This window comes from Rana temporaria, chromosome 12 (genome assembly GCF_905171775.1).
Source record: "Rana temporaria chromosome 12, aRanTem1.1, whole genome shotgun sequence".
NCBI lineage: Eukaryota > Metazoa > Chordata > Amphibia > Anura > Ranidae > Rana > Rana temporaria.
This window is the reverse complement of record NC_053500.1, coordinates 42,803,675-42,947,853: the sequence shown is the minus strand read 5'-3', so window position 1 is coordinate 42,947,853 and position 144,179 is coordinate 42,803,675. Positions and strand designations below refer to the sequence as shown.

At 44.7% G+C, this 144,179-nt stretch overlaps 1 protein-coding gene across 2 annotated transcripts; it reads left to right on the top strand.

The window, feature by feature from the left end:
* The first annotated feature begins 30,217 nt into the window (after positions 1 to 30,217).
* IGFBP4 (insulin like growth factor binding protein 4) lies at positions 30,218 to 124,693 on the top strand. Of its 2 annotated transcripts, none has more exons than XM_040331689.1 (4): positions 30,218 to 30,728; positions 116,468 to 116,622; positions 119,644 to 119,772; positions 123,792 to 124,693. In XM_040331689.1, exons 1-4 carry the CDS (start codon positions 30,383 to 30,385, stop codon positions 123,924 to 123,926), a joined length of 765 nt encoding a protein of 254 aa, XP_040187623.1. In that variant the 5' UTR covers positions 30,218 to 30,382; the 3' UTR covers positions 123,927 to 124,693. The 2 variants fall into 2 exon arrangements, with proteins under 2 accessions (XP_040187623.1, XP_040187622.1); XM_040331688.1 differs by having other exon boundaries at positions 116,465 to 116,622.
* The last annotated feature ends 19,486 nt before the right edge of the window (positions 124,694 to 144,179 follow it).

Genomic DNA, 144,179 nt, shown 5'->3' with positions numbered 1-144,179 from the left:
TATTGGTTTTTGTTATTGGTTATTTATGATTATTTAAAGAGTATTTAAAATAAAGGAGGCTGCTACGGCCAGTTTTTACTCCAACACTAAGTAGTGGTCTCATTATTTATTAAAGGTTAAGTGGGGGTATTAACTGTAAAGGGGCTTTAGCGGTCAGGGTGAATTCTGGTATACCATAGTCATGTTCTGGATGAGGTACCACCTCTGAGCTACAGACTGGCTACATATTGTGCATAACATTCCTTAAAGGTAAACAATGTTTTCCCTAAATAGCTTCCCTTACCTTAGTGCAGTCCTCCTTTACTTACCTCATCCTTCCATTTTGCTTTTAAATGTCCTTATTTCTTCTGAGAAATCCTCACTTCCTGTTCTTCTGCCTGTAACTCCACACAGTAATGCGAGGCTTTCTCCCTGGTGTGGAGAAAGCCTCTTGAGGGGGGAGGGGGCGAGCAGGAGTGTCAGGACGCTCTCTACTTTGCAGTTAGAGAAAGGAGCTGTGTGTTAGTGGGCGTCCTGACACTCCTGCGCGCCCCCTCCCCCCTCAAGAGGCGTTCTCCACACCAGGGAGAAAGCCTCGCATTACTGTGTGGAGTTACAGACAGAAGAACAGGAAGTGAGGATTTCTCAGAAGAAATAAGGACATTTAAAAGCAAAATGGAAGGATGAGGTAAGTGAAGGAGGACTGCACTAAGGTAAAGGAAGCTATTTAGGGAAAAAATGTTTTACCTTTACAACCCCTTTAACCACTTAAGGACCGCCTAACACCAATATACGTCGGCAGAATGGCACGGCTGGGGACACGCACATACAGGTACGTTGCCTTTAAGAGCTCAGCCGTGGGTCGCGCACGCGACCCGGTCCGAAACTCCATGACCTTGCCCGCGATCGGTCACAGGAGCTGAAGAAGGGGGAGAGGTGTGTGTGAACACACCTTCCCCGTTCTTCACTGTGGCAGTGTCAGTGATCGTCTGTTCCCTGATATAGGGAACGACGATCACTGGCGTTACACGTCCAGACCCGCCCCCCTAGAGTTAGAAACACAAATGAGGTCACACATAACACCTTCAGCGCCCCCTAGTGGTTAACTCCTAAACTGCAATTGTCATTTTCACAGTAACAGTGCATTTTTATAGCACTTTTCGCTGTGAAAATGACAATGGTCCCAAAAATGTGTCAAAATTGTCCGATGTGTCCGCCATAATGTCACAGTCACGAAAAAAATTGCGGCTATTGGTAGTAAAAAATGTTTTTTTTTTAAAAAATGCCATAAAACTATCCCATATTTTGTACAGTGCATTTTTATAGCACTTTTCGCTGTGAAAATGACAATGGTCCCAAAAATGTGTCAAAATTGTCCGATGTGTCCGCCATAATGTCACAGTCACGAAAAAAATCGCGGCTATTGGTAGTAAAAAATGTTTTTTTTTTTAAAAATGCCATAAAACTATCCCATATTTTGTAAACGCTATAATTTTTGCGCAAAAAAATAATAATCGGTAAACGCTTATTGCGATTTTTTTTTATCAAAAATAGGTAGAAGAATACGCATCGCCTAAACTGAGAAAAAATTATGCTTTTTTATATCTTTTTTGGGGATATTTATTATAGCAAAAAGTAAAAAATATATATATTTTTTTTAAATTGACGCTCTCTTTTTGTTTATAGCGCAAAAAATAAAAACTGCAGGTGATCAAATACCACCAAAAGAAAGCTCTGTTTGTGGGGAAAAAAGGACGCCAATTTTGTTTGGGAACCACGTCGCACGACCGCGCAATTGTCAGTTAAAGCGATGCAGTGCCAAATCGCAAAAACTGGCCAGGTCCTTTAACTGCATAATGGTCCGGGTCTTAAGTGGTTAAGCAGCTACAGTGGAAGGTGGCAACTAACATTTTGAGCTGAAATCATACTACCGCCAAGTTTTGTCCATCACAACTATTAACATTTTTTTCTGAACCAGTATCCTCTCCACTGTATTCCGGAAGGACTCCCACCGTGCTTAAATTGTTTATATTAACCTGAGGTCAGGTACAGCCACTCTTATAACCTTCTAATCTAAAACACATGTGTTCATAAACCCCTTCATCCTTCCTGATTCAAAAATCTTACCCTCGGGCACACCAACTCCTCCCATAATCTCAGAAATATAGAGTAGGAAGAGGGGAATAGAAAAAAAGAGTTAAAAGTTCAGAGGAAGATTTTTTTTTTTCAGTAGTGAAAAACAACCAATGCATTTTGGTGACTTCTACAATCCCCTAATCAGGTATGAAACGTAATATGTTGAGTGTTGTGTAGTACTACTATGACAATTACACTTTTACTGGACTTTAACTATTTTTGCACAGAAACAAAAAGAGACCTTCTGGTGGGACTTTAAAGGCCAATGACTCCAAAAAAGGTGTATGCAAAAATATGTCTAAAATATATAAGTTTAATAATGCAAAATCTAAAAGTATAGACACAGCATTAACTATATCAAACAGATTACAAAGATATATAAAAAGTGTGTTCATCATCAGATCAAAAACCACTAATTTACATCATGCATGTACATTTATACCAAGTGATACTCAACGTGTTTCAGCCTAGGTTCACCCTGCTGCGAATTCAAAATCGCGGTAAAATGCGCGATTTTACCACGATTTTGCCGCGATTTCGGCCGCAATTTAATGTAAATAGCGGCCAGAAATCGCAAAAAGTAGTACAGAAACTTCTTTTTGAAATCGCAGATGCGGTGTCGCACTGATTAGGACAGTGCCATTGCCGACAATTGCCGCCGATTTGAGATGCGATTTGACATGTCAAATCGCATCTCAAATCGTTCCAAATCGTACCCAGTGTGAACCAGGGCTCAAGGTCATGCGTTATTCCTGTAGAAGCAGGTGTCTGGCAGAGATCTCAATCAATAGGTGCACAGCATGAAAAATGGGATAATTCCAAATTGTAGGATCCAGGGACCAGGAAGTAGGAATCTTACTATTGGTAGGTCTTATTTAAAAATTGATGTTGCAGGGGAACGGTGTCCGCTGAAAAGGATCTGGAAGGTCACCTTTATTATATATATATATATCTTTAAATAGTGAAGTATGTATATTGTAATAAAACAAAAAAAAAATTTCAATAGAGAAATAGGCCCGGATCCACAAACGAATTACGCTGGCTTATCTATTGATACGCCGGCGTAATTTTGAAAGTTCCCGCGTCGTATCTTTGTTTTGTATCCACAAAACAAGATACGACTGCATCTGGGCTCGATCCAACAGGCGTACGTCTTAGTACGCCATCGGATCTTAGGTGCATTTTTCCGCTGGCCGCTAGGTGGCGTTTCCCTCGAAATTCGCGTTGAGTATGCAAATTAGCTAGATACGGCGATCCACGAACGTACGTCCGGTCGGTGCATTTTTTTTACGTCGTTTGCGTTCGGCTTTTTCCGGCGTATAGTTACCCCTGCTATATGAGGCGCAGCCAATGTTAAGTAGGGCCGTCGTTCCCGCGTCAAATTTTAAAAATGTTACGTTGTTTGCGTAAGTAGTTCGCGAATAGGGATTTGCATAGATTGACGTCACTGTCGTAGGCATTGGCTTGTTCCGGTTTAATTTCGAGCATGTGCACTGGGATACCCCCACGGATGGCGCATGCGCCATAAAGGAAAAAAACGTTGTTTACGTCGGGTCACAACGTATTTATAGTAAAAGGGAGAAAAAAGTGCGCTTGTCTAATAAAGTGAGTGGTAGCTGCAAACTCAAAATGTTTATACAAACAAATAATGGTATGGGTAAAAGGTGGAGTTGCGCTTTAGAAAAACAACAAACTGTGTCTTGTGCAGATCCCCAGTAAACAACAAAAAAAGTCCAATAAACAATCTGGAAGATTTCTTCAGATATACATAAAGTGTAAAAAAAGTTGATGGAAACAGTTCATTGTGAAAACAGCTGTTGAGAACGTGTTCAAGCAAAGAAGTGTAAAAAAACAGGAATTAATCCAGGATGCCTGGTGTTGCTGACCCTTACCGGAGTTAATGATCCACAGGATCAAAACGAGCGGATAGCCATACACCTGGGCTAAACAGGGGAACGAATCCACAGCCGGACACAGACACCCGATGATCCAGTAATGGGGAGCAACCAAAAAGGGAATGAAACTCCAATAGTGTGATATTGTACAATAAATAACGTAAAATAAGACCCCCAAGTGACTGGCAGATGGACAGTGTGACAAAAAACCTCCACCTCAGAACACACTGGTCCTTACCAGATTCAAGTGAATGTAAGCAGTGAAATCCTGGAGGATGGTTGTGCAGCTGTAGTAGGGAGAACTCACATCCAGTAATCCTTAATGAGGCACTCAGGGCAATGGTCCCACCATCAGAGAAAGAAAGGGGCCACAATGGTGTAATATCGTTTGGCAAGTTTAATAAATAAAAATAGCTCACTTACAGTTAAGAAGAGAAAATATCAGCAGACAGACAAAGTTCCGACCGGTACGGAACTGTTCCTCACAAGCGGTGACGTCAGGCACGCCTCCTCCCAACGTTTCATCCCCCCATCCCCGTGATCAAGTCCTATTGGATGAAACGTTGGGAGGAGGCGTGCCTGACGTCACCGCTTGTGAGGAACAGTTCCGTACCGGTCGAATATACCCCCTCAAGTTGACTGTTTGCCACGTTGGGCAAGTAAATAAAGCACAGAAAATGACACTCTGCTGTTTGGACATTCCGTTACTTCATCATCATCCCTAGACACGTCACAGAGGTAACATAATCATGCTGTCCCAATCTAACCAGCGGCTCCTGAGGGGGTAGCACTACAAAAGTTTAACCACTTCCCTACCCGCCCATTGTCAAATGATGTCCACAGATGGGATCTCCCACCCTTGGTGGTCGTCACATGAATCTATCTATGGTTGCTGCTGCCACCCCCTAATTGGGTGCCCAGTCCCTTTTTGGGCGCCGGGAGCCTGAATTACAGTGGCGGGGTATTTTTTGGTAGCACATGATTAGAGCCATAGGCTCTAATAGGCGCCCAAAAAGGTGAACAGCGGGCACCATGCTGGGCGCTCGCAGTTCACAGCGTTGTGATAGGAAAGCGAATATTCATTTGCTTTCCTAACACTGAACCGCCTCTCAGCCAATCAGGTGCTCAGGTCTGTTACCTGTCACCTGATTGGCTGAAACGACAGGCGCTGTGATTCGAAGCCTATCAGGCGTCTAACCATAGCGGACGGGAAGAGAGGACAGGAGAAGACATCGAGGAGCATGGAGGACAATGCCGACGTGACCCACTGCCCCACCGAGACAGGTAAGTGCCGGGTGGGCGGGGGATGCACACTGGCGGCAATTGATGGGCACAGTAGAGGCAATTGATGGGCACACTGGCAGCAATTGATGAGCACAGTAACGCCAATTGATGGGCACAGTAGCGGCAATTGATGGGCACACTGGCAGCAATTGATGGGGCACACTGGCAGCAATTGATGGGGCACACTGGCAGCAATTGATGGGCACAGTGGCAGCAATTGATGGGGCACACTGGCAGCAATTGATGGTCACACTGGCAGCAATTGATGGGTACAGTAGCTGCGTTTGATGTGACAACTGAGAAACATACACTTTTTGCATCTACGAATTTGGAAGGAAAACCTGCTCCTGTACAGATAGGATTAAAATTGCAGAGTCATAGTGACTGCCATCTCCCATTTTATATAACTAAACAATAACATCATCACTATAATAAGCAAAGTATGCTTGTTAAGTCGAGAATGTTGCGTTTTTTTCAAAAGCCCAAACAATGGTTCTACTGACTTCTATATTCTAAGAAAGTGTCTGGAATTCCAGAACATAATAACAGTCATGGTCGTAGTTTCTCAACTTGATACAAAACTGAAGCCAGTTTATTTATCATAGTGAACATCATATCGAATAATTATATCTCATTTAACCTGTACGTGTTAATGTCATTTGAAAAGATTTGTTCCATTGTTTTAAGTCTGCAGCATTTATTCATTGAATGCATGGTGATCTCACTATGAAGGTCCTTTTTTAGGCACTTCCTGTTATGTGGTGACAACTGTCTCCCAATTGTGCTCCTATGTTGCCAGATCAGCTTACTGAGGAGGAACAGGAAGTAAGAAATTCAGACAAAGGGGTAGATTCAGTAAGCAATTGCGTCTGCGTATCCATAGATATGCAGTGTAATTGCTAATATGCGCCGGCGTATCGACTTTTCTGTATTCAGAAAGCTCGATACGCCGACTGCAGCCTAAGATATGACTGGCATAAGGCTCTTATGCCGTCGTATCGTAGGCTGCATTCTTACGATGGCCGCTAGGTGGCGTTCCCGTAGTGGTCAGCGTAGAGTATGCAAATTGCATACTCACGCCGATTCACAACCGTACACGCGCCCTGCGTTAGAATTTTACGTCGTTTGCGTTCGTCGGTTTCTGCGTAAGGCTGCTCATGCTATTAGCAGGGGCAGCCAATGCTAAGTATACCCGTCGTTCCCACGTGGCGATTTTTAAAAATTACGTTGTTTGCGTAAGTGAATCGTGAATGGCGCTGGACGCCATTTACGTTCACGTTGAAGCAAATGACGTCCTTGCGACGTCATTTACCGCAATGCACGTCGGGAAAGTTTCCCGACGGACCATGCGCACTACGTTCGGCGCGGGAACGCGCCTAATTTAAATGATCCACGCCCCCTACGGGATCATTTAAATTACGCGCGCTTACGCCGGCCAGTTTTACGGAGCGCCCGCGCAAATTACGGAGCTACTGCTTCGTGAATGAAGCGTAGCGCAAGTAATTTACGGAGGCGTAGCGTTAAAACGGTACGCTGCACCTCCGTAAGAGTGCGCAGCCCTACCTGAATCTACCCCAAAGGAAACAAAGAAAAAAAACATTTAGAAGGGAAATCGAAGGAAAAGGAAGGAAGTGCACTAGCTTAAAGGAACCTATTTAAAAAATAAAAAACAAACCTTTACAACCGCTTTAACAGGAAGAAGGGTGAGTAGAATACAGAGATGGTGACCCATCCTCAGTGTCATATGTTCTGCTTGTTAAGAATATGTAAACAGTCAAATGTTCATAGTCAGGCCACAGTGCTACTTCAAGGCATCCTGAAACCTGTCATTTAGGATCAGTGTATTTTTCCATGCCATTAAAGGATAACTAAACGCACATTTTTTTTTTATGGATAGAGTGGAGAAGGATTATAATTTATAACACCTGCCAGTTTTTATTGCTGTCTGTGCCCCTGTTAGGGAGATTTACCCTCTCTATTTGTCCTGTTTACCGTTATCATTGAAAGTGAAAGCAAAACAAAATCCCAAATTCTTGTTTGACACCAGAACAGGAATAGAAGGGAAATATTCCAATGGGGACACTAGTTCTGCTGACCCTGGTGACACCCTGGGATTCCCTCACTTAGGAGGGATTTCCTCTGACTTCCTGTTTTGGCCAAGGTATAGGAAGTGAAGGAAAATCTCCCTAATGCCGCATACATACAATCGGAAATTCCAACAACAAATATTCGATGTGAGCTTTTTGTCGGAAATTCCGACCGTGTGTAGGCTCCATCGAACATTTGCTGTCGGAATTTCCAACAAGAAAAATTTGAGAGCTGGTTCCTATCGTCTGTATGCAATTCCGACCCACAAAAATCCTACGCATACTCGGAATCATTGAACTTAATTTTTCTCGGCTCGTCGTAGTGTTGTACGTCACCGCGTTCTTGACGTTCGGAATTTCCGACAACATTTGTGTGACCGTGTGTATGCAAGACAAGTTTGAGCCAAAATTCTGTCGGAAAAAAATCCACGCTTTTGTTGTTGGAATTTCCGTTTGTGTGTACGCGGCATAGTAGTTCACAGGCGGCAAATAAAAACACCCTCCTTTACTCTATCCAAACTGAAAATAAAAGTTTGAAAAGTCACCAACAGTTTTTTTGTGGGGGTGTTGTTTTAGAATAGTCTTGCCTAGGAGCCCTGAACATAAACATTTTGCTCCAACTTTAAATTCTTGAAAGTTTTGATTAAATTCGCAAATTTTGGTAGAATCAGACATTGGCCAACTTGCCCAACATTAGTTTTGGCACTTGGAATTTGGTGATAGGATTCAGCAGAGGACCTGTGGTTTTTCAGTGCAGAGGCTATTGGAGAAGAACATAGTGAGTTATTTACAAATTTGAACCCACTCAAAGGTTCAGGTATAGGTGGAGCCTGATAAACAGCGGGACCCCCTAAGTCTTCCCCTCCCCACAAATCCCCCTGACCACCCCCTCTGCCCTGGATGCTATGCCCGGCTGATGAGCTCCTTTCCCATTACAGCACTCTGTACTGTTCCTCCCCCGCAGTGCTGAAACCACATTCCTTTACAACAGGGGTCTCAAAGTACCGGCCCACGGGCCATTTGCGGCCCGCGGACCGGTTTTAAATGGCCCGCAGGCAGGGCGGGTGCCGCGGAAGTGTAGATCGAGGTGCATGAAGAGTAGCGCAGGAAGCGTCCGTCATAAGTTCACTTGTCTCTCATGTCACACTGCTACTCCCCGGCGGCCCCTCCTCTCTTCTCGTCCATCCCCATTTGCTTGTGACATTATCTGAGATGGACGAGAAGAGAGGGGGGGGCTGCCGGGGAGTAGCAGCGTGACATGAGAGACAAGTGAACTTATGACGGACGCTTCCTGCGCTACTCTGCCTTTGAAGAAAACAACAAGTAAATGCTGACCTGTGCCCTGGTGTGCTCTCATGTGCCCTGATTGTGCCCTAATGTGCTCTCATGTGCCCTGATGTGCTTTCATGTGCCCTGATTGTGCCCTGATGTGCTCGTATGTGCCTCATGTGCCCTGATATGCCCCATGTGCCCTGATGTGCTGTGATTGTGCCCCATGCACCCTGATGTGGCCCATGTACCCTGATATGCCATGTGCCCCATGTACCCTGATGTGCCCCATGTACCCTGATGTGCTGGGCTTTGTACCCTGATGTGCGGTTTCATGTGCCCTGTACCCTGATGTGCCATGTGCCCTGTCCTGATGTGCTGTGCCCTGATGTGCCATGTCCTGCACTGTGCCATGCGCCCTGTCCTGATATGCCCTGCCCTCATGTGCGGTGCACCCTAATGTGGCCTGATGTGCTGTGCTCTGATGTGCCCTGTACCCTGATGTGCTGGGCTTTGTACCCTGATGTGCGCTGTGCACTCATGTGTGCTGTGCCCTGTGCCCTGATGTGCTGTACCCTGATGGTGAGTGGTCAGTGTGTAGTGTAGTGGTCAGTGTGCAGTGTAGTGGTCAGGGTTAATAATGTGTTCGCTGACACCAGTACTGTTTCTGAAGTTTGAAAGTTTGCATGCGGCCCCCCATGGGATATGGAAACTTGTCTTGTGGCCCTCAGGTAATTTGAGTTTGAGACCCCTGCTTTACAACAAAGCCAGTTAGCCACGATCTGTACAAGGTGTATCTGCCTACTGCAACTACCAGACTGGAGAATTTCACAGGTCAAAACAGCAACATAAAAGCCAGATACACCCTGTGAATGCTGACAGATTGTGTATAAAGAAATGTGATTTCAGCCCTGTGTAGTGTGGGGGGGGGGGGAGGAGATGTATACAGTGCTGGGATGGGAAAGGAGCTCTGTCAAGTGAGCTGCCAGGGGTCCCTGTCCTCTGATTCTCCAGTGGGGATCCTTGTCCTCTGATGTAAAGAGGAACTCTGGGGACTCAAAACTCTTAGGCCCCATGCACACGAGACGCTGGTAAACACGTGTTCAGAGGCATTTGGACAGCTTTTTCAACTGCCCCTGAACACATTCAATGTTATCCATGGTGTCCATGCACACAGTCATGTTTTTCTGTGTTTATCGGCAGTTGCGTTTATGCTAGTTTTTTCAGAAGCAAAAAAATGGATTCAGACGCAAAAGTTTACGCGTTTCAGACGCAAACCGCGGCTAAATGCAGCAAAACGCGGTACCGACGTTTTGCCGCGATTTAGTTTATAGGTGTTTTTTAAGGGTGACCTATTTTTTTTACATTAGAAATCTCAAAAATGATGAAAAACCATTAAAAAAACATAAAACTGTAATTGCTTGCATTGCATTGTGGACAATCCACAACTTGTGGCAGGTGACGTGGCCAGTGGACAATCCACAACTTGTGGCAGGTGACGTGGCCAGGTGACGTGGCCAGTGGACAATCCACAACTTGTGGCAGGTGGCGTGGCCAGGTGACGTGGCAGATGACTTGGCAAGTGAACAATTCACAACTTGTGGCAGGTGACGTGGCAAGTGGACAATCCGCAGCTTGTGGCAGGTGATGTGGCAAGTGACACGCTAAATACAAGTACACTGCTGCTCTCTCAGCTGCTACTCACTCTGGTCTCACAAAATGGCTGAAATGGTTAAATAATACTGTTTTTTGAGCTTAGGGAGGGTCTTATGATGTTTCTTAACTAAACGCTTATAAACGCAAATGCGTTTGAAAACCTGTGTTTAGATGAGTTTGCATCTGTGTCTCGTGTGCATTGGGCCTTAAGCCACTTTACGTATCTTGGCGTGCGGTGGGTGTATCTGCACGCACAGTGAAAGTGGTGGAAGGTAGTGGGGGGGGGGGGGGAGCCCAGGTCTTTTTTTTAAGGGATGGAAAATGTCTTTAAAGGAATTATGTCACGTGAAGCTAAGTTATAAACTGGAAAATCATTTGAAACAGCATAGATTAGACAGGATAAGATGCCATTCAGATGTTTGCAGTTGACAGCTTCAAGCTGAATGAATGAATCCGATTTTTTCCCACCAGGTTGGCTTTGGGCAATTCCTGTCCCATCTCCTTATCGTCAGCTGAAACCACAATTTCATGTCTTCTTATAAAATTGCAATTTTGACAGAAACTGTAATTAAATATTGGATCACAAATTGCCATGCACTTGGTTTAGCACTTCCAACACTCACCGATGCTGTATGCTGTAATATTTAAGTAAAACATTTGCTTTGCACTGTGATGCCGCATACACACGATCGGACATTCCGACAACAAAACCGTAGATAAATTTCCAATGGATGTTGGCTCAAACTTGTCTTGCATATACACAGTCACACAAATGTTTTTGGAAATTCTGAACGTCACGAATGCGGTGACGTACAACACATACGATGGCACTAGAAAAGGGAAGTTCAATACCAGTCATGTTAGAAGTTTGTTGAGACGATTCGCGTTTTTCAGCCTTGTGCTTTTCAGTCCGTTACAGCGTGACGAATGTGCTATCTCCATTACGAATGCTAGTTTTACCAGACCGAGCGCTTCCGTCTCGCACTTGATTCAGAGCATGCATGGAATTTTGTGCGCCGGAATCGTCCACACACGATCGGAATTTGTGAGAATGGATTTTGTTGTCGGAAAATTTGAGATCCAGCTCTCAAATTTTTGTTGTCAGAAATTCCGACAACAGATGTCCAATGGGGCCTACACACATACCTCCCAACATTTAAACAATTCACTGCGGGACATTCTGTATTTAAATTTGTCATTGAAGTTGTTGAGCAGGGGGGGGTTGTCTCGTAACGAAGTTGTTGTAACGTTACGCCAAATTCGATTCAGGTTTATGGATCGCAACTGCGGAGACTTCTCAGGTTCGAACCCAGTTTTCACTCTTAACTTAAGAGTTTGGGTTCTATCATCACAGCCTCAGTAAAGTAAATAGTGCTTATTCCAGCATAAGCAACATAAAAGTAAATCTTGGTATTACTGGTATAGAACAGGTATAGGGATAAGTGTAGCCGTAGTACTGGGACTGCACACTAGCGGTCAGACTAACTAGAGAGAGTGAACTCAGTGATACTGGTATTATACAGACAGGACTGGGTTCCTTATGGACAAAATAGTCTACATATCATAGTTCAATGGTTAGTACCAATAGTAACCGACATCATAGGCAGAGCACAATGATGAGGATATCTGTAGCAGTGAGATAAACTTGAATGCTGTAGTTGAGACTCTAGGGGTGCTCTATAGTACTCAATAGTATTAGCAGTATTAGCAAACGTCAGGCATGGAAGCAAACGTCAGGCATGTAAAGCAATGCAGGTAATTGGTATCTATAGCAGTGAGCATACCATGTGAGCTGTAGTACAGACTTGAGTGAAACTCCTTAGTACTTTAGCAAAGAGCACAGCCTTGAAAGCAAAGCGACAAGCATGGAGAGCAGAGCATAGTAATTGATATCTATAGCAATGAACTTTAACATGAAAGCTGTAGTTGAGACTTTAGTGAAACTCCATAGTACTTGATAAGATTAGCATAGCAGTGAACATAACTTGGAAGCAAGCGGCAAGTATGGAGATCAGCGTTTAGTAATTGGTTTCTATAGCAGAGTACTTGCGGTTGCAGATAGCTGGGCATGGATGAGCGTCCTGGGAGCCTGGACCTTAGGGCTGTGCCATGCGTGGAGTCCTGGTGGTTCAGTTCAGGAAGCTGGAGCTTAGTAGAGGTGAGTCTGGAAGCCCAGCTGACAGTGGCGTACTGTCAGCAATAGAGGAACCCCATTCTGTCAGTGCTGGGAGTTTAAATAGGCCGCACATGAGCGAACCAGGAAGTACCACTAGGTGGCGCATCTCCGCAAACACCGTGGAGAGCAAGGCTGCAGGAAGTGAGAGGATATTCAGAAAGAACGAAGAGAGTTGACTGGGAAAGAAGCAACTATAGTTGTACTTAGTGCAAAGTTATTGGTGTGACGTTACAGTTGTTGAGCGTGGCTTGCTGGTCGGAACGAAGTTGTTGAGCGCGGGGGCCCGGTCGGAACAAAGTTGTTGTGAGGGGGGGGGGGGGCTGCCACGCTGATCGGGTGCCGCTGGTTAAAGTTGTCTCTCACATTGGTACAGCTGTGCAGGTCTCCCCTCAGACAGGATATTAAGTTGTTCAGCGGGAGGTGCCGCGGATCGGATCGGGTGCCGCTGATCAGTTGTCTTTCACTTGTGCACAGCTGTCCATGTCTCCCCTCAGACTCCGTGCTCCTTCTTCTTGCACAGCTTCCTGTGCGGGAAAATTAACACATTCGCGGGACTGCAGGAAGATGCAGCCTGTGCGGGAAGTTCCCGCAGAATCCATGCTGGTTGGGAGGTATGCCTACACATGGTCGGAAATTCCGACCAAAAGCTCCCATCGAACATTTGTTGTCGAAAATTCTGAGCGTGTGTACGCGGCATTAGAATGAACGTGGTATACAGAATCTGTAGCCTTAATTCTCCCACCACCTGGGAGAGCCTATAGCAGGAAACTTCTTGGAGAGCAAAGCTGGCTGGAGTATTGGCGGCCCAGGCTGGAACACACTTTCCTTTGCCTAGCCAGGGAGTCCATTTTTTCTGGGGAATAGCATCATGCCTCTAGGTCAGCTGGAAGATTTAAAGCCAAGCTCCAGCCAATTTTTATTTTTAATTATACAGTATATCTAGTGGGGAAGGATTAGAACCTTGAGTTTTCATTGCTGTCTGTGTTGCCGTTGAGGAGATTCCCTCTAGGTACCTGATTATTTGAAGATTGGAAGAACAGAGAAATCTTCTCTATAGAGACAGCAATTTAAATCTGACAAAGGTTTTAACCTTTTCACTCTAACCACATTTTTTAAAAGTATGGCTTTAATTCCGACATCATGTTATGAGCTTGTCCTGCAGCCTCCTCCCATGTGGACATGCTTGGTACAGGTCCAGGAAAGACTGCCTGGAGGTATTCATTTAAGATTTCCATATCACCCGAATGGGAACCTCTCGATCTATACGCTGAACAGAAAATTGGGCCAAGAAAACATTTAGGCCTCCTTCACACATCCAAACAGTGAAGTTTTGTGCAAATATCAGTCTTGACAATATAATCACTAGTGTGTGCCAGCCAGGAAGCCTGAACAAAGCAATAGGGGGCTGGCAGGAGTCACGGATTTCCGCACTTCTGTACATGACAGATGATCGGCCCTGGATTCAAATGCATCATGAACGATGTCTAATGCCACGTACACCGGGTCGGAATTTCCGACAAAAGTTTGATGTAAGCTTTTGGTCGGGAATTCCGACTGTGGGTAGGCTCCATCTGACTTTTTCTGTCTGAATTTCCGACAACAAAAATTTATGAGCTGGTTCTCAATTTTTCCGATCTTCTGTATGCAATTCCGATGCACAAAAAAAAACCATGCTCGGAATCAAGTCGACACATGCTCAGAATCATTGAACTTCATTTTTCTCGGCTCGTTGTAGTGTTGTACGTCACAGCATTCTTGACGGTCAGAATTTTGTTGGAACAAGTTTGAGGCAACATTCCATCGGACAAAAATCCATGATTTTCTTGTCGGATTTTCCAATCGTGTGTACGCGGCATTAAAAATGAGCAGTGCCCAGGTCTATAAGACAAACAGATAAGGTCCCAGTAGCTGTCCAAGCAACATCTAGTATAAATGGGCCCCTAAGCCCCAGAGGAGAGGGCCCCTGTGCAGCTGTACTACTTGGGAAATGGTATATCTACCCTGGTGTTGTTCATAACAACCAGCTTGATTCTAAATGTACATATTTTCCCATACGGCACCTGATTAGATGACACAAACTGAAAAAAAAACAATTATCTTCAGAAAATTTGCATTATTGGGCATATACTTTGCTTAACTATGTATACTAATATATTTAAAGAGAAAGTAAAGCCTCCAGAAAATAAATAAAATAAATACACCCTGCAAGACAAAGGCATAATGAGCTAGTATGCCTAGCATACTAGCTCATTATGAATTACTTACCTGAGATCGAAGCTCCCGCAGCGGTCCTCGTTCGCCTCCTCTGTCTCCACCATCTCTCCTGGAGTGACTTCCGGGTATCGCGGCTTATTTAATTTTATGGAGAATTTAACAGGAGGGGCTAGAACACTAGGACTAAATGTGGTCCATCTGGGTGATACGCCATTCTTGTTTTTAGCATTTGATTACGTTGTCATTTTTTTTTAATAACATTAGATTTTGATGATATATCAAAATTAGATTAGGAGCTCTCCTTTTTATTACTTTTATACATTTTCCCAAACAGTGAGTATTATTTTTATGTTTTGCTGGTTTTTCTATAATTAGGTCTGTGGCCTTAAACATTTTTTATTGTATTGGGTTTGAGGTAATTTTTGTTTTGTTTTTTCTAAACAGTACTATATTAACAGTTGTATGACTTATTTTGCCACATTTTTGCCACTTATTTTGGGTGACATAGACAGGTCTTTAGCACATCATGATAAATGGTTCATTTTTAAAATTGGGGTAAAGTGTTTTTGCCAACATGTCTGTTAGGCTCAGAACAAGGCTTGGTCAGAATATTTCTGTATAAAGGGAGGTGACACAGCGTGCTGCCCGTGCCCCTGGACGACGTAATTATTTTATGAAACGCGTAGAGCAGAGCGACGCGCTGACGTCACCTTGTGTTACAGTTCGCATACCCAGAAGGACGGGTTTGTCTGATCGTGTGTCGGCCGGCACACCAGACTGGCTTTTATTGATGCTACCATTTGTAAGTGCGATACTTTGTTTTCTTTTTAACCACTTCCCACCCGGTCAATAGTAAATTGATGTCCTGGAAGTGGTTCTGTTATCCTGACTGGACGTCTATTGACGTGCAGCAGGATAACATGCCGGCATGCGCCCGTGGGGGCGCGCAGCGATCAGTGATGCGGTGTGTCAGTCTGACACCCTGCATCTCCGATCTCGGTAAAGAGCCTGTCCAATCGCGGCTGATCACAATGTAAACAGGAAGAGCCGTTGAACGACTCTTCCTCAATCGTGTCTGACAGACACGAGTAGGGGGGAGCCGATCAGCATGTCTCCTGACAGGGGGGTTTGCACTGATTGTTTATCAGCGCAGCCCCCCCCCCCCACGGATGCCCACACTGGACCACCAGGGAAGCTGCCAGGAGCACCAGGGAATTCCCCAAGCATGTGGATTGCCAGGTACGTCCCCATGGCCATCCATATATGCATATTTATGCCAAATATGTGCCAATCAGTGCCCACAAATTTATTGATTACGATCTGCACTGGTGGATGTCACATTGATTTATATACACTGACTTTTTATATACACTGACTTTTTTAGTCTCTTTTTTTGAACACTGAAGGACTTTTATATATGTGTTTGTTTTTTATGTTTTTCATATGCTTTTTTCAAGAACTTTTTTGATTTATAAATTAACATATTTTGTTCAAAACTGATGGATTTTATTGATTCATTTATGATTTCACACTTTTGATTTATAGGTTAAGCACGATTTTCTTTTCTTTTAATTTATCTTACTGTACTTGTGTTATACAGGAGAATTGCTGCTTCCGAAAAAAAATTGGGAATATTTTTGTATTTTTTTGTACATTTTGTTTCAAGTTTCATAGCGCAGTTTCTTTCCCTTTTTCCATTTTTGCTATCTACTGGAACCAGCCAGGCTTATTTCAGTTACAAACTTCCGTTTTCATATACTCAAGCCACAATATATGGTCACCATAGAGATATACTGTAGCTGAGCTCAGAGGTTTTCACAATGTCAGCATTGCATCTCCCGTACATAAGGGGGTCTTTAGTGTACACTGAGTGTGAAATAGTGCAAGCAGCATTCATCTCTTTTAACAAGTGTTAGAGCTTTCAAATGAGTACAGGAGATGTGATCTCCCCTTTGTCAGCTCTGCCAAATTTGACAGGTGTGGAGAACTAAAGTCCTGGCACATGTAAACGCACAAATGTGCATGTAGTTTAAAGATGCTATTTTAGTTTAACTTAGATAATTAAAAAAAAATAAAGCAAGGGAATGAGAAATTGTTTGCTAAGGCTAAAGCCCCGTACACATAATCGTAATTTCCGATGGAAAAACTCAGACGGACTTTTTCCATCGGAAATTCCGACTGTGTGTATGCCCCATCAGACTTTTTTCCAAGGAATTCCATCGGAGTTTAGATAGAGAACGTGTTCTGTTTTACTCCGATGGAATTCCGTTGGAATTCCGATGTTAGTTTGGCCGGGCAAAAGCCTGATCCTGTGTACGGGGCATAATGTACGGTAATTTCCTTCACATCATGCATTCTGTAAATACTACCTTTCTCTAAGTAACCAATCAGCTTCTACATTTAATGTTTACTGGACAGAATAACAAATTTAAGAGACAGTCAAAAAAGTTACTAAACCCAACACAAGTATGATAATTGAAAGTATCCAAAAAAATATGTCACTGACAACAGAGCTCCTACAGAGCATGGGGAGCTCCTATTAATCAAAGGATCTGATCTTTATTCCTGGTTTATACCTGAACTCTGCAGCCTTTAGCAGTGCATAATCTCCTTTGTCCCTACTCAACCACTCAGCACTCAACAGCTATTCTCAACAAGGTTTCTGTGGAACCCTAAGCTTCCTCCATAGTTTGATAGAGGTTCCATGAGCAATGGCTAATTGACATCCAATTAGATAATGCTAGCATAGATCCAGGGCCAATGCAACTTGGCAGAACCAGTGGCATATCACTAATGATCTTTTAAGCTGCTAGTAAAGGTGGCATTCTGTCCAATTTTGTAAGGGAAAAATTCTTTCCAGTAGCCACCAATGTAAGGTCCATTTTTCTCAGTAACCCCCAATGAATTGGTTTTAGCATTAGTTCTCTGAGGCCTGAAAATAATTTCAAGGGTCCCTATGGGTTAGAAGGTTTCAGAAAGACTAATATAGAATCTTTCAGTCGCTCCTTTTGAGTGTTTACCCTGGGGAGGAATCCTCTGTCCTGCGAACATGTGACTGCACCACCACTACCCGTTTCCCAGTCAGATTATACAGCAGGATAGAAGATTGGGTGCAAATGTACTTTCATAGGAAGCTTAACAGCAGTTTTTCCATGGCATCAAATCTCAGGCCCCAAGTACAGCACAAAGCATTGAGATGGTGTTCCTCAGCCTCCCCTGTGAGCAGTTGCCTGCAAACTCTTGTTAGGCTAGGAAAAGTCTGCTCCATTTAGCATAGTAAGAGGGACCTTTTGGATTTCTCAATAAACTACACATTACATGCTTCAATCAATAATACATCCGTCCCTTTGACAAATCCACCCCCATTGTATCAGCTGTGCCCATCATGAAACAATATGGCCTCTTCTGTAGGCATCTGCCCCTTGCAGAGTTCAATGAATAATACACCCGCCCCTTGCAGAGTTGCACGAGCATCGGGAGCGCGTGGCACAATATCGTCTTCTTTGTGCAGGCACAGTGTACAGCTGTTCATGTTCAGAGACTTTCGGCAGCTCCGTAGTGCTCCACACTGTGCAAGCGCTGGGCATGTGCAGTACAGGGCGGGCATTATTCGACAGGGGTCATTTTTCATCACCACACCGGCTCTACACAACTCAGATTTTACATTACAAACAAAAAAATGGTAGTAGCCAGAGACCTTTTGACGAAGATTTGAGCTTTGTTCCATATGCTGAATACCGCTACCCACCACATCTCAGTCACGCATCAGGCCCAGGAGGAAGAGAGCATGGATCAGGTCTCTGGCTCTTCCCAGCAATCTCCCTGATGGTAGCTAAGATCCCTGGGATATGTAGTCCAGGTGTATAGTAATGCGGAGCAATTGGCATTTTGAGGAACTACTAATCACACAATCCATTTAGTTTGGCTCACGAATATGATGTCAGTTAGTAACGCTGGGCACTAGAGGGACATGCGATATATAGAAATATCGGAGGATCACTGTACTTTGCAATTGTAGTCCACATTGCTACAGTTGTAAATGCTTTATAGAGTTCCCCAGCTCCTGTGTTATCTCAAAGCCCCCTTGTGAGTAGGTGCAGCGTGGTACGGCAATAAAAAAAAAGACTCACGGTCCAGGAGCAGTGAAAAGAGATATACAGTAAATTGTAATTGAAATTTGTCAAAGTATAACAAGCCTGACTGGAAGACAGCCCGACTGGGAGCACTCACAGGATGTAACAGTAATGTGTAGTAGCAGAAGGTCTCGGGTGTGCTGTCAGCATCTGTCTCAAGGAGTGGAATGTGGCCTGGCCAATCCATACCCAAGTGGGATGTTTCCAGCAAGAATGGCGTGTCTCTGCACTTTCTCTACTCCTCGGGAACCTCTTCCTGAAGCTAAGCACTATCCCTGACAGACAGTTGACCTGTGCCTGCTCTAGCCACATGCAAAATGTGTGCAAAACCCAGGAACTAGCGGATAGCTGCCCCTTTGCGACCCAGGAAACCATAGAGGAACTAGGTTCCTCTTGACTTCCTCTCCCTCTAAAGTGCTGCTGCAGATGAGTGCCACCTACAGTGGGGAAAATATACTGCACCTGCCTACACCCTCCTAGTTCTTCTCACGGACTACAGAAAAATTACCCTCTATGTTGAAGAGATTTGAGAGTTTTAGTGGTTGATTATGTTTAGCAAAAGACGGGCCAGGGATGACACAACTCAGTCCACAACATTTCTATGCACTTAGGTGCATTTACGACAGGTTAACCCCTTCAGCCCCGGAAGAATTTACCCGCTTCCTGACAGAACTTTTTTCGATACGGCGCTGCGTCACTTTAACTGACAATTTCGTGGTCGCGTGACGTTGCACCCAAACAAACAAACAAAAAAAGAGCGTAAATTTTGCAAAAAAAGCAATATTTTTTACTTTTTGCTATAATAAATATCCCTTAAAATATATATTATATATTGAAATAGTGAGGGTCCCGGTCACCATAAAAACGCAGCAAAAACGGACACAAAGGGCCAGATTCACGTAGATCAGCGGATCTTTAGATCCGCTCGATCTACCTGATTTAAGATCCGCTCCTGCAAGTTTGGGAGGCAAGTGGGTAATTCACAAACCACTTACCTCCAAACTTGCGGCGGCGGATCGCAAATCCCCCGGCGGAATTTAAATTCCGCGGCTAGGGGGAGTGTACTATTTAAATCAGGCGCGTTTCCGCCCCGATTTAAATGAGCATGCGCCGTCCGCGTAATTTCCCGGCGTGCATTGCTCCCACTGACGTCACTAGGACGTCAGTGGTTTCGACGTGAGCGTAACTTGCGACGTGCGTGTTTCTGAATTGGCGTACGCAAACGACGTAAGAAAATTCAAAATCGACACGGGAACGCAGGCTATACTTAACATTGGCTGCGCCTCATAGAAGCAGGGGTAAGTATACGCCGGGAAAGCCGCTACGGAAACGACGTAAGAACACTGCGTCGGGTCCGCGTACGTTTGTGAATTCGCGTATCTCGCTGATTTACATATTATTCAACGTAAATCAGTGGGAACGCCCCCGGCGCCATTTTCAAATTGAAAATAAGATCTGACAGTGTAACACAGTGTAACACTGTCGGATCTTAGCCATATCTATGCGTAACTGATTCTATGAATCAGACGCATAGATAGGACCAGTGTAAGTCAGAGATACGATGGTGTATCAGGAGATACACCGTCGTATCTCTTTGTGAATCTGGCCCTATGAATCAGACGCATAGATAGGACCAGTGTAAGTCAGAGATACGACGGTGTATCTGGAGATACACCGTTGTATCTCTTTGTGAATCTGGCCCAGAGTCTGCATGTCAGTGGACTGCAGAACTTCACAGCATAACTTTAAAACGGAGAAAACTGTTTTGGCAGCTTTCTCCGGGTTTTGCTAAGTTTGAATGGGGCTGTGTGGTTTGGAGATCCTGCAGAGACTTGGGCGGGATGGGATCTCCGGCCCTGTGTCCAGGTCTTGGGAATAGCCAGCATGTTGGGTGCTCAGGTGAAAACAGCCAATATAATCAGGGACTGGTGAGAACAGAGTGGAGAGGAAGGTGGAGTGTGCAGCTGGCTGTTGCTGCAAGGCAGACCTGTGTGTGGGGAGCTGTCTGTCTGTCTACCCTGTGTGGGGGGGGGGGGGACTTCATGCCGATGGACTGAGAGGCTAGTAGACCTGGGGTGGCTAGTGAGTCCAAGAGGGACTGAAGGAAGTCCTGAAGTCGGGGAGACAATAGACTGGAGAATCCTGTTGAGGCCAGGAGTGGGCCAAGGTTTAACAGGTACAGCCAGGCTGAAGTAAGCCTAGGAGCCAGGAAGCTTGGCATTTTGTGTTTGTGAACTGTATTGGAGAAGATCCCCTGCGTGGGAATCCTATGAATGGACTTTTTATTTTGCTTCCCATTAATAAAAATGGGCTGCTATGCCCTTAAATCTTACAACTGGCTGCTGTGGGCTCTCTAAATCGCATTTACCACTTAAGCTAAACCCCCAATGTTTACTCTATATATATATATTCCTCAGTTTAGGCCGATACGTATTCTTCTACATATTGGGCTAGATTCAGGTACAGTTACGCCGGCGTATCAGTAGATACGCCGTCGTAACTCTGAATCTACGCCGTCGTAAATTTAAGCGTATTCTGGAAACCAGATACGCTTAAATTAGGCTAAGGTACGAGCGGCGTAAGTCTCCTACGCCGTCGTATCTTAGGATGCATATTTACGCTGGCTGCTAGGTGGCGCTTCCATTGAGTTCTGCGTAGAATATGCAAATGAGATAGATACGCCAATTCAGAAACGTACGTGCGCCCGGCGCATTTTTTTACATCGGTTACGTAAGGCTTTTTCCGGCGTAAAGTTAGTCGAACAAATTGCTGGCCTAGCCAATGTTAAGTATGGCCGTCGTTCCCGCGTCGAAATTTGAAAATCGTCTGTGAATGGGGCTGGACGTAATTTACGTTTACGTCGAAACCAATACGTCCTTGCGGCGTACTTTGGAGCAATGCACACTGGGATATGTCCAAGGACGGCTCATGCGCCGTTCGTGAAAAACGTCAATCACGTCGGGTCACGAGTCATTTACATAAAACACGCAACCCCTGTTCCACATTTGAATTGGGCGCGCTTAGGCCGGCCCATTTACGCTACGCCGCCGTAACTTAGGAGGCAAGTGCTTTGTGAATACAGCACTTGCCTCTCTGACTTACGGCGGCGTAGCGTATATGCGATACGCTACGCCGCCACAAAATTACGCCGACATACCTGAATCTAGCCCTCGTTGGTAAAAAAAAAAGAAAAAATCGCAATAAGTGTATATTGTTATTGGCACTGTTTAATGCTTAATATTGCCACCTCATAAATTCCATTGTGCAAAAGTTATAGCGCCTACAAAATAGCAGATAGATTTGTGGCTTTTTTTTTTTTTTTTGGTAATGGCGGTGATCTGCAATTTTGATCGTGACTGCAACATTATGTTGGACACATCAGACACTTTTGACATTATTTTGGAACCATTGTCATTTATACAGCAATCAGTGCTATAAAAATGCACAGATTACTGTGTAAATGACACTGGCAGGGAAAGGGTTAAACACTAGGAGGCGATGAAGGGGTTAAGTGTGTCCTAGGGAGTGATTTTCACTGTGGGGGGGATGGGCTACCGGTGATACAACAGAGATCTCTGCTCCCGATGACAGGGAGCAGTAGATCTCTGTCCTGTCACTAGGCAGATCAGGGAAATTAGACATCTGCGTTCCTGTTCGTAACAAATGGATTTTCGTACAAATTTGTTAGTTTTCGTATCAATTCGAACATCCGAAAAGCTGAAAGAACCAAAATACGAAAATTATGGAATTACGAATAAGCAAAATAACGAACAAGCGAAAATACGAAAGTATGATTGGACAAACTTACTAAAATACGAAACACCGAAAAAGCAATGAAAATGACATCTATAGCGAACGATTTGCATTCCGTATTTAAAATCCTTTGTCTGTTCGTATTTTCATTCGTATGTTCGTATTTTCATTTGTGTCTTTTGTAAATCCGTTTCTTTGTCTGTTCGTAAATTTGTGTACTTGTATCGTTCTTTCGAATGGGCACTGGGCAGTGTAGTTAGTGAGTGATTACTTAATATCTTAGCCAATCAGCTTATCTCTTTTGTGCTGAGTCACATTGGACAGTGTAAAGCCTCGTACACACGATCGGACTTCAAACAAACTTTTCCGTGGATTTTTGTCTGAAGGGAGTTGGCCGGACGTTTGAAACCGAAAAAGTTTGTCCGATAGAGCGTACACACGGTCGGATTTTTTGGAAAACGATAATTTTGACGTTTGTTGGCAAAAAGTCCGGCCGTGTGTACGGGGCTTAAGAGAAAGTATATCTTAATATGGATTAGCTGCGTGTTGCTATGTATTTACGAAAGTACAAAATTACGAATCCATTAAACGAAAATTATTATCTAACAAAATTACGAATTTCGAATCAACGAAAATAAATTAGACAGAATTACGAATCATTCAGTATAAATGAAAATAAAACTGTTACGAAAATACGAACAGGTCCGAATTGGAAAACTTACGTCTTACGAAATACGAATCTTTACGAATCTACGGAACAAGAAAATACGAACATTTTTGTTGTGCACATGTCTAAGGGAAATGTCTTGTTTACATAGCGGGACACATGGCGGACATCGAGTCTGCGGGTCCTGCAGGCACGTCTCGGAGCACGCGGCAGGAGCACACACGCCCCCCTGCGGCGCGCGCCCACTAAGCCATGATTTAAAGGGGACGTACCTGTATGCCCATTTGCGCAACTGTGCCGACGTATATCATTGTGCGCTGGACGGCAAGTGGTTAATGGGGAAATCATCCAATGAGGAAACTTGTTCTGGTGACAAACATTACTTGATTTCAGAGAAATTTCCTTATTTTCTGCTGTGGTTCTGGGACAGTAATTGAAGGAAACTTCACAATGGGGGGAAAAAACCTTAAACTTGTAAACATTCCACTATCCAAAAACTAACAAAAAATATTTGGATTTACACACACTATAACAGAGATGTTGAGCTTTTCTGAAGCAGCCAACGCCTAAGAAAGGTACCCGGCTTTCTGCTCACTTCTCAGGCTGCCCCTGGAAGGCTCTGGCCTCGTAAACCCCACTGAAAAGCAATAGATTTCCTAAGGGGGCTGTTCAGATGTGCTGAGCCCCAGTAGCCCTAGAGTTCCCTGGCTGCTGAGGTCAAACAGGTGCCTGAGGGGTTCCGAGCAAAACACTTCTGCCGATTTGCTGTGGGAAGTGGAAATCCTCTTGAAGATGTCCTAAAAGTAGCTCAATGATAAAGATCACTGTGTTACAGAAACTTCACTTTAATCTTTTATAAATGTTACAACTGTATAAAAATAACAGAAGGACTAGATACAAAGGGTAGTAAAGCTGCCCATAGATGCACTATAATAAAAACAGTTATATATATGGCATAATGCAGATGTCGTTGGCAACAGTTCCTTCCTTATGGACAATGGTGCATATCAAGCAAATAGGGGAATGGGATAAGACTGGCAGGAAGGGATTGTTGATAATTGATATCAGTGGTGGTGCGTCCATAGTGGGCACAGGAGTGCTGCCCCCTCTCTCCTGCACCCATCACTCAATATTTGCATTTGAGGGGCAAACTGGCTGCATTTGAGGGGAAACTGGCTGCATTTGAGGGGAAACTGGCTGCATTTGATGGGGAAACTGGCTGCATTTGATGGGGAAACTGGCTGCATTTGAGGGGAAAATTTGCTGCAATTTGGCTGCATTTGAGGGGGAACTGGCTGCATTTGAGGGGGAACTGGCTGCATTTGATGGGCAAACTTGCTGCATTTGAGGGGAAACTGTCTGCATCTGAGGGGAAACTGGCTGCATTTGAGGGGAAACTGGCTGCATTTGAAGGGGAAACTGGCTGCATTTGAGGGGAAAATTTGCTGCATATGAGGGGAAACTGGCTGCATTTCAGGGGAAAACTGGCTGCATTTCAGGGGAAAACTGGCTGCATTTGATGGGGAAACTGGCTGCATTTGAAGGAAAACTGGCTGCATTTGAGGGACAGTTTGGCTGCATTTGAGGGGAAACTGGCTGCATTTGAGGGGAAACTGGCTGCATTTGAGGGGCAAACTGGCTGCATTTGAGGGGCAAACTGGCTGCATTTAAGGGGTATACTTGCTGCACTTGAGGGGAAACTGGCTGCATTTGAGTAGCAAACTGGCTGCATTTGAGGGGGCAATCTCGTTGCATTTGAGGGGCAATTTGGCTGCATTTGAGGGGAAACTGGCTGCATTTGAGGGGAAAACTTGCTGCATTTAAGTAGCAAACTGGCTGCATTTGAGGGGGCAATCTCGTTGCATTTGAGAGGCAATTTGGCTGCATTTGAGGGGAAACTGGCTGCATTTGATGGGGAAACTGGCTGCATTTGATGGGGAAACTGGCTGCATTTGAGGGAAAACTGGCTGCATTTAAGGGAAAACTGGCTGCACTTGATGGGGAAACTGTCTGCATTTGAGGGGCATACTGGATGCATTTGAGGGAAAACTGTGTGGATTTGATGGGGAAACTGTGTGCATTTGATGGGGAAACTGTGTGCATTTGATGGGGAAACTGTGTGCATTTGAGGGGGAAACTGGCTGCATTTGAGGGGAAACTGGCTGCATTTGATGGGGAAACTGGCTGCATTTGATGGGGAAACTGGTTGCATTTGAGGGGAAACTGGCTACATTTGATTTGGCAACTGGCGGCGTTTTATGGGCACAGTGGATGTAATTGATGTCTTTTTTTTATTCGTTTGTTTGCGCCCCCCAAAAATTTGGAGCTGCCCCCTCTCTCCTGCACCCATCACTCAATATTTGCATTTGAAGGGCAAACTGGCTGCATTTGAGGGGAAACTGGCTGCATTTGAGGGGAAACTGGCTGCATTTGATGGGGAAACTGACTGCATTTGATGGGGAAACTGGCTGCATTTGAGGGGCATACTGGCTGCATTTGAGGGAAAACTGTGTGGATTTGATGGGGAAACTGTGTGCATTTGAGGGGGAAACTGTGTGCATTTGAGGGGGAAACTGTGTGCATTTGATGGGGAAACTGGCTGCATTTGATGGGGAAACTGGCTGCATTTGATGGGGAAACTGGTTGCATTTGAGGGGAAACTGGCTGCATTTGAGGGGCAATTTGGCTGCATTTGAGGGACAATTTGGCTGCATTTGAGGGACAATTTGGCTGCATTTGAGGGGCAATTTGGCTGCATTTGAGGGGCAATTTGGCTGCATTTGAGGGGAAACTGGCTGCATTTGAGGGGCAAACTGGCTACATTTGATTTGGCAACTGGCAGCGTTTTATGGGCACAGTGGCTGTAATTGATGTCTTTTTTTTATTCATTTGTTTGCGCCCCCCAAAAATGTGGAGCTCCAGACACCACTGATTGATACAATGAGTCAACAGTAATAGATCTTGAGACTGGATATGCACTTGAGAGTGTCATGCTTCTCCAGAGACCGGCCCAAATCTCTAAACAGCAACAAAGAGTCTGGTGTAACACCACTTTTGGTTCTGCCCTCCATGGTGGTTGCCTGACGAAGGGGTTCTGTGTGACTCCAAAACGTTGCCCTCTCTTGCTTGTGATGCTATCATGCTTTAATAAAAAAAACTTTTGGACTCACCTTGAAGATCCGTGGTGTGCTGACAAATATCTTCACCACGGTGGTTGACATGACTTCCTGGTTTGGCCGAACATGGTGCCTTGGCTTCTATTACCACTGAATGGGAACATCTCTCTGGCTTTTGATGCTGATTTTTGATAGAGACAAGCAAACTTCTCACTCATTTATGCAAGTCTGCATTTGGCTTGTCATTTTCTCCACTTTAATAAAAGTTGTTATACTGCACTTATATTGGCGCCCCCTTTGCGTTTATCTTCAAAGATGCACATCGGAATGTCTCATAACATATCCTGTGCCAGCATTTTTCCTTAGTTGTAATACTCGGAGGAAGGAGGGTGGGCAGCATGCAGACAGTCCTGCTGCTGAGAAAAAAAGGCTGCAATCAGGCAAGGGTTTCATTCCCGCCCTATTGTCACTTGTTTTGTATTGACACTGAATTCTCATAAAAAACAAAGGGTAGATCCAGATCGACAAAAAAATGCCAGCTGGTCGTCTAATGAGCCCATAAACATTTATTGCCAATAAAATCAAGATAAAAGGAACATAAAAGATAGCCAGGGCTTAAATAAGAAATAGCAATTTCCTATAGGACTCTAACTACACTATATTACCAAAAGTATTGGGACGCCTACCTTTGCACGCACATGAACTTTAATGGCGTCTTAGTCTGTAGGATTCAATATTGAGTTGGCCCACCCTTTGCAGCTATAACAGCTTCAACTCTCCTGGGAATGCTGTACACAAGGTTTAGGAGTGTGTCTATGGAAGTGTTTGACCATTCTTCCAGAAGCACATTTGTGAGGTCAGGCACTGATGTTGGCCAAGAAGGCCTGGCTTGCAATATCAGCTCGAATTTATCCCAAAGGTGTTCTATCGGGTTGAGGTCAGGACTCTGTGCAGGCCAGTCAAGTTCATCCACCCCAAACTCACTCATCCATGTCTTTATGGACCTTGATTTGTGCACTGGTGCGCAGTCATGTTGAAATCGGAAGGGGCCATCCCCAAACTGTTCCCAAAATGTTAGGAGCATGAAATTGTCCAAAATGTCTTGGTATACTGATGCCCTAAAGGGATTGTAAAGGTTAATTTTTTATTTTCTAAATAGGTTCCTTTAAGCTAGTGCATTGTTGGTTCACTTAGCTTTTCCTTCGATTTCCCTTCTAAATGTTTTTTTTTGTCTGAATTTCTCACTTCCTGTTTTTTTCCTCAGTAGGCTTGCCCCCATCACCCGAGCCGTTCTGGCTGGGGGTTAGTTAGCCAGAACAGCTTACTGAGGAGGAACAGGAAGTTAGAAAAAAAAAAAAACATTTAGAAGGGGAATTGAAGGAAAGGGTTAGTGAACCAACAATGCACCAGCTTAAAGGAACCTATTTAGAAAGTAAAAATAAAAACAAACCTTTACAACCCCTTTAAGAGTTCCCTTCACTGGAACTAAGGGGCCAAGCCCAACCCCACACCATAAACCCCCCTCCATCTAATTATTTCAACCAGTGCACAAAGCAAGGTCAATAAAGACATGGATTAGCAAGTTTGGGGTGAAGGAACTTGAGTGGCCTGCACAGAGTCCTGACCTCAACCCGATAGAACATCACTGCCTGACCTCACAAATGCACTTCTAGAAGAATGGTTAAACATTCCCATACACACTCCTAAACCTTGTGGACAGCCTTCCCAGAAGAGCTGAAGCTGTAACTGAAAAGGGTGATCCAACTCAATACTGAACCCTACGGGCTAAGACTGGGATGCCATTAAATTCTTGTACAGTACGTGTAAAGGCAGGCGTCCCAATACTTTTGGTAATATAGTGTATATAAGCACCTCGAAAGAGCTCTTTATTAGAAGAGAAGCACTATTAGTCGCAATGTTTGTGTGCTTGGGAAACTTTTATTTTATCAGCAATAAAAGTTTATGGATTCCTAAGACACCCAGCTGGTGTTCTTTTTTTTAATGTCACATGAATTTCTCTACTGGGGGCTTTTTCCCCGTTTAGGAGGTCTTCTTTGTGGTTGAGCTACCGAGGGTCACTAAGCCCGGCTAATGCTGCCTGATTGGTAGGCAAAATAATCCAAGTCCAGCTCCCTGTATTCACTTTCTTTTACCCACTTGGCGTCCGCGCTATAGCCGAATGACGGCCACAGTGCGGACCCCAATTGCCGGGAGGCCGTCAATAGACGTCCTCCCCTTCGCGCCTGCAGGGCGCACGCGATCCCTTACCCGGCCCCTTACCACGTGATCAGCTGTCAGCCAATGACAGCTGATCATGTGATGTAAACAAAAGCTTGGTAATCTTTTTTCTTTCTCTTTACGCTGATAGCGTTAAGAAGAAAAAAAAGCCGATCCGGCTTATGTGTAAGGGACATCAGTCCCGAAGAGCAAGAGGCAATTCTGCCTCATCTGTGGAACCAGTACCCCCTCCCAGTGCCACCTGCCAGTGCCCCTCAGTGCCACCTACCAATGCCCACGAGTGCCACCTATCAATGCCCACAAGTGCCACCTATCAATGCCCACCAGTGGTACCAATCAGTGCCTCATCAGTGCCACCTAGCAGTGCTGCCTATCAGTGTAACTTACCCGTGCCAATCAGTGCCCATTATTGCCACCCATCAGTTCCCATCACTGCCACCCATCAGTGCCCATCACTGCCACCCATCAGTGCCACCTATTAGTGTCACTTCTCAGTGCCCACCAGTGCCACCTATCAATTCCCATCAGTGCCACCTCTCAGTGCCCACCAGTGCTGCCTATCAGTGCCCACCAGTGCCACCTATCAATGCCCACCAGTGGTGCCAATCAGTGCCTCATAAGTGCCACCTAGCAGTGCTGCCTATCAGTGTAACTTACCAGTGCCAATCAGTGCCCATCACTGCCACCCATCAGTGCCCATCACTGCCACCCATCAGTGCCCATTACTGCCACCCATCAGTGCCACCTATCAATGCCACCTAATAGTGTCACCTCTCAGTGCCCACCAGTGCCGCCTATCAGTGCCCACCAGTGTTGCCTGTTCGGTGCCCATCAGTGCCCATCAATGCAGCCCATTGGTGCCCATCAATGCAGCCCATCTGTGCCCATAAATGCAGCTCATCGGTGCCCATCAGTGCAACCCATCGATGCCCATCAGTGCAGCTTTATCGGCATACATCAATGAAGGAGAAAAATTACCTGTTTGCAAAATTTTATAACAAAATATAAAAATATATTATATATATTATATATATCTTTTTATTTTTATTTTTTTTACAAATAATAAAAACCGCAGAGGTGATCAAATACTGGCAAAAGAAAGCTATATTTGTGGGAAAAAAATTATAAAAATGTAATTTGGGTACAGTGTTGTATGACCGCGCAATTGTCATTCAAAGTCCATCAGCGATGAAAGCTGACAATTGTTCTGGGCAGGAGGGGGGTTTAAGTGCCCAGTGCCCAGTAAGCAAGTGGTTAAATAAGGCCAGTCTAGCAGACTGAGTTGCCATGTCTATGGACACTTTTACCTGCACCCACTAAAGAATAATCACGTTGAATTGTTTCCTCCTCTAAACTGCAGAAAGGTCTGGTTGCTTGCTATGGGGTTGTTGCATTTTATACATTATTATTGCTGTTTGCATTGGCTTGTATTCAATATTCCTTATAGCATTTCTTCTAATTCTTTCTGATCTTTTTTTGCTCTGTTTCTTCGACTGCACTGCTCTATAAGTTCTGCTTGTCTCGTTCACCATCCCCGCACTCTCCCCCTTTCCTCTGGCAATGGGACTAGAGATAGGAGTGGCTTGCAGCCAGTATAAAGTCCACATCTATCTGCTCAGTGCAGTCAATTTTCAGTCCCCCCTCATTCTTGCTATGGAGAACAGCACAGTCAAGGCTGGATCATTTCATGTTCCTGTGTGCTGAGTGACTGCTGTACCAGTCTGCCAGATCTGCCTACCCTCTAAATTCACCTCTAACCTTACTGGCCAGCCACACACAATGCTTGGGCACTGCCACTTTGCCTTAATCCTCATCTCCCTGGCATCTCTTGGAGTTGCAGATGATGCCATCCAGTGCCCTCCTTGCTCACAGGAGAAGCTCATTCGCTGTCTGGACCCTACTGGGTGCCTGGAGCTGGTGAAAGAACCCGGTTGTGGGTGCTGTGCCACCTGTGCCCTCCAGAAAGGGACGCCATGTGGGGTCTACACTGCCCGATGTGGCTCCGGGCTGCGCTGTTACCCCACCAAGGGTGCCGAAAAACCCCTGCAGACCCTTGTGCATGGGCAGGGGGTCTGCACTGAGATCACGGAAATAGAAGCCATACAGGGGACTTTCCAGACAGCAGGTGAGAATTATTCCCCCCTCCCCCAAAAAAAAACAGCTATTTCTAATTAAATTTCCTTAATGCAATCTGAATCTAGCATTGTGTTTTTGAGGAACTTGCAATTGTGTCTCTCCCACTTCAAAGGCAGGAAATGCCTCAAGGATATAACTTTGCCACAAATTGAATTCTTAACTGTTGTAGCACCAGACTGCCTGTCTCTCAATGTATAGAAGTATTTTTTATGTGTTGAGCAGGGCTCAAAACCAACGAACAACCTAGCACAGCGTTGCCTCCTAAAGAGTTAAGTCTGGATTATTTTTCTTGGTGCCAGATCATTAACTTTGTTCCACATCTGCATATATACTTATAGGATGGAGTGACGAGTGGTCTGTGGTGTTAGGAAAAAATAATGTGTTAAAGAGCAAAGTTAATTACCCTAATTTAATACTCAATTTTCTTAGTGCAATTTATCATGGCAGTAAGCTGAGCTTGGAAGGAAAGTGTGAGTGATGTGTGCTTGACAGCTCAAATTAAAACACTTAAAGCAATGCTTACATAGAGTAGAGCAAGCAAACGTATTTTTTTATGTCTTGTGTAGACACGACGTAATGACAGCTTATGTATTTTAGTATTTTTTTTATCGATTTAAATTAATTTTCTGAAAAAAAAATTTTTTTCAGAATATAACAGTGCATGTACAGTAAAACCTTGGATTGTGAGCATAATTCGTTCTGGAAGCATGCTTATAATCCAAAGCACTTGTATTTTAAAGCAAATTTTCCCATAAGAAATAATGGAAACTAAAATGATTTGTAACACAACCATTTATTCAGAAGTCCTTCCGTTTTACAGTCCATTTAAAAAGATTATAGCAATGTGTTAGGTTGTGTAACCATAAAATGTCCATCCACAAATGGAAGCCTCCCCAAAGGAAGTAAATCCAGCAGGAGCTACAGAGTAGACATGTGCATTTGTTTTCGTCCGAATTTTGGGCATTTTCGTTATTGTTTTAACAAACGAATCCGAAATCCGAAAGATCCGACATAAAAAAGCTTTATTTTCATTTTCGTTGCTACAACAGTTCGATATAGATAGGAGATTCGACATGACGGTGACAATAGCAATCTGTGTCTATCGAACCTGTGGTCGAATGTGCCTAACCTTAAAGCGGGAGTTCACCCTATAAAATGTTTTTAACATTAGATTCATGCTCATTTTGTCAAGGGGAATCAGGTAGTATTTTTAAAATCGAAGCCGTACTTACCGTTTTAGAGATACATCTTCTCCGCCGCTTCCGGGTATGGTCTTCGGGACTGGGCGTTCCTATTTGATTGAGAGTCTTCCGACAGGCTTCCGACGGTCGCATCTATCGCGTCACGAGTAGCCGAAAGAAGCCCAACGTCGGAGCGTCTCTATACGGCGCCTGCGCACCGACGTTCAGCTACTTTCGGAAAATCGTGACGCGATGGATGCGACCGTCGGAAGACTGTCAATCAAATAGGAACGCCCAGTCCCGCAGCCCATACCCGGAAGCGGCGGAGAAAGATGTATCTCTAAAACGGTAAGTACTGCTTTGATTTTAAAAATACTACCCGATCCCCCTTGACAAAATGAGCATGAATCTAATGTTAAAAATTTTCATTTCCGGGTGAACCTCCACTTTAACTCTACTAGTCCAAGATTATTCTACATAGAGAGGAAAGATTCGACATAGAGAGAAAAGATTTGACATTATAGAGACAGTGTTGGAGTAGACCATTTGATATGAACGACGAAGATTCGACGAAGCAGTGAAAAACATACAAACGTTGAATCTCTAATTGAAGGCTTATGGTGTCTGTCGAAAGTTCTAAGAAGATTCGACAAGCAGCTAAACTGTACGACGCCGCAATCGTACATTTCTGGTCAAATGCTCGGCCCATAGGCTATAGAAGAATTTGAATGTTGGTTGACTAGTAATAATAATTTATAAATATAATTATTACTACCAACATTAGAATTATTTTATAGCTTGTAGGCGGAACATTTGACCGGAAATGTACGATTGCGGCGTCGTACAGTTTAGCTGTTCCGTCGAATCGTCTTAGAACATTCGACAGACACCATAAGCCTTCAATGACAGATTCGACCTTAATTTGGATTTTCAGACGAATGCATTTTTTAACGAAACAAAATGAATAAAAACTAATTTCGAGATGAGCTAAATTTATTTTTCGGACGAAAACAAAATTTCGTAACAAAATATTTCAGTGTGCACATGTCTACTACAGAGCATAAAAGAGAAGAGAGGTGACTCTAAGTGTAAAGCGATCCACATAGACTGTCCTCCACACTGCCGGCTCTCACCACGGTCAGTCTGCAGTAGAGCGATCTGAAAGCGAGGCTAGAACCGCTCGTGGAAGGGACGACATCAATGGCGGTGCGGAGTATGGTCTATGTGGTCTCTTGCATACTTGGATGTGCCTGTTTCAATCAGCAACCATGTGAGTTTCTAAATGTTGTACCTTCATTAAATGTAACCATAAAGGCGCCTCTCTTCTCTTTTATACTCAGTTGTGACATGACGCTACTCTTATATCAAGACATCGCTTGTATATCAAGGCAATTTTTTTTTTTTTTAATTAGGTTGTCTTGCAAAACGCTCTCAAACCAAGTTACTCTCAAACCAAGGTTTTACTGTACCAGGTTAGATATGTATAGCTGCCTCCTAACTTTCCAAGCCTTTTATTGTTTGTCATAGTTAATGTTCCTCAGCTCTTCAAGGGCAGCTACACTTTTAACCATATTTTCCTTAGGATAAGCACAGGTACACAGCTCCCAACTGTCCCTGATTTCGAGGGACTGTCCCTGATTTGGAGCAATGTCCCTCTTTTCCCTCATTTGTCCCTCATTTTGGATCTGTTCTATATAGTTGTATGTAAAATGCACTTTTTATCTTTCAAAAAGTGTTTCCCGGTGCTAAACCTTTCATCCAATTTTCAAATGACTTAATTTGTACATTTTAAAAGCCAATATAAAGTAATAGTAGTGGTAAAAAAAAGTCCTTGTGGATTTAATTTAACAGTTTTTTTTTAGTTAATTCTACTTTAAGAGGGTGTGGCAGGGGGTGTGTCCTGTGTCTACATACGTTTGTTAGTAGGTGTCCCTCATTCCCATCTCAAAATGTTGGGAGGTATGGTCCAAATTTAGGATTGTAATTCTGACTTTACTTTCTGTGTACCTGTTATAGGTCAGTAGCCCAAAATTGGGAATGAGCACAGATCTGGTTCGAACTAGATGGAACTGCCTCCCAACCCAATACCACTGCCACCCAATCAACTGAGGCCAGGGCCTTCTTAGCTCAATACAAAAAGATACTTGGTGGGCACACCCAAAAAATGCTATACATCTAAGCTGGTGCTGCTATAAGACCAAATACAGTACAAAACAGATTATAGCGCACACATGCAAAAATGACATTTATCCTGCAAGGCTAGTTAAAAACACCTGAACATATTCAAAAATACGGGGGTTTGGTCACACTATATAGTCATATAGTGCTAAGCCCACTTACTGCGACAAAGTACCCCGAATTAGTGGGTCCTACCCTAGTAATAGAATGAAAGAACCTGGGTCTCAACCATGGGAGATAAACTCCTCTCTGTGGGAGAACTGAAGGGTTTCTTCCTATACAATGGTGGCCACTAATGTGAGGTAATGAAGAGGGGGAGGGGTGCTCCAGCCAAGAGACCTGGTCAGAGTCTATACAAAATACAAAAAGATACTTGGTGGGCACACCCAAAAAATGCTATACATCTAAGCTGGTGCTGCTATAAGACCAAATACAGTACAAAACAGATTATAGCGCACACATGCAAAAATGACATTTATCCTGCAAGGCTAGTTAAAAACACCTGAACATATTCAAAAATACGGGGGTTTGGTCACACTATATAATCATATAGTGCTAAGCCCACTTACTGCGACAAAGTACCCCAAATTAGTGGGTCCTACCCTAGTAATAGAATGAAAGAACCTGGGTCTCAACCATGGGAGATATACTCCTCTATGTGGGAGAACTGAAGGGTTTCTTCCTATACAATGGTGGCCACTAATGTGAGGTAATGAAGAGGGGGAGGGGTGCTCCAGCCAAGAGACCTGGTCAGAGTCTATACAAAATACAAAAAGATACTTGGTGGGCACACCCAAAAAATGCTATACATCTAAGCTGGTGCTGCTATAAGACCAAATACAGTACAAAACAGATTATAGCGCACACATGCAAAAATGACATTTATCCTGCAAGGCTAGTTAAAAACACCTGAACATATTCAAAAATACGGGGGTTTGGTCACACTATATAATCATATAGTGCTAAGCCCACTTACTGCGACAAAGTACCCCGAATTAGACCTAACGTGACCATGTGGCCATCGTAGGTCAATAATATCAACAGCATCACCACCCCTTTGTCTACAGGCAGCTGCAGGATGGGAAATGCTGTGGCCACAATTGATTGGTTGGCACTGGGCAGGAATGATAGATTTCTTCTAGGTTTTGGTTCGAACCCAAGTCCGAACCAGATCTGTGCTCATTCACAGTTTTGGGCTACTGACCTATAACAGGTACACAGAAAGTAAAGTCAGAATTACAGTAAAACCTTGGATTGCGAGCATAATTCGTTCTGGAAACATGCTTGTAACCCAAAGCACTTGTATATCAAAGCGAATTTCCCCATAAGAAATAATGGAAACTAAAATGATTCGTAACACAACCATTTATTCATAGGCCCTTCAGTTTATACTCCATATAAAAAGATTATAGCAATGTGATAGGTTGTGTAACCATAAAATGTCCATCCACAAATGGAAGCCTCCACAAGGGGATTAGAAGCAAAATCCAGCAGGAGCTGCAGAGTATAAAAGAGAAGAGAGGTGCCTCTAAGTGTAGAAATATGTTGTACCTTTATTAAATGTAACTATATTGCTACACTTAGAGGCGCCTCTCTTCTCTTTTATACTCAGATGCAGGCCCGGACTGGCCATAGGGCATACCGGCATATGCTCGGTGGGCCGCCGGTGGCCCGCGACGAGCCGCATGTCACGTCTCCCCCAGTGCACTCTCAGCTGTGAGTCGGAGCCGCATTCGAATGACAGTGACACCCGTCGGCACATCAGGGGGCCGAGACCTGCAACGATCCCCTTCTCTCTGGCACGGTTTCCCCCGGCTCTGATGATCTGATCAGTCTGGGCTGTCTCACACAGCCGAGCAGAGTGAAGCCACCTCCCCCTCCTCCTTTATGTCTACACAGTGGGAGGGGACCCGACATGCAGTCCCACGCTGATCTGAGGTACATTATGGGTCTGAATGGGGGGGGTCTGAAATGTAAGGGGGTTCTGTACTGTAGGGAGGGGGTCTGTACTGTAGGGAGGGGGTCTGTACTGTAGGGAGGTCTGTGTAACATGCAGGGGGTCCAGAACTGTTGGGGTGTCTGTGTAACAAACTGTGGGGGGCTGTGTAATGTAAAATGGTCCAGAGGTGCGGTGCTATGTAATGTAAAGTGGTCCAGAGGTGCAGGGTGCTGTGTAATGTAAAGGGGTCCAGGGTGCTGTGTAATGTAAAGGGGTCCAGAGGTGCAAGGTGCTGGAACCCCACATCCCATCATTAACCGCTGCTGCTAACCCCCCCCCTCCCCCCCACCGGGCTGCTCAGCCGGGCCTATTTTTTGTCCCAGTGCGGGCCTGCTGAGATGTGACATGATGCTACTTGTATATCAAGACATCGCTTGTATATCAAGTCAAAATTCACTAAAGAATTTAGCTTGTCTTGCAAAATGCTCTCAAACCAAGTTACTCTGAAACCAAGGTTTTACTGTACAATGTGCCTATGCATTTTGGGTCAAGGATTCTAGTGATGACCCCTTTGGATTGGAATGAAAGCAATCAACTAGTCTTTTTTTTTTTTAAGCATTAAAGATCAGCAATGACAGCCGCCTGAATTATTGGGATATAGGTTTCTTTAAGTCTCGGATCATTTGCAAATATCCCTCCACATTTTAATATATTGTGCATAACAGGTAATTCTGCCTCAACCTTCTTAGAAAGTTTCAAAGCTGACATAAGTAAAGCTAAATGCTCATTTAAAGTGTTACTAAACCCAGGAGGAACTTGACTGGCCTGCACAGAGTCCTGATCTCAACCCGATAAAACACCTTTAGGATGAATTAGAGTGGAGACTGCAAGCCAGGCCTTCTTGCCAACATCAGTGCCTGACCTCACAAATGGTGCTTCTGGAAGAATGGTCAAACATTCCCATAGACACACTCCTAAACCTTGTGGATATCATTCCCAAAAGAGTTGAAGCTGTTATAGCTGCAAAGGGTGGGCCAACTCATTATTGAACCCTACGGACTGAGACTGGGATGCCATTAAAGTTCATGTGCGTGTAAAGAGGTGTCCCAATACTTTTGGTAATATGGTGTTTATGGGGATTTTTTTTTTTTCTTTAAGTGAATACAGGAAATACAAATATTGCAATGTGACCGACAGTTTAATAGCAGAAAAAAACTTTACCTACACGTTAACAAAACATTGCATCAGTAACGGTCAAACATGAACCCGTTGCGTATCAGTTACAAGACCAGCAGAGCAATAGTAGAGAGAGAGAGAGAAGTGTAAAGATGTTGGTGGAAAAAATCGATGTATTTTATAGTACATTATAGTGTATTTGTACTGCATTTGTGACCGAGGAAGAGTTTATACATGCCTAGTTTGACTGGTTCCTAAAATTTATGCTTTACACCTATATGGTACTATATATAGTTTTTAGGAACAGTTACAATTTCTTATTTTTTTGTGATCCCTTAACATAGTAATAGAGAGATCTGACTTGCTGTAATGTTCTGCTGTGAGTTGGAGATGCAATTACAGACTTTACTCTTAACATCTGCTATTGTAGTTCACTATTTTTGCATAGTCATACTATATAATGGTATATTGGTTATAGGGATAGAGATTTCAACTTTTTTTTTCCAGGGAATAATTTCTGATGGTGACATATCTGTGCTTTGTCACTCACCACTTGTAGTCTTTGGGCAAAATTGTGACAAGGTGACAACACAGGAGAACAACTTGGAGACAGGGACAAGACGTTGTCACTCTATAACAGGAAGCGCTTACACAAGGACCTTCACGGCAGGATCATCTGATGTTATTTTAATAAAAGACGCAGATTTAAAAGGATTGATAATTACTTTCAAAAACTATATTATCAAGTTTTATGAGACTTTAGTGATTGGGTGTACAATTACATATACTGGGCCAGATTCTCGTACCTGCGGGGCAGTGTAACGTAACCCGTTTACGTTACACCGCCGCAAGTTTTCAGTCTAAGTGCCCGATCCACAAAGCACTTACCTGGAAACTTGCGGCGGTGTATCGTAAACACGTCCGGCGCAAGGCGGCCCAATTCAAATGGTGTGGGTACCATTTAAATTAGGCGCGCTCCCGCGCCGGACGTACTGCGCATGCTCCGTTCGCAAGTTTCCCGACGTGCTTTGCGCGAAATTACGACGCGCCGACGTGTTGAGAATCGCAACGTGCGTAACGTACTTACGCCGGGAAAACAAAAAAATTCAAAAGCGACGCGGGAAAGACGGGCATACTTTAACATGGTGGAGTAATTTTACACCATGTTAAAGCAGCCCTATCTTTGCGACGGGAATCTGAGACTAGCGCCGACGTAACGACGGGAAAAACCTTTGTGGATCGCCGTAACTGCTAATTTGCATACCCGACGCTGGTTTACGACGCAAACTCCCCCCAGCGGCGGTCGAAGTATTGCATCATAGGATCCGACGGTGTAATTCAATTACACCTGTCGGATCTTAGGGCTAGCTATGCGTAACTGATTCTATGAATCAGTCGCATAGTTAGAACGGCCCTAAAACAGAGATACGACAGCGTATCAGGAGATACGCCGTCGTATCTCTTTTGTGAATCTGGCCCACTATAATTATCCCCAGTCTTATATTTCCTGAACTGCAGTTATTTCATTTTTAGAAAAGATTAGAAGATCTATTTATAATTAAAGTGTTTGTGAAGGCTGAAGGGTTTTTACCGTTTTACAGGTTAAAAACCTTCAGTGTGCAGCTCCCTCCTCAGCATGGGTAGGGGCAAAGGGGGCGAGTTCCCCCCCCCTGGAATCAGGGATCAGCAAGGTGTCTGCCAAAGGTGTGCGCACGGGTTGTGCCCAGGCTAGGGTGACCACATTTCCAAACTGCCATTCAGGGACACCCCCCCCCCCTAAAAAATATATGTTTTTTTACATATTTTTTTGCGTATTTTGGGGGCAGGGGCGTATCATGAAATCAGCGGGCCCGTGTGCAAGATCAAAAGAGGGCCCTAGGCCCCATCAAATGCAGCCACTTGTGCCCCATCAAATGCAGCCACTTGTGCCCCATCAAATGCAGCCACTTGTGCCCCATCAAATGCAGCCACTTGTGCCCCATCAAATGCAGCCACTTGTGCCCAATCAAATGCAGCCACTTGTGCCCCATCAAATGCAGCCACTTGTGCCCCATCAAATGCAGCCACTTGTGCCCCATCAAATGCAGCCACTTGTGCCCCATCAAATGCAGCCACTTGTGCCCAATCTAATGCCGCCACTGTTCCCATCATATGCCGCCACTGTTCCCATCAAATGCAGCCACTTGTGCCCAATCTAATGCCGCCACTGTTCCCATCAAATGCAGCCACTGTTCCCATCAAATGCCGCCACTGTTCCCATCAAATGCCGCCACTGTTCCCATCAAATGCAGCCACTGTTCCCATCAAATGCAGCCACTGTTCCCATCAGATGCAGCCACTGTTCCCATCAGATGCCGCCACTGTTCCCATCAAATGCCGCCACTGTTCCCATCAAATGCAGCCACTATTCCCATCAAATGCCGCCACTGTTCCCATCAAATGCAGCCACTGTGCCCATCAAATGCAGCCACTGTTCCCATCAAATGCAGCCACTGTGCCCATCAAATGCCGCCACTGTTCCCATCAAATGCAGCCACTGTTCCCATCAAATGCCGCTACTGTTCCCATCAAATGCCGCCACTGTTCCCATCAAATGCCGCCACTGTTCCCATCAAATGCCGCCACTGTTCCCCATCAAATGCCGCTACTGTGCCCCATCAAATGCTGCCAGTGTGTCCAGCAATTGTTGCTACTGTGCCCCATCTGATGCTGCCAGTGTGCCGATCAATTGTCGCTACTGTGCCCCATCAAATGCTGCCAATGTGCCCATCAATTGCTGCTACTGTGCCTATCAGATGCTGCCAGTGTGCCTATCAATTGCCGCTACTGTGCCCATCAGATCATATGCTGTCAGTGTGTTGATTATTTGTAACTACTGTGCCCCATCAACTGCTGCCAGTGTGCCCATGAATTGTCGCTACTGTGCCTCCATCAGATGCCGCAAGTGTGCCCATGAATTGTCGCTACTATGCCCCATCAAATGCCAGTGTGCCCATATTTAAATTGTCGCTACTGTGCCCCATCAGATGCTGCCAGCCAGTGTAATTTGCCCCTTTTTGCTCACCTTTTAATATGATTTGGAGATGGAGTGACCCCTCGTCTGGTGGTGGTGGAGCAGGGCAGTCTTCAGCCAGCCGGCTGGTCTTCTCTTCTGGTTCCGAACTTCGGGCCGCTCGGGCGGGAGGAGGAGGAGCCTGCCTGGGCCCTGGAGGAGGTCAGACCGTCGGAGATGTCGCGGGCGGCGGGCCTGAAATTCGCTGCAGTGCAGGCAGCGGCGGGAGGTCGGGACGGACCGAATCCAGCTGGTGCTGAGCAGCTGAGGTCACTCACTGTCGCTGCTAGCCTGCGCTGGGCAGTGGGCTGGAGCGGGCTGCTGCGGGGGAGGAAGAGGTCGGAGGGCTTGGTCGTCTGCGCCGCGGTGGTAGGTGAGTGACTCACTTGTCTGACTCTGACCGTGTCCTGACGATGGGGATGCTGAGCTGCTCTCTCTGCTGCGCTGCAAGAACCGCGGCTGGAGGAGGAGGAGAAGAGGAGGAGGTGGGGGTGGAGTCGGAGCCTCAGAGAGAGGGACACGGTGATGTCACTGGTTGCTACAAGCGGGGCGGCCCTAGCAACCAGTGATTTCAAACAGCGGCACTGCGGTAGTGAGTGTGGCAGGCTGGCAGGCAGTCTATGTTTGATTCCGGGACGAACTATTGTCCCGCATTGAAGGCTCCCGGGACACGGGACAAAAAGTTAAATTACGGGACGATCCCGGGCAAAACGGGACACGTGGTCACCCTAGCCCAGGCACGCACACCTTAATCACCTGAGCGCAGCGCGCAGAGTCAGTGGGTGTCGGGTGCTGGAACGCTCTTCATGTACCAGCACCCGGCACAGGAAGGAAGATTGCACTGTGGGCAGCAGCTGGCAGGGCTTTTTTATCGTCTGATGTTCAGACAGCGCTGGTCTCTAGCATCAGGAGTCAGCACACACAAAACCCTTCCTACTCTTTCAGCTCTGCATATACCACAGAGGAGGGGTGGGTTATCCACAGCACCTCTAGCCTGCAGCGTGCAACAACAGGAGCCTGTGCCAGGAGCCTGACCTGCCACTGTGCGTTTATAGACGATTCTATTCTGTGTGGGGAAGAGAGCTATGTGGGGGGAATGGGTATGCAATGCATACTGGCATAGCACATGCCGGGAATCTGCACCCTGTATATAGCACATGCCTGGATTCTGCACCCTGTACGTGGCACACGCCTGGATTCTGCACCCTGTACGTGGCACACGCCTGGATTCTGCACCCTGTACGTGGCACACGCCTGGATTCTGCACCCTGTACATGGCACATGCCTGGATTCTGCACCCTGTACGTGGCACACGCCTGGATTCTGCACCCTGTACGTGGCACACGCCTGGATTCTGCACCCTGTATGTGGCACACGCCTGGATTCTGCACCCTGTACGTGGCACATGCCTGGAATAATGTCTGCCGTTTCCCCTTTAAAAATAAATACTTACGAGTCGCGGCTAAGCCCCTTCATGACATTTTCAAAAGAGGGCGGAGCATAGGTAATCTTAAAATGATGCCCCCGTGAAAAATTTTCTGCAGGCGCTCATGCTCCTCAGCCCCCTAATACTTCCCTAAACCCGATCCAGCATGTGAATGGGAGCAATGTCTCTCCTGGGTATCTCCCTCCTCATTGGCTGAGATGCATCAGGAGCCATTGGCTCCTGCTGCTGTCAATCGCAGCCAGCAAGGGGGGGCGGGGGCAGGGCTGAGCAGCGCTCTCTGTGTCTTATGGCTACAAAAAGCCGGCTCGGGACTGAGCATGCATGAGTGCCCCCAAAGCAAGGGGGAGGTACCCAGGGTGCTGGAGACCCAAAAAGAGGAGGATTGGGGCTGCTCTGTGCAAAATCATTGCACTTAGCAGGTAAGTGTAACCTGCTTGTTATTTAAAATAAAAAACCCTTTACGAAAATACTTTAATGAAAAATTGGCACTGCCATTCATCCAGAGAACCTGTATGTATATTCGTTCTGTGCAATAAAGCAAAAACAGATGTTCTCTAAGCTATTTAACAGATGTTCTTTAGGCTATTTTCTCTTCTGAATGAATGTTCTTTTATTATGGGCAGTAGTAAGATTTCACAATTTTGGACAAATTATGGCCACTAGATGGAAATGAGAAGCATAGGAAAAGCATACATCTCTGTAACAAGAGATTCAATGTAACAATTCTAGGGAACACCAATGGTTACATTTATTTGCCAATTCCCTCTAGGATTCTCTAGAATTGTTACATTGTTTGTGCTCCATCTAGTGGCCATGATGCAGTATTGCACTACTACCCCCAACCCCTGAAAAACAACCCCACACCATAATCCCCCCCTCCCCTCCACCAAATGATTTGGACCAGTGCACAAAGCAAGGTCCATAAAGACATGGATGAGCGAGTTTGAGGTGGAGGAACTTGACTGGCCAGCACAGAGTTCTGACCTCAACCCGACAAAACACCTTTCGAATAAATGAGAGCAGAGAGCCAGGCCTTCTCGTACCTGACCTCACAAATGCTCTTCTGGAAGAATGGTCAAACACTCCCATAGACACACTCCTAAACCTTGTGGACAGACTTCCCAGAGGAGTTGAAGCTGTTATAGCTGAAAAGGGTGGGCCAACTCAATATTGAACCCTACGGACTGACTTAGAATGTCATAGTGCCCCCTTGGAATGCCGGTCTCCGAGGGGGCACACGATGCAGGGAGAAGCCAGAAGAGGAGGATGGAAGCCACCCTTGCACAAAGGAGGAAAGTATACCAAGTTTGTTATTTAAAAAAACGAACCTTTGCAATACCTTTTAGGGATAGAAAGTATCAGTATGGCGCGATGGCGCACACCATACAAAGTGTATCCATTGTGACAGTTTCCTTGGTGTCTTCCCGAGCTGGGAATCCATTTCAGGAGAAACATATTTCCTCTTGCTTTATGTGAGTTTCTAATTGTCTTTCTTTAATAAATGTTTACACACCCACTACACTTAGTCTGTGCACTTTGCTCTTTCTGTCTCTTAGAACCTGTAAGCTGACCCAGCAACACTGTAAGCATGTTCCCAAAGTTCAGTGCATCCTCCAAGAGAGTCACTAGGCCCTTCTGAGAGACGAGCAGTCTTCTCCAGCAAGGGGCCTCCCAGAGTCTCCTTATTTGGCACAGCTTCCTCCAGACTAGGCAGGACAGCTTTAGGATCATTTTAGCACACTTTGGGCCTAACAGCAGAGCTCCATCCAGCAGCACCTCCTCAGGCCTCAGCCTAAGGAAAGATAGCGAGCACATTGTATTTACCAATTTTAAGTTCACCTGCTGGTGGCACTATCCTGCTTTGGGCTGTTTGCTGCAGTTCCAGTGTCCACCAGCAGGTGTCCCCCAGGACCCAGCAGGCTATTGTAATCTGGCTAATTAGTGTTCAGCTGCCTGGGGGCTACTTAAAGGAGTTGTAAAGGAAAATCTTTTTTCACCTTAATGCAATCTATGCATTAAGGTGAAAAAACATCTGATACTGCCGCCCCGAGCCCCCCCTTATACTTACCTGACCCCTTTGAAAGTCCCACGCGCGGTCCCGTGATCCTCTTCACCGCTCAGCCTGGCCGCTGATTGGCTACAGCGGATGGATTGAGAGCAGCGCAGCCATTGGCTGGCGCTGCTGTCAATCACATCCAGTGACACGGGGCGCTGAGGGGCGGGGCCGAGTGATACAGTGAGCAGCTATGGCCACTCGCTGTATCACGGGAGCGTGCCCGCAATTAGTGACCACCATGCGAGCTCTCGCATGACTGTGGTGACTAATTGCAGGGAGGACCTGAGACAGCCGCCAAGGGACCCCAGAAGACGTGGATCGGGGCCACTCTGTGCAAAACAAACTGCACAGTGGAGTAAGTATGAATGTTTGTTATTTATGTAGCGGGGTCATCCCGTCAGAGTCTAATGACAGGCCTGAATCCTGCTGGAACTTTGCTCACGCTTGTAAATATGTAAGATACCTTTAAGAAGTTATGCATTGTGGGACTGCAAGTAGCGGGAGATATGGACTCCATTGACTCTTAGGAGAAATAGACTACACATCCCACAATGCCCTGCGTTATCAGAACATGTGACCCCTTCGCACAGACATATGAGGGAGGTTACTTAAGGAAAGGGAGGGGGCTGATCTCTCTCTCTCTCTCTCTCTCGGGACCTGCATCTTCTCCTCTGCGGAGCTGTGGAGGATAGCACAGCCATACTGCTAGGCCTGAAGCCTGGGCCTATGTCCTCCGAGAGACCAGCCATCCGGAAGGAAGCAAGACCACCGTACCCAGCTCGTGTTCCCGAAGATCGGAGAGGCCACCCAGCTGACAACTGAAACAGTGGAGAGCCTGATGCCGGGATCCTTGTGCAGTGATCTACTAACGCGCCTTTTTAGAAGAACTCAGGCGGATCGGGCCTGTCGGGTGAGGGAGCACATGCTCAACTTCAAACTCTTCCTTTTAGACAGACACCCTAGTGCCACCCTACAGGTCGGAGACACATGTTTGGCCTCTAGCTGAAACTTAGAGGCCCTCTAACTTGATACTTATTATACAGAAGTGACTGACGCTAACGAGCGATAAGTTCCCCAACATTGCTGTTCAGGATACTTTGTTTGATTAACTTCCTCTCATCGCTTACCACTTGCGGATTATAAACCTAACGTGCACCAACCGGCCGCAACGTGGACTTTAGTCTCGAGACGTTCTTTAGCTGCTCTGCAGGACTGCTCGCTAGAGGGAGCTTGCGAGCATAGACTGTCTATATTAGTTTAACTGAATGGTACCATTCTTTAGCTTAGGTCTTTTATTATTATCATTTACTGATTCCCGCAAGGGCCCTTGCAGAATCACATTGTGTCATTGCATAACAGTTGTCAATTTGTGTTTCAAACCCATGTTTGCTTTCTCTAGTCTACAAAAAATAAACTTATCCTTTTTGGTTTAAATATATTGACTGTGTGGAGTGTATTTTTCTCACCTGGAGGGACTATCCATAAAAGCAGGTAATACTGTTGTTACATTGTCATTGCATGTTGTATGCCTGCTATTGTGACCTCGGCCAAGCAGAGGTCACAATACACCCACCAAATTTCTGATGTGTCAAGGGAGGGTTCGAGCCAGTTAAATAGGGGTGAGCCAAGCAAAAGAGAGTAGATCCCAAAACAATCAGCGGCTCCTGAGGGGGTAGAGCTACATTTAAAAAAAAATGTTTTTCCTTTAGTAACGCTTTAAGGCTTCTCCTCCCTTCCCCTGGTGCGTCACGATTTTGGTCCCTGTCCAGTCTGCACCCCTGTGCCTTGCTCCTGCCTCCCTCTGTTCTGTTCCAAGCCGTGATTCCCTCCTTCCTCGCAACCCTTGTACTCTTGTCCTTAGCTTGGTCTGTGTATGTGTATTGCCCTGTACACATGATCAGTTCATCCGATGAAAACGGTCTGATGGATTTTTTCATCAGATATCTGATGAAGCTGACTTTCATCAGTCTTGCCTACACACCATCAGTTAAAGAAATGATCGTGTCAGAACGCGGTGACGTAAAACACAATGCGTCGACTTGATTCTGAGCATGTGTTGATTTTTAACCGATGGATTTCCCCACAGACGATCGTTTTTTTCTATCGGTTTTTTAACCATCAGATCATTTTAAAACAGGTTCTACGTTTTTTCACCGATTGGAAAATAACAGATGGGACCCACACACGATCGGTTCGTCTGATGAAAACAGTCCATCAGACCGTTTTCATCAGACGAACCGATCATGTGTACGCGGCATAAGTGTGTGTGTGTGTGTGTGTGTGTGTGTGTGTGTGTGTATATATATATATATATATATATATATATATATATATATATATATATATATATATATATATATATATATATATATATATATATATAATGTTGTTCAGGTTCATCAGCTCTTTTTAGTGGGGTTTTTGGTTTTGTTTGGGGTAGTTCATGTGCTGTGTTCATTGTTTGCTATTTCTCACTGTAAATAAATTTCACTTTAATATATATATGCTTTGGTCTCAGTTCCCTTGTGTAGCTACGTGTCTGGTCACCTTAGACGCTGATCCCTGACATATGTATATCCTCGCCCAGCATGCACCAGTGGCATACATCTCCTATTGGATTGGCTAATGGAAATTTAAATATTCATAACTTGGTTTTGTTTGTGACTGTTAAGATTGGGGAAAACCAGATGAAAAACTACTGTATACTATCACTCTGAGGTAACTACAGCTCAGTCAAAAACTAAATTGACATAATAGCCCATGTTTAGGACAAGGAGGCTACCGGCTAATAAAATTTAGCACACCAAAACCAGAATCTGTTTACCTGGAATACTTGGAGGCATGTACCAAATGGTGCACAGCTACAAGGACTTCAAATATTATGTAAATGCCATTGCTCTACGTTGGCCAGTGACCATATTTTAGGCAATGATGTCACTGCTATCCCCCACAGATTCCCAGTGACATCAGTGATTCCAAGGAACTCTGTGGGTGCAAGTATCTGCGACTTCCTAAGGAACCAGTGGCAGTGGGAAGCTGTCGTATACAGTGTTGCTCATCTTCCTTTTAAAAAAGTAATTAGTTACAGTTACAAATTACTTGTCCGAAAAAGTAATTGAGTTAGTGACTCAGTTACTTCATTGGCAAAGTAATTAGTTACTCGACTCAGTAACTGACTTTTTTTTTGCCGGCGTATAAGACGACACTGTGCCATCTGTAAACATGCCTCACTGTGCCTGTAACATGCCTCACTATGCCATCTGTAACATGCCTCACTGTGCCTGTAAGGCCCCATACTCACGACCAAACATGTCTGCTGAAACTGGCCCGCAGGCCAGTTTCAGCAGACATGTTTGGTCGTGTGTAGGTGCGAGCGGGCCGAATTCCAGCAAACATTTGCCCGCCGGGCCTTTTCCCAGCAGACAAATATTCCTGGACTTGTTTTAAAACAGCCCGCTGGAATTCAGCCCGCTCGGACATGTACGGTCGTCAGTACAGACCTACCGTACATGTCCAGGCGCCCGCCGTCCCTCGCATGCGTCGAATGACTTCGACGCATGCGTGGAAGCATTTTAAAGGCGGGCCGCCCACGTCGCCGCGTCATTGTCGCGGCGACACCGCGTCATCGACGCGGCGACACCGCGGACACGCCCCGCGTATTGTTTACGCGCGGACTTCTGTACGATGGTGTGTACAACCATCGTACAGAAGCCCTCTGGCAGACATGTATGGTGGAAACGGTCCGACGGACCGCTTTCACCATACATGTTTGTCCGTGTGTACCCGGCCTTAGTAACATGCCTCACTGTGCTGTAACATGCCTCACTGTGCTGTAACATGCCTCGACGACGATCTCCCTACCTTTTCCTGTTCTCCGTATGTCAGACGTCGGCGGCCATCCATTATTCAAAAGCCGCGCCTCCTTCTCAGGCTTTTCCGTGATAGGCGGAACAGTAATTTTCCCAGCAGAGCCTCTGTTCAGTGTTCCGCCTATCACGGATGTCCTCTCGTCCGAGGCGGAAGCTGAGGATGAGAAGGCATCCGTGATAGGCTGAACACTAAACAGAGGCTCTGCTGGGAAAATTAGTGTTCCGACTATCACGGAACAACAGTCAGAGGAGGAGGAGGCGTGCTTTTTTAATAATGGATGGCCGACGTCAGAGGAGGAGGCGCCCTTTTTAATAATGGATCGCCGACGGCTGAGCTGACAGTGACACACAGGTACATGGATGTAATTGCGGTAACGCCGCCCAAGTAATGGGGACGGTGTTACCGCGAGGGGAAGAGTAATCTGGTAGATTACTCGTTACCCTCAAAAGGGGCATCGTTAGGTAACGGCGTTTATTTTCACGGCGTTACTTACAACACTGGTCGTATATAGAAGCAGTAGAAATATGATGCAAGGTTTCCGACGAACAGGCTAATTTTTGGACATCTGTCTAAACACCCGAACTTCAGTTTGTAACAAACCATTGACTAATGCCTATTCTAAATATACAATGGAAAGAACTCTTATAACAATGAACATGCTGTGGAGCTGATGCAGTGTTTCCTTCATCATGATAGTTTCCCCTTTTTATTTGATCCCTAGGTATCAACTTTTATGGACCCCTTTTTGTTTCTGCAACCCTTTGAAGTAGCCCAGGCTTCATAGTGGGTATCTTTACACCAGGGACTTTAAAGTCTCTAAATACTGTGCAACATAGGTGTGCGCAGCCAATTGCATTAGGGTGTGCACCCCAAAGCTCAAACACACACTACCGATCGCTCACAGTGTTCATTCAGAAAAGGAAGGGGTCCGTAAATTACATATTTACCGGCCCCTTATTTTGTTCATCCTAAAACATCCCTGCAGCATCAGCTGCTGGGAGAGGAGAGGAGGGAAGCCAGCAGCTTTGTGGGGGAAGCTAGGGCAGTAGGGGGCACTATGCTGCACAGGATGATTAGGGTGTGCCTGGGCACACCTGGCACACCCTGTGCACACACCTATGCTGTGCAATATCAACCATTCCTGCCATTCCTAGTCCAAGGTATGCCAATCCCCTTCTATTCGGGGGGAATTGGGATTGGACACAGGCAGTGGGATCAGGCTGAATTACAACCTGACCAAGAAGTGTCAACATTTGCATAGTCTATAATTAAAATGAAAAGGGCACATCTAAATGTATCTTTATAACATAAGCCATCTAGATTAGCCCTAAGAAGGAGTATGTTCACCTGGATTAGTGGCTGAGCTACTCCATATAATGTACTTCAGCTCTTATTGCTAAATCTCATGTAGCGTAGACATGAAGATGATCTGTGCTGTCTACAATAGGGTGACCAGACGTCCCTGGTTTCCAGGGACAGTCCCCAGATTGAGGAAACTGTCCCCGGACCAAGTCTGTCCCCGGATTAGATTTGAACAGGGGCAAGTGTCAGAGTCAGTGCAGAATAAAAAAAAAAAATCTGAATTGTACCCCCCCCCCCCCCCCCCCCACACTCCACTGCACCTACTAGCTTAGGGGGGTTATTTTTTCCATTATCTGTGCCCCTTTATGATGATCATATGCTGGTCGGAGCAGAGGGACCATTTCTTCGGCTTCGGGTGCATGACCATTCAGCTCCGCTCGCATGTTCTTCTGCCTTGGCTCAAGTGGAGTGATCTTCCACCACTCCCGACCCAGTAGTAGCCAGGGCCCATAGTGAGACTTGAGAGCACCTCCACCACAGTAAGAAAACACTTGTTAGGCACACATTTAACTTTTTTGATTGCCCTAGATGTTATTCCCTTCCCAGCCAGTGTCATTAGTACAGTGACAGTGCATATTTTTAGCACTTATCACTGTATTAGTGTCACTGGTTCCCACAAAGTGTCACTTGGTGTCCTATTTATTTATTTTTGCCGCAATATCGCAGTCCAGCTATGAGTCGCTGATTACCACCATTACTAGTGATAAAAAAAATTTCCCCAGATTTAATTTAAAAAATCTGGTCACCTTAGTCTACAAGCAGACCACCCCTGAAGTTCCATGGTGCTGACAGTGGTTATTGGATTGGAAACAACTTAAACTCTTCAGTCACTCCAAAATGTGCACAGTAGACTGGAACCTGATTCAATGGGTCCTAGTGGAACATGCATCTAAAGCTATATGCAGACACCTCTATGTTGTTATTTTAACCCCTTGCCACTGAGCGTACGCACATATGCGGCCTCGGCTTTCGGGGGTTATACCGGGATGATGCCCGCAGCTGCAGGCATCATCCCGATATCATTTTTAGAGCCAGAGATTGGCTTTTCAGGGATAACAACCAATACGGCTAAAAGCTGCTCGGGTTGTTATCCCGGAGGAGCGGGAGGGGTCACCCCTCCCGCCGCCTCCGCCGCTCTTACCGGGCCTCCCGTCCCACCAGGAGACCCGATCTACGATCCACCGCCTCCAGTGCCCAGCCGCAGACTGGAATGGCTTTGATCCAGTCTCTTCAGTGTAAACACGGAAGCGACGTCACAACGTCACTTCCGGTTTATTCAGCTGCCAATGGCACCGGTTTTAAAAAAAAATACACAGTATTCAGAATTGCAGTATTCTTTTAGACCCCCGATCCCTCCATAAAGAGTACCTGTCACCACCTATTACTGTCACAAGGGATGTTTACATTGGAGATTTTTAGGTAATTTGCCGCCATTCCACGAGTGCGTGCAATTATAAAGCGTGACATGTTTGGTATCTATTTACTTGGCGTAACATCATCTTTCACATTATACAAAAAAATTGGGCTAACTTTACTTTTTTTTTTTTTACCTCTTGACGACCAAGGACGTCCCTGGGAAGTCCTCCGCTTTGTGCGGTGATATCTGAATGATGCCTGCAGCTACAGGCATCATTCAGATATCGCCGTCTTCAGCCGCCGATTCTGTGCACGATAAGAACGAACAAAGCGGCGCCCCCCCCTCCTGCCGCCATCCGGTGCTTCTCCGGTCTCTCCTGTGCCATCGGGGGCCCGGAGAGCGAATCAGTCGGCGCTGCTAAAAAGCATAGAGATGACTGGTGACCAGATGGTCACCAGTCATCTCTATGACCGTCGGAGGCCCTGGGTGCGACGTTATGACGTCACGCCCGGTACCCGTAAGTAAACAAAGCCGCAATCGCGGCTGTCGGCATGTGATCGGTGATTTTTTTTTTTTTTCACCGATTTCATGCTTGTAAGCCTGGAGGAGAGATGTGGGGTCTTATTGACATAAAGAGGACCTGTCACACTGATTCCTATTACAAGGGTTGTTTACATTTCTTGTAATAGGAATAAAAGTGATCAAAAAAAAAATGTAAAAAAAATAAATAAATAAAATGTTTCAAAACGCCCCTGTCCCCGTTATCTCGTGCGCAGAAGCGAACACGCATGCAGGTCCCGTCCACATATGTAAACGCCGTTCAAACCCCACATGTGAGGTATCGTTGCGTGCGTTAGAGCGCGTGCAACAATTCTAGCACTAGACCTCCTCTGAAACTCAAAAACAGTAACCTGTAAAAAATGTTAAAGCATCACCTATGGAGATTTTTAAGTACCGAAGTTTGGCGCCATTCCATGAGTGTGCGCAATTTTAAAGCGTGACATGTTTGGTATCTATTTACTCGGCGTAACATCATCTTTCACATTATATAAAAAAATTGGGCTAACTTTACTGTTTTGTTATTTTTTTAATTCATGAAACCGGTTTTTTTCCCAAAAAAAGGCATTTGAAAAATTATTGCGCAAATACAGTGCAAGGACAAAAAGTTGCAATGATCGCCATTTTATTCCCTAGGGTGTCTGCTAAAAAAAATATAATGTTTGGGGGTTCTGATTAATTTTTTAGCAAAAAAATTGTGATTTTTACATGAAGGAGAGAAGTGCCAAAATTGGCCCGGTGGTAAAGTGGTTAATTGATGAAAGTGTCTTTTTCCCAAAAAGTTGCGTTTAAAACACTGCTGCACAAATGCCGCGTGACATAAAATATTGCAACAATCGCTATTTAATTCTCTAGATTCTTTGCTAAAATAATATATACAATGTTTGGGAGTTCTAGCAATAGTTTTTCTAGTAAAAAAAAAATACGGATTTTAACTTGTAAACGCCAAATGTCAGAAATAGGCTTAGTCATGAAAGGGTTCATAAATAATTACAGTTAGGACGTGCACTGGAAAATGGTAAAATGGAGGTACATGGTGGAGTATACTTTTACATACAACACTTTTTCTTCATTTATGCTCAGAAAATATTTCTCTAGTTTTGATTGTCCATCCTGGAAGCAATGGGCTGTGTTTAGTCTCGGAGTCCTGCTTTCTATCAAGCTGTCCATTTAGGTCTGTTGTACGAATACATTCCTACAAACCTTAAAAAAATGCTTCTCTGTGCCTCATAAACGCATGGTAACTGCGTGTGCAGCTTGTAAATGTCATTGTTTTATGGTGTTTATATTTTACTATTCGGCTCATGTGCCATTTTAATTGGTTTCTGATGATGTGTTTAGTTAGGTGGACATGCTGATGAAGGCTGTAAATGTTTAATTGCTTACATTCATGTAATTATCATTTAGTTTGTGCAGATTTCTGTCTGGATATATAGAATGTTGCGTAGTAAGCACAAACTGACTTTTTTATTTTATTTTTTCCTTTTTTTTTTTTTTTTTTTTTTTTTATGGTCGTAGGAAGATTTTAGTTGTGGAAGTGTAATCATGATGCATTTACTAGAGAAGGGCTATGTCTGAGGCATACAGTATATAGGTAGTAGGGTTGCCACCCTTTCTTTAACCACTTAAGACCCGGACCAATATGCAGGTTAAGGACCTTGCCCCTTTTTGCGATTCGGCACTGCGTCGCTTTAACTGACAATTGCGCGGTCGTGCGACGAGGCTCCCAAACAAAATTGGCGTCCTTTTTTCCCCACAAATAGAGCTTTATTTTGGTGGTATTTGATCACCTCTGCGTTTTTTTTTTTTTGCGCTATAAACAAAAATAGAGCGACAATTTTGAAAAAAATTCAATGGCCCAGATTCAGGTACATTTGCGCTTTATTTGCGGAGGCACAGGGCAACGATTTTGCCCTGCGCCCCCGCAAATATTTTGCGCTGCCCTCGATTCACGGAGCAGTAGCAAAATTGCCCGGCGTAAGCGCGCGCAATGTAAATGATCCCGCCGGGGGCGGGAATCATTTAAATTAGGCGCGCTCCCGCGCCGAGCGTAGAGCGCATGCTCCGTCGGGAAACTTTCCCGACATGCATTGCGGCAAATGACGTCGCAAGGACGTCATTTGCTTCAAAGTGAACGTGAATGGCGTCCAGCGCCATTCACGATTCACTTACGCAAATGACGTAGATTTTAAATATCGCGACGCGGGAACGTGGGTATCCTATAGCATTGGCTGCGCCTGCTATTAGGATGTGTAACCTTACGCGAAACCCGACGTACGCAAACTACGTAATTTGCGTACGCAGGGCTCGCGCAACGTTGTGAATCGGTGTTAGTATGCAATTTGCATACTATACACAGATCACAATGGGAGTGCCCCCTAGCGGCCAACGCAAGAATGCAGCCTAAAATCTGCGTGGCATAAGAGCCTTATGCCATGCAGATTTTAGGCTGCAGTCGGCGTAGCGATGTTACTGAATCAGGAGCATTCGCTACGCCGGAGCAAGTAAGCAATGGCGCTGTGTAACCTATGGTTACACAGGCGCAATTGCTTCTTGAATCTGGCCCAATATTTTTTACTTTTTGCTATAATAAATATCCCCAAAAAAGATATAAAAAAAATGTATACATTTTTTTTTTTTTTCCTCAGTTTAGGCCGATACGTATTCTTCTACCTATTTTTGGTAAAAACAAATCACAATAAGCGTTTAAAGCGGGGGTTCACCCTAAAAAAAAAAAAAAATCTTTATCTACCATCCCATCCAGCATACTAGCGTCAGCTACAGTATGGCTTTTTTTTTTTTTTTTTTGCGCTGTACTTACCGTTTAATCGTCCAGTTTCGTTTCAGACTCTGGCGGGGAAATAGGCGTTCCTATGAAGAGGGGAACATGATTGACGTCCGGCTATGGCGCGTCACGCGTTCCGAAAATAGCCAAAATAGGACTCTGATATATACGGCGCCTGCGCAGTCAGCTCCTAGTCTGTGCGCAGGCGCCGTATAGCGCCGTGAAGAGCCGAGTCCTACTTCGGCTATTTTCGGAACGCGTGATGCGCCATAGCCGGACGTCAATCATGTTCCCCTCTTCATAGGAACGCCTACTCCCCGCGGGAGTCTGAAACGAAACTGAAGGATTAAACGGTAAGTACAGCGAAAAAAAAAAAAAAGGCATACTGTAGCTGACGCTAGTATGCTGGATGGGATGGTACATAGTTGTTTTTTAGGGTGAACCTCCGCTTTAACGATTGGTTTGCGCAAAATTTATAGCGTTTACAAAATAGGGGATAGTTTTATGGCATTTTTATTAATATTTTTTTTTTTACTACGAATGGCGGCGATCAGTGATTTTTTTTTTTTTCGTGACTGCGACATTATGACGGACACATCGGACAATTTTGACAAATTTTTGGGACCATTGTAATTTTCACAGCGAAAAGTGCTATAAAAATGCACTGATAACTGTGAAAATGACAATTGCAGTTTAGGAGTTAACCACTAGGGGGCGCTGTAGGGGTTAAGTGTGACCTCAATTGTGTTTCTAACTGTAGGGGGCGGGGCTGGATGTGTGACATCAGTAATCTTCTTTTCCTATATCAGGGAACAGACGATCACTGACACTGCCACAATGAAGAACGGGGAAGGGGTGTTTACACACCCCTTTCCCCCATTCTTCAGCTCCTGTGACCGATCGAGGGACACCGGCGGCAATCGGGTCCGCGGTCACGGAGCTTCGGACCAGGTCGCGGGCGCTCTCCGGTGGCGCGTGCGCGACCGACCCACGGCTGGGCACTTAAAGGGGATGTACCCTTACGTGATTGTGCCCAGCCGTGCCATTCTGCCGACGTATATCGGCGTTAGGCGGTCCTTAAGTGGTTAAAGGGGTTGTAAAGGTACCTTTTTTTTTTTTTTTTAAATAGCTTCCTATACCTTAGTGCAGTCCTCCTTCACTTACCTCATCAGATCAGTAATACGGTGACTGCCCGCTCTTTAAGAACCAGCCATTCACAAATCAATTCAGATCATTCGTTACTTCGGGTGCTTTAAACATCCAAATTAAACAAATTAATTTTGTTCTTTCTTTTATAATTTATTTTAGATTTGTCAAAATTCGTTACTATTGGTATTTGGATATTCGGATACAGATTTGCTGGCATAGTGCCACATCTACATGTTGTTTTCTGATGATGCTGTATCCTGGACTGCATCCCAAAATCACAGCCTCACCCTTATTTGAGCTACCGATCACGAACAGGGACTCAAAAAGGGGTATTGCTGAGATAATTGCGGCAGTGAGTCCTGGTTCCAGCATAATTAGGGGTGGGACTGCCCAGAAAGTGGGTGTGATCGGGCTTGAATCATTTGGAAAGTGGACAAAATCTGGGCAGGGCTACCTGGAAAGTGAGCGTGGGCATGGCCATCCGAAAGGAGGCCATGGTATGCGTGGGCAGTGAGCGGGATTGACAATGTCTCTGGAACTGGGATGACAATGTTGATTAGTATGCCTCTTTAGAAGAAATCTGCAAGATCTTGCAGGATTTTAAGAAAGCTCACAAGATCTCGGGAAGCTGTACTTTCATTTAAAACAATACATACATGAGACCTGGCTTTTACCTCATCAGTGCAAAGCTCCCAACAGTCCCTGATTTTGAGGGACTGTCCCTGATTTGGGGCAATGTCCCTCTGTCCCTTATTCCTCCTCATTTGTCCCTCATTTTAGTCTGATCTATATAATTGTATATGTAGCACTACCCCCAAAGGTGCTGCTGGTTTAGATTTGGGCCTGCCATTACTTTACTGTTCACTACGCTTGTCCTAGGGGTCCTTCTTGAAGAGTTACAAATGTCCACACGAAGGCCTGGATTCACAAAGCACTTGCGCCAACGTATCTCAAGATACGCCGACGTAAGTGCAAATGTGCGCCGTCGTATCTGTGCGCCGGACCCACAAACTAAGATACACCTAAAAACAGGCTTCATCCCGCCAACGTAACTTGCCGACGTAGGGTGGGCGCACATTTACGCCGTACGCATGGTGTCGCTGCCATTGATTAGCCATTCAAATATGCAAATGAGGAAAATACGGCGATTCACGAACCTGCGCGCGCCCGACGCAGGCTACAAGAGGTGCGCGTAAGTTGTACGTCCGGCGTAAATTTAAGCCCCATAAAGGAGGTGTAACTCGGCAGCAGACATGTAAAGGTCTGCATCAGGGAACACAAGCCGGCGTATTTTACGTTGGACGTGTGTCTGGATGGGCGTAGATTACGTTCATGGCGTAGGCAGTGATCCGGGGTATCTTAGGTAGTTGTTCCAACGTGGTTATGAGCATGCGCACGGGGATGCGTCCACGACGCATGCGCAGTTCGTTAAACGTACTTGTCTGGCTCTCCAATCATCATTTGCATGGGGTCACGCCTCATTTGCATGGCTTTGCATGGGGCAAGCCCACTTCCAACTACGCCGGCCTGCGCCTTCGAAACCTACGCCACGCCGACGCAGCTTTGGCGGCGTAATGTGCGCCCGCTCTCTGTGAATCCGGGCCCAACACTTTATTTATTTTTCTTCAAGGATTTTATTAAATAATTTCCGTCAGAGGGATGGAGGGTTAGGGGAGATTCAGGTACCTAGCTTTCTGGATCACGGGCATGTTCTTAAATCCAGAGAACAAATCGTTTCCACACTGGATTCAGCAACCACCGGATAGGTCTCTCTCACTGACCTAGCAGCTGGTGCGAAGCTCGTCTCTGCCACAGACTTGAGTGTTGTCAAGTTGTTACATGGTCCCCTGCCACAGGATCATGTAACCACACACACACTTTGCAAAGTTCCAAAGAAATTACACAGCTCACGGTGCCAGGATCTTTCAGCCAAGCCGGCCACACGGTGAGGTAAATTGGCCAGAATGCGTCCTCCAATTGAATCCCCAATTGTTCGGCTTTTTCCCGTAGGCAAGACAGCACAGGACCACCCCTGTACCAGTAGGCCCCAGAAACTACTGGGCCTACTCTCAGTAGCGAAGCCTCGGGCCAGCAGGCCCCGAGACCAAAAGGCTGCTAACACATCCCTGAGGCCAGTAGGGCCATCAGGTCAGGATCAGAAGACCCCGCCAGAACGGTGTCTGTCCCTTAAATACCCCTCCCCAGAATGCACAGCAGCGGGGGACCACGCCACTGGGCTGCTTCTGGGCAAGAGGCACCAAATACACCCAGTCCAGTCCTGTTGAAAGAGGGCACAATCCAGCCCATCTTGAAAAAACCTAACCTGGATCCCAAGGACCCAACTCACCGCCGTCCCATAACAGGCCTTAATGTTCTCTCCAAGATAATGGAGAAAGTAGTGGTACAACAGCTGCAACAGCATCTAGATACCCACAATCTACTGGATCCATTACAATCAGGCTTCCGTCCCGGACACGGGACAGAAACGGCCTTACTCAAAATATGGGACGATGCCCTCGAGGCCGCAGACGAAGGAGAATCTTGTCTCCTGGTTCTGCTGGACCTAAGCGCAGCCTTTGACACGGTAGACCACAAACTGTTACTGATGCGACTAGCCAAGGTAGCAGAAGTCGCAGAAGGTGATTTACCATGGTTTTCTTCCTTTCTTGAAAACCGATCACAAACAGTTAAATTGGGTTGTTTCACGTCGGAAAAGCGCACAGTGTCATGTGGAGTCCCCCAAGGATCCCCCCTGTCACCGGTGCTTTTCAACATCTATCTTCGCCCTCTCTTTGATATTATCAGTAGCCAAGAACTACTCTATCACTCTTATGCAGACGATACGCAACTGTATTTTCGCATCTGCAACAAAAAGGATCATCATCTCAGTTTAGAGAAATGTCTCTCTTTGATAGAAAACTGGATGACTAAGAGTTATCTTAAACTCAACAGTTCAAAAACAGAACTCCTTATGTTTCACGCCAGCCGAAAGAGTCAACTGGCAACAACCTGGACACCCCCGCCCATTCTGGGCCAAATCATCACCCCTAGCTCCAAAGTCAAAAGTCTCTGGGTCATCTTCGACACCTTTATGACAATGGACGCACAAATAGGGTCAGTAGTCAGCGGAGCGCACCATCTGTTGCGCCTACTACGCAGACTTATTCCATTTATCCCCAAAGAAGACGTAGCAGTCGTGGTGGGAACAATCGTGAATTCCAGACTGGACTATGCTAACGCCCTGTACCTCGGACTCCCAAAGTACCAAATCTCCCGTCTGCAAGTCGTTCAGAATACGGCCGCCAGACTGGTGACTGGGAAAAAAAACTGGGAATCAATCTCACCTTCGTTGAGAACCCTTCACTGGCTGCCAGTAAAAGACAGAATTGCATTTAAAGCACTCTGCCTGACACATAAGTGCATCCATGGGAAGGCTCCGCAATATCTTTGCGACAAGATAGAACCTCACAATTCGAATCGCGTTCTGCGATCCACCGACCAAAATCTGGTCAGGGTACCAAAAACCAAATACAAGTCCAAAGGAGAAAGAAGGTTTGCTTTTCAGGGTCCTAGACTATGGAACGCTTTACCAACCAGTATTCGGTTGGAGGAAAACCACCTGACTTTCAGAAGACGGATCAAAACTCTGCTCTTTTGATGTCATGAGACACGAACAACTAGCGCCCAGAAGCGATTCAGTTCGCATGCGCCGCGCTTTATAAGTTTTTCATTCATTCATTCATTCATTGCATTTCCAACCTTGACTCCTGGTGACAGCGACACCCACAGTCAGGTGGAAGATGTGCAAACGCAGCTGAACTGGAACAGAGACCCATAATTTGACATAAAATTGTGAGCTAAACTACAGATAACTAAATTTACAAATAGCGCTTACTCAACAGCAACAGGACGCTACATATATAAAATGCACTTTTTATCTATCAAAAAGTGTTTTCCAGTTCTAAACTTTTCATCTGATTTTTAAATTGCTGCATTTGTAAATTCCAAAGGCCAATATAAAGGAATAGTAGTGGTAAAAAGGCACTTGTGGGTTTAAGCAATCTTGTTTTTGTTTACAATTCTCCTTTTTAAGGGGGCGTGGCAGGGGGGGTGTCCTATGCCTGCATACGTTTGCTGATAGGTGTCCCTCATTCCCATCTCAAAATGTTGGGAGGTATGTGTAACGGTCACCACCGTTTACGACCTTCCATCAACTACGACAGCTCATCTGACACACAGACAAACCAGCAGGCATCCCATTTCCCAGAATAACGAGACTTGCTCCGTGTTCTCTGGTTTCAAATGTAAGACGCTTTAATGGTACACTTGGCTTTTTATGCAGTTACAAGCAGGTGACCGTAATCAAAGGGACACTGAAATCTCCACCCCCCTTCACACCATGGGGCTTCAAACACATACTTTTATCAATAGAATTCACACAAAGTACCATCACGCAATGAGTTCCCTTCAATCCCCATCTCTAGACAGACATTCTGTCTCCGACAGACAGGTAGTCACACCTGGGCATCAATAGGCTTTAAACCGTGTTATCACACGATGGAAAGGTCTAGGAGCAGACCTGAATTAACACCTTTACACAATGGACAATGAAATGTCTAGGAGTAGATGCAATTAACACCTTTCAAAAGAATGTGTCCCCACATTGAATAAGCCAACAACTTGTGATATCTCAAGACATCCTGCAACCATGAATTATTATTAATGTCCCCTGTCCTGTAATTTAGGATATCATTTCTCAGTCACCCTATGGCCCTATCGGACATAAGGTGACCCTAGACATAAGAGTACCCCTCATCCTTCCAAAGTCTCTGTTTGTCACGGATCATTCTGTTACAGTATGTCAGTGGGCCAGCCCAGAGACCTAGTAAGAAGAAATCGGCTACCGATGACATTGATTTTAAAGTAGAGGCGCAGACTTTCCAGGCGTGGAGTAGACAGAGCAATGGAATTTGGGAACATAAACATTTATGAGGCAAGTGTTAATAAGAATATTTATGTGTTTTCTATATTGATTTCATTATTGTTGGCTGCTTATTAAAAGAAGAGGTTTACTTTGAGCGTTGCTTGTGGAATTACATGGACAATTGTTTTCTGGAAGTGGTTTTGCCGCTGCTGTTATGATAAACCACGTCTGACCCGTGCTTTGCACAGACACTTGCCTCTCTGTTTTATGGTGTAAATAAGTACACCTGCAGCATTGTCTCAACAAGACTCACTAGATACTTCATCACAGCAAGCACTCTGTGACTTTGAAAAGCAGAAGTGGCCATCTGGAAAATAGTCTTCTCTTTTTTTCTTCTCTTTTACCGAGTATCAATATGGAAGACTCATTACAGGAGCTTCACAACTTTACTTTCCATGACCTTACAAAGACACAATGCATTACTGGAGGCCAGGTCGTTGGAAGAAATTGCAATAACACAATTGCATGAAATTGCTTCATACCATTCTAAAGGATAATTTAGGTCCTAATACCTATTGACCATTTGGCCTGCAGCCTAACACCTAAGGTACCAAACAGGACCCTAATTGGAGCACCAACATCTGCCCCCCTCAGGTCCCCTTTTTTTCACCCTTGGGACACAAGAGAATATTTATATTTTCTACCCAGGAGGTTTGGATGAATACCACTCTTGATTTTTGGATGTGGAGTACCCTTTTGAGGGTTTGGTTGGTTCCCCACAGGCCTGGCAGGCTTTCCATCACCAACAATTTACGTACTTGCCTACAGTACTTTTTATTAAGATCTGAGGCCCTGATGAAGTGGGACTGCCTGCGAAACTCGTTTGCCCAATAGATGTTTCCCAAGGCCAGGAAAGACACTATCTTTGATAGCTAACCTGTGGATATGTTTTTAAAGAATCTTTTCTAATAGGGTTGTCCCCATATCACTTTTTTAGGACCGAGTACAAGTACCGATACCGAATACCGATACTTTTTTTAAATGCAGCCACGTGTCCCCAAATGCAGCCTTGTGTCCCCAAATGCAGCCTTGTCCCTAAATTCAGCCATGTCCCTTAATTCAGCCATCTCCCTAAATTCAGCCATGTCCCTAAATGACTTGGCTTTGTCTAAGGCGGCAGCAGCTCTCCTCTCCCCCATACAAGGACTGCTCTGCTCTGCTCTCCGCCCCCCTCTCCACCCCCTCTCCACCCGCAGTCGGGGGAAAAAAAGTATTCTACCAGGCATCTGGAGTATTTGCGCGAGTACAAGTACTCGCGCAAATACTCGGTATCGGTCCCGGTACCCTGAACCTCCCAGGACAACTTGGGCTCCTGACAGATTTAAGGTACGCCATGGTCCACCTTGGCCAAAGCCAGATGGGCCTCACTCCTTGGGGAACCAACCAAGGCCGGTGCACCAAGTACTTTGGTGAGGAGCTCTCCCAAAGAGAGACCCGTCTAGATGAGGAGAGGCAAAAGAACTGAGGGCCACAGAGGCTCCCCCAACATCAGGTCAGGCCAGGCCCCCTGATGACCTTGCTTTTCTGTCTCTGTGCAAAAACACAAAAAAAACATAGGACCTTCGGCCAGTATAAAAATTTACCTGGCCACATTCAAAGATGCTTGGTGCCTCATAGTTACACCTGACATTTATATTCCTCATGCACGCTTTACTGGAAATGACCATGTGGTTAAAAACATGCACTGCCAAACCCACATGGCCAAGCCCACCAGAAAGCTACCACTGGTAATGGGCTGATCATCTGCTGCCAAGGCATTCTCCACAGCTGTATGTATTTCCGTCCCTTATATACATAGGGCTGTGGGGAGGAGAATGCCTAACCACACATGATTCGTCCATTACAGGTGACAGCTTCCTGATTGGCTTGGCCACATGAGTTTGGAAGTGCATCCAAGCACTTGGGAACTCCTCTTCAATCACCAGCACACCAACAAGCTTTAAAATGACAAAGCTCTTTTTTATTGCATGATCACATAAATAAAAAACGACCAGGGACAACGCAGGGACCCTTCGGTAAATATTGTGATGTATAATCTGTGTTATTAAAAATGTACAGAGAGTGGCAGGGGGATACCCTGATTCAGCTTGCCTCTGGACAGGTGTGAGACTGATTGTCGGGTGAGTGTTGCCCACCCAAGGGAGTAATCTTCAGTCATGCCCCCTCCTGTGGAGACAGAGTACTGCAGGAACAGTGAGTGTGGACAAACTTGCTATAAGCACATGCTTGCCTGGCCTTACCACAGGAACAGGCCTAAAGAGTAGGAATCTACTGAGGAGAGACCCCATATTAATGCTATACGCACATGCTTGTCTGGCCTAACCACAGGCACAGGCCTAAAGAGTAGGAATCTACTGAGGAGAGACCCCATATTCATTTTGGATTCAACTACTATTGCCGCATACACACGGACGGAATTTCCGTCAAAAGTTTGATGTGAGCTTTTGGTCAGAAATTCCGACCGTGTGTAGGCCCCATCTGACTTTTTCAAAAACAAAAATTTAAGAGCTGGTTCTTAATTTTTCCAACAGGAAAAGTTATTGACTGAAATTCTGATTGTCTGTATGCAATTCTGACGCACAAAAAAACATGCATGCTCAGAATCAAGTCGACGCATGCTCAGAACCATTGAACTTTTTTTCAGCTCGTTGTAGTGTTGTACGTCACCGCGTTCTTCACAGTCGAAATTTTGTGTGACGTGTGTATGCAACACAAGTTTGAGCCAAAATTCAGTCGTAATTCTTGTCGGAATTTCCAATCACGTGTACGTGGCATTAGAATTGCTACTGCTTATGTTGGGACTTTGTTTGCTGAACCAAGAACTTTAGGGTTCGTTCATACTACCCGCACAGGAAAATGATCTGTCTTCTTGTACTGTTGGTGTTCATACTGTACAGGCTTTGTAGGCATATTTTTTAAAATTCATTATAGTGTCATTCTGTCAGTTGCGGTGAGCAGGCACAGAGAGAGAGAGAGCTGCGGTGTGAAAAAGCACTGACATGCCTATTTCCACAAAGCAATACTCTATATCTGCCATTTCTAGGTGAACAAGGCACAACGTTTTTGTGTGTGCCCTTACCGAGACTGGCATTTTTCTATTGCAGTGTCTGCATACGTGTAAACAAGTGCCAGGATGCATACTCAGATTAAGAGTCTAGTATGGATTTCTGGGGGGCTGTGTATTATTATTATTATTATTATTATTATTATTATTATTATTATTATTTATTGCATGAGATTTTCCCTTAGAATCTGTACCAGATTCAATGTGTGTGGTATTGATTTTGGGAGGAGGGGGGAGGGCATGGCACTTTTTTTTACTTGTATAGTCATTAATTGGCTTTTCTCTTCAAGCTTTATTTGTAAATACAGTGGAACCTCGGATTACAAGCATAATCCGTTCCAGGAGAATGCTCTTAATCCAAAGTACTCGCATATTAAAGCGAGTTTCCCCATTGAAGTCAATGGAAACTAAAATAATTAGTTCTGCATTGACTTCAATGGCATGCAATACCGCATGTGGCCAGAGGCAGGTGGGGGGCGCAGAGGTACTGCAGACTGCTATGGCCTGAATCCTGCTCGTTTTGCGAGACAACACTCGCAAACTGAGTTGCTTGTATTTCAAAACGCTCGTTAACCGCGTTACTCGCAATCCAAGGTTCCACTGTAATGCAATAGGGGACCACCAAGAAACATACCAGTCCCTCATCTTAGTGCCTCATCATTGGTATTAGTGGGAGGAATAGTGCTCCATCATTGGTGTCAGTGGAAGGAATAGCGCCCCATGTATGTTGTCAGTGGAAGGAAAAGTGCTCCCTTTTTGGTGTCAGTTGAAGAAACAGTTTCCCCATTGTTGGTGTCAGTGGGAGGAATAGTGGCTTGTATCAGTGGAAGCATTAGTGCCCTAAGGCCAGATAAAGGCAAACAAAGGGCCACATCTGGTCTGCAGGCTGCAGTTTGGTGACCACTGTTCTATAGCATTACATATACTAAATCTTATGTGCAGGCCACCCAGGGATGTCAGGGGCAGCAGCTGAGTTTTTCCTAGCAGGTTGGCCACCATTGCTTAACATTACCCTACCTCATACACATGGGCGTCCACTGAAATTTTTTCAGGGGGGGGGGGGGGCGCTTCCGCAGCGGTGATACACATTTAACCCTTTCTTCAAACGCTAGCAGGGGTTAAAAGCGCCCCGCTAGCGGCCGAATAGCACAGCTAAAATGATGGTAAAGCAGCACTTTTTAGCGGCGTTTTACCGATAACGTGGCCAGTTGGCAGTGTGAAATAGCTCTTGAGATAATTCAGCTTCACTCCATGCCCATATAAATATAGCTTAGAGAATGTACAGACCCCCCTTCAGACCACTCCATTCAGCACAGACCCCCCATTCTGCACAGACCCCTCCATTCAGCACAGATGAACCCCCCCTTCAGCACAGCCCCTCATTCTGCACAGACCCCTCTATTCAGCACAGACCCCCCCCCCCTTCAGCACAGACGGACCTCCCCTCCCCCATCCCACTCAGATCAGCCATCAGCACGGCCAGGTCACAGCAGGTTCCCTCCCCCTGTGTACACATAAACACTGGAGGGGGAGGCGGCTTTACTTTGCTCGCTGTGTCTGTGTGACATCCAGCCCGGGACCGCTCAGACAGCCCGCGACTCTTCAACACCTTCTCGATTTTACAGGGGGGGTCAATTGCCCCCCCTTGCCCTATGGAGCGGACGCCCATGCTCATACACTAACCCACCCCATGTTCTAAAGCGATTCGCAAGGTGTCTGTGCTATATAAATCCTGTATTATAATAATGATAATAATATCTACAGAACTAATCTTTCTGGTGTTCTTCCATAATGTTGTTAGCTGGGACAATCAAGATGAAAACAGCTAAATTTGTGTGGCCTTGGTCATGACCAGTCCACGATCCAGGTAGAGTTCTTCCAGGCCTGTCTCTTCAACTATTGCATCTCCGCCTAGATGATCGGCATGAACTAGTCATTCCGATTGTTATAGTCTGATCTGTAAATGGGCAACAGGATTTGCATGGCTCAGATAAAATATATTTGTTTTAGGTCAGAGTTTGCAATCAGAAATTCTAGAATTTGGCTGAGTCACATTACTTTTTGGGAGAGGAATGTTTACAGTAAACACCCATGTGTATTTTGTAAGATAAAAGGAACAGAAATTCAGGGAACTGGGAAGAGAGTCGAGGGAAGCTGTGAAATATATGCAGGGCTGACCTTAACCCCAACAGCTTCCCAAAATCAACATAGGTGAAAGTTTGCTGAGCCGTCTCCTGCTTTCCAAGTAATTATTCAGGGTGACTTTCAGGGGAATCTGTACTTCATTTCTAAAATATAAAGTTCTATCTAGCAGAATTGTACCACAAAGTTTTTACTTTTTATTAGGTAGAAAGACCTATTCTGTGTCCTCATATTTCGTTTCAAATTTGTGGCCTGATGTTCTATGATTTTAAAAATAAACAACCTACTGCAATGGTGGTCCACTTTCTTGATATGGGGCCTCAAATGAAGCCCCTAACTTCATCAAAGGGCCGCACATTAAATTCAGTATATACGTAGCGCAAGAGACACAGCAGACACACAACAGAATATATTCAAATACTATGGGCATGATAAAAGAGGTGGTCAGAGACTGCAGACAGGATACAAGAGATGTTCAGAGACTGCAGAGAGGATACAATAGAGGGTCACAGACTGCAGACATGATACAATGGATGTTCAGAGACTGCAGACAGGATACACAAGATGATCAGAGACTGCAGACATGATACGAGAGATGGTCAGAGACTGCAGACATGATACAAGGGATGTTCAGAGACTGCAGACATGATACAAGGGATGTTCAGAGACTGCAGACAGGATACAAGAGATGATCAGAGACTGCGGACATGATACAAGAGATGGTCAGAGACTACAGACAGGATACACGAGATGATCAGAGACTGCAGACATGATACAAGGGATGTTCAGAGACTGCAGACAGGATACAAGAGATGATCAGAGACTGCAGACATGATACAAGAGATAATCAGAGACTGCAGACATGATACAAGGGATGTTCAGAGACTGCAGACAGGATACAAGAGATGATCAGAGACTGCAGACATGATACAAGAGATGATCAGAAATTGCAGACATGATATAAAAGATGGTCAGAGACTGCAGACATGCTAACTCAGACTATGACCATGCTTCAGGAGTGCATAATAGACTAGAGACGCATTACATTAAGTGCCCAGCCGCAGGTGGCGCGCGCCCGCGCCCCGGTCCGAAGCTCCGTGACCGTGGCCGTGGGACCCATGGACCCAATCGCCGCTGGTGTCCCGCGATCAGTCACAGGAGCTGAAGAACGGGGAGAGGTGTGTGTAAACGCACCTTCCCCATTCTTCACAGTGGCAGTGTCAGTGATTATCTGTTCCCTGATATAGGGAAAGACGATCAATGACGTCACAAGTCTAGCCCCGCCCCACTACAGTTAGAAACACATATGAGGTCACACTTAACCCCTACAGTGCCCCCTAGTGGTTAACTCCTAAACTGCAATTGTCATTTTCACAGTAATCAGTGCATTTTTATAGCACTTTTTGCTGTGAAAATTACAATGGTCCCAAAAATGTGTCAAAATTGTCCGATGTGTCCGTCATAATGTCGCAGTCACGAAAAAAATTGCTGATCGCCGCCATTAGTAGTAAAAAAAAACTATTAATAAAAATGCCATAAAACTATCCCCTATTTTGTAAACGCTATAAATTTTGTGCAAACCAATCGTTAAACGCTTATTGCGATTATTTTTTTTTTTTTACCAAAAATAGGTAGAAGAATACATATCGGCCTAAACTGAGGGAAAAAAAGTTTTTTGTTTTTTATATATATCTTTTTTGGGGATATTTATTATAGCAAAAAGTAAAAAATATTGATTTTTTTTAAAAAATGTTGCTCTATTTTTGCTTATAGCGCAAAAAAATAAAAACCGCAGAGGTGATCAAATAGCACCAAAAGAAAGCTCTATTTGTGGGAAAAAAAGGACGCCAATTTTGTTTGGGAACCACGTTGCACGACCGCGCAATTGTCAGTTAAAGCGACGCAGTGCCGAATCGCAAAAAGGGGCAAGGTCATTTAGCTGCATAATGGTCCTGGTCTTAAGTGGTTAAAGGAGAGTTGCAGAATTGTTTCAGTTTAAACATCCCAACATGTGCAGACTGATTTTAAACAGATATGTCAACACATGGCGGTCCAGAATTGGCCAATCTATATTTTCTGCATACGAGCCAATTTCCCATATAGCGTGGGATACAGATGAAGTAGAAGTTCTCATCATATCACTATGATGACCATTTATACTATCCAGCATCCAAAGTGATAACTTTCAGACATAACAGTTGTCTGTACTCTAAACAAAGCATGATTTTCATTTGATATGTCCTGTAATTGGGACATGCACAGACACCTGAATTGTCTGTATGTGACTGGACTTTTTATACTTTCTGTGTCAATAAAGAGAAATTAAACAGATATGTTCAAAATGAACCCCCTCAATAAATACACTGGAGATATTAAATTTAAACTAAACACGCACTGTTTAATTTATATTGTCCCTTTTATTTCTGTATATGGATGATGGCACATATTATTTTAATTAAAAAAAAAAAAAAAACACAAATACCTTTTTCCTAATTAATATAAAGCTGTCACACAGTGGCGGTGCGTCCATAATGGGCGCCAACCCCTCTCTCATGGCACCGCTCTATCACCATAGATAGATTCATGCATTGCTAACACTGAACTGCCTCTCAGCCAATCAGGTGCTCGGGTCTGTTACCTGTCACCTGATTGGCTGAAACGTCAGGCGCTGTGATTGGACGCTTGATAGAGAGGACAGAAGAAGACATTGAGGTGTGTGCAGGACACCTGAGACAGGTAAGTGCCAGGCGATGCACACTGGAAGCATTTGATGGGGCGCAGTAGCGGAAATTGATGGGCATACTGGCAGCATTTGATGTGGCACAGTAGCGGCACTTGATGGGCAGACTAGCAGCATTTGATGTGGCACAGTAGCGGCAATTGATGGGCAGACTGGCAGCATTTGATGGGGCACAGTAGCGGCAATTGATGGGCAGACTGGCAGCATTTGATGGGGCACAGTATCGGCAATTGATGGGCACAGTGGCTGCGTTTGATGGGCACAGTGGTGGCAATTGATGAGCACAGTAGCTGCGTTTGGGCACAGTGGCTGCAATTTTTTTTTTTTCAGTTTGTTTGAGCACCAGCCGCCACTGCCACTGCTGTCACATGACCAAGCTCTCTCCCATCCTGTCTGCAGGGAAACATAAGCAGGAGGAGCTTCTAATTCTCTGCTGCTGGTCACATGTTCAAAATAAAAAACAGCCTTTGGAATACAGAGTAAAAATACATGATTACTATCAATAAACTGTTTTAAATTGTAATACAAAGATATATTTGAAATCAAATTTTAATTATTTTTTGGCAAAAACATGGTGTGGGCGGTTTTCATGCCCCGCACGGCCTGTATCTTAGAATAAGAGAGAGGTGATGCCTACATTAATCTACATGTAATCTCCCCCTTGTGTGTTTAGCTGGTTAGCAGACATAGAAGAGGAGGGAGGGAGGGAGTGGTCTGCAATTTACCACTGTGTATATGTCTACATGTGTGACTCTATAGTCACATGGACTGCTCAGATGTGATAGGAAGGAAATGCTCAGCATAGAAACTCAGTGAAAACTGAGCATGTGCAGAGCTGCCAACACTGGTCTGCAAAATTCCTAGCTGAATTGGCGACATGGACATAAGGGGGAGGTAGAGAGCAGCAGGATCAACCAGGTTTTAATGTAACACACCATTTACTGATAGTTTTTTTTTTTTAATAATGTAGGTTTAGTGACACTTTAAGGCTGAAAAATATACATGTGAACCAGAAAATGTTATTTGTGGGTTAAATAACATTTTACCAATACAATCTTCTTTAACCAGACAACTTTTTAATCCACAGGGCATAGGGCAATGTGTGACAGACTCAAACCAGAGTTTTAAGATAACCAAATGGTCAGGCATTTATCGGGCAACCTTACATAATCGCTATTTTTATCCTTGGTGCAGGGTCCGTTGCCCCTTTATTTTTAAGGTAGTAACTGATCCTGGAGACATTGTGAAGCAGAGGGATAGTGCATGCATGTTTGGTTTCTCTCTAATGTCTATGGTCAGGTTTAGGGTCGAACTCTGAGAATTCAGGTTATATTCCCTGGGTAGAGTGGTTGATCAGCAGCTGAGGGGGCAATACAAGTTGCCTATGCTACCAGTGACTTCAAAGTCACAAAAGGGACAGACTTTGGTTTGTGGTCTGGATAGGTTTTTATTTACACTTTTGTTTCACTTCGGAGGGTGTATTTGGGACCCCTCATATTTTTTACGGAACTGTGCAATCATAAGGTTGAAGTTTAAGCATTATTATAATTTTTGCTCTCCGCTAAACAAAATTTAGACTTTTTTTTTTTATTGACTTGGTAAATGTCCCATAGTGTAGTGCCCAGCCCTCCATGCCATTTGTCTGACAATCCCTCACCTACCAGCCTAGAAAATGGCCGTTACTGTGTTTTATTTACATTCGGCTCCTATTGACTTCATAGGGGTTCGGATTCTGCATCTGAACTTCAGTAATGTTCACTGAACCAATCTTAAACCAAACCCAGGTACATTTTGGTTCATCCCTACTTGAGATATGCTTGACGTAGTTGAGGATTATAATGAGTCTCAAGCTACATTACTTTAGGTGTAAGGTCACATCATACTTTTGTATTGAACACCTAGAGCCGCCTTTCTCAACTAGGGTTCCTCCAGATGTTGTTGGGAGTTCCTTGAGCTGTGGATGAATGACCTTCTATTTCATGGTGCCATCGTAGCTCCAGGACCAAGGCCACTTAGCAAATCCAGCAGCAAGACATCAATTAGCTTTGTAGCTGTCTTTAAAGGGGTCTAAACCCGTGTTTTTGCACCTTAATGCATCCTATGCCCTTCATTCCCTCGGCGGAGACACGCTGTACCTCTCTGTCCAGGGTCCTCTGTCTTTATTGGATAGATTGCTACGTTGGCACCCGCTGCTATCAATCAAATCCAATGACGGTGGGGCAGAGTCCGGAATTCTGTGTCTATGCATGCAAATGCTGGACTCGGGAGCGCGCCCGCAAGGTAACACCCCGGGAGCAGGGCCGTCTTAATAGCATCATGGGCCCCTGGGCAAAGTAATGCTCTGGGGCCCCTACAATGATGACCGTGCAGGTAAACCGACATGAAGAAGGTAGGAGGCAGACTGCCTCCCCTGTGTATCTATCACTGTCAGTACCATCATGGGGCCCCCAATTTCGGAGCAGCGTGGGCTCAAGGTCCAGCTGCTTTGGGGAAAGTGCAGGGGCCCCTGGGCAGTGCCCAGGTGTGCCCTCTCTTTAAGACAGCCCTGCCCGGGAGAGCGCTTCTACCAGGGGGTCAACCGATGCGAGGAGGAGCCGCGAGCGCCTCCAGGGACCACAGAAGATGGCGATTGGGGCCACGAACTGCACAGTGGAGGTAAGTATGATGTTTGTTATTTAAAAAAATAAATAAAATTAAGGTTTACAATCACATTAAGGGTGGCCTTCTGACCACCACTGTAACGATTGTATTATTCCTAATGACTTTTCCATTTTTCCCATTGATAGCCGATTAATACATTTTAGGTCTTGTTCCTCAAGACCTGAAAATTATTTTAGGGGTTCCTCTGGGTTAAAGTTGAGAAAGGCTTATTTCATTTATGAAGTGGCAGAATTAGGAATCTTAGAAAAGCATGAAAAAAAAAGACACTGAAGCAAGGGTGGTTGAAGCACAAACAAAAGTTAAATAGGTGAAGGTGGGTTTTCAGATACAGCTCGGAAACCATGGCCCGGATTCACGTAGAGCGGCGCATCTTTATACCGGTGCATCTTTATACCGGCGTAGCGCATCTCATATGCGCTACACCAATGTAAATCAGTGAGGCAAGAACCGTATTCACAAAGCACTCGCTCCCAACGTTGTGCCGGCGTAACGTAAATTGGCCGGCGTAAGCCCGCCTAATTCAAAGTAGAAAGGAAGTGGGCGTGATCCATTTAAATGAACCGTGACCCCATGCAAATGAATGGCCGGACGGTGCATGCGCCATCCTGTGGGCGCTTCCCAGTGCGCATGCTCAGAATCACGTCGGACCTAACGCCTAAGATACGTCGAATCACTGAACGTGACCTACGCCCAGCCCCATTCACATACGACTTACGTAAAAGACGACGGCTGCTCCGTCGTCCATACCTTTGCATGGGATGCGCCTCCTATAGGTGGAATAACTTTACGCCGGATGTACGCCTCACGTAAATGGCGTAGATTATAGCGACGGGCGCAAGTACGTTCGTGAATCGGAGTATCTCGGTCATTTGTATATTCGAAGCGTAAATCAATGGAAGCGCCCCTTGCGGCCAGCTTAAATATGTGCCCAGGCTCCGACGGCGTAGGAAACTTACATCGGTCGGATGAAGCCACAATTCAGGCGTATCTAGCTTTAGGAATCAGGTGCATAGATACGACGGCACATCAGTGCACTTATGCGGCGTATATAAAGATACGTCGGCGTAAGTGCTACGTGAATCCGGGCCCATGTGTTTAAGCCCTTGCAAAATAATGGGTCAGTGGAAAGGGGTTTTGTGACATCAGTCAACAAAGGCTTTCACAAATTTTGTAGTATGTACAATCAGGGCCGGCGCTACCAATAGGCAAGTTAGGCGATGGCCTAGAGCGCACATCAGTAGGGAGCGCAATGCTGGCTACATGCGTCGGTGAGGAGTGAGGTTTTTAATTTGTGCTCCTGCTTTCTATGCAAACTGCGCTCCCAGCACTGCTAGGTCCAGCGCTTGCTGCAGTGTATCACTGCTGAAGAGAGCGAGGGGGGTGAGGGGGGTTCATGTGCAGGGGACAGTGAACCTGTAAAACAGCCTGCCTGGGTGTTCTCTCCTCTCCTGTGTGGTTCCTCCTTCCCCCGCCGCCGCTCTCATCCAGCAGGTAGAGAAGACACAATGTACGAGCAGAAGTTTGTCAAACTTTTTAAGTTAAAAAGCCTGTGATTGGTTGCTAGGGGCGGTCCTAGCAACAAATCATCTCTGTTAAATGGAGAGTTGAACATCTCCCGCCCTCTGCTCGGACATGCCATGCTCTGTCTTCTACCTGCTGTGTGAGGTAAGGGGGGCAGCTGTGGAGGAGACTATTATACAGGGAGGGGGCAGCTGTGGAGGAGACTATTATACAGGGAGGGGGCAGCTGTGGAGGAGACTATTATACAGGGAGGGGGCAGCTGTGGAGGAGACTATTATACAGGGAGGGGGCAGCTGTGGAGGAGACTGTTATACAGGGAGGGGGCAGCTGTGGAGGAGACTGTTATACAGGGAGAGGGGCTGTGGAGGAGACTGGTATACAGAGAGAGGGGCTGTGGAGGAGACTGGTATACAGGGAGAGGGGCTGTGGAGGAGACTGTTATACAGGGAGAGGGGCTGTGGAGGAGACTGGTATACAGAGAGAGGGGCTGTGGAGGAGACTGGTATACAGGGAGAGGGGCTGTGGAGGAGACTGGTATACAGAGAGAGGGGCTGTGGAGGAGACTGGTATACAGGGAGAGGGGCTGTGGAGGAGACTGGTATACAGGGTGAGGGGCTGTGGAGGAGACTGGTATGCAGGGTGAGGGGCTGTGGAGGAGACTGGTATACAGGGTGAGGGGCTGTGGAGGAGACTGGTATACAGAGAGAGGGGCTGTGGAGGAGACTGGTATACAGAGAGAGGGGCTGTGGAGGAGACTGGTATACAGGGAGGGGGCAGCTGTGTGGAGGAGACTGTTATACAGGGAGAGGGGCTGTGGAGGAGACTGGTATACAGGGTGAGGGGCTGTGGAGGAGACTGGTATGCAGGGTGAGGGGCTGTGGAGGAGACTGGTATACAGGGAGAGGGGCTGTGGAGGAGACTGGTATGCAGGGTGAGGGGCTGTGGAGGAGACTGGTATACAGGGAGAGGGGCTGTGGAGGAGACTGGTATACAGGGTGAGGGGCTGTGGAGGAGACTGGTATGCAGGGTGAGGGGCTGTGGAGGAGACTGGTATGCAGGGTGAGGGGCTGTGGAGGAGACTGGTATACAGGGAGAGGGGCTGTGGAGGAGACTGGTATACAGGGAGAGGGGCTGTGGAGGAGACTGAGGTTCAAGGAATGAGGCTGAGGACACTGATGTAATGGGGGAAAGAGGTAATTGATGACATTGGGGAACTTGGATGCAAAGAGGTCTGTGATGTAAAGCAGGCACTGTATTGCAAAGGGGTGCTGTATTGCCACTCTTTGTCTTCAGGCCGGTTCCAGAGGCGCAGGTGGCTGAGGAAATAGGTGGAGAGGTGACACAAAAAAACTCCACCCCCACCGCATACATGGGCAGGGCAAAAGGGGTGGAGCTAATGGGGGCGGCAAAATTAGGTTTGGCCTAGGGTGTCAAAAATCCTTGCACCAGCCCTGTGTACAATACAGTTAAAGCGGGAGTTCACCCGAAAAACAATTTTTAATATTAGATTGAGGCTCATTTTGTCAAGGGGAATCGGGTGTTTTTTTTAAATCGAATCAGTACTTACCGTTTTAGAGATAGATCTTCTCTGCCGCTTCCGGGTATGGTCTTCGGGACTGGGCGTTCCTATTTGATTGACAGGCTTCCGACGGTCGCATACATCGCGTCACGAGTAGCCGAAAGAAGCCGAACGTCGGTGCGGCTCTATACGGCGCCTGCGCACAGACGTTTGGCTACTTTCGGAAAATCGAGACGCGATGTATGCGACCGTCGGAAGCCTGTCGGAAGCCTGTCAATCAAATAGGAACGCCCAGTCCCGCAGCCCATACCCGGAAGCGGCGGAGAAGATCTATCTCTAAAACGGTAAGTACTGCTTCGATTTAAAAAAAAACACCCGATTCCAATTGACAAAATGAGCCTCAATCTAATGTTAAAAATTACGTTTTTGGGTGAACCTCCACTTTAAGCCTTGGATTGTGTGCATTATTTGTTCTGGCAGCATGCTTGTAATCCAAAGCACTTGTATATCAAAGCAAATTTTCCCATAAGAAATAATGGAAACTCAAATGATTCCTTCCACATCCATTTATTCATAAGTCCTTCAGATTATAGCAATGTGATAAATTGTGTAACATAAAATGTCCATCCACAATTGGCAGCCTCCCCAAGGGGATTAGAAGCAAAATCCAGCAGGTACAACATTTTAGCAACTCACATGGTTGATAACTAAAAGAGGTAAATCTTGGTATGCAGACACCTGGGGCAAAGCGATCCACATAGACCATTTTCCTCACCGCCGGTTCTCACCGCTGTCAGTCTGCAATTGTGACCGGGAAAACTACCCTGCAGTAGAGCGATCTGAAAGCGAAGCTTGAACCGCTCTTGGAAGGGATGACATCGATGGTGGTGCGGAGGATTGTCTATGTTTACCCTGGATGCCTGTATACTTGGATGTGCCTCTTTTAATCAATAATTTGTTGGTTTAAAATGAATAACAAGCTATGTGGTGTGGTGCTATGTGTTGCAATGAAGAAGTTTAGGACATGTACACAACATCGGTATGCAGACACATTATCATAACGGATTTCCACACTTGATGACTTTAAATAAAAACACATATACAAATACATGTGGGTGGAAACCAGGACAGAGTAGTTGGAATACAGAGCAATGTCAATGGGACATTGCTCAGAACATTGCTCTTTGAGTGACCCTTCTTCTGACCTAATGCCGGGACAGTTAAATGTTAACTAGACACAAACACTATGCAGAGTCAGTGTCCAGAAATACCAAGAACTGCAAAATGTAGCGTGACAGCTGACATGTCAAAGCCAGCAGTATTGCAGATCCCCCTTCCTTTCTAAATTAACAAAACAGTGACAACATGCGCTAATTGTCAGACCATAGGTGTGCGCAGCCTAATGCATTAGGGTGTGCACCCTTAAGCTCAAACGCACATGCATGTGTTTGTATCTACATATATATATGACCCCGGGAACATTGATCTCCCTGCTGGCACAGTGAAAGAGAAGAGCATAAACACATCTTATGGCAGAACCAGTAAGAGGGAGATCTTTCCCATGTTCCTGTTGCTACACAGAGCGATAACACTAATGCGCATGGGGTGATTAGGGTGTGCCTGGGCGCACCCTGTGCGCACGCCTATGTGTCGGACTAATTTTACTAGTCTGGCTTCAGTGCAATCTGAAAGGCTGCTGCGGGTTACCAAACCTGTTATGTTTGTCCTGCATTTTTTTGAATGCCATAAAGAATTCTATTGAAGTTTTCGAATGCATGTACAACTTTGGGTTGATCATATGAGCCATGTGAAAGAATGTACAAAGCCATACATTTTTATTAGAACAGAAAAATGGTATATAAAAGGAAAGGAAAATTATTGTAAGTGTAGGTGTAGGTACATTTTTAGGCTTGGCCTGTGTTTTCTGGGTTGGGTAAATGACTCAGGTAGGCTGGGTGACTCAGGAGAAGCTTCTCTGGTAACTCCTCCCTGCTTGCTGGAAACTTGGAGAAGGTTCCAGAAGCAGTTGGGATGGTCAATCCCCAACTAATTGGGGTCAGCCCAGTTGGAGAGTGTGGCGTTTGGGTGGAAGATGGAGATGAAGTGTTAGGCTGTCGAAGTCTTTAAATGTAGCCCCCCAGTCTGGGGGGGGGACTCAGGCCTGGGCTTGGGTGCAGAAGGGACCCCTTCTCATGACACTCAGAGGGATCCTGACCAGAAGGCACAGGAGGAAGGAGACGACAGCAGGAGGACACTGCCGGGCAAATCCAGGGAGGAAGACAGCCGTGTGGGCTGGTGAGTGTTGCAGTCAGAGGACTGAGAGGCATACATGAGAGGACTGGGTTCATTTGTCTGGGATAAATGCAGAGTAAGTCTGGGAGGACTGTGGAGACGTAGCCAGGAGGGCTAGTAAAAGGGCTAGCTGCAGCCAGGCAGGCTGGCAGTGCCTGAAAAGGTGGAGCTGGGAGCAGTAGCCACGCGAAAGGACAGCTAGCCCCAAAGACCTCTATTTTTGCTACACCAAAGGGGTCCGCGGTCCCTGTGTATATACCGATTGGGTCCCTGAAGAGTTTCTACTGATCAAGTAGGTATCCCATAATAACCCTTCCCCCATACAAGTTCAAATCCCCCTAAATAAAAATTCAAAGGTTCAAGGACTGCTTCTTGTCTCAGGGGTGATTGAAAAGTTCATGTGCCTGGCTGTGCAGGGTGGGAGATAACCAATATTCACCAGTGGCTCCTGCGGGTGTAGCACTACAGTATTTGACAAATTTTTCAATTACCCTGGTGCCAACATGGCAGCATACTACCACAGGTATGCTGCCATCGATGGGTGCCAGGAAAAGAAAATTACAGTAAATATAAAAAAAAAAAAAACAATTTCTGGAGACATGAAAGGACCCAGAGATGTTCTTGTGCTTTACACCTACAGAATGTGAAGGTTTGAGGCTTGGTGGGGTCATGTTATATAGTGAGAGGGGTTTGGGTATAGCTTTGCATATGCTTTTTTGTATAATATTTAGCGTGTGGAAGTGTGGAATCTGGCTGAGAGTACTAACCGGTAGGGGTGCTACGGATCAAAAAACTCACGGTTCGTATCGTTCCTCGGATCAGAGTCACAGATCGGATCATTTTTCGGATCACCACCATATATAGCCCCCTCTGTAATATCCACGTCATAACCCCCACTGTAGTATCCACATCTCCCCCCACTGTAATGTCCACATCTCCCCCCACTGTAATGTCCACATCTCCCCCCACTGTAATGTCCACATCTCCCCCCACTGTAATGTCCACTTCTCCCCCCACTGTAATGTCCACATCTCCCCCCACTGTAATGTCCACATCTCCCCCACTGTAATGTCCACATCTCCCCCACTGTAATATCCACATCTCCCCCACTGTAATATCCACATCTCCCCCACTGTAATATCCACATCTCCCCCCACTGTAATGTCCACATCTCCCCCCACTGTAATGTCCACATCTCCCCCACTGTAATATCCACATCTCCCCCACTGTAATATCCACATCTCCCCCACTGTAATATCCACATCTCCCCCACTGTAATGTCCACATCTCCTCACTGCTTTGCACTCCAAGTCCACCTTTTTTGAAGCCTATTAAAGCCTATGGCTCTAATCCGGTGCGTCAAAAAAAACACCCCCGCCGCTGGAATTCAGGCGTCCACTGTCCAAAAAGGTATCGGACACCTGAATAGGGGGTGGCAGCAGCGGCCATGGATAGATTCATGCTATGGCTGGAGAGTGGGGGCGGCGCCCGTGCGCTAGAGCTGCACGATTAATCGTCAAGAATCGCTATCGCAATTTTTTTTTTCCGTTGCGATTCTTGACACAGGGTTTCACGATCTTTGACATGAAAATTATTTTCTCTCTGCACTTTGGTATGCAAAAAATTTCCTCTCTGCGCTCAGCCAAAAGTCAAAGTCTGGGCAGCCTGCCAAGTTTTGAAAACATTCTTTATCATTGGAAAGTTAAGTCTAAACATTGTATCACATTGACTTTTACATCAAAGGAATAAACTTCTGTATGTAAATTAGGAACGCTTAACCACTTAAACACTGTGGGCCAGATTCTCATAGAATCCGCAGCGGCGTAGCGTAAGCCATTTACACTACGCCGCCGCAACTTACTGGAGCCATATTCTCAAAGCACTTGCTCCGTAATTTGCGGCGGCGTAGTGTAAATGGCCCGGCGTAAGGCCGCGTAATTCAAAGGGGGCGGCTTGTATTTAAATTAAGCGCGCCCCACGCCGATCGAACTGCGCATGCGCCGGCCGTAAAAATAGCCCAGTGCGCATGCTCTAACTCACGTCGGAAAACGTCAATGAAGCCGACGTGAGTGTCATTTCCGCAAATCCCTATTCGCGAACGGCTTAGGAAAACGACGGAAAAAGACGACGCTGTCCCGAGGCCATACTTAACATGGCATACGACGGACCTTCGTAAACTTACCCCTCATATAGCAGGGGTAAGTTTACGCTTACGGAAACGACGACGAGGCGGCACAAAAACGTTCGGGAATCGGCGTAGTCAAATGAGAAATCGACCTAAACGCCACCTAGCGGCCGGCGTAACATTACATTTAAGATCCGACGGTGTAAGATTATTATGCCAGTCGGATCTTAGTGTAAATCCAGCGTATCATGTTTTCTGGATAGAAAACAATGATACGCCGGCGGGAAATTCGAATTACGCCGGTGTATCTGTAGATACACCACCGTAATTCTTTTGAGAATCTGGCCCTAAACCTTTTTCTGAAAGCTCTTAAAATCATTATTTATTTTTTGCTAGAAAATTTCTTAGAACCCCCAAACATTATATAATTTTTTAGTAGAGACCCTAGAGAATAAAATGGCGGTTGTTGCAATATTTTATGTTGCACTGTATTTGTGCAGCAGTCTTTTTAAATGAAAATTTTTTTGGAAAAAATTACTTTAATGAATTAAAAAAAGAAAATAGCCAGTAAAGTTAGTCCATTTTTTTTTTTTTTTTGTATAAATGTAAAAGGTTTTACGCCGTGAGAATCGTGATCTTCATTCTAAGCAAAAAAATTGTGATTCTCATTTTGGCCAGAATGGTGCAGCTCTACCGTGCGCCCTTACTGGACGGGTCGCCCCTGGTATATAGACTGTGCATAGGGAGATGTCCCTGAAGATGTTGCCGAAGTCAAGTGGGAATCCCGTAACCCCCCATCCCTATCCAAGTTATTAAACTTCAATAAACCACAAAAACAAATTGACAGTCTGTTCTCTGTCTCGGAAAAATGTGGCGTGCCTGGCTGTGCAGGGTGGGGGATCCCAATTCATCTGCGGCTCCTAAAGGGGGAGGGGGGGCACTACATTACATTTTTGGTTTTGCTTAAGTGTAGCTAAACCCAAAACCTTTTATTTGTTTTGGATAGCGTGTGGAATGGTTACAACCTATTGTTTTATTGCTGCCTGCGTTCTTGCTGGATGCATTGCCTGTCTCCCAGTGGGGTCACAAAAACCACAGACAGCAATAAAAACATCCAGAGCTTCCAACCTTTCCCCTACTCTATCCCAAAATAAACCAAAAACTATTTGGTCAATTTAAAGCAGAATTTTAGGAGCACAAACTTTTATTTAAATCTATTCCACAATAACCACAATTGGTAGAAATCCTCTTTATCCACTTGACCTCCGGAAGATTTACCACCCTTCATGGCCAGGCCAATTTTTGTTTTTTTGCCACTGCGTTACTTTAACAATTTCACGGTCACGCAACGCTGTACACAAATTAAATTTAATTAAAAAAATGTTCCAGCAAATATACCTCTACATTTTATTTTATTTTTTTAAATACTGCCAATTTCAAAAACAAAAACAATGGGCCAGATTCACGTAGAAATGGGCTACGCTGCGGCGGCGTAACGTATCCCATTTACGTTACAACGCCGCAAGTTTACAGCGTAAGTGCCTGATTCACAAAGCACTTACCTGTAAACTTGCGGCGGTGTAACGTAAATCCGCCCGGCGCAAGCCCGCCTAATTCAAATGGGGCGGGGACCATTTAAATTAGGCGCGTTCCGGTGCATGCTCCGTCCCTAAAATTTCCAGACGTGCATTGCGCTAAATGACGTCGCAAGGACGTCATTGGTTTTGACGTTAACGTAAATGGCGTCCAGCGCCATTCACGGACGACTTACGCAAACGGCGTGAAATTTAAAAATTTGACGCGGGAACGACGGCCATACTTAACATTGGTTAGACCACCTAGAGGGCATGCTTAGTTTTACGCGACGCATCTCTACGGAAACAACGTAAATTTAGATCGACGGGCAAAGCGGACGTTCGTGAATCGGCGTAACTAGTCATTTACATATTCTACGCCGACCGCAATGGAATCGCCACCTAGCGGCCGGCCTAGAATTGCAGCCTAAGATCCGACGGTGTAACACCATTACACCTGTCGGATCTTAGGACTATCTATGCGTAACCTGATTCTATGAATCAGGCGCATAGATACGACAATCGTATCTCAGAGATACGGCGGCGTATCAGGAGATACGCCGTCGTATATCTTTTGTGAATCTGGCCCAATATTTTTTTACTTCCTGCTATTTCCCATAATAAAAAAATTAAAAATCTCCTCAATAAATTTCTGCTACGTCTTTGGAAAAAAAAATCTCAAAGTGTATATTGATTGTTTTTTTGTTTTTTTTTATACTAGTAATGGCGACTTTTAGCCGGACAGCGGGAAATCTGATGCTAACTGACACTTTGTGCGAACTAACTGCCACTGACATCACCAGTGACATTATTACAGTGATCTGTGTTAATAATATGCACTGTCACTGTACTAATGTCACTGGACACTGGGCAGAAAGGGGTTAACATCGGGGGCGATCATGGGGTTAAATATGTGCCTAATCAGTGTTTTTGTGTGTATTGTGTTCTGCTTTTATCTAGTTGTTTAAATTCCCTGCTTAACAGAGATCTCCTGTCACTGAACACAGCTCTGTGCTGTTTACACTCAGAGTTGTGTTCTGTGAACTGGGCGGGACCAGGTGATCAGCATGTGCTGTGACGAATCACAGCACAGCTGGGCAGGCGCGCGCATGCGTCCCCTACCCGGAAATGCAGAATCGCATTTACACTATATTACCAAAAGTATTGGGACGCCTGCCTTTACACGCACAGCATCCCAGTCTTAGTCCGTAGGATTCAATATTGCGTCGGCCCACCCTTTGCAGCTATAACAGCTTCAGCTCTTCTGGGAAGGCTGTCCACAAGGTTTAGGAGTGTGTCTATGGGAATGTTTGACCATTCTTCCAGAAGTGCATTTGTGAGGTCAGGCACTGATGTGTATGAGAAGGTCTGGCTTGCAGTCTCCGCTCTAATTCATTCCAAAGGTGTTCTGTCAGGTTGAGGTCAGGACTCTGTGCAGGCCAGTCAAGTTCCTCCACCCCAAACTCGCTCATGTGTTTATGGACCTTGCTGAAGTTGAAGCTGTTATAGCTGCAAAGGGTGGGCCGACTCAATATTGAACTCTACGGACTGGGATGTCATTCAAGTTTATGTGTGTGTAATGGCAGGTGTCCCAATATGTTTGGATATATATTGTATATACGTGACTCTGCACAGCCGGCCCACACTGTCACAGTATATGAACAGTGCGCGGTTAGAAAATGGTTATGTGCATTAAAGCGGAGGTTCACCCTCAAAATAAACTTTTTAGTTAACCTATCTCCAGCCTTAATAAAGGCTTGTAGCGTTGTCATTTTTTTTTAAATGTGTACACTTACCTGTCTTCAGCCTCACTTCCGGGTCTTCTTCCTTGGGGGGAGTGGGCGTGTCGCTCCTTTTCCCCGACGGGGAGCTCTGCGCAATGTCTCCTGGGAGTGAGTGTTGATCCTCCCAGGAGACGATTGACGTGCGGGTAAAGCGCGTCATCGCCTTCCGAAAATATCCGACGGGGACTCTGCTCTTTACGGCGCCATACCGCGCCTGCGCCTGCCGTGTAGAGCTGACTGCGCAGGCGCCGTAAAGTGCAGAGTCCCATCTCGGATATTTTCGGAGGGGATGACGCGCTTTACCCGCACGTCAATCATCTATGCGTCGTATTAGGAATGCCTACTTCCCGGGGGAGCGAGAACACGGAAGCCGGGTGAAAACAATGAAAAAACGTAAGTACAGCGAGAAAAAAAAAATCCAGCATACTGTTGATGTCAGCAGTATGCTGGATGTAAAGGTATGTAGATGTTTTAGGGTGAACCCCTGCTTTAAATGCCTTTTGAAATCCCAGCTATTACCTTTCAGCAGCAACATTGTGACTGTGCCGTACATAGAGCGGAATGGAGGGAGGGGCCCAACACACCCCACCCATTACAGGCTGCCTGCAGGAAACTACAGAAGGGGGCGGAGACAAGACCAGTCACCCTGCACAAGCAGAGAGAGCAGCAGTGACAGGTCTTTATTACAGGAAGCTACTGCACAGATCTGGAAGAAATACACAAAGCTCACCAAGAAAACCAGTAAAAAAAAACTGCCTCTTGTATTTGGACAATATTTGCTTATCCCGGAGTCCAGCTTAATTGTGCAATGAGGGAAATGGAAAAGTATCTCAGCATTTTAGGATTCATAAAGCAAAACCCGAAATGCTCCACACCACTTGGTAAACATTGGATGTGACAAGGAAGAATATTTAAGAAGCTCTGATGGAAGTTGTTTTTCTAAGTTTTTGGTTCTCCTTCGCCAGCATCGTGTCACGCTTCCTCTCTTCTAGTGACCTCTATGCTATTTCTATGACTTTTCCCATGCTGTTCTCTCTCAAATTACATTCCGCATCCCCTGTATGAGAAGGTACTGATTGACATGAGATAAGTCACCTGATTGGCTGTTTTTAGCCACGTCTGGGGTTCAGACGGACGGGTTAGAAGACCTCTGGCCCGATTAGTCCTTGTCCCTCTCCTCTGTGTCCCTGACTATACATTTCTATAGAAGATTACGTGCCAGATTCACAAAAGAATTACGCCGGCGTATCTATTGATACGCCGCGTAATTTTAAATTTCCCGCGTCGTATCTTTGTTTTGTATCTACAAAACAAGATACGACTGCATCTGGGATCGATCGGACAGGCGTACGTCTTAGAACGCCGTTGGATCGTAGATGCATTTTTTCCGCCGGCCGCTAGGTGGCGTTTCCGTCGAATTCCGCGCCGAGTATGCAAATTAGCTAGTTACCGCGATCCACGAACGTATGTCCGGCCGGCGCATTTTTTTACGTCGTTAGGGTTCGGCTTTTTCCGGCGTATAGTTACCCCTGCTATTATGAGGCGTACTCAAGTATGGCCGTCGTTCCCGTGTTGAATTTAGATTTTTTTACGTCGTTTGCGTAAGTCGATCGCGAATACGGCTGTACGTCATTTATGTTCACGTCAAATCCAATACGTCCTTGCGACGTAATTTGGAGCAATGCACACTGGGATATTTTACGGACAGCGCATGCGCCGTTCAAAAAAAAAGTAAAAAACGCGGGGTCAAGACAAATTTAAATACTACACGCCCCCAACATCCCCATTTGAATTACGCGGCCTTACGCCGCAACATATACGTTACGCCGCCGTAAATAAGGGCGCAAGTTCTTTCAGAATACAGAACTTGCACCCAAAGTTACAGCGGCGTAACGTATCGGGGATACGTTACGCCAGCAGAAAGATCCGCTGATCTTTCTGAATCTGGCCCTACAAGTTTTTGGAGCTCTATGTGGAGTTGCACAGGAAAAATTCCTGAAGGCAATTGGATAATGTCTGTCATTTCAAGTCGGCGGGCAGCTTAACCACTTGCCTACTGGCCACTTTTACCCCCCTTCCTACCCAGGCAAATTTTCAGCTTCCAGCGCTTTTTGATTGACAATTGCGCGGTCATGCAACACTGTACCCATAGTAAATTTTTATAATTTTTTCCAAATAAATAGAGCTTTCTTTTAGTGGTATTTAATCACTACTGGATCTTTTAATTTTTGCTAAACCATTGAAAATGATCGAAAATAAAAAAAAATAAAAAAACGTTTTTCTAATGCCTCGTACACACGGCCAGACTTTCTGAGAAAAAAGTCAGACGGGCTTTTATTCTAGGAAAGTCCGGCCATGTGTAGCCTCCATCATACTTTTTTTGTCGGAAGTCCGAAGGACCTTAGATGGAGAACCTGTTCTCTTTCTTTCCGATGGACTCAAGGCCGTGTGTACAAGGCATACGTTTCTGTTACAAAATTTTGCAAACAGATAATTTTTCTCCTTTACTGATGTGCACTGATGGGCACAAATTGGCAGCACTGATGGTCATGGATAGGCTGCACTGATGGGCACTGAGGTGGCACTGATGAGGAGGCACTGATAAGGCTGCCCTGGTGGGCACTGATGAGGCGGTACTGATGGGCAGCACCGGTGGGCACTGTTGGGGCTGCACTGATAATCCGTGCCCTGATTATCAGTGCAGATGTCCCTTTTTACACTAGCGGTTACCGGCTCTCTCCTCTCCTCACGCTGTGACAGCAAGAGGAAAGGAATGCCGATAACCGGCAAGTTTGTTTACATTGTGATCAGCTGTGACTGGACACCGCTGATCATGTAGTAAAGAGCCACTGATGGGCTCTTTACCCGATCTATGTGTGCAGGGTGGGTCACAGTGCCCCCCTCAGGGGCACATGTGCAGTGAACACCCTGCACACATTAGTGATACGCCACTGAAACACCAGCAATACAAGTCCACTCTTGTGTCCGTTTACACCCTCCTACCTATTAAAAAACATTGTGAAAAATTAGAGCATGTTTGACATTTTTAATGCCCATTTTTTCATTGTTTTACAATCGTTTTTAATGACATAAAAAAAATACGTAATTTTTTACAACCCAAAAAACGGTCGTGTGTACGCGGCATTATACTTACCTTAACCCTTAGGCCACGTACACACGGTCGATCCATCCGATGAGAACGGTCCGAAGGACCGTTTTCATCGGTTAACCGATGAAGCAGACTGATGGTCTGATGTGCCTACACACCATCAGTTAAAAAAACAATCGAGTCCAACGCGGTGACGTAAAACACAACGACGTGCAGAGAAAAATGATGTTCAATGCTTCCAAGCATGCGTCGACTTGATTCTGAGCATGTGCGGGTTTTGAACCGATGCTTTTGCGTACTAACCATCGGTTTTGACCTATCGGTTAGGCGTCCATCGGTTGAATTTTAAAGCAAGTTCTACATTTTTGGACCGAAGGATAACGGACCGATGGGGCCCACACACGGTCGGTTTGGACCGATGAAACTGAACAGTCTGTTTTCATCGGTTTTGTCCGATTGTGTGTACAGGGCCTCACTCCCCTCACTCCCCTGGCCGCATGCACTCTTCTCTTCTCTCAGATGCTCTGGGTTGTGCACATCCTCACTTAGAAGAGTGTCTGCGACGGAAGAGAAGAGAAGTGGCTTTAGAGGACCACTCGCTCAGAGAGGAGGAGCCTGCAGGAGCAAGGCATAAACTACTTTTTATTGGTACCCTAGGAAAAATGAACAGTTTGGTGTGTATTGCTAGAGTTTTTTTTTTTTTCTTTTTTTGTGGGAGAAAATCAGCACTGTTCAGACAGAGGGTCAGGGGTCATACAGCCTCACAGGATAGTCAGAGGAGAATGAAAACTCCTCCTACAAGCTTTTACCAGTGCTCAGCTGGACACTGATAGAAGTCACAAGACTGCTATATACTGTTGATGAGAAAAGGTATTTAGCAGTTTATATTTATTAAAATAATTGCATTTCCATGCTCTGTGTGCCGTGGGAGACCAGATATAGTGAATGCAGGGTCCTGGGTTTAGTAACCCTGTAACATCCGTGGGAACCCCACTGCCGGGGCTGCCACGAAATAATTTTTTTGTGCTTTTTTTATTTTTTGTTGTATACTTCTATGCTTTGTAGTTGCTTTCATTGCAGTGGTTTGCATTTGCCAATAGGGGGAATTTTGTATTTAAAGCGGAGGTTCACCCTAAAATTAAGACTGGAACTGGGGCAATGAGCTACTTCCGTAAAATGGAAGTAGGGCAATGTTCCAGCACCCTCACAATTGAAGCCCTATCACCTGCTCCATCCATTAGGCCACAATAAAATGGCCGCTGCCCTACTTCCGGTTTACGGAAGTAGCTCATTGCCCCACTTCCAGTCTTACCAACAAGCCACCTGTAACGGAACTATGTATTCTGCCTGGACATCTATAATCATCATGGAGTGGGATTTACCACATTATATTCTGAGCTCAAAGGGTTAATTGTAGAGTGACTCTTTCACTGCTAAATTCTAATGTCCCCTTTTTCAGCGAATTGACTCTCTTTTGTGTATTACAAGTTAGCAGTCTCCTGTCCGGTGTATGCTGATGGGATTATCTGTGAGTGTGTATTGTTCTAAAGGTTAATTGAATTCTATTGATAAAGGAATGTGTCTGGTCAGGTCATGTTAAATGTGGTTCGGGGCCGAAATGTCTAGATACTGATTAAGTGATTAGCTCAAGGGGATGTCATTATTTTAAAGTATCTGTATTGAAGCCCCCCCCACTGTGTGAGGAGGGGGGCGGAGATTTTCATTGTTCCTGTAACAGCTTGTAACTAGATATAAACCAGGTGAATGTACCATTAAAACAGTCTACTTGACCCTTCAAAACGTAGCCCTGTCTCGTTCTTGAAAGGGGATTCTATGGGACTATTATTCTGCTATTTTTACAGCTGAACCTGTCTCTCTCTCTGGATCTTGTGGATGGGATCATACCAGCGGTACTTGTATATCGCAACTTGCCAGTGAAAAGGACGTCTCCAACGGCTGATACCCTCTCACTACTTGGGTAGCCGTTACACCACCCTATATAATAGCACCCTCATTCTACCTCTAATTACTCCTGAAGAAGTCACGAGAAGTGACGAATGCGCGTATGAGTGTAACAAAGAGTCCACTAAGAGGTACCGGAGGTGACGTCGGCGAACGCCCTGTTTTTATATGCCTGTTTTTATCACAAGAATGTGAGTACCTAGTGTATGATTTTGTTTGAATAAACCTCCTTTTTTTAAACGATACTGCACTATTGGCACTTTTATCTCCCTGGGTGCGAGTCACTGTCACTGTTTGGACGTGACTACCAAGAGGGATCTACCTTTCCCATTACAGTCCATTTGGATGACACCGTATGTGGATATGACCAGAAAAGTGTAGTTGGGTCTTTACGCTGTTACCTTACAGCAGTAAGGTAAGGGGACATCCTCACTTACTCTGAAGAACACACCGGAAATCAACCTTTTTTCACGTCACTTTGGCATCTACACCAGCACTTTCATTTTGGATCTTTTCTGCTGCTATGTTTACAGTTATCTGCTGCATAGACATTTGATCTAGTTATTTATAGTCACTGTTGTGTGTTTTACTTTGCACGGTTTACACCGTATTGTGTATCAGTACAATTGGTACTACTATATTTCACTATATGACACCATTACTGTCACTCTGTATTACTTCACACTTTGGCAGCTAGCCTTGGCTGCACTGTAGCACGTTTATTTTGATATTTATCTGTTATGGTATACCAGTATCATTATTTACTATTGTCACTGCTATCTATGATTACTAGTCAGACTATATTTTTCCAATTATATAGATTTGTTCTACTTCCTGTGCACGTTACCCCATTCCCTATTCACAGCGCAGCACTACCCTTTTATTTTTCATTGTGATGTGTTGCGCTGCAAAAAAGCTTATGTGAATGGGCCAGATAGACTTAAAAGATAAGTATGGACTAAAAAAAAATGATGCTCACCTAGGTGGATAGAGCATTAATCCGATGCTGCATCTGTCCCCACCTGTTTTAAGTGAGAACTGAGCGATCATTTCATAGGTGTGTGCACAGGGTGTGCCAGGTGTGCCTGGGCACACCCTAATCACTCCATGTGGTGCAGTTTCCCTCTATTTAGACCTTGATATTTCACCAAAGCCCTCCTAAAAAAAAGCAAAAAATAAATAATATATATATTTTTTAAATAATAAAAAATAAAATAATCAAAATAAAAACTACTGACACCAATCTCATTGCCCACTGCCCTACTGACACCAATCTCTGACCTTATGCCACTGTCCATTGCCCTACTGACACCGCATATGTGTTTGAGATTTGGGGTGCACACCCTAATGCAATAGGCTGGGCACACCTATGTCTATTATACAAACTCTTTGGAACCTGGCTCAGATTCCTTTTGACTTCAATAAACTTTGGGTTTAGAAATTCCGAATTTGCAAGGCTTGAGAGTTTTTACAAAGTTCAGCCAAACCACAACTGAGCAATTTTTTCTGAAGCTCACTCATCTCTATTTACCATAACCATAATTCATTCTCCAGCTAAAGTCTTCTTGATATTAAGAGGTTAACTTTGTGAATTCCAAAGACACCCAGGTTAAACAGCATTGGCACCAACCTATACTAGTATAATCCGGAAAGTACTGTATAACTTTTCAGTAAATTTCAGTGGATTCTCAGTGCATAACTGTTATGCCCTGTACATACGATCTGACCTTTGTCTGACCAAATTCACATCGTAATTCCAACGGAATTCCATCGGAGGAAAAGAGAACATGTTCTCTATGTAAACTCTGATGGAATTCCTCTGAATATCCGATGGAAAAACTCTGATGGGCATACACACGGTCAGCATTTCCAATGGAAAAAGTCTGTCTGACTTTTTCCATCAGAAATTCCGATCGTGTGTACGAGGCATTAGATGTAGGTTCCATCTCTAAATTGCCAAGGGTATTGGGTGTCAGGGACCTGGCTAATTTCTTGCATCCGGTCTCAGAACTTCAAACATAGACTGAACACAAAGTTGTGCTCTTTCTGTGTGGTTCGGTTTCTTACAAAAACACAACAGTAGAACTGTACCGTAGGACCTAAACATCAATTATTTTCAATTATAACAAATATCCCCTAAGCTACTGCAAACATTTTAGTGTAGCACCTTTCAAAATAGGTTGATAGAATGGTTGGGTAAATTTAGTTCTTTTGGCTCCTCTGTACTGAGTGGAGTAGTATGTGATTGCTCTAGTCTGCTCTGAGTTTCACTGGCTGTGGGTTTGATTGCTCCCCCCTGATTTCTAGAATAGTAGTGGGCTGGATGAAGCAAATCAGCAGCTGTATGTTTATGTTGTCTCAGCCAATCCCTGGGGGAGTATGCCCAGATGGTGGCTGGGTGTGAGCATAAATAGTCTGAATCCTGGCGATACCCTGTTCTTGTCCAGGAGGAGAAGTTTCAGCCTGGAGGGCATCAGCCCTCCAGGCTGAAACTTCTCCTCCTGGACAAGAACAGTTCCCAGTTATTCTAAAGCTGGGGGGGCCTACTTGCTAAGAGACGCTGAAGCTAAAAAAGGGTGATTTTACATAGAATCCAGTCTGGAGAGTCCACTAAGGAAATGACTGCCTGCTGCTGGAGGGAGGCATCTAAATACTCAACTATTTTTGAGTACAGAACTGAGTCAGGATCTTGGTGATGGTTTCTGCCAGTAACCCCCTGGAACACTAATACTAAGGCTTGCCTGGCCTGGGCCATTGCTTGTGGTGTCCCAGTGCTATTGTTGCCCTCTTATCCGTGGTGGTCAGAATGTCACCCTTACAGGTAGCTAAACAATGATGTCATGGCACTGGCTCTGCCAAGTGGCATTGCTCCTTGAACTATGCAGGCACCATCAAATGGGAATTCAATAAGTAAAAGCTTAAGGAACCCCAGGAAACCATTTGAGGAACCCTAAGGTTTTACGGAACCCTGGTTTAGAATGTCTGGATACTTCAGTAGTCTGTTAAACACAGAACAGCTACAGTATTCCCACTAGTTCTTATATGAGAGCTTTGCACCGAAAGCTACCAGCAATGGACTCGGCAAACGTGTACGGTATTGTAAAAATAATGTCTGCAAGAGATCAACAGATCTGGGATGCAACAAAGAATATTAAAAGGTTAAAGCAATTATAATATTTTTAAAGTGATTATTATACTTACCTCTTTGGAGGCCCATGACTACTACCTTTGTTTTGTTCCAGCACTAAAGCCCTCCTCCAGACTCTTCAGCGTTTGACACTTCTGGTAAAGACATGTACGGAGCTGGAAAGCAGTGTAAGCGTAGGGGATACATGACGGTGTGGAAGGAACTGATGGAGGGGAATAGGTTAAAGAAGGGGTTTTGGGTAAAGTAAGACGGCTCGTACCTGATTGGTGAAGTTTTGGTGCAGGAGGGGGAGGGGCTGTATAAATAATTGTAGGTGGAGTAAGTTGGCATCAGTTCAGAGAAGTCGGTAGTGAATCGTCCCGCCCTCCTGACCTATTAATATTATTGTATGCATGGTGGTTGTGGTTGCCAATGGCGATTGGGGGTCCTTGACGAGGGTTAAAATACATGAGGTATTTGATCAAATGGTGGGAGACCCGTCACAGGTATGGATTCCTCCTGGTTTGTCTAGTTCAGTCTAGACTACCGGTTATTAAGGTGGTAGGGGTCTGTGGTCAGTTAGCAGTCATGGACGCGGTGTTGCGGCTGGGGACAGAATCTAACCTAGGTACCACAGATTCCAAAAAGGTTGATGTCAAGGATCTGCAATCTTTTGTTTAACTAGAAATGGAGCATTACAAGTTTATTACAAAAGTTTAATTTTGAATATGTTTTTGTGTTAATAAAAGGCCTGATGGCCATTTAAATCCAGCATGGTGTCAGTGTCCTTACTGGGGGGTCAGTAGGTTGTGGGGTAAGTACATCAGGGCTCAAGTCCTGCGGGAATGCGTGGTAATGGAGTTCCTGCACTTTTTCACAGCAGGAACTCAGTTCCCTTTGCAGGACTAGAGTGGACTAGAGCAGCCAAGAGCAGCCAAAATGCCTGAGCCAATCCTTCACTAAGCGGCGATGCCCAGCTCGAGTCACTGTCAGGGGCAGTCGAACCTTAGTAATCCTATGTTACTGGCCCCTTCCTGTACATGGATTCATCAGGTACTGTAGTGTGTGGGTATTCTGTCACTTCTTCGATGCCACAATGTCCCCTGGGAGCTTTTGTCATTGTTCCCAGGAGACATTGCGGAGGTCTGCCTTGAGTTATAGCGGGATTTAGAAAGAACTTGCTACCCGATGAATCTATATACAGGAAGCGGCCAGTAACATAAATGATTACTAAGGTACAGTGGATCGGGGGAAAAAAACATGCGGTTTAGTAATTATGCATATGAGCGTATCATTTTTTTTTTTTTGGTGGGGGAGTGGATCCTGGGTGGGAGTTCCCACACTTTTTCCCCAGGACTTGACCCCTGAAGTACATACTTGAGTTAGGGTGGTAAGTTATCTGACCTACCCTAGTCATGTCAGGTGCTCCCGTTCCCCACCACACGCTGTGGTTCCATCCTCTGACCTCTACATCTCGACAGGATCCAGCGCTGACATAAGGGTCCAAGGATGAAAACAGTGGGTGACAGGGCAGACAGGAATGCCATATCCCCCAAATTGTCTAATGGAGGCTGAGGCACTGAAATTAAATAAAAGTAGGAGACGTGGGTCACCAGAAGTGAGCATAATGGCACTTTTATTCCAGGAAAGATTAATTTGAGTTTCTTTATGCATTGTATGGGATCGATTTTAAAAATGGCAGCTCTTTATACACACTACAACCATACTCGGTTAGTTATTCAGCAAACTAATGGTGAGTCAGTTAGCCAAATGTGTTACAGGATACAATGTCTAAGGGAGAAATTGTGTCTTAATGGGGTATATATATTTCCAAAGTGTTTAGACAAAGTCCTGTTGTTCTTTAGCAGCAAGGTGGTTGATGCTGGCATGAAGACTGGGAGATTCGGTTCTCAGCTCCAGCTAGCATGTTATAGAAGTAGACACAGGCAGGCTCAGAGGAGGAGGAGGAAGAGGGATCTGGTCTATGGCCCTTTCAGCAGCTGGAGACTGAGCAGCAGAGAAAGCTGGAGAGCGGCCACACATTCCTCGAGTTTAAAGCAATAAAGCTTCGGCAGGGAGTAATCTGCAAGGATTTCCTGGATATCATAAGAAAACGCATGTGGGCTAAGCTCACATCACCTGCAAGCAAAGTGCACTGAGTGGGAAGATGAAGGAGACTGGAAAGTAGAGGAGACAGGGAAGAGAAAGAATTACAAATTAATTCTAGGCAGAAGGATACGATCAGCCTGTATTACCCATTTATTAACATTTTTAGTTTGCAGTGCTGTAATAATTATTATTTCAGGTACTTGTATAGCTCTGTCAATTTACGCAGCGCTTTACATGTACACTGTGCATTCACATCAGTCCCTACCCACAAGGAGCTTACGATCTAACTTCCCTCACACACATTCATACATATGCTAGGGCCAATTTAGACAGGATCTGATTAACCTACCAGCATGTCTTTAGAGTGTGGGAGGAAACTGGAGTACCCGGAGTAAACCCACGCAGGCACAGGGAGAACATGCAAACTCCAGGTACATGGTGTCGTGGTCAGGATTCAAACCAGCAAACCCTTTTTGCTGCTAGGTGAAAGTGCTAACCACTACACCACCATGCTGCCCAACTGTTTAACTGACATCTACAGTATTCGGTCGTGCAACACTGTAGCCAGATGAATGAATGAATGAATGAATGAAAAATTTATATAGCGCGGCACATGCGAACTGAATCGCCTCTGGGCGCTTGTTGTTAGTGTCTCATGCCTATCAGAAAAGCAGGGTTTTGATCTGCCTTCTGAAAGACAGGTGGTTTTGCTCCAACCGAATGCTGGTTGGTAAAGCATTCCAAAGCCTGGGGCCCTGAAAAGCAAACCTTCTTTCTCCTTTGGACTTGTATTTGGTTTTAGGAACCTTGACCAGATTTTGGTCGGTGGATCGCAGAATGCGGTTGCAATTGTGCGGTTTGATCTTGTCGCATAGATATCTAGGAGCCTTCCCATGGATGCACTTATGTGTCAGGCAGAGTGCTTTGAATGCAATTCTGTCTTTCACTGGCAACCAGTGAAGGGATCTCAGCGAAGGTGAGATTGATTCCCAAGATTTTTTCCCAGTCACAAGTCTAGCGGCCGTATTCTGTACGACTTGAAGACGAGCGATTTGGTACTTGGGGAGCCCGAGGTAAAGGGCATTTGCATAGTCCAGTCTGGAATTCACGATTGTTCCCACCACGACTGCTATGTCTTCTTTGGGAATAAATGGAATAAGTCTGCGTAGAAGGCGCATCAAATGGTGCGTCCCGCTGACTACTGACCCTATTTGTGCGTCCATTGTCATGAAGGTGTCAAACGTGACTCCTAGACTTCTGACTTTGGAGCTAGGGGAGATGGTCTGACCCAGGATGGGCGAAGGTGTCCAGTTTGTTGTCGGTTGACTCTTCCGACTGGCATTGAACATAAAGAGTTCTGTTTTAGCGCTATTGAGTTTGAGATAACTCTTAGTCATCCAGTTTTCTATTGAAGAGAGACATTTCTCTAATCTGAGATGATGATCCTTTTTTTGGCAGATGCGAAAGTACAACTGCGTGTCGTCTGCATAAGAGTGATAGAGTAGTTCTTGGCTACTGATAATATCAAAGAGAGGACGAAGATAGATATTGAACAGCACCGGTGATAGGGGGGATCCTTGGGGGACCCCACATGGCACCGCGCGTTTTTCTGACGTGAAAGATCCCAGTTTCACTGTTTGTGAACGGTTTCCGAGAAAAGAGGAGAACCATGGTAAGGCATCTTCTGAGACTCCGGCGACTTCTGTTAGTCGTCTCAGTAGCAATTTATGGTCTACTGTGTCAAAGGCTGCGCTTAGGTCCAGCAGAACCAGGAGACACGATTCTCCTTCGTCTGCGGCCTCGAGCGCATCATCCCATATTTTCAGTAAGGCCGTTTCTGTCCCGTGTCCGGGACGGAACCCGGATTGAAATGGATCGAGTAGGTTGTGGGTATCCAGATGCTGTTGCAGCTGATTTACCACCACTTTCTCCATTATCTTGGACAGAGCATTTAGACCTGTTATGGGACGGCGGTGAGTTGGGTCCATAGGATCCAAATTAGGTTTTTTCAAGATCGGCAGGATTGTGCCCTCTTTCAGCGGGGAAGGCACTATGCCTTCCTTAAATGACTGATTTATAAGCTGTGTGATCGGAGGCGCCAGGATGTCGGCACATTCCTTCAGTAGCTTGGTGGGAATGATGTCATTGGGTGCTGTGCTGTTGCGCAGCGCACCAATGAATTTTTTTGTGGTATCAATGGAGATGGGTTCCAAAGTGAACTTAGTTGATTGTAGAGGCGTTCCGTCGGTGTTTTGATTGAAGAGGGGGCTGAGTGGAGTATTGTTTTGCCGAATACTTACCCGAATTTTTTCAATTTTGTTGATGAAGAAATCCGATAGTTCATTGCAGAACTCTTGGGTGTCTGAAGTGGGGACTTCAAGACATCCCGGATTCATGGTCTGGGTGACCATCTTGAAGAGTTCACGTGGGCGATTCATTGCGCTGTTAATCACCGTGGAAAAGTGAAGTTTCTTGGCTTTGAAAATTTCCTTGTGATATCGTGTAGTTACTGCTTTGTAGAAGTTGAGGCGGTCTTCTGAAGGACTTCTTATCCAGGCGGCTTCCGCCCTTCTGCGCTCTTGCTTCAATAGCGACAGCTGGTTATTGAACCAGCTGGACTTTTTTGCCCGGCTGCGGACTTTGCGCTTTGGTGCTGCTAAGTCGGCTGACTGTAACAGAGCTGCATTTATGGCATCCAATGTATCTGAGGCTGCTAGCTGAGGAGGAATAGCCCCAATTCGGTTTCCCAGGGTAGATCTGAAGAGTTCCGAGTGGAGCTTCCTCTGAGATCTAGCCCAGTGTATTGTCACCGGCATGGGTACTTTCATGACTAGTGGAATTCTGGGAATTATGAAGCTAATTGCATGGTGGTCTGTCCATGGCAAAGGTTCAATACCCAGAATGTTTATTTTCAGATTTTGTCTGAAAATTAGGTCGAGAGTGTGACCTGAAGCATGCGTGGGTCCGCATATAAGTTGCTGAAGACCTAACCCTTCCAGGTGGTCGATGCAGGCATCCGCGATGGGATCCTGTGAGGAGTTGGCCCACAAATTGAAGTCCCCGAGCAGCAAAAGATGATTGCTGTTAAGGGAGTAAGTGGATATGAACTCCGTTAATGCTGAAATCAAATGCGATTTTGGCCCAGGGGGCCTATAGCAGAGGAGAATGTGAACGGTCTCCTGAGAGTGAGCTTGAAGTTGAAGCGTGAGGGTTTCCATAAAAGGTAGAGGATTTTGAAGGACCGGTTTAGTGATTGCAATATGAGACTTATGAATCACCGCCAGGCCTCCTCCTCTTTGCCCTATTCTATTTTCCGTTAGGATATGATAATTTGCTGGTACCAGTTCTCCAAGAATGGTGTTGCAATCGTCTGACAGCCAACTTTCTGTAATGAAGAGGCAGTCTAGATCGTTTTGTAGTAAGAAATCATGGATTTCTGATCGGTGTTTAACTGCTGATCTAGTGTTAAGCAACGCACATGATATGTGCTTGAGCTGTGTTGAATGGTTGAAATTTTTGATGATCGATCGTCGATCGATTCTCAAAAGTTGATCTGATTTTAAGGCTTTTTTGGTGACGGCAGGTAATATTGTTGCGAATTGTCTCAGACCCCAAATGGTTTCCGCAGAGTATCGCAATTTAACCATTGTTGCCAGTCACCGTGGGCGGGGGTGGGGGTGATCGGTGAGAGAGGATTCGCAGAATCCTCGCTCTCAGCAATCCTTGGTCCAGAGGAAGGCAAAAAAACCCTGGGCAAGCTGGCCAATGTGCTGCGGCAGGGAAAAAAATTCCTTCCTGATCCCAAGGCGATCGGCTCAAGCCCTGGATCAAAGACAGCTGAACTTAATGAGGGGAAAAAGAGGGGGGGGGGGGATGCTGGGTGTCACTGTTGCTGGGGTGCACCAAGATGGCCGCCAGGCAAAGACACAGGACCCAGGCTGGGGGGGCAACCAGGTTGGTAAGAAAATGATTCCACCGATCTGCCCCAATAGGGCTTGTTCGCACTTGCGGCGGGAGGCAGTAAAAAATAGATGGTTGAACAGTGTTGCCAACCGTCCGTATTTTTACGGACAGTTCGTAAAAACTGGCACTTTTTTCCCCCGTTCGTAAATGTCCGTGGTTGCGGAAATGTGCCAGTAAAAATAGCCGAGATCGGTTCGGCTTGGAACTGCACATGGAGATTGGAGGCAGGGGGTGATTTGAGGCAGGGGGTGATGGTGGCTGTGGTGGCACCACAGAGGGGGATGGAGGCAGGGGGCAATGGAGGCAGGGGGAGATTGGAGGCAAGGGGAGATTGGAGGCAAGGGGAGATTGGAGGCAGGGGGTGTTAGTGGCAGGGGGTGATTGGAGGCAGGGGGTGTTGGTAGCACCGCAGAGGGGGATGGAGGCAGGGGGCAATGGAGGCAGGGGGTGTTGGTGGCTCCGCAGAGGGGGATGGTGGCACCGCAGAGGGTGGGGGATGGAGACAGGGGTTGTTGGCGGCACCGCAGAGGGGGATGGAGGCAGGGGACGATGGAGGCAGGGGGTGATTGGAGGCAGGGGGAGATTGGAGGCAGGGGGAGATTGGAGGCAGAGGGAGATTGGAGGCAGAGGGAGATTGGAGGCAGGGGGAGATTGGAGGCAGGGGGAGATTGGAGGCAGAGGGAGATTGGAGGCAGAGGGAGATTGGAGGCAGAGGGAGATTGGAGGCAGAGGGAGATTGGATGCAGAGAGAGATTGGAGGCAGAGGGAGATTGGAGGCAGGGGGAGATTGTGGCACAGCAGAGGGGGTGAAGGCAGGGGATGTTGGTGGCAGAGGGGAGTGGAGGCCGGGGGTGATGTGAGTAAATAATTTGCCCTTATTATATTGAAATTAACAAAAATATGTTTTTTTACCTCAATATCTACCTTTAATCACATTGCTATTTGCCTAGTGTACTTTTTTGTAGCCTAAATACTGAAATTTGCACCTAAAAATGTAATTTAGTAACTTTTGTGAAATGCCAGTAAAAACGTGGCTGCCCCAGTAAATTTCGGGTGTTGTGCCAGTAAATTTCAATCTGGTAGGTTGGCAACACTGTGGTTGAACCATGACATTACCACCCTCCAACCGTTATATTTATCCCATCTCAGCAATTGAAGGGGATTGTACACACGCACCTAAAACTATACCCCTTGTTGCATTTGGTGGGTACTTCCACTGAAATCGATCCTTTCAAGTGAATGGGGCATTTTTAGGCCAAATTCAGGCACTGGAGAGACAACATATAGCCTACCTACCGTTTGGCAGCCGCCCTGTAAAAAGTGAGCAAGGACTGCTGCTAATGTAAATGAGCCCTTATGCCGCATTCACACGATCGGAAATTCCCACAAGAAAACCATGGATTTTTTTCCGACGGAATGTTGGCTCAAACTTGTGTTGCATACACACGGTCACACAAAATTCCGACCATCAAGAACGCGGTGACGTACAACACTATAACGAGCCGAGAAAAATGAATTTCAATAATTTCTGAGCATGCGTGTTTTTTTTGCGCCTCGGAATTGCATACAGACGATCGGAATTTCCGACAAGAACTTTTCTTGTCGGAAAAATTGAGAACCAGCTTTCAATTTTTTTCTGTCGGACATTCCGATAGAAAAAGTCCGATTGAGCCTACCCACGGTCAGAATTTCCAACCAAAAGCTCACATCAAACTTTTCTTGTCGGAATTTCCGATTGCGGCTTTAGGGTTTTCTTTCGGGTAATTGCTAAAGATTAAAAAAAAATCATTTATTTTTGAAAAAAATTATGTTTCCCTTACTTTCTGTTTAAAAATAATGCCAAGACAGAATAAGGCCCCCTTTACATTGACGGACCGATCAGTTTTTCAGGCGGACCAGATTGGACCATCCATTGCTCTCTATGGAGCGGCGAATATCAGCTGACATGTGTCTGCTGACACCCTTCAACATCCGATCCTGTCCGCAAAACAGACAGATGAGGATTGATTCCTCATCCGTCTGGCGGATCGGATGACAGTCGGATGGAAAGCGGACAGGTGGTCTGCATCAGCGGAGCGGACATGAACTTGTCATCCCGCCTGCTCAGCGGGGATCAACGGAGAGGTCCCCTGCTGAGTGGGCGGATCCACTGGTGGACCCCGCTACTGTGAGGCCGGGTACACACGGACAAACATGTATGGTGAAAGCGGTCCGTCGGACCGTTTTCACCATACATGTCTGCCAGAGGGCTTCTGTACGATGGTTGTACACACCATCGTACAGAAGTCCGCGCGTAAACAATACGCGGGGCGTGTCCGCGGTGTCGCCGCGTCGATGACGCGGTGTCGCCGCGACAATGACGCGGCGACGTGGGCGGCCCGCCTTTAAAATGCTTCCACGCATGCGTCGAAGTCATTCGACGCATGCGAGGGACGGCGGGCGCCTGGACATGTACGGTAGGTCTGTACTGACGACCGTACATGTCCGAGCGTGCTGAATTCCAGCGGGCTGTTTTAAAACAAGTCCAGGAATATTTGTCTGCTGGGAAAAGGCCCGGCGGGCAAATGTTTGCTGGAATTCGGCCCGCTCGCGCCCACACACGACCAAACATGTCTGCTGAAACTGGCCTGCGGGCCAGTTTCAGCAGACATGTTTGGTCGTGAGTATGGGGCCTGAAAGGGGCCTAAAATTACACCTTTTTTTAAAAAAAAAATGGACACTCCAAGGTGATCTCATTTTTCGACACAATTTTTGGGAAATTAAGAAACATGCTGGTATTTAGAGGGTAAAATCGTGGAGCTTGATAATGGTTCACTAGATACATTAACATGCAGATATACTGGATAAAGAAAGAAAAGAGTTTATACTGTATATAGGTCACACACAGAGACAGGCTGGAGATCAGATGTATAAGACAGGAGAGGGGCAGAAAAGAGATAAAAACAATCTCTGTCTCAGTGAAGTAAAAGGAAATTAATGGATTGGCAGCTTTCTTGCTGATGCAAATTCATTCATTAATTTCTCATTCATAACTTAGTGCTCTGTTGTAAGAGTAAGGAGAGGGATCTCCATTGTAAAGAGTAGCAGGTGGCCACTGTGGTTGGCTATCACAGCGATCACAGGGTACTGAGCTGCTCAGTGTCTGCCTACTGGGCCATCCAATGAGGGCTCGGTGCACAGCCAATAGCGAGTGGATTGGGTGTCCAAGCTGTTTTTTTTCCATCCATGTTTATAAATGGTGCTGAGGAAATAACAATCCAAAAATCTGCCGTTTTATAAACATACAAAAGTAGAAAACAGGTTAAAGTCTTATGCTGCGTACACAAGATCGGAAATTCCGACAAGAAAACCGTGGATTTTTTTCTGACGGATTGTTGGCTCAAACTTGTGTTGCATACACACGGTCACACAAATCTTGTTGGAAATTCCAACCGTCGAACGCAATGACGTACGACGAGCCGAGATCAATGAAGTTCAATAGGCAATTCAGTTCTTCTGCTTGATTCTGAGCATGCGTGTTTTTTTTTGCGCGTTGAAAGTGCATACAGACAAGCTCTCAATCTTTTGTTGGCGGAAATTCCGACAGCAAAAGTCCGATGAAGCATACACATGTTCGGAATTTCTGACCTAAAGCTCACACCGGACTTTTCTTGTCGGAACTTCCGATCGTGTGTACACGGAATTAGAGTACTTTCAGTATAAGTGCCCTAATTCACCTCCTCAACCTTTTGAGCCGTTGTGCTTGGAGATACAGCTTTGGTTATGTGCCAAAATCCTCTTTAACTTGGCATTGACTTGTATCTGGATATAGGAGGTCCTGGTGCTGTGGTACCAATGCGGGAGAGATCAAACGCACGGTCTTTGATGTTGTATAATAGCTTGTATGTTTTAATAACGTTAACAGAAGCATTTGCAGATAATATCTATAGGCACTGTTATTCAATTTGCTTAATAAAGCTTAGGATGCTCAAACCATTTCAACATAACCCTTATTAAAGGCACGGTATTGCAGCAGTATATTACTCATCCGTGGGCCTGCTCGCCTGGCACGTGGGGCCTTCTATCCCTTCAGGGTATGCGCTCACTAATGCCCGGAACCAGATGGGGCTGCATTCATGTTTCTCATCAGACAGCTGCAATCTATGTGACAACTATAGGATCTCTCAAGGAGCAATGTTCCTCTAAAGATCCCACTACATTGGTATTGTGGCAGTGTCACCTACTGAATGGAGGCCAAGTTGCACCTTTCTACATAGAGCTGTCTCCTGAGCATCTCTAGTCTTGGGTAAGGGCTCTATACAAATCAGTGAGGGTTCCCTGCACATGCATGGTCAGCTTTAATGAGGAATTTATTGGGTTGGGTCTTTCTGAAGTAGGTAAGCAGCTAAGCTGGGGTTCCAGTATAGTTTAGCTCCAGCAGACTAGGAAGGATGGGATAGTCTATTTACTAAATGTACAAATGCCCTTTAATTAGAAACTGCCAGGAGAGAAATATGGGTGGTGCCATTACTGTCATGCTTGTCATTGTTTCCCTATGTGGTTAGCCATTGACCTATACGAAGAATGTAGTCAGTGAAGTTGGAACTCCTGATCTGCATACAAGTTTGGGTCAATGACTTCCTAAGTAACAACTTAAGGGCAAAGAGGACAGCATGTTAAAAAAAATAATGGTTGACATCCTCCGTCTTGAAAGTTTCACTTTAAGGGAGTAAAAAAAATAATATTTTAGTATATTAGATTTGAAGGCCAGAGAGAAGCAGTATTGGAACTATGCAAGAGACAATACATAGTTTTGGGTGATGTAGAAATGAGAAATAAGTAAGAAAGTGGATCAGATCTATGTAGGAATCATAGTAAAGGCACACAGTGAAATAGATGAGTGATGGAGCTATGGGAGATCGATGCAGAGATTGTGAAGAAGCAAGGGAGTGGTAAAGAAGAATACAAGGAAGAATAAAACTTGTGCTCTTGTATCACCGTAGAGGGGCCCTACAGGAATGCAGTTGGAGCCAGATAGGAATGAATAAAAAAAAGAGGGCAGATCCCTACCTGTTTAAAGAGAATGTAAAGTGCGTTTGTATTTATTTTATTTCCTCGTTTGTTAAGGCCATGACCAAAAAATGAGGTAAAAAGTAAAGTAGGTAAACAATTTACCCAAGAAATATGAGGGCCTTTTGAAAATTGATAGTCACCTGGCTATTAGTACTTGGTGTAAATTTTCCCAGGTGCTATCCCAGAATAAGTAATCAGATCAGAACGGTCAGAGTAAATTTAGAAATCCTTATTTCCATGTTTTTTTTTTGCTTAGTGTTTCAAAGTGCTGAAGCTAAAGGCTTGGCATAACAGCCAGACAATGAGAAGGCTTCATGTTTCTTCACGTTTCTTTTAGGAAAACATGTAGGGCTCATGTGCATGAACATACACTCACCAGACACTTTATTAGGTACACCTTGCTAGTGTCAGGTTGGACCCTTTTTGCCTTCAGAACTGTCTTAATTTTTAATGTCATAGCTTCAACAAGGCGTTGGAAACATTACAATTTTGGTCCATATTGACATGATAACATCACAAAGTTGCTGCAGATTTGTCGGCTTCACATTCATGATGCAAATTTCCTGTTTCACCACATTCCAAAGGGGCTCTATTGGATTGAGATCTGGTGACTGTGGAGGCCATTGGAGTACAGTTTGAGATGATTTGAGCTTTGTGACTTGGTGCATTATTCTGCTGGAAAAAAGCCATCAGAAGATGAGTACACTGTAGTCCTAAAGGGATGGACATGGTCAGCAACAATACTCAGGTAGGCCCCTAACGGCAGCATCAGAAACTTCCAATGTACATCATTTGAAAAGTTGTTTTCGTTTTTATAAATTTTTTATCTGAAGCGTTTATTAAAGAAATACCTAGTGTTATGGCTAATCCATAATGTAAAACGCCTTGTTAAAGAGAAAAAAAATGGCCTTTAAACAATATAAGGGGGGTGGGACACCATCAGCATTCCAACACTACAAGGAATGCAATAAGAAGTGTAAGAACGCAATCAGGACAGCTAAGAGAAACACATAGCGGAGGAGAGTAAAAAAAATCCGAATACATTTTTTCTAGGTATTTAGCGCCAGGCTACTTTCATAGCCGATGCTATGGTAAATTTAGAGGGAGTTCAGAGAGGTAGTTGGCTCTGAACCTGTTTATTTGGTTACATTTAGGGCCTCTGCTCCAGCTTTGGCTGTACTGTTTGTGCATACTGTCGTTGCCTGGGGTTGTGTTCCCGCCCCAGGCCGACAGGTGGCAGCAGTAGGGTCAAGTGCAGTTGGATATCTCTTCCCGGCAGCCAATCAGGAGGGTTGGTCGCCTCGCTGTGCATGCTGGCATGGGGTATTTAAAGGGCAGACGTCATTGGTTTGGGGTCGCTGCATTCCCACCCTTGAGCTAGGTAGTCGTCCCACCACCCCCCCGTGTGTGGCCCCCCTGGTGTGTGTGTGTATGTTGCAGGGTTCCTGGCTCCGCATTCACCTAGATTGTGGATCCAGTGAGTTGACTGGGTCCCTATTTCGCCAAGTGGTCCTGGGCTGTCCGTCCAATGGGAGGAAGCTGACTGATGAGGAACCTGTCCGGGAGATACCGAGCACGAGGCCGGAGTTTCAGGAGAGGCCTGTCTATTCATCTGAGGACACTTTGGTTTTGAGAGGCTGGATGTAGGTCACCTATCAGTTGTTGAGTTAACTAAAAGCTATGTGAAGGAGAACCGGGTGCTGAACCCAGTCAAGAAGGATTTTGGACCGCAATTGTCTCCAATCTTCAGGAGGGTCTGTGGCAGAGACTTAATCCTATTCATCCGAGTGACACTCTGGCTGCCAGGCTGGTGAGAGAGGCCTGTCCAGATGCACTACACCCACTCCGGCCAGAGTGGCGAAGTAAAGTTGTCGTTGGTAGCAGGACTGTTTCCATATTCAGTTACATCTAAATTTGCTGTTTTCTATTTTGCTATCCCTTCACATTCCTACCACTTATCGTTTTTACCCAGCTGGGTAATAAAAGCACAGAAAAGACATCTGTTGTGTGGACATTGACTTTACTGCAGCTCTCATCCAGTACCCTAGACGGCGGAGATACAGAGGTAACGTGCCACCCAAATCAAACCAGCAGCTCCTTCGGGGGTAGTGCTACAGGTATATTAACAATAAAAAGGCAAAATCAGAGTACATTTCCCACATTAAAGATAAGGATGGTTATGGATGACACCGAGAAGACAACTGTACTGAATGTCTTCTTCTCTTTTTATGCAGGAAAAGGAGGGGTGTACCGACATCACAGGACATATCCTGGTAGCTAACTGAGGCCAAAGTGCAGGAAAGTCTTAACAAACTTAATACAAATAAATCACCAGGACCAGATGGCTTACACCTAAAAGTCCTCCAAGAACTCAGTGGTGTTATAGCCAGGCTATTGTTCCTAATCTCTGTGGACAGCATACTGATAAGATTGGTACTAGTTGATAGGAGAAAAGCCAATGTGGTACAAATATTCAAAAAATGGCTGCTAGACTCAACTTAACGAGACTTTGGAGATCAGAGAAGGTCCCGTCCATTGCCCATACTATTGACCTAGACTTGCACTACAGCTTTGAAACAATAATGGCTGCCAATAATGGCCAAGCCACAAAGACTCGATTAGCTTGGAGTCCCTAGGTAAACTGTTCTAGAGTTGCGATTTCCATGTAACGCTTCAAGCTCTGTATTATAGATTTCTGTTTAGCACTTTCTTGACCGAACAGTGGCCCAGATTCAGTAAGAATCTGCGCCTTTCTTACGCAGGCACAGGGCAGCGTTTTTGCCCTGCGCCCGCGCAAATTTTCTGCGCTGCCCGCGATTCACGGAGCAGAAGCTCCGTAAATTGCGGGGGCGCTGTGTTAACTTGCCCGGCGTAAGGGCGCCTAATGTAAATGATCCCGCGGGGGGCGGGAATCATTTAAATTTTAGTCGCGCTCCCGCGCCGAGCGTAGAGCGCATGCTCCGTCGGGAAACTTTCCCGACGTGCATTGCGGCAAATGACGTCGCAAGGACGTCATTTGCTTCAAAGTGAACGTGAATGGCGTCCAGCGTGGACTTGGTGTGCTGGTGACATATATCTCGTTTTCTGCCATCCTGGGGGGCCCCAGTATAGTAGGAAGGGAGCTCACTGCAGAACATGTGAAAGGGCCCATAGTGGGATCGTAGTAAAGGGCCCCAGGAGATTATATATATATATATATATATATATATATATATATATATATATATATATATATATATATATAAATTGCATTTTATAGTTGGCCCCCCTACTTTTGTCCCTGTCCCCCCATGTGCCCCCCTAAATATGAAAGCTGGAGATGACACTGAGTGGCGATAAAAGGCTGGAGATGCAAAAAAAAGTGACAAAAGTTAATAAATAGCATTATCTGCTATATAGCAAACTAAATCCAGTTAGGGTTTACATCTACTTTAGCCTATATTCCCCAAAATTAGCTACATTGGCTGACAAAGCTAAAACTACAGGCAGACAATTTTTAAGGAGAGGTTGCAAGCAAAGCAAATGGAACATTTAAAAAAAAACAATAACATGTATGTGGTAATCAATACAATAACCCTAATCGATAAAAGCATACCTCCCAACTTTTTGAGATGGGAATGGGGGACACCTATTGGCAAAAGTATGCAGGCATAGGGCACACCCCTGGCCACGCCCCCCTTAAAGGGGAATTGTACAAAAAAAGGATTGGTTAAGTGCTTTTTTTACCACTACTATTCCTTTTATTTTGGCTTTTGGAATTTACAAATGCAGCAATTTAGAAATCAGATGAAAGGTTTAGTGCTGAAAAACACTTTTTGATAGATACAATTGCATTTTATATACATCTATATGGATCAGACTAAAATGAGGGACAAATGAGGAGGAAAGAGGGACAGGGGGACATTGTTCCAAATCAGGGTCAGTCCCTCAAAATCAGGGACAGTTGGGAGCTATGATAAAAGCAATGGAAGCTCATGACTCCTAACTTTGGCCTTATAATCTTATTGTGGGTTTTGGGAAATGCCTCTAAGCAGTTAAAGCGTAAATTGATGTGATGACTGAATACAGCATAAGCAGCATGTGTAGCTAATGCCTCTGTGAGGCCCTGCAGGATGTCTCTTCTTCTTCTCTTGCCTAAATGGAGAAATATAGAACTAGGGGGGTATTTACAAAAGGCAAATCCACTTTGCACTACAAGTGCAAAGTGCACTTGAAATTGCACTTGGAAGTGCAGTCGCTGTAGATCCGAGGGGGACATTTTAGCTTGCACATGATAGGATGATAAAATCAGCAGAGCTTCCCCTCATTCCAGATTTACCCCTCTGATTTACAGCAACTATACTTTCAAGTGCAATTTCGGTGCAATTTCAAGTGCACTTTGCATTTGTTTGCACTTATAGTGCAAAGTGGATTTGCCTATCCGTAAATACTATTTTATAGGGCTGTTACTGATTAAAATTTTCGTGTTCGATTAATCGATTTATTTTTTAATCGATTAATCTACTAATTTCGATTAATTAGAACGCAAATACAGATCCAACTACTTTTAGCCGATCTCCTTGCATTGCAACTCTGCATTAGTCAGTGGTAAATGTGGTATACACTATATACTATCACCCGACACTAGTTAGTTTCCACAATCCATGACTTAACTTCACAGTTCACACAAATACGTTTTAAATTCAAACTGTAGCACTGACTTAAGTAATTTTTTCGTATTAAACTTTAAGAAAAACTTAGAAAGTTAGTTTAACTTTAATTATAAAACTTATCTAGTATATTGACTGTCAGTCATTTTATAGTAGGCAAGTAGACATCACTTTAGCCAGTCACACAGACATGCCAGAGTGTTTACATTTTCTGGAAGCAGACATGATCGCATGTTATTGACAATATACCCTGAAGAACTGAACAGTCTTTAGCACGGTGTTGTGATACACAAAGAATTGTCTGCACAAAACTGCTTAGGACAGGAAAACGATGGTTATTTTTGCCCCTTCCCCTGATGGAGCCTGATGCATCCTCCTGCTCCACAGATGCAAAGGTACCTCAATCCAATGGGTGCAGTTTGCTCGCATCCAGCAGGATAAGTCTCACTGTCCAGGCTGTCCGGTGACGTCAAGAATTTTGATCGATCAAAAGAATTTTGATTGATCAAAAAAATTTAAGATTAATCGAGGAATTAATCTTTAATTTCCCCAGCCCTACTATTTTATTATTTAGAATTTTTGTTTTCTATCCCTTTTTTTTCTTTCTAAATGTATATACTAAGTGCTAACTAGTATTGGGACATTTTAGGTGTCAAGTCAAATATATAACCAATACACATTTTTCTCCTTACTATTAATGTTATGTACATGTATTCAAATTTGTAAAAAAGGTTATATCACATAAAAGTGGAACTAAACCCACAACAGTTAAATCAGTCTGTATATGCAGTAAAGCATGCTTGTTATACTCGCTGTAGAATGGATTAATTCTCTGCATAGTATAAAAAAAGCTGTGTTTTCGGATCCTTCCCTTCTTTTACTGTGCCCAATCTACCTGCTGATAGTACAAAGCCTTGGAGTCACTCTGCACATGCTCATTTTTGTGTTTATTGCTAGACACACAGGCCCCATGGGCTATTTGTGGCTAATTCAGCATCCTTCCTTTATCTGAATGCTCAGGCATGCTCTTTGGCTTGCCTGGCTAGTTTACTACTGTATCTGGCATGGCCAGTGTGTGCGCCTTTTGGGCAGTTCCTGTCTGCAAATGGGTTTTCTATTTTTCCAAGTTGTTTTGTACCTTTTGTATTTTGCAGCTGTTTTTGGGCTTTTATAGACCGGGCTATGTCTATATTGGATTGACATTTGTCTAAGATTGCATAAAAAGAAAAGACAAGCAAATCATACATATACACAGTCCTTTACCTAGCACCCTTGTTGCCCACACCCTTCAACATCATAGACCAAATATTTGTGAATATAGTATCAGTAATACCTTTCATGCAGGTCAAACCGAGAGATCCAATAAATTCAATGTGTTTCACAGGCCATTGGACCTATTTCATCAGGAACTGTGAAGATGTAATAGACCAGAGCCTCAAGCGAGCGCACTCTGAATCTCTACTGCTGATCCAAATTTGTAAAATGTAGATATGCGTGCACGCTGGGAGTAACTTACTGACACATCTGTACAGTTCAACTACTTCCTTATCTATATTTTATTACAGGCAGTGCCAAGCTCTTTTTACACACAGCACAATATATCACTATTATGTTAATGTAAGTCTAAAAAGCCCATCTGATTGGCTGAAATACAAGGATAGTACAAAAACTTGATGGTCAAAGCTTAGTTATCATCTGGTCCCTCTTGGTCTTTTCCGCATTCTTCCAATTGTGTGGGTAGTAGGGGGCAGACGCCATCTTTAACTTCAGCCATTCTTGATTCGGTGGGGGGGGGGGGGTGTTCCTAGAGGCCATCTTGAGTAAGGACTATTAAAGCAGTTGTGTACATAAAAAAAAAAAAACAATATAGACTTTATAGTATAGAAAAGATGCATAGAGAATAGGAATTTTCTGGTTATTATGCTCATCACATTCCTTCACAAAGGATACTTTCCCAATTGAGCTATACCATCAACCAAGTATTGGAGGCCTCCACCTTGCCACAAATCCCCCTTGGGGATAGAGGAATCGGAATCAAACAGGCAGGGGGATCCCATCATCACTATGTCCAAAGCAGCACAGGAAGCTTAAAGAGATCTTGTAGTATCACGTTGTGTGGCTAGCACTTTGTATATGTTTAAAGGATTTTTTTCTGTAATGTGTAATTATTTATTTATAAAAGTTAAAACATGACAGAATAAAAATCCATCCAAAAATTGTACAATACAGTTTCAGAATGTGCAACTAAGAAAATTCTCAACATGTTTCACCACGATTAGTAGCTTCCTCAGGAGAATTTCATTAGGCACTATCTACTTCAGTAGATGGTGCCTGACAAAATGTAATTCTCCTGAGGAAACTACTAATCGTGGTGAAACATGTTGAGAATTTTCTCAGTTGCACATTATGAAACTGTTTTGTACAATTTTTGGATGGATTTTTATTCTGTCATGTTTTTAACTTTTATAAACAAATACTATTTTGATATATCTTTTGTGTCAATTTCGCACCTCAAAAATCCCAATCTTTTATATTACTTCAGGTCTGAAGTTGCATGGTTCTATTGAGCAAGCACTTAAAATCTGAAAGGCCAGATCTGATTGGTTGCTTTTAGGGTTACTGACCTTTGCCAGGCTGAATAAAGTTGGCGTGAACCACGAGCATAGTTTAAAGCCCAAATCCAGACAAAATGTTTGTTTTTGTCTTGAATACAATTGAAAAGGGTTAGAATCTCTGTGACATTTATATTGTCTATACCAGGGAAGCTTTTCTCCTTTGTCCAGTACTGATAAGAGGCATTCAGAGAGACAAAAAGGTGATGGAAAATCTTTCCAAAGAGGCCAAAACGGCAACAAAAAACACATTTCATTCCAGTGAGGAAGTTTGGAACCTTTGCGAGTTTTCTAATTGCTGTCAGTGCCTTTCTGTCCTAATGACCCACTCCCCTCATTTGTGGTGTCACAGGGATAAAATATGAGGAGAAATCTCCTCACTGGAGTCAGAGACTGCAATAAAAACCTGACAAAAATTCGAACCCTACCACGCACCATTCAGCACTAATAAAACGTTTTGGCTGAGGTCAGGCTTTAAGTGAGACGAACTTCAGGAATAAACTTAAATGGGAATGTCTGTTGCCGTCCTGGCTTTTCTTTTATTCAGTAAATGAAAAATCTGCCTGGGTTCATAACTGTTCTGCGTCCTGTACAGTCTTCCAGCAGCCAAGACGTTAAAATTCCTTACATCCTCCCTTGTTGCCCATAAAGTGGGAAAATCACTTGCCAGCCTGGCTCAGCTCCAGGCTGCTTTCTGAGATTACCATCTTGGATGGATGTCACGCCAGCTCTGCTCGAGAGAAATACACATGGGCTAGCCAGCACCTTCTGGAGGTCCTGTCAGACTTTCCATGAGCTCATAAGAAAACTGGAGCTGTAGAGCAGCAGAAAGCAGACGGCGAGATGGGGAGGGGGGGCAAAGGAGACAAGGGTCACCCCATTAACACCTTGGACCCAACACTGGAGTTTGCATTGTAGCTTTGATGAGATTTTACTAGTAAATTTGCCAAAGGCAGCAACTCCCCAAAGCATTAACACTTTTCCTGGCTCCTCTGTGTCTGTGTGAGTAGATCAGACTGCCTATCCCTTTACTGACTCCGATCTCAACCATCCTACAGACAAGAAGGAGACTATCCGTCCTCGATGCGCAGAAGAAACTTGGTTTCATCCATATAATGCAAATAAAGAAAGATGCAGCTAAACTGTATCTATATCTATATTTTTATTTATTTTTTTATTTTATTTTTTATTTTCGTTTTTTTCACTTATTTTTTATTTTTGTTTTTGGCATTATAATATTGCTTTGGTTATATTTTTATTATTGTAAGCACAGGGTTGTTTGGAATATCTGATATAATTGTATATTTTTCTAAGCACATTGGGGCACTTTATTAACCACTTAAGCCCTGGACCATTTTGTTGCTAAAGGACCAAGCCCCTTTTTGCTATTTTGCACTGTGTCGCTTTAACCGACAATAGCGCAGTTGTGCGACGTGGGTCCCAAACAAAATTGGCGTCCTTACTTCCCCACAAATAGAGCTTTCTTTTGGTGGTATTTGATCACCTCTGCGGTTTTATTTTTTTTCGCTATAAACAAAAATAGAGTTACAATTTTGAAAAAAATGCAATATTTTTTACTTTTTGCTATAATAAATATTCCCCAAAAAAATAAAATCGTGACTGCGACATTATGGCGCACACATCGGACACTTTTGACACTATTTTCGGACCATTGCCATTTTTACAGCGATTAGTGCTATACAAATGCACTGATTACTGTGAAAATGACACTGGCAGTCAAGGGGTTAACCTGTAGGGGGCGCTGAAGGGGTTAAGTGTGCCCTAAGGGAGTGATACTTACTGTGTGGGGGCGTGGCCTTGTGTGTGACGTCACTGATCGTCGTCCCCTATGACAGGGAACAGACAATCAGTGACAGTCTGACTAGGAAGCACGGGGAGAGGTTTTTTTTACACTCCCCCCCCCCCCCCGTTCTTCAGCTCTGTGACCCGATCGCGGGACACCGGCGGCGTTCGGGTCCCGCGATCACGAAGGACCCAGCCAGATCGCGAGCGCGCCACCCACGGCTGCGCATATTAAAGGGGACGTACCTGTATGCCAATATGCGCAGCCGTGCCATTTTCCCGACGTACATCGGTGTGCGGCGTTTGGCAAGCTGGTAATATTCACTGCTGTTTCTGTTTTTGTTTAAAATTTTCTGTTTTTTCACTTATATTTTATTTTGTTTTTTGGCATTATAATATTGCTTTAGTATTATATTTTATTATTGTAAGCACAGGTTTATGTGGAATATCTGATACAATTGCATATTTTTCTAAGCACATTGGGGCACTTTATTAATATTCACTGCTGAAATAGAAGTGTTATGCCGCGTACAGACAATCGGCCCATGTGTACTGCAGATGGCCCAACAGCCACTCTGTCAAAGGGTCGTGACCGATAAAGGTCTGCCGATTGGCTCCCGATCAGTGATCTCAGCCAATGTCTGAGAGCGCTGACCGGAGTGTTCTGGCGGGGGGGGCGTCCCCCCGCCAGAACACAAAACAATAGCAGGAGAGGTCGCTGTACTAACATCGGATGGTTGGTAAAACAGCTCCAACCTGAGCTGTCAGGTTTTTTTCGTTCAGCCCGCTGGGTTGAACGAAAAATAAATAGAGAAGTGTGTAATAGGCTTGAGCATTTTTATTAACTATTTTTAAATAAAAGAAAGTTAGTTACTAGAGAAAATAAATGCACGATATGTGTGTCTACATTTCCTGTATTAAGGTAAAATAAGTCCCAGTTATTGTATGTCCTCTCCCACCTCCCTAAACACTTACCTGAGTGCTTTCTCAATCCATTGCTCTTCCCTCTTCTTCGCAAGACACAGAGACAGCAGTGGGAGCCAGTGGCGGCTGGTGCTCAAAACTTTTGGGGGGGCGCAAACAAACTGAAAAAAAAACATCAATTGCAGCCAATGTGCCCATCAAATGCTGCCAGTTTGTCCCCCCAAATGCTGCCATTTTGTGCCCCCAATTGCCGCCAGTTTGTTCCCCCAATTGCCGCCAGTTTGTGCCCCCAATTTCGGCCTGTTTGTGCCCCCAAATACAGCCAGTTTCCCCCAAGCCCGGCACTTACCTTCCTCGGGTCAGCCATCCTCTCCACGCTCCCTCGATGTCTTCTCCCGCCCTCGATGTCGCTTCAGCCAATCAGGTGACCGGTAACCAGACCCGGTGCACCTGACTGGCTGAGAGGCAGGGCAGTGTTAGGGAAGCGTTTATCCGCTGACACCCGTAATTACCTGCCTCCGCAAAGATCCGATTTTGCAGACGGAAGAAAACCGTATTTTTTTCTTACGTCTGCAGGTCGGATCGGATGAACATGGACACACGGTCCGTGTTCATCCGATCCCCCATAGGGAAGAGCGGAGAAAAGACAGGGCGGTCCCTGCACAGTGTACGGGGACCGCCCTGTCATCCGATGGCTCAGCGGGGATATACGGAGCGATCCCCGCTGAGCTTACGGACACACAGAGGCAGATCATTACTGATCCGCCACGTGTGAAAGGACCCTTACAGGCATGGGTGTAGGAACCCTTACAAATCTGGGGGGGACAGCATTTTTACTCGCCAGGTATATTCTTATTCAGTAAACTGGGAGTTGTTTATAACGTGTGTGTTATTTTGAAGTAGGTGTTCGGAAGCTGAATGCGCCAACATTTTTCAGCGTAATCAGCAGCAGGGGCGTACCTAGAGCATTTGGCACCCGGGGCGACTCCTATATCTGGCACCCCCCCAACTTTAAAATGTAAAAACACCCCACTGTGCCCCCTGCATACCTCTGCACCCCTTCAGTCTCTCTGTCACTACTGTGTAACCCCTCTCCACAACTGGACCCCTTTACATTACACAGCCCCTGCACCTTTGGACCCCTTTACATTACTAAACCCTCTGGACCCCTTTACATTACACAGCACCCAGCACCTTTGGACCCCTTTACATTACACAGCACCCTGCACCTCTGGACTCCTTTACATTACACAGCACCCTGCACCTCTGGACTCCTTTACATTACACAGCACCCTGCAACTCTGGAGTCCTTTACATTACACAGCACTCTGGACCCCTTTACATTACACAGCACTCTGGACCCCTTTACATTACACAGCACCCTGAAATCTTTGGGTTCACACGTGTGTCCTGGGGTTTGTTGCAGTGTTGGGGTATACGCAGTTTTTCTGCATTTTATCCCCATTTTTAGCTGCAGTGCCACAGACTTCTATTAGCTTGTGTAATGTTACAGTGTTTCCTGAAAGCACACCAAAGACGCAGTAAAGAGAACATTTAGTGCGCTTTCAGAAAATGTTGCAAAAATGTGTAACCCAATAGAAGTCTGTGGGACTGTAGTGAAAATTTAAGTAAATGCAGGAAAACTGCGTATACACCGACACTGCAACTGAACCGCAGTGCATCAGTGTGATCCCACTTGAGTGCTGGTTCATATATATGCGATGCAGGAATCAGTGCGATTCCTGCATTGCATGTTGCTTGTTGGCCGTCCACGCTGTCCTTTGCAAACTGCTACGGGTGTCAATATAAATTAATGACACCCCCAGATCGGTTGGCAGATCACAGTGAGAACTGTGAAATGGTGCATGAATCGGATTGCATAGGTATAAACACCCATCCAATCCGATTCCAGCGCAGACCAAAAAAAGGTTTTGGTGCAAATGCAATTTCAGCCATACAGTTTGTATGGCTGAATTCGCATCGCACAGACATCGCATGTGATATGCACAGAAATGCGCTGCGAATCACATGCAATGTCTATGATCATGCTAGTGAAAAGCCTGGCTAAAAGGAACATGATGTGGCCGCCTATCAGCATAGAGTTAAGGACAGGCTCTGCTAGAGGACAACAGAGGAAAGAGGGGGAGTGAAGGATTTGGGGGAGAGAAGAGTCTGGACACAGTGACAGTGCTGATAACTCACTTTATGTTCCCAGGATGATCATGTCTCACACTAGTTCAGTCGGTGGCTCTTTAGCTGTCGGCTACTTGTTTATATGTTCCCGCCCACACGTTCCTTTCAGACACCGCTCAGCACGGGCTGCACGGAGCATGGAGGACACAGAGGGGAGGGAGGAGGCAGAGCTGATGCAGACTCTTCCATTCCTGTAGAGGGGGGGGGAGCTGTAATCACTGAGTTGTTAGAATTTATCAGAGAGTGAGGTGCACAGTAGTGTGTCAGTCTGCCTGAGCTCTCCCTGCGCTCTCAGCATATCACATCGCCGCTGCACTACCAAGCCCACTCTCACTGTTTCATACAGGGGAGGATGAGGGAGCCGCCTGACACCCCCCCTAATGTGTGGCACCTGGTGCGGTCCGCCTCTTAGTTAGTACGCCTCTGATCAGGAAGGCTCCAAGTCCTCCTAACCTGGGGGGGATTTTACTATACCTGTCCCCCCCGCATTATTTCCTGGGGGGGGATGCGTCCCCCCCATCCCCCCCGGTTCCTACGCCCATGCTTACAGGCAGAACCTTATCGCAGTAACTTGTGTGCTGTCACCTGACAGGTAGGACTTTCTGTGGGATATGAAGAGCACAATAAAGTGTTCAATATGGTGTAACTATCCTGCAGAAAAGAGAACTATGTCACCAGATGTAGTTTGCATTCATATTTTTTGCTTTAATATATGACAACTACTCACTAGGGGGTGAACCTCTGGGGAAATCTAGGATGGAAAAGGACCTGGGGGTCCTAGTAGATGATGGGCTCACAAAGAAAACAGAATATTGGCATCATGGCATGCATTAAAAAGGGGATTAACTCCAGGGATAAAATGATAATTCTCCCACTCTACGAGACTCTGGTCCGGCCGCACCTGGAGTATGCTGTCCAGTTCTGGGCACCAGTGCTCAGGAAGGCTGTACGGGAAATGGAGCGAGTACAAAGAAGGGCAACAAAGCTAATAAAGGGTCTGGAGGATATTGGTTATGAAGAAATGTTGCAAGCACTAAACTTATAGGGGTAGATCCACAAAGAAATTACGCCGGCGTATCTACTGATACGCCGGCGTAATTTCAAAATCGTATCTTTGAATCCTCAAAACAAGATACGACGGCATCTCGGCTAGATCCAACAGGCGTACGTCTTCGTACGCCGTCGGATCTAAGATGCAATTTTTCTTTGTCCGCTAGGCGGCGTTCCCGTCGTAATCCGCGTCGAGTATGCAAATTAGCTATTTCAGACGATCCACGAACGTACGACCAGCCGTCGCATTTTTTTACGTCGTTTCCGTTCGGCTTTTCTAGCGTATAGTTAAAGCTGCTATATGGTGGCGTACTCAATGTTAAGTATGGCCTTCATTCCCGCGTATAATTTTGAAAATTTTACGTCGTTTGCGTAAGTCGTCCGTGAATGGGGCTGGACGCCATTTACTTTCACTTCGAAAACAATGACGTCCTTGTGACGTCATTTGGAGCAATGCACTCTGGGAGTTTTTACGGACGGCGCATGCGCAGTTTGTTCGGCGCGGGGACGCGTTTCATTTAAATGAAACACGCCCCCTACCCGCCGAATTTGAATCCAGCGCCCTTACGCCGCGAGAGATACGCTACGCCGCCGTAACTTACGGCGCAAATTCGTTGAGGATTCAAAGAAAAGCAAAGTAAGTTACAGCGGCGTAGCGTATCTTACATACGCTGTGCCCTGCGCCGATGTATGTGGATATGCCCCACACTCTCTGGAAAAGAGACGCTTGGGAGGGGATATCATTTCAATTTACAAATACTATAACGCTGACCCCACAATAGGGATTCAACTTTTTTGCGGAAGGGAGTTTTAGAAGAAAAGAGGTTTAACCTTAAACTGCATAGAGGGTTCTTTACTGTAAGAGCAGCAAGGGTGTGGAATTCCCTTCCGCAGGCGCTGGTTTTTCTATATGCTGAGTTGGTTGGAATGAGCCATTAAAGGTCGTCAACTGAGCTGGAGGAGGCACAACATGTTGGTGCCTTGACCAGAGTGACACTGCTTGGTTGTAACCAAAGAGCTGATGGCCAGGCTGATTGTGTCTCCTGATAGACCCCCCCCCCCCCCCAAGGCAGAGTACACCCACCCAGAGCAAAGTATACTCACCCATAGCTAAAAAAAAAAAATGTCTCCCCTGTTCAATAAATTGAGAAGATTTTGAACAGTAAACAACAAAATAAAATATTGAGGAATGTGAAAATATTCAGGAAGGCAAAGTTCCAGGTTCTTTCGAACTTCAGATGTTTCTTTTTAATTTAGCAGCCAGTTTAATAAATAGCTTAAATAGTTCTCTTATGAGAGAACCAAGTCCACATTGGAATTTATATTTGCCAGATATCTTTATTTTGTGATTCTAAAAATTGTGATTCTGATTTGGATTATTGTTTGAGTGGTGATATTGGGGTTTACTGGAAGAGATTCATTGAAGTGCCATGTGTTGTAGACTTGAAAGATTTGGTGTGAATGAGCAAATGGTCAGACCATGCATTTTGGAAATTTTAAACAGAATATGAATTATAGGGGGCCGTGTTTCTAAGAATTGAGAAATACGTATACCTTCTAGTGGCACAATTGGCTTTTCACCAGGTAGCAGTCAAGGCGAAAGGCTAAAGTTTACTGCATGGGATTTTAGTGGGCTTATCTAAGGAGCCAATTTATTTACTAAATTGCATAAGAAGTGTAACGGTCACCACCGTTTACGACCTTCCATCAACCCATGACAGCTTATCGACACTCCACAATCAGGCAAATGAACACGACCTATAAGAATTCCCCCCAGACACGAGACACACAGCTCTGTTCTGGTTTCAATTGCAAGACAACTTTAATGGTTAGCTCTTAAGGTTATATACAGTTTAAGGACCACGGACCAGTTTCAGCAGACATGTTCGGTCGTGTGTACGGCCGACCGGACAGGTTTCCAGCGGACATTTGTCCAGCCGACCATTTTCCAGCAGACAAATGTTTCTTAGCATGCTAAGAAACATGTCCGCTGAAAGCCTGTCCGTCGGACATGTTCGGTCGTCTGTACAGACTCACCGGACATGTCCGATCGGCCGCCATCCCTCGCACCGCGTATCGTGTACGCGCGGATTTCTGTCTGATGGTGTGTACAACCATCAGACAGAAATCTCCGGGCGGACATGTCCGCTGAAAACGGTCCGGAAGACCGCTTTCAGCGGACAGTCTGTCCGTGTGTACGAGGCCTTAGACAACTGGAGCATGGGGGAGAAGACCCTGCAGGACCAGTCTAGCAGCACAGAGAATTGGGTAAGTAAATCTACTTTTCCATGCCCCCTAGACCTAAATGAGCAGGTAACCCTTGCAATTTGGGCACAGCACCACTGCAAGGGCAAATTTTCAAGATTCCTGGAGTCCCATGTCAGAGGGAGAATCGTGGGTGGAATGCTTGTGCTTGTGCTGAACCATAAAGTTGATTTTACTCTTTGGAAGTGCTCCAGAGCTTTGCTGGGGTCAAAACCTGTTAGCCTAAATCTATTGTTACAGTCTTTTCCCCTGAACATTGGCAACGGCTATAGAAAATCTGATGCCCTTACTTTACCAACCACAGAATTGTTTGCATTTGCGATTATTTCTTCACTGTTTAAAACCTCAGAAATTTTGCAATGATCAGATCATCATCTCTTCTCTTTTTCAGCAGAAGAGGACCATCCCAATATCAGCTTGAATCCATGCCCTACGAATGACAAAACTTGTCTACAGAAGGAACAAGCCAAAGCCAACCGGAACACCATGCAGAGAATGAAGAAATTGACTTTTGGCCGTCAGACTGCCAATAATTTACCCACTCAGATGGTAAGAGTAGCTACATAAGGGCCATAAGGGTAAAATTATGTTTATCCACACACATGGCAGTATATTTAATTGGAAAATGTCTCCATTTATCTGATGAGCACGTCCAGGCAAGTACATGATTCTCAATGTACTTGCCTGCTAATATACGGCGGCGTAGCCTAAAGCAGGCGGTCGTAAGCGCGCCGAATTCAAATGTGTTGGAGGGGGGCGTGTTTAATGGTAATCAGGCTTGACCTCACGTTTTTTACGTTTTTCTTAATGCGCTTGCGCCGGGTGCCTACATTTCCCAGTGTGCATTGCGGCTAAGTACGCTGCACGGGCCTATTGATTTTGACGTGGACGTAAACGATGTAAATCCCGATTCGCGGATGACTAACGCAAACAACGTAAAAAAATTTGAATCTCGTGGCGGGAACGGCGGCCATACTTGACATTACTATTCCACTAGGGCTAAGCTCTAACTTTAGGCGGCCTATCTCTTACGTAAACGGCGTAAAAGTACTGCGTCGGCCGGGCGTACGTTTGTGAATCGGCGTATCTCCTCATTTACATATTCTACGCCGACCGCAATGGAAGCGACACCTAGCGGCCATCCAAAATATTGCAATCTAAGATAGGACGGCGCAAGCCGTCGTATCTTAGATATGTTTAAGCGTATCTCTGTTTAAACATACGCTTAAACATAAGTCGGCGTAGATTCTGAGTTAGGTCCGCTTATCTACTGATAAGCCGGCCTAACTCTTTGTGAATCTACCTATTTGTTTCCTGCATTTGAATTAAAGAGGAGTGCCACCCATTTTTTTTATGTTTGTCTGTGCTGCATGCCCTAATATCATAGGGCCAGATTCACAAAAGGGATATGACGGCGTATCTGCTGATACGCCGTCGTATCCCCGTTTCTATCTATGCGACTGATTCATAGAACCAGTTACGCATAGATATCCCTAAGATCCGACAGGTGTAATAGTTTTACACTGTCGGATCTTAGGATGCAGTACCGCGGCCGCCGCTGGGGGGAGTTTGCGTCGTAAACCAGCGTTGGGTATGCAAATTAGGAGTTACGGCGATCCATGAAGCTTTTTCCCGTCGTTACGTCGTCGCCGTCGCAAAGATAGGGCACCTTTAACATGGTGTAAAAGTACTCCACCATGTTAAAGTATGCCTGTCTTTCCCGCGTCGCTTTTGAATTTTTTTCAAATCTTTTATTTTTCACGGCTTAAATCTTTTTTGACGTCGCGATTCACAAAACGTCGGCGCGTAGGCATCATGTATCCCAGTAGTCCTTGCAAATAGCCTATTTGCATAGAGAAGGGGGGGCAACTTCCTCTGACACTCCCGTTGCTATGGAAACCTGACTGAAACCTATTACATCTCTTGTGCAGCACTGAGCATGTGCGAGATCTGCAAGGCTGAAATCCAGGAAGTCATACAGTCTGACTTCATGATGCCCACACTTAAGATGGCCACGGTCTATTTCTAGATTATAAACTAAATGCTCTAACAACCTAACAAAACGGACCTTAGTTTACAGACTAACTTTACTAGACTACATTAAGCTTGTGTATTACAGAGGTATTTATATTTAAAAAGTGAAATTGTGGGTGGAACTCCCCTTTAAAGAATGGCCATTTGTACATAGTTACTGTACATTAGTCCAGCTTAGACCATATGTCATTCCTGTGGGATCCCAAAGCTGGAAATCACTGTAGTAGGCACTGCTACTACAGTGCTCTTCACAAGCTTATGGGTCTTGTGCCAAGTGGTTGCACTATGGACAAAGGAGGTTGCTTGCTCAACATGGGTGCCATTGAGAGAATATTTTTCCTTTTCTCAAGGAATGCAAAGCATGACTAAGGGATGTGCATATTACTGAGGCTCTTGTTTCCTATAAAGCTAGCAACCACCCATATTCCTTAAACCCAATGATTGACCAGACGACACATTCTTTTTGGGGTCTAATGGCCATAGCAGCATTTTTATCACAACAAAATGAAATACAAAAAACTCTCAACATACAACTAATGCATATAATACATTTTTACATAACCATTAAACCACATAAAAACTCAGCTTAAACCTGCCCGGTCTAGAGGTCTTTGAAGGGAAATTTTCTCAACCAACTAGTTGTATAAGTACACCCCATAAAGGCCCCACAATGCATATTATGCCAGCTCAGGGACAATTACCAGTTACTTCTTCAAGTTACCATTGTATTGTTAGCAAGGGAAGGGAAACCCATACCTCCAGACGGGCCTAAACCTCCATTATTTTTTCCAGCACCGCCTTCAAATACCCCATAGACCTCCCGCTGCTGCTACGACTATCTAGACAAGAAAATTAAGAAACCGCTAATGTTAATAGGCAAGGGAAACCATACCCCCGTAAGACCCGCCTCACCAGGTGTGAACCATCTTATCTCGTGCAGACCTAGAAAATTACAAAGGTGACCCCCGAAAAGATACAAACCAAAAAAAAAGGGGGGTGGGAAAAACCTTCCTTCCTCTGTGGCAGCTCAGACTGAGCACTGGTGGAAAGAACGCCCTTCTACCTCCCTGAACAACACCCCCACACTTGGGACCCACCAATCCTGGTAAGTGCCATAATACCTCCCACTACCACCAGCTCTTTCTCCGCCTCACTGCCCACCCCAGTCATGCTGGCCCTCCTTCCAGTTGCACATTCTGCTCCGGGCCATTACATTCTCTTATTGGATACGGTGGAGAGATTGGGCAATTTACATGATAACTTTAAGCTTTGTTCATACATTATGCTAGTACGTTAAAGTAAAGTGTCATTAGACTTCTGCCAGGCTTTGTTGCTGTCTTATACCCCCATTAGAGAGACTCTTTGTACTGTTTTGGTGAGCACATAAATGTAAGGCATGATCTCCCCAAAGGGGTTACAGTTAGCAATAAGAAGGAGATGGAGGGTTCTAAAATATTTACACTCAACCAACAACTTAAATAGCTTTATCTTCAGGAGTATTTAAATTGGTTGCATTATGATTTTTGATTTTTCTAGGGTACCTGTCACATGGCATTGAATATAGCACTGGAGAGATTAGCATCACTCAAGACCAAAACACAGGAGGATTTTTTGAATACCCCAATACCAAACTGTGACCGAGATGGATACTTTAATCCAAAGCAGGTAAGGAGAGAAGTGATTTGTTGTGCTTAGTAGTAGTGTATAAACAGTAGCTAAACATACAATAGAACCCAAAAGTTGGAATAGAGGTCTGAACTCCTTGTGTTAGAACCGCTTAACCACTTTTGTCTCATCTTAGGTTAATGAGACATTCAAATGTTGAAGTGGTTTGTGGCACAGGGCTCTGAAGGAACGACACCAGTGGCCGCTCCTTCAGAGCGCATGCACCAGTGATGTCACTGGCTGCATATAATGTAATTATCTCCTAAATGGTGGCCGTTTAGGAGATATTTACACTACCTATAGGTAAGCCTTATTATAGGCTTATATATATATATATATATATATATATATATATATATATATATATATATATATATATATATATATATATATATATATATATATATATATATATATATATATATATATATATATATATATTTTTTTTGGTATATACCCACCCCTGCTTTGTTGTATGCATATAAATCTTATGCCACAGCTTGCTTTTTGGAATATTAGTAATGTGTTGAACAGTGAGACACTAATCTCCTATCATGCTGTAAAGGCAGCCTAAATACTTTCTATTTTGTGAGATTAGAAGTGAGGAGTGTAAGAACATAAACAAATAAATATATATATTTACCTGCCTGCTGCAAGCTGTCCCCCGCTGGCTCTAAGCCTAAGAACTGAATGATCACATATCGTTCAGTTCTCAGGTGCGATCTGAGAGAGCAGTGACTGTCAATCATAGCTCTCTGCTCTGCCTCTCAAGTGCTCACTGGAGCACTGGGCTGTGGAGGGGGCGGGAGCAGCTGGCTCGGGCTCTCAGTGGCAGGCTGAGTGGCTAAGCCAACTGCCTGTAAGGCAACTGTGAAGATGTCTTAAAGAGGAACCATTGCCAGAAATTAAAAATGCTTGTTAAATCCTCCAGGTTCCCCGGTGCACATAACACGTTATCCTTTTCAAATCTGTGCAGGTGTTATTAAGTGAAATTACATTATTATTTCTGTCATTGCTGGCTGCAAGCTCTTCTTCAGGCTGAAGCCCAAATTATGGGTGTTCCTATGCACACTTAGCACTGAAGCCACCTTCCCCATCTGAGGACAGAGATTCCACTGCTGCACTGGACAATGAATGAATGGGAAATGCTCTGTACTAAGCGGCTTCTTGTCCATTCACAAACAGAAGACTAGTATACACCGTTTACTATGCTTCAGTTATGAATGAACACAGTGAGGGATCTGTACCAATCATTCACAAATGCTCATTCAAAAAATAAATTGGCTGGTATATGACATGGACCCAGGCAGCAGGGGGAATCTACGCCACACAGGGGTGATTAGGGTGAGCCCAGACACAACCCCAAAAAGAAAGACGAGTGAGTGAGTAACTTGTATAGCGTAACACATGCGAACTGAATCGCCTCTGGGCGCTTGGTATCCATTCCCTGGGCCCTCAGAAGAGATGGGTCTTGATCTTTCTCCTGAAGGCCAAAACTAAGCCAAAACCTGCCCACACACTCGTTACCAGCTATTTTAGGGTAAAGTAGAGTAGAATCTGTCAGCTTGTGTTGTGAATAATGGCTTCTGGAGATGAACACAATCATTTACAAAAACACAAACTCTCAGTAACACACATCAGTAGCTACACTGCTCTATCTTAGCCCAGTGTAGTAGCTGGCTTGTGTTGTTGTGGGTTTGTGTTTTTGTGAATGATCATGGATCATTCACAACACAAGCCAACAATTTTACTCCACACTCTCTGTCACGATCTGGAGTCAGGTTCAGAGGCCAGTAGCTATAGCAGCAGAGCAGATATTCACACAAGTCACCCTGGCTGATGACACGGTTCATCTGAGGTGCGGGGTCTAAGCATTAACCGGTATTCACCAGAGCTCCTGATGGTGGAGATGGGCTTTGCTGCGTGTTAGTGCCAGGTCGCGGTCCTCAGGATAGCCCCACCAGGAGGTGAGCAAGCCGAGGGCCGGAAGCAGATTTAACAGTTAGGGATCAAGCAGAAGCATAGTCGGGGAATGAGCCAAAAGTCGGTAACAAATAGTTGCAGGTTGGGATTCAGCAGAAGCGTAGTCGGGGACGAGCCAAATGTCGGTAGCGAATGGTAGCAAAGATACGGTCGGCCGCAAGAGAGACAGGAGCAAGATATTGGCTGGTGAAGGCACAATATTCTGGCAACCAGGAAGTGCAGGGACATGGCTTTTATAGAAAGTTCATGGGAGGAGCAAAGGGTTTACGGTTCAAGGCAAACAAGATTCAAGACAAGATCATTCAAGGAACTATCCAAGGAACTGTCCAAGGAGCTGTCCAGCATTCCAGGTGGCTCAGCAAGCAGAGTCACCACCAGACACACCAGAGGTCCCAGGTTCAAGCCCAGGTCCTAACACTCTCTTCCCTTGCATAGCTGATGCTGTGTGCAGTCTAAGCCAAGAAAAGATCCCATATCCTTCATCCAGTGTGATTGGATAGCAGTGGATGGGGGAGGGATGAACTCTTTAACATTACTGCTCAACACCCACTGCACAGACTTCTACAAAACAAAGTTTGATGTGAAATGTGTCCCCCGTGGATCTAAAAAGCATGCAGAATTAAGCCCACCTATTTAACTGTTTCCCACAATGGCTACATCCAAACCCATGCTTTGGATGCAAACTGTCAGTTGCTAGTGTTGTCAACTGAACTGCCAAGAAACCAAATGACCAGTGTCATAACTGACCAAATGTTCAGCACCATGGCGACCGCAGATCAAACAGAATGGCTTCTTCCTTGGCTGTAAGTGATAGGAGGGTTTAGTTCCACTTTAGAATGACTGTGCAATTCTGCAGGCACTGTTACACTCTAATTATCACAGAGCTGGTAAGACACACCCCTCCCCTTTTTTACGAGTCTGAGCAAGGAAGTTAGTGCTGAGGGGTGTAGCTACTACTCAGCTCTGCCAGCACAGAGTAGTTTAGAGAAGGGTAAGAAACCACATTTGCTCTGAGAATAAAATGTATTAATGCCTTGAGACAGCATAGGCTAGACCAGTGTTCCTCAACCCTTTTTCAGTTGTGTCGCCCTTTACAATTTTATACAACTTTGAGGTACCCCATTCAAAATAAGAAAAACATGGAACTAACAGTTTTACACATTACAGCATCATCCATGCATTTAGGGCACCCAATATTAGAGGTGATTTATTCTTACAAAGAAAATACACAAAAATATTCCAGCGTTTTTCTTCGCCTCCAGTTTCCCTCACTTAATGTAAAGTTAATGTATCCCCAGTGCTAGCAGAAAGGGACAAGGGAGGATGTTGTGCAGAGGTTCTCCTTACCAACCAATGACTTAATTGCTTGCTAGGATGCTGTCCCACATGGTGCCCAAGGTTGTAATGCTGCGCAATAAAAACCTGTGGCCTTTTGTAACAAAAATGGCAAGCTTGATCCACCAATCTAAAAGCTCACAACCCCAATCGCGTTCTGCGATCCACTAACCAAAATCTACTCCAGATATTCAAAGCCAGATACAAGTCCAAAGGAGAACGAAGATTTGCGGTCCAAGGACCCAGACTATGGAATGCTCTACCAACCACCATCCGATTGGAGGTAAACCACCTGGTCTTCAGGAGAAAGATCAAGACCCATCTCTTCTGAGGGCCCAGGGAATGGATACCAAGCGCCCAGAGGCGATTCAGTTCGCATGTGTTGCGCTATATAAGTTTCTCACTCACTCACTCACCCACTGGCTTGTTGACAATATTTAGGCAATTTGGGGTAATTTTTAGACATTTTGCCAAGGCACCCCTGAAGAACCTAGGAGGCACACCAGGACAGCCTGGTAGAAAATGGCTGGGCTAGACTACCATTGTGTTTTTTTTTTCTTCAGGTTTTGTTTGTAAATTGGCCCCCAAGTGAACCATTTTATATAGCAGTGACTATAATAGTAACATTGGCAACAGTCATGTCTTTCAAGGATATTTACACTGCCATTTCCATTTATATGCCTTTCATCCACTTCTTACAGTGCCATCCAGCTCTGGACGGACAGCGTGGAAAATGCTGGTGCGTCGAACGGAAAACTGGTGTCAAGCTAAACCCAGCCTATGACCCTCTGAGTGACCCAGACTGTCAGTTGGCATCTGAACTCATCAGAAAATAAAAGATCAAGCACCTTTCCACTCGAAAGCCGCCATCCTAACAAAGACATTCAGCTCTACAGGGACTTGAAACCTTTTACAATCACGAACCTACAAGTGACGGCAAGAGAAACTTAAAGGGTGTCTCCACTTTCCTGGCAAATTTGATATTCTATGGCAGTACATCCATCAACTTTATAAACAATGCTTATTACATTTTTTATATGCTTGTAAAGGTTCTGGAAGTATCCACTGAATCAAATGAGAACTATATCATTTTGTCAATAGCCACGGTGGAAGAATATCCGGTATCTACACTTATTGCAGTTGGCTTACCTACACAACATTCAGTGTGACCTTCAACTCTAGTGGATACTTTAAGATTCTACATAAGTTTAAGGGAACATGACGGCTAATAAGCACTACTTAAAAAGTAGATTTTTTTTTTTCCTATCCTGCCTTTAGTGTTACATTTTCCAAAATGGTAGAGCTGTACTTTAATTCTTTACCTTGCTGAGAAGTCTAAGTTCTTTATCAAATTGCAGACTGTCGCTTTGAAAGGAAACGACTTCTATATATAACTGTGGAGACATGGAAGGTTAGGGGTTTTAATGCTTACATGTTTCTTTTATTTAATAGTTGTAGGATTTAGCAGGTCAAGATTAAGCTAGTCTTAGGACTTAAGTGTGTGTAGAAAGTAGCACACTTATAAGCTAAGTAAGAGCATGTATTATGCTGGCCACAAATAGGAATGTCTTTTGTCTGATAAAGGTGAAATATTTGAAAAGTATCTGTTCTACATATGTCTGAAAACAAGTACATACTGTATATGTTAAATCTGAACTTCAGGCATACATCTAAATTCACAGGTGAACTATTTTGCCTGTCAAATAATTTGTATCTTTGTAAAGCCTTGAAATGTACCAGAAGCAGGAATGCCGCACACCAAGATGCAGAATAATATTCTTCTTCCATTAACCACTTGACCACTGGGCACGTAAACCCCCTTAATAACCAGACCAATTTTCAGCTTTCGGTGTTCTCACAATTTGAATGACAATTACTCAGTCATACAACATTGTACCCAAATTAAATTTTCGTCATTTTTTTCCACACAAATAGAGCTTTCTTTTGGTGGTATTTAATCACCGTTGGGTTTTTTTTTTTTTTTTGCGCTATAAGAGAAAAAATACTGAAAATTCTGTAAAAAAAAAAGAATTTTTCTTTGTTTCTGTTATAAAATTTAGTAAATTTTGTATTTTTTCTTCATTCTTTTGCATAAATGTGGAAGATGAAGTTACGCCGAGTAAATAGATACCCAACATGTCACCCTTCAAAATTTCACACGCTCGTGGAATGGCGCCAAACTTCGCTACCTAAGAATCCCCATAGGCAACGTTGCAGGGTATTGTGGGGTATTGCGGAGTATTGTGGGGTATTGCGGAGTATTGTGGGGTATTGCGGAGTATTGTGGGGTATTTTGGGGTATTGCAGCAGAGTATTTTGGGGTATTGCAGCAGAGTATTTTGGGGTATTGCAGAGTATTGCTGGGGCATTGCAGAGTATTGCTGGGGCATTGCAGAGTATTGCTGGGGCATTGCAGAGTATTGCCGGGGCATTGCAGAGTATTGCTGGGGCATTGCAGAGTATTGACGGGGCATTGCAGTGTATTGCCGAGTATTGCTGGGGCATTGCAGAGTATTGCTGGGGCATTGCAGAGTATTGCTGGGGCATTGCAGAGTATTGCTGGGGCATTGCAGAGTATTGCTGGGGCTTGCAGAGTATTGCTGGGGCATTGCAGAGTATTGCTGGGGCATTGCAGAGTATTGCACAGGGAGGGATGGATGGCTGGCTGGATCTGTGACTGCATGTGTCACAGATCCAGCCCGCAGCAGCTGCTGCTGCATGCGCTCTCTCCCCTCTCCTCTCTCACACTGTACCGTTCGGTACAGAGAGGAGAGGGAGGAACCGGCGTCATCACATGACGCCGGTTTGTTTACTAGTGATCGCTCCGTCATTGGACGGAGCGATCACATGGTAAACCGCCGCTATCAGCGGCGATTTACCGTGATCAGCCGGGTCCGGAGGACCCAGCGGTCACGGAGATTCCCGTGTGCGCGCCCCACAGGGCGCGCGGGAGCGCGATTCTGGGAGGAAGTACATTGACGCCCTCCCAGAGTTAAGCAACCGCCTTGTAGACGTATTTCGTCTATAGGGCGGTTGCTAACTGGTTAAATAGCCAGCAGGAACAGGTTCTGTGGTTTTATGCTGACATGTTTGGTCCTAGGCATAGCGTTTTCTTAGATTCTTTGAGAAAGCGCTGTGCCTAGTACAAAACATGTCAGAAAAGAATGTGTTCCTGTTGGCATTATTTTGCATCTTGGTGTGCGGCATTCCTGTTGTTAGTACAATTGATAGCTTCGGTGCAGACAAGCTGTGCCAGCACCTGAGATTGGATTGTGAAGCCTGATCTCTTCTGAAGTGGAATGTAAAATATTTGTAGAGCCGATCCAGCACATCCTGGACTCTGGAAGACTACACTTCAATAAGGCTTTACAGCCTGGATCAAGCTGCTCTCTCCTTATTTATGCATGATCTCTGTAGGCAGTAGTGCTTTGATTGATTCAGAGTGCTGGTCCTCCTTTTCCCAGTCTGTATACCGCTGCATATTGAATTACAGGAGGCTGATATCAAGTGAATTTCAGGTACTATGTCTTTGAAAAAAATAAGCTTAATGTTGTTTTAATTTATGAATTACTGGATTAAAAAGGTTTTTACATCTATCGTGAAATTTGCCTTTAAAGAGTATGTAGACCCCAATTAGGAACTTCTCTTATTAGCACCCTTTCTGTGTGTCAAACATACCATTAAATATATATATATATATTATAAAGGTTTGACAAGTGCAAAAAGAATCTGTTGATCCAGCCAGACCACTGTGTCTGCAAATGCCCAGGTCACCTATGTGAACTGCAGAATGCACACCCTCTATGGAATAGAGATAAGACAAGCAGGAGGTGTTCTGTAATCTAAAATCAAGATCGAGCAATCTAGGGTGACGGCACTGCTCTCATAGATCAGTACATTAAAACCCCTTTCGCACTGGGGCCACGGCCGTGTTTGTGGTAAAGCGCTGCTTGTTTTAGCGGGACTTTACCGCTAGCGGGGAGCTTTTAACAGCAAAAAAAAGGTTAAAATCTCTTGTGTTGCGGCACTTCCAAAGTGCTTTTCAGGCACTTCGGAAGTGCTGCCCATTAATTGCAATGGGCAGAGGTGTTTTGGGAACTCTGTATACAGTGCTCCCAACCCACCCAAAAGATGCTGCTTGCAGGACTTTTCCAAACGTCCCGCAAGCGCACCACCCGGGTGTGAAAGCACCCATTGCAGAGAATGGGAGGCAGTTTTCAGGCGCTTTAAACGCGCTATTTCTAGCACTAAAACGCCTGAAAACTGTCTCAGTGTGAAATTGTTGTTAGTCTAGAACAGGAAGTGTGTTACTGGCAGGGTCATCAGGTGAAAATAAAGAGAAAAAAAAACAAAGGCAGCCACCACATCTCAGGACTGGTAAGTGACAATATATTGCATTATTCTGAAGACTGCTTAATTCAGCAAGTGTTTTAAAGCTGAACTGCAAGTCAACTGCTAAATACATAGATGAAATACATACATAGGTGTGCGCGATGTGCCTGGACACACCCTAATCACCTAGTGCGCATTAGCATTAATGCTCTGTGTGGCAGCGGGGAGATCAATGTGCCAGGGCCCTATATATGTAGACATACATATCCAATCATGTGTGATTGAGCTTTGGGGTGCACACCCTAATGCAATAGACTGCGCACACCTATGAATACATATTAGAGAGCTGTTTGACCTGTCAACGGATTTGTTTTTCTGTCCATCCAGTTTTGAGATTAACACAGTCCTATCACACAGCACAATCATGTCTGTCAGGGCAGAAAATCCATGTTCTCTTTTCGTCCATGGACGGACACAGCTCCTTAAATCTTGACATTTGGGTTATGTTCCTGTTCATAGGAGATCCTCTCCTATGAACAGGAAATTAACCCACTTGTCAAGATTTAAGGAGCTGTGTCCATCCATGGACGACAGAGAAAAGGATTTTACGGTGAGTAAAAAAATCCTATTTTTCACATTCTGCTGTTCAGTAACAGTCATGGGTCTTGTCACGCCCCCAACCTGGTACTGGACAGTGAAAGGAGAAGCAGCAGACTAATAAACTCAACTATCTGTTACTCTATCAATTCCCCTATCATTGCACTACTACTCGTGCTGCTTCTACCTCTCCTGATCCAAACCTTGTCATACTGGGACTGCAAGACTGAGATCTGTGGCTGGATTACTGGGTGGACGCAATAAGGTGGGGTAGTCAAGTGGGGGGGGGGTGTTCAGGCAAGCTGTACGGGGCCCCATAATTTCTAGTGACTGCCCTTGACTAGTCCGTTTATGGCTAGCCTCAGTTAGGGATTTGCAAGTTCAAGCTGAGGGTTTGATGAGTAGCTTAACCATTAGTGATGTAACATGTTAGCCAGAATGGCATGCATTCTGTCAAATATTTTACAGTGCTTAAAACAGCAAAAACCATGTCTTCCTTTTAATGGCTAATTTTTTAAAAAAAAACGTTATAAATCAAGCTTTTGGGACATCGTTGGAGGCCTTTAGCTGATGAAAATGCCTTTGTGTTTCGAGGCTTGCATTGTATGAATTTTGTAGTAGCAGTTTAAGGAGAAGAACATTATAAATGGAGCAGTAGAATTATATAATGAAAGCTGAAGATGAGAAAAGGCTTTAGAAGGTACAATGGAAGCTGTATCGTTTTTATTAGGGTTATTTGAAGTCCATCTCCATGTAAAAATAAAATAAAGCCCAACCCAATTCCTCCCACCAATTCCTATCATCTACTTTTAAAAAACGTCCAGCCTTCCAAACAACTTTTTTTCTTTAACATTCATTCTAGAATTTTTTTTACTTATCTGACTTCACTGTCACGTGTCCCTCCACAGTCCATCTTCTGCTATTGGAGACTGGTAATCAAGTTTGGCAGTCTGGGCCACACCAACTGGCCTTGTCCCTTCCAATCCTTGGGATGTCATCACACTGCTTCAGTCTTCTGGAGCCCTTGAAATCCCTGCCACTGAGTAGCCTATGGGAAGTGCCCATGTCACCCAAGTACCAATGAGGACACCTAAAGAAGAACCTTCCTACTATGCTGTATGGAAAAGAGACTCTGGACCCAACATGTCACGGTGAGTCGGGTAAGTATTTATGGCATTTGGTTAAGTTTTTAAAACATAATTAGGGGATTAGTTGTAAGGATGTGGAAGGCGTTTTTTATGGAAGACTTCCTGGTTTGAGGGGACCTTTAAAGTAAACCTGCACCTAAACAAATATGGAGGCTGCCACCACATTTTCTGATAATGCTAGATATCAGAGTGTCTCTGGCTTCAGTACCATGAGACACTGACGAGGATCATGCATGCAAAGCATAACGCTAATGCCGTGTACAGTAGATTGGACATTCCGACAACAAAACTGTGTTTTTTTTCCAGACGGATGTTGGCTCAAACTTGTCTTGCATACACACGGTCACAAAAATGTTGTCGGAAATTCCGATCACCAAGAACGCGGTCACGTACAACACGTACGACGGCACTATTAAAAGGAAGTTCAATACCAGTTGTGTTTAGTAGAAGTTTGGTGAGAGACAATTTGCGCTTTTCCTCCTTGTGCTTTTCAGTCCGTTACAGCGGGATGAATGTGCTATCTCCATTACGAACGCTAGTTTTACCAGACCGAGCGCTTCCGTCTCATACTTAATTCAGAGCATGTGTGGAATTTTGTGCATTGGAATTGTCTGCACACGCTCGAAATGTAAGCAAACGGATTTTGTTGTCGGAAAATTTGAGAACCAGCTCTCAAATTTTTGTTGTTGGAAACTCCAGGAGCAAATGTCCGATGGGGCCTACACACGGTCGGAATTTCCGACAACAAGCTCCCATCGATCATTTGTTGTCGGAAATTTCCGAGCGTGTGTAGGCCCCATCGGACATTTGCTGCTGGAATTTCCAACAACAAAAATTTGTGAGCTGGTTCTCAAATTTTCCAACAACAAAATCTGTTCGCTTAAATTCCGAGCGTGTGTGCGGCATATGAGTGAGGTCAGAACTCTAAATCCCTACACTTGTTCATAATTTGTATCTTAGAAATGACTGAAGATTAGCATTACAGAAAATGAACTAGTATTTTTAAGACGAAGGGGTCAACAATGACCATTCTTCCTCAATATAGTTTATCTTTAAAACGTCAGAACACAGCCTGTAAAGGGCAGTGGCCCATTGTAAACATAACAATCAGTCACTGATCTGACTGTTTTAATATAAGCACAATAATGAGATCTATTTCAATCCGTAAAAGCATCAGTGTTTGTAATTCATTTACTTTGCCTTGCAAGTTTCTGATTTATTTAGCTGGGATAGCAACAATGACTTCATACACGACAATCAAGCATATGTTGGCGTTTATAGTGAAGGGTCAATGTCATGTTTGGGGTCATTAGTAGACTCCAATGATCATTGGACCTGTTCGGTATCACGGTGCAAAAAAGTGCAATGTACCATACAAGAAGTCTAAAGCCAAAATTGTTTGTATCACTGTTGGTTATTTTATGTGAAATCATACTTTCCCATTTGTCATGGTGACCAGACTTACCATGACAGAGATTGATGGGAAGTTAAGAAGTTTATAGAAACAGGACATGAGGGGAATCTTCCAATGGGAACCCTTGTTCTGGTGGCAACTGGCTTAGAATGGATTTCCCCAAATTTAGTTGGTTTTTAACCCCTTCCTGCCTTTCAAGGAAAGGAAAATCTCCCCATTAGGGACACAAACATTCCACACTATTCAAAACTAAAAAAAGGTTTTGGCTTCATAGGCACTTTCAGGCTCCATTCACTCCTAATGCCGAAGCGGCTCCCAGCAGGGGTCCAGTGCGTTCTGGATCACCGTTTCAGGTCCAGTCTCAGCCCGAATTTTGGCTGAATTTGGACCTAAAACGGACCAAAAGATGCACAGGGCTCCTGTGCAAATTTGCACCGGAGCCGCATCGGATATATGTGAACCGGCTCCATAGCGAGCCATTCACATTCTCCTGCTATTGCGTATTGGATGCGGGGATCGCGCATTTAATTCGCAATATTCTAAATCCGGCCTAAAGGAAACCATTCATAGAGGGGCCTGGTTGTGATAATGACCCACTTACCCAGAAGTATGCACATACGTTATTTTCCTTGAATTTCATGACCTGCATACTCATTACTGTTCAGTGACTCAGAACATAATAAAGCCAGAAGACCAGCATGACAACCATGAAACAAGGCTAAGAAGGTCTGGATAGCCATTCTCTGCATTTCTCTCATGATAAGTTTACTGTCTATTGGGCAGATTTCCATTCACTTTTTGTAGTAGACACAACACAGAAAGGAAGTAAGAGGAGATCTCTCCAAAGTGAAGGGATATTCTCTTTTTAGGGGGGTTGTCACAATAACAGATTTACCCATTGAAACAAAAAAAAAATGGCTTTTGGCTTTACACATACTGTAAATGTTTTTGTTTTTTTTCCAGTATTATTATTTACAAAAGTATTGGGACGCCTGCCTTTACACACACATGAATTTTAATGGCAGCCCAGTCTTGGGGTTCGATATTGAGTTGGCCGCACCCTTTGCAGCTATAGCTTCAGCTGTTCTGGGAAGGCCGTCCACAAGGTTTAGGAGTGTGTCTATGGGAATGTTTGACCATTCTTCCAGAAGCAGAAGAACCTTGTTTGTCGACTGATGCACAGTCATGTTGGAACAGGAAGGGGCCATTCCCAAACTGTTCCCAAAAAGTTAGGCGCATGAAATTATCCAAAATGTCTTAAGAGTTCCCTTCACTGGAACTAAGGGGCCAAGCCCAACCCCTGAAATCAAACCCACACCATACCCCCCCCCCCCCACCAAATGATTTTGACCAGTGCACAAAGCAAGGTCCATAAAGACATAAATGAGTGAGTTTGGGGTGGAGGAACTTGACTGGCCTGCCCAGAGTCCTGACCTCAACCTGAGAGAACACCTTTGCGATGAATTAGAGGTGACTGCGAGCCAGGCATTCTTGTCCACATCAGTGCCTGACCTCACAAATGCGCTTCTGGAAGAATGGTACTTTATATAATACTTTTGGTAATATAGTGTAAATTGGTCTAGCATTTTTTTTTTATATTTGGACTGTAAGGAGTCCTGTTGTGAGAGAAATAAGGCCGTCATCGTTGACCTTTCCCAGTGAAGCTATTAGCAGCCTTGTTGACATGCTGACCCACTGACTTTAATATTTTAAAGTCTTGTTCACCTTTGTGTTTTAAAATGCAGACCTTTTTAACCCATAGCAGCACACAGATCTCAATTTATTGCAGTAAAATCAGTAAAAATATAGATCTGTTTGACTAAGTCGGGTTACTATGTACATTGCCACTGCACTTTGCACTTTTTTACTGGATAAGCCCTTATGAAATCCAGAATCCTCAATCGTTTGTAATTCTGCTGTAACATTCAGTCACTGAAATCTGATATTTCATCAGTTCCTTCACCTATAGTATTTTTTTTTCCACTTCTTTCTATTTGAACTTATATACAGTTATGCTCATAAGTTTACATACCCTGGCAGAATTTATGATTTCTTGGCAATTTTTTAGAGAATATGAATGATGACACAAAAACATTTCTTTCACTCATGGTTAGAGTTTAGCTAAAGCCATTTAATGCCATATATGGCCAAGAAATCATAAATTCTGCCAGGGTATGTAAACTTATGAGCACAACTGTACTGTATGCAAATTAGAGTAAATGTGGAGCGGTTTTCCACAGCAATCAATAACATTCCTTGCTTTGTTTTAGTGGTGAAATCAGATTGACGGCATTCACCAATTTTTTGCTGATAATTATCTTCTCTCATTATTAAAAAAGACAACATGAAGATTAAAATAAGGAATAATAAATGTACTAAATGTTTTAAGTTTATAAAGCCTTTGCTTTTATAAAATATACTTAAAAATACTTGAAGCGTAAAGCATTTTACGTTGAAAAATTTGTTGCTTATAGTATTTCAGATTCTTTTATGTTTCAGCACAGGTTGGGGAAAAAAAAGCTCACGCGATTAGTTGCTGAAGGTAAAAAGACAATTTACATGTACTTTAAACTGTACACCAAAGGCGCCTTGACATTTACATTTCTAATTCTCACTTTAAATATAGAGCACACCGTATGCATCATATATCTGTAAAAGTAGAATACTAAAACTAAAATACTGAAGCACAAACATTTCTATTGCTTGTAATGGCAGAGCTGTTGAGATCTGTAAATATAACCTGTTATCTATTTGTCCCCATTTCGGGATCTGGGAATACGGCCAATGTATCAATATGCTGTTCTCCTAAGCAAACACACAAAATAATGTGTTGTCTGCATTTGTCTCTTAAAGTAAACCAGTCTTGAAAGGCTGATAATCTTGTTGTTGTTGCTGCCTGGCTGTTATGCTGATTCGCTGGCTTCACAACTATCCAAGGCTTTGCTGCATTCATGAACAATGGCTTAACCTGCCCTCCCGAAACTGTTCTAAGCAGTAAATTAGTGCAGATCTGCTTACCAACCTGATGAAGGGGAAGTATGTTTTGCCCCTGAAACGCGTGGATTTGTTCTGCTATTAATCAATTTTATCATTAAAACCTTGGACCCTTGGATGTTTGTTTGGTGCTGTCATTGGATCGTATGTGTAGATTCTCAACTCTGGGTTCCTTCTTTGTTCCTGAGGGGTGTCCCCATTTTGTGAACTGGTGCCCAGTAACATTTTCAGTGACTCAAAAAAAAAATCGGAATCTTGCACCCCATTTTTTTGTTTTTAGTCCAGGGGTCTCCATACTTTTCAAGCAAATGGCCAGTTTACTGTCTTTGAGACTTCAGGGGGGCCGGATTCTGACCAATGGGGGTAGAAAATGCCCCAGGGCCGAGCATCAGTAAGAATAAACATGGCCCCAGTGTTGGTGGGCAGTAGGAGGAGGAATAGTGCTCCATCATTGCTATTAGTAGAAGAAAGAGAGCCCCATTGTTGGTGTCATTGGGAGGAATAGTGCCTCATATCATTGGGAGCAATACTGCCCCAAGGGCCGGATAAAGGCTAGCAAAGGGCCACATCCGGCCCTTGGGTCGCAGTTTGGAGACCCCTGGTTTAGTCCATAATCTCTTATGGCAGGCTCATTTAGGATCACTGGGAGTATTTGGGTACCATGTTTTGTCTTTGGCCACTTGACCGATAACAACTATTACATATTAATAAAGAAGTGGAGCCACACACGGCTCCCCTGGTTTTTTGTAACCTTTCATGTGCGTATAATTGTTAAAAGTTTAGTGGTTAACAAAGTGTTGTGCTTTGCTTATTCAGTAATTGACGCATCCAGACAGCTAAAAATCACTTAGAAACATTGGGGCAGATCCACAAAAGAATTACGCCGGCGTATCTATTGATACGGCCCGTAATTTTAAAGTTCCCGCGTCGTATCTTTGTTTTGTATCTACAAAACAAGATGGCATCTGGGATCGATCCGACAGGCATACGTCTTAGTACGCCGTCGGATCTTAGGTGCATTTTTTCCGCCGGCCGCTAGGTGGCATTTCCGTTGAAATCCGCGTCGAGTATGCAAATTAGCTAGTTACGGCGATCCACGAACGTACGTCCGGCCGGAGCATTTTTTTACGTCGTTTTCGTTCTGCTTTTTCCGGCGTATAGTTAAAGCTGCTATATGGTGGCGTACTCAATGTTAAGTATGGCCGTCGTTCCCGCGTCAAAATTTGAATTTTTTACGTCGTTTGCGTAAGTGGTTCGCGAATAGGGATTTGCGTAGAATTACGTCACCGTCGGAAGCATTGGTTTGTTCCGTTTTAATTTCGAGCATGCGCACTGGGATACCCCCACGGATGGCGCATGCGCCGTTAAAAAAAAACTTTGTTTACGTCGGTTCACAACGTATTTACATAAACACGCCCCCATCACAGCCATTTGAATTCCGCACCCTTATGCCGCCAAAGATACACTACGCCGCTGTAACTTACGGCGCAAATTCTTTGAGGATTCGAAGAAAAAAAAAAGTTACGGCGGCGTAGTGTATCTTAGATACGCTGCGCCCGTCGAAAAGATGCGCGGAGGTACGTGAATCTGCCCCATTATTTCCAAGGCAACACTTGACCACTAAAGTCCGAAGCCGCCTTGTTCAAGATATGGAAAGCAGAAACAGCAGTAACTGGCTTTAACCTGCAAACTGGCAACAAACTATTTCTAATGAAGGGTGCTCCAGATTTGAACATAAAAATATTAGGCACCTTCATCAGTATACAGTACATAGAACATGGTCCTGTGCTGGCAAGCCTGGTGTTGCTATTAGCAGACTGTGCCAATATGGAACTTCAGGGTGGTGATGCAACAAAGTGATCTTGGTACAGGCTATTGCGAGAACAATTTTGTAATCTTGTTCTTTCTTTGGCTCATTTAACTATACATGCAGAAGCCCATCTTGGCTTAGTCTCAACCCCTCATAAATGCTGACACTAATGATAGTGTAGACCAGCCTTTCTCAACCAGGGTTTCTCCAGAAGCTGCTAGGAGTAACTTGCATAAAAAAGAAGCATGGCTTTTGTTTTAAATCATACTCATCTAGGTGGATGCAGCATGATGCCATGCTAGATCTGTCCCTTGCCATCTCTAAGGCTGGGAATTGAGCGATCAAACACTGCTTATCGCTCAGTTCTCTTTGCCGCTTTAAGCAAAGAGCTGTGACTGCTGAGAGGCAGGGCCAGGTGCTGGTCCAGGCTCCTGTGTGGATCCCGACCACAAGTTCACGATCTTTCCCCAGCCTGCACCGGCTCTGTGATATCAGCTAACAGCGCGCTTTAGCCGGAACTGCACTCCTGTGATCCACAGGAGAAGTAAAGCCAAATAAGCTTTGGCTGTATTTCTCATTTAAACAGTGGTGGATTGCTCTCCTGTCTGATGATGCCTGCATAGTTTTGGCAGATTTGGTGGCATGGGACCAGTGGAGTCGGTCAAATAACCACGGATGCCATGATCCTTTTAGCTGTCTGTAAGGTGGGTATTTTAATTACTGACCGTCAGTGTAATGAGGGTTCTTGCCATATACCAGCAGTGTACCACCAGACCTGATTCTTCTCTCCTGTGACTGGATGGTGGAAAGAGAAGCAGTAGGCTGATGAGTTCTTCTCCTTGACTCTCTGATCTGTCTCCGTATCATTATTTCTCTTATTCCCTTGTTAGCGCAGTTGTGTATTTTATAGATGCATGATAGGAATATCACACTGGGAGGCAATTTACAGTGTCAAAAGGCCTTGTCTAGTGACAAAGAAGACACAACTCTAAACTGAATACAGGTGTACAGAAAGTACTGTAGTATGAAAACCTTTAGAGAAGGGCTGTAGACTCCAGAGCAGCTCAACTACTGCATGCTTTAGTAGCGTAGTCTGGTATTGGTCAGAAGAGTGGTGTGTGGGCAAATGATATGTCCTGGGGGCTTCTCAACTGCACTTCATTTTATCTTTAGTATTGGCAAAGTTACTCATATCGTAGCAGATTAGTATCCGTGGCAATACCTACAGCTCATCCGAGCTTTGCATACGTAAATGTGGACAACCATGTTATACATACAGTATGCCAAGGAAGAGTCAACCACAATTCCTCATGTATCTCAATCATAATGGCAACTTCTGTGGCAATATCAATGCTTTCAAAACTTTAGGCGAGTTTTGCTATATTTGTGCTGTATTTCACCCTGCAGTTCATTGATCTTTTATCTGAAGATGCGCTTGAATGCTTGAAAGACTTAATGGAGGAGAAGAGTAATGGCATACATGTATACAAAGACAATGATTCATGCAAACATGTGCTCGGGCTTAACTTGCTAAACTAATTATGCCTGTGTCAACATAATTTTACTGTATATTATACTACAACAATATTTGATTACTATACTTACCATTAGCAGCTAGTGGAAGTAGTTACATAGGTGTGATTGGAAGAGTTATAACGGTGCTTGAACAAAAATCACTTGCATGAAGTCAAAATTTCATAGAGTAGAATTATTTTTCATTAGTAGGAATACTTACCCTCCATTGCACATCCGAAATATATCCGAAATCTTGGTCCTGGATGGTATAAGCATTCCTATAGGCCAGTGATGGTGAACCTTGGCACCCCAGATTTTTTGGAACTACATTTCCCATGATGCAAATGCACTCTGCAGTGTAGATGAGCATCATGGGAAATGTAGTTTCAAAACATCTGGACTGCCAAGTTTCGCCATCACTGCTATAGGCTGTAGAATTGCCCAATCCTAAATCAGTGGTAATTCTGCTACTTACTGAGCCTCCATGGCTCAAAGCATGAAATAGGGTTGAAAGCCTGGCCTTGCTCCCTTCGCCCATAGAGCCTGATTGGTAGCATAATATATCCTTTTGCCATGCCTATTGTGTTTTTTGTAGAGTCGTGTGACCACCTTGCATGGTACAAGCTAGAGCCACTGTAGGAATCTTCCTTCGAGACTAGGCTGACCAGACATCCCCGGGTTCCGGGGACAGTCCCCGGATTGAGGACACTGTCCCCGGACCAAGTCTGCCCCCGTTTTTTTCCCTGGATTGGATTTGATCAGGGGCTGGGGCAATTTCAAAGACAGTAAGTGCAGAATTAATAAAAAAAATAATAATTAATTACACACTCCGTCGCTCCTACTAGCTTAGGGGGTGTATTTTTTACATTATCTGTGCCCCTTTCTGATGATCATGTGCTGGTCAGAGCAAAGGGAATATTTCTTCAGTTTCGGTTCTTCTGCCTTGGCTCAAGTCCCGGCCAGCCACCTGCCTGCTTATCTCCTTGCCTTCCCTGGTGGAGTGATCTTCCTCTGCACCCCACCCAGTAGTAGCCAGGGCCTAAAGAGTAAGACTTGACAGCCTGCGAGGCGGGCGGCGGCGGCAGTGACGGGCAGAGAGTGGCTGTTAGCCGCCATTACTAGTAAAACAAAAATATGTCCCCGGATTTCATTTTAAAAATCTGGTCACCTTATTCTAGACTGCATATTTTGAAACAGAAAAAAGTTCAGCAGGAACATGTTAGTAACCTTATTTTAGAAACCTTTTTATGGTGCTTTCACAATTTATTGTTATAAGTTAAGATTTTAAGCCACGTACTGTTTTTTTTTTTTTTTTTAAATAGAATCATTCTGATCCTTGATTAGTAATATGTTTGTTTCTTTTTTTGTTCAAGTTTATAATGGCTTTTGAAATGGCCAGACTGTTCTTCTAGGATCATACAATAATATCTGTGAATGCAAATGTCCTGTCATGTGACCAACTGAGTTTGTGATACGCATGTGCATGACCCACGTGAATTAACGATCAGCAAAAAGACTGCCTTTAACGTGACAAAGTCGGAGACATTTGCAGAGCAGAAAGAGGAACTGTTGTGACACAAGATTAATATCTGTCTTTAAATTGATGTAGCATTTGAAAGTTTTACATATCAACTTTGTTTGAAATGCAATGTGAATGCAATAAAACACTGATGTTTCATTAAAGTTCCTTGGTGATGTAGAGTGTCTGTTTCTGATCAGCCAGGAAAGCAAGCAGCACTGGCTATGGCATATGAGCATACTCATTGCAGCACAAGAGGTTACAATCTATTGTTATTCACTGTGGCATGAATGTGTGTAGTCATTAACCACTTCAGCCCCAGAGGATTTGGCTGCCAAATGACCGGGCCATTTTTGGCGATACAGCACTGCATCAATTTATCTGACAGTTGCGCAGTCGTGCGACGTGGCTCCCAATCAAATGTCCTATTTTTTCCACAAATAGAGCTTTCTTTTGGTGGTGTTTGATCACCTCTGCGGTTTTAATTTTTTGCGCCCCCCAGCTCTGGACCCCCTGCACATCACCCCCCCCCCCACATCTCTGGACCCCCTGCACATTACACCCCCACAGCTCTGACTAGACCCCCTGCACATTACCCCCCACAACTCTGACTGGACCCCATGCACATTACCCTCCCCCCACACAGCTCTGACTGGACACATTACCCCCCACTGCTCTCACTGAACCCCATACACGTTGCATAGCTCTGTGTCTGTTCCTACCTTTCGTATTAACAAGATAATGATTGGTTGCTAAGACCACCTAGCAACTAATCACCTGCTACTCCTCCAGCATTTCCTGTCCTATGCCCCACTGTCTCTCGCTCTCCCTCTCCTGCTGTACAAGAGAGCGAGAGACAGTGTTTTTTTCCTCCTGCTCCAGCGGCCGGTCCATCGTGTCACAGTCCGCACCTGGCCCGGGCACCCCCGCACTCTGTCACAGCTGGGCTCTCCCTGCACTGTCAGCCAGTCACATTCGCTACCAGTACCAAGCCAGGCCACTGTCATTGGCGCCACCTGACACCCCCCCAATGTGTGTCACCCAAGGCAGACTTTTACCCAGTTAGTACGCCACTGTCTCTTCCACAATTGGTGGTATCAGTGGGGAGTATTGATATGTTTTAAAGACTCAGACATGGATCTTAGTGAACACAACATACAAGGATATGGGAAATGATTACCGACATTGACACACATACACCTTAATTTCAAGAGAGCAAATTTTCCAAGGATGAGGGCTGCTCTCCAGGACTCATGCCGCGTACAGACGGTCGTTTTTTGTGATGAAATAAAACGATGTTTTAAATCATGAAACAAAACGAAATTTTTCAAACTTCATTTTAAAAAACGACGTTGCCTACACACCATCGTTTTTTCAAAATGCTCTAGCAAAGCGTGGTTACGTTCAGCACGTACGACGGCACTCTGTTCCATTCAAGCTCGCGTCATAACTTGCTATTGAGCATGCGCGGGTTTAAAAACGTTGTTTTAAACGTCGTTTTGCCCACACACTATCATTTTAAATGACACAAAAAACAACGTTTTGAAAAACGACACAAAAAATTCAAGCATGTTCGAATTTTATTTTTGTCGTTTTTCAGAAGACATAAAACAACGTTTTCCCCACACACGGTCATGTTAAATGACGTTTTCAAAAACGTCGTTTTTTTCATCACAAAAAACGAACGTCTGTACGCGGCATTAGACTGGGAGGGAATATTGGCATCGATAAACACAGAACAGAAATGGGAATTCTTCAAAAAGACTGTTTGGGACCTCCCTGCAAAGTATATTCCCATGGGCAATACGTTTAAAAGGCTAAAAATAAAACCTATGTGGCTCACAGGCAAAGTTAAAAAAGCTATAAACAATAAGAAAATAGCCTTTAAAAAATATAAAAATTTAGGAAAACTAGGGTCGTTTAAATGTTACAAAGAATATAACAGGATATGTAAAGAGGAAATCAAGGATGCAAAAACGAACAACAGATTGCAAAATATAGTAGGACAAACCCCAAAAAATTCTTCAAATATATTAATAGTAAAAAGGTCAGGTCTGAGCATGTAGGCCCCTTACAAAAAACTGACTGGGGACAAAGAGAAGGCTAATTTATAAAATGCTTTCTTCAACTCTGTGTATACAATGGAGCATGGGGAGCTCATGTCCAAAATGGGGGTGGGAGTGACACAGCCCCAAATCCACAATGGCTCAAAAGTGATATGGTCCAGAAATATTTAGACAGAATAAAGGTGGATAAAGCACCTGGACCTGATGGCATCCATCCACGGATCCTAGGTGAGTTGAGCTCTGTCATTTCAAAGCCACTGTATCTAATATTTAGGGACTCATTAATGACGGGAATAGTACCACTGGATTGGCGCAGGGCCAATGTGGTGCCCATATTTAAAAAGGGAACAAAGTCTTTACCAAGTAACTATAGACCTGTTAGTCTAACTTCTATAGTTGGGAAGATACTGGAACGTTTAATAAAAGACCACATGGATGAGTTCTTGCTGGAAAAAAACTATTTAAGCAGCAGACAGCATGGATTCATGAAAGACTGAAGTTGTCAGACAAACCTGATTTCCTTTTATGAAGAGGTAAGTAAAACCCTGGACAGAGGCGTGGCTGTGGACGTGATATATTTGGATTTTGCAAAAGCGTTCGATACAGTTCCGCACACACAGCTCATGTGTAAGGTAAGGTCTACAGGATTGGATATATCAGTTTGTAAATGGATAGAAAACTGGCTGAAAGACAGAATTCAGAGAGTCGTGGTTAATGATTCATACTCTGAATGGTCCAAGGTTATCAGTGGTGTACCCCAAGGTTCAGTGCTGGGACCCTTACTTTTCAAAATATATTTATAAATGATATTGGGTCTGAGATCAAAAGTAACATTTCTGTCTTTGCAGATGACACCAAGCTATGCAGTGGAATAACGTCCTTACAGGATGTCTCCAATTTACAAGCCGACCTCAATCCTCGTCTAATTTGGCGACTAATTCAGAAAGATCCGCTGATCTTTCTGAATCTGGCCCAATATTTTTTACTTTTTGATTTAATAAATATCAAAAAAATTCCTCAGTTTAGGCCGATACGTATTCTTCTACATATTTTTGGTAAAAAAAACCCGCAATAAGTGTATATTGATTGGTTTGCGCAAAAGTTATAGCATCTACAAAATAGGCGATAGATTTATGGCATTTTTATTTTTTTACTAGTAATAGCGGCGATCTGCGATTTTTATTGTGACCGTGACATTGTGACGGACATATCGGACACTTTTGACCAGTTTTTGGGACCATTCACATTTATACAGTGATTAGTGCTATAAAACTGCACTGATTACTGTGTAAATGTGACTAGTAGGGAAGGGGTTAACACTAGGGGCGATCAAGGGGTTAAATATGTTCCCTAGGGAGTGATTCTAACTGTAGGGGGAGGGGACTCACAAAGGGAGGAGACTGATCTGTGTTCCTCTCTTCTGGGAACACACATCGGTCTCCTCTCGGAGACTCTGACAGGACGTGGATACGACGGATCTGACAAATCTACTGTCCTCCTGGGTGCCCGACTGACATCGCAGCCGCCGTGCGCGCGCACTGGGTTCCGAGGGATGCGACAGGTGCACACCCTAGCCGCCCGGGAAGCCCAGGACGTCATATGACGTTCACCCGGAGGGAGGGAGGGTTCCTGCCGACGTTATTTTACAATGACTCGGTAAGGAAGGGGTTACACAGTAATCAGTGCATTTTTATAGCACTGATCGCTGTATAAATGACAATGGTCCCAAAATAGCATCAAAAGTGTCCAATGTGTCCGCCATAATGTCGCAGTCACGCTAAAAATCGCTGATCGCCACCATTACTGGTAAAAAAAATAATCGTAAAAATGGCATAAAACTATCCCCTATTTTGTAGACGCAGGGGCCCGGATTAACAAAGCACTTACGCCGACGTAAAGGTAAAGAGATCGCGCTAAAGTTATACAGTGACAGTAAATGGTGAAAAAGTTCAAATCAATAAATGAGTAGTCCCGCTACACAGGCAAATTCATAAAACAATCTCCCAAGTGCACCAACGAATCCACAAGAAGAGTGCTTGAAAGGAAAGATCCTCCACCAAGGTTACAAAGGGCCTCTTACCGGATGGAATTGATCTCCAGATAATAAGAGATCACACGTATCCGGGTAGAAGGTACGTGCTGACGTCACCGCGTACCTTCTACCCGGATACGGGCTGTTTTCCTAAGCTGGCCGGCTTTTATGTGCTCGTTTTTAATACAATTCATGTAAGTGCAATTTCATTTACTTTAAACAATTAAAAAAGGATTTTACACTATGTGAGCCCTTCTGTTTTTTGCATACCTGTGGATGTTCTAATGGGAGTTCCTGGCTAAATGAGGATATATTCTGATAAGGATTCCATTGTTGTGGCTGCCTATGTGATACCATCCCAGTACCTCTTATCATGCTGTGTGTGATCTCTTATTATCTGGAGATCAATTCCATCCGGTAAGAGGCCCTTTGTAACCTTGGTGGAGGATCTTTCCTTTCAAGCACTCTTCTTGTGGATTCGTTGGTGCACTTGGGAGATTGTTTTATGAATTTGCCTGTGTGACTACTCATTTATTGATTTGAACTTTTTCACCATTTACTGTCACTGTATAACTTTAGCGCGATCTCTTTACCTTTACATTTGTCTCTGTGTAGTATAACACTTTTTGATCGCAGCTTCACATATTTTTGTTAAATAAGCGCAATATTTCTTTTGTACTTACGCCGACGTATCTGGATATACCCCGCGTAAGTGTAACTATGCGCTGTCGTATCTGTGCCCCGTGCCCACAGAACTAGTTACGCCTGAAAATAGGCTTCTTCCGACCAACGTAACTTTCCTACGCCGGTGTATCTTGGGCGCATATTTACGCTGGCCGCAAGTGGTACTCCCATTGATTTCCTATTCACCTATGCAAATGAGGGAGATACGCCGATTCACGAACGTACTTGCGCCCAGCGCATAATATACATGCTTTGCGTAAGTCCTACGTCTGGCGTAAAGTTATTCCACATATAGGAGGTGCAAGTCATGCAAAGGTATGGACCAGGGAACACAGCCGTCGTATTTTGCGTTGTTTACATAGTACGTGAAAAGGGCTAGGCGTAGGTTATGTTCCCGTCGTAGGCAGTGATTCTACGTATCTTAGGCAGTTGTTTCGACCTGATTCTGAGCATGCGCACTGGGATGCGTCCACGGGACGGCGCATGCGCCGTACGTTATTCGTAACTTTATGGCGCTCAGTCCTTCATTTACATGGGGTCACGCCTCATTAGCATGGCTCACGCCCACTTCCACCTATGCTGGCTTACGCTGAGGAAACCCAGCGTATCTTTAAGAGCGACTGGGGCGAGTGCTTTGTGATTACTGTGCTTGCATCTGTGCGCTGCGCCGGCGTAGCGTATATTAGATACGCTACGCCCGCATAAATATGCGCCGATGTATGTGAATCCGGGCCTATAACTTTTGCGCAAACCAATCAATATACGCTTATTGCGATTTTTACCAAAAATATGTAGAAGAATACATATCGGCCTAAATATATATTTTTTGGGGATATTTATTATAGCAAAAAGCAAAAAATATATTGCTTTTTTTCAAAATTGTCGCTCTTCTTTTGTTTATAGTGCAAAAAATAAAAATCACAGAGGTGATCAAATACCACCAAAAGAACGCTCTATTTGTGGAGAAACAAGGACGTC

Coding starts and splice junctions, on each gene's coding strand:
- IGFBP4 (XM_040331688.1), top strand. CDS start 30,383: ATGCTTGGGCACTGCCACTTTGCCTTAATCCTCATCTCCCTGGCATCT. Junction 116,623..119,643: donor ATAATTTACCCACTCAGATG/GTAAGAGTAGCT, acceptor TGATTTTTCTAG/GGTACCTGTCACATGGCATT. Junction 119,773..123,791: donor GATACTTTAATCCAAAGCAG/GTAAGGAGAGAA, acceptor CACTTCTTACAG/TGCCATCCAGCTCTGGACGG.